The 136,454-nt window shown below is 40.3% G+C and overlaps 2 protein-coding genes across 2 annotated transcripts in view; both read left to right on the top strand.

The window, feature by feature from the left end:
• Positions 1 to 60,759: 60,759 nt before the first annotated feature.
• On the top strand, positions 60,760 to 114,300 carry FLT3 (fms related receptor tyrosine kinase 3). Its single transcript, XM_044249514.1, has 23 exons — positions 60,760 to 60,876; positions 66,685 to 66,887; positions 69,817 to 69,932; positions 74,418 to 74,547; positions 76,438 to 76,565; positions 76,896 to 77,035; positions 77,129 to 77,282; positions 78,290 to 78,458; positions 87,396 to 87,499; positions 88,449 to 88,557; positions 88,831 to 89,009; positions 89,786 to 89,892; positions 89,979 to 90,111; positions 90,201 to 90,305; positions 93,511 to 93,621; positions 94,503 to 94,656; positions 96,698 to 96,780; positions 97,600 to 97,727; positions 101,833 to 101,955; positions 104,738 to 104,849; positions 105,377 to 105,476; positions 105,931 to 106,036; positions 113,693 to 114,300. The coding sequence occupies exons 1-23, from the start codon at positions 60,769 to 60,771 to the stop codon at positions 113,813 to 113,815; spliced, it is 2,925 nt and encodes a 974-aa protein (XP_044105449.1). The 5' UTR covers positions 60,760 to 60,768; the 3' UTR covers positions 113,816 to 114,300.
• An 18,582-nt stretch (positions 114,301 to 132,882) lies between these two features.
• Positions 132,883 to 136,454, top strand: part of URAD (ureidoimidazoline (2-oxo-4-hydroxy-4-carboxy-5-) decarboxylase) — a 10,145-nt gene continuing 6,573 nt past the window's right edge. The window contains exon 1 of the mRNA XM_044250653.1: positions 132,883 to 133,465. Coding sequence (XP_044106588.1) covers positions 133,282 to 133,465 — 184 coding nt within the window. The 5' untranslated portion in view covers positions 132,883 to 133,281. The remainder of the gene's footprint in view (positions 133,466 to 136,454) is intronic.

The raw sequence follows: 136,454 nt of genomic DNA, 5'->3' as shown, positions 1-136,454 counted from the left end.
CTTTCCATTATACATTTGCCAAAGTATATTTCTAGTTCATTGTTTCCCAAAGTATATTTCACAGATGACTATTTCAACAGTGTATTAACTGCTTTTACACAAAGGAAAAGGTTCTATTGTTGAGAAAGTTTGGGAAATGCCAAGTTAAACACTTTGTCTTTTTCAGATCTTTGAATATGTTGATAAGTTGTAATTCTGCAAAAGCAGGGTTTAATAAGCAGAATTTACCATAATTTTTTAACTTTTTTTTTAACTTATCTTATGGAGTCAGTGTTCCTCAAAGTGTATTTGAGGAACACTGGCCCAGTCACCTGCCTTCTCTTTTTTTTTTTTTTTAAGATTTTATTTATTTATTTGTGAGAGAGAGCAAAAGAGTGAGCACAGGCAGGGAGAGGCAGAGGGAGAAGCAGGCTTCCCCGCCAAGCAAGGAGCCCAATGTCGGACTCAATCCCAAGACGCTGGGATCATGACCTGAGCCGAAGGCAGCCACTTAACCAACTGAGCCACCTAGGCGTCCCAGTCACCTGCTTTCTCACTGTCTTTGTATAACCTATTTTAAAATGTGTCTGCATTCTTCAGTCCCCCAAACCCTGCCATTCCAACCCTTCTACCTTGCTTTCTACTTCATGTGGCCATAAAAAGAAAACACGACCTATGTCCTTAGAACAGGAGTCCCTTCCTCCCATCTAGGACTAATCAGTTCACTCATGCGCCAGACTTCTTAACATTTCCTCAGGGATCTAGTGTTCTCCATCCAGGATCTTTTCTGACTCTTCTAGAATGTGAATATGTAAAGTCTCACATTGCAATAATGTGTAAGGCATCCATTCCTTTCTATTGTGAGCCTTTTGAAATCTGAAACAAAAGTGTTTCTGTTTTTGGGGCGCCTGAGTGGCTCAGTGGGTTAAAGCCTCTGCCTTCGGCTCAGGTCATGATCCCAGGTCCTGGGATCGAGCCCCACATCGGGCTCTCTGCTCAGCCGGGAGCCTGCTTCCTCCTCTCTCTCTGCCTGCCTCTCTGCCTATGTGATCTGTCTGTCAAATAAATAAATAAAATCTTTAAAAAAAAAAAAAAGTGTTTCTGTTTTTGTTTTTAAAAATACCATAAAGAAACAGTGCTGGTAGGAGGGCTAACTAATACAGCCATTTTGGAGGGCAATTTGGCAAGATTTGTAAAATTTTCAAATATCCATTCCGAAGACCCAACAATGCCACTGTTGGTATCTCCCTAAGAAAAAACCTTTTGTGCTTAAGGAGGCATGCTTCACAATGTTCATTTGAGGCATTGTTGATAAAATGAAATCAGAAATAACCTAAATGTTCATAAATATAGAGCTAGACCTATGTGTGCCATTACACACCAAGAGGTGTTATTGAATGAAAAAAAATCGCAAAACAGGTAAATATGGAATGTAGTACTTTTTATCTAAAATAAAGTTTATTTCCTACAATGATACATATAACTGTGCACAGAAAGGACGAACCATAAACATTACATTGCTATGAGGATGGAGATCAGGAGCAGTGGTGAAAGGGGATTTAGCTTTATCTTTGATATTTCAGATTTTACAAGACGTATATATGCCTGCTTCAATAATTAAAATTTGATTTTAAAGAAAGAAAATCCTCACTCTCCATTGGTTTCCTTCTTTTGTCCTAACTTCTCTTCACAGGCAATTTATTTGAATCATCCTTTCATAACCAGTCTCTTCATCTCCATTCATCCCTTAATCGAGAATAATCAGACAATGCCCTTGCTTTGTTTTGTTGTTTTGCTTTGCTTTGTTTTTTGGCTTTTTTAAAAATTGCCCTTGCTTTGTTAAAGTGTTTCTTTTAACTAGGGCCACTGCTGATATTCATTAGTAAATTTATTAGCTACTTTTCAGCCATTTTATGCTTCCTCTGTAATATTCAACAGTAATAACCATTTTTGTAGCACTCCCCACACAGCTTGCAGTCACCCCTTTCTGGTTTTTCTTCCTCATCTTTTTGCCTCTGCCTTTGCCATTCAGTGCTGCCCACATGGTAGGTCTTGCAGAAATACTGTAAAATGCATTTCAAGGCATTAATGTATTAAAACTTAATACAATGCATAGGACATCCTCTGAAGCTTAAGCTTGTGTGGTGAACACAAAATGTTAATGTTTATGAGACACAAAAGTGCACTGGATTTGAAATTAAAATAAGTGATTTGAAACCTTGTTTTTACTACTTTAGACCCATGGGGCTTTTAGCAAGTCTCTCAACCTCTCTCAGCTTCAGTTTCTTAATTTTTAAAATGGAGATGATACCTACTTTATGGGGCTGTCTTGAGGATTGAATCTTTCTGCCACTAAGTAAACAAAGTTTCTATTTCCAAAATAATTGTAACCACCTTCCTGTGTAGAAGGCCTTTTACTTCTCCCAACTTTGTATCTTATTGCCTTTAATATTACTTCTTCTAGCACTCTCGTTCATACATTTTTCTTCTTAGATGATGAGGACGTTGACAATTACTGTAATGATGCCTCAAATTCCACAGCTTTTCACGGCTTAAAGAGCAGTCAGGCATAGTTTTCATCTCTCCTCCCAACTATCCTGTGAAACAGTTAAAATGCGAATGTTATTTTAATATTGGGAGCCTGAGACTTTAAAAAGATCTCTAAAGTTCTATGCCTTGCCCCAAAATAGTCCGCTTAGACTCTGTAAAATCTTGTATTTTATCATCTTTCTCCTAATCTATAAACATTTCAGTAGGGTTTGTGTCCTCTCATTCTGGATTTCCTTACTGTTGACTTTAGTTCACCTTGAGATTAATATAGTCCCTCCTTACCCTTCATTAAAATGCACCAAATTCATACTTCATTCCATTGGATACTCAATTAAGATAGCTCTCAAGCAAGTCTGGGGTTTTGAAGCCCATAATTACATACTAATACAGAGGGAGGTAACTTCCAAAATTATTTACGGGTGCTGTAATGGGAGTATTTACAAATGCAGCAATATTCCCATTTCTGGATGGAAGAACTGTGAGGTATGATGAAATAATGAGATTTTTTTTCTCCTTCACCTGATAATCTAAGTGAACATTACTTCCCAACTTGTCATCTTGGTAAAAACAAGGCTTGTTCTAAGTTATACCATGTTTTTGAGATGTATTTATGCACCCTAATCACATTTCTAAAATATCATCATGGTAGCAAATCTTTGTTCTTTAAGGGAAGACCAGATTTTTGGAGATGACCCAAATTTATCAGAGCCAGGTGTAATAAATGATAAAAATAACTGAACAGGGCCATGTCATTTTTTATTTAAAATAATGATGTCAATATAAATAAAACCAATATTCTTCTGTGGCTTAAAAGCTGACACTGAAAATAATTTCCTAAAACAATGGCAAATTTATAAGTATGTAAGTGTATAATGTTCCCATGTAATTATAATAAGTATTCTACAGGAAATGTGTTCATTTGATTTTATAGTCTAATGTGATTGCTTTTTGAAAAATATCCTAGGACCTTATTTTTCACACATTTTTTATCTCCTCCAAAGTATTTTGTAGGCAACTGCCTCCCTCATAAGAGGGCTGTCTCTTTAGGAAATAGTCATTCTTAAGTATCTTTTACTAAAAACAAATCTTCAGACAACTCCAAGTCATTTTCATGCTATGAAGACTATATCCAAAACTGCAAATAATCCATAAATCATATTTGCTTTGGAATATAGTGTGAGAATTATATTTTGTCTGGGTGGCCTCTAGCAACATTCCCCCAGTAGCAGATTGCTAAAAGCTAAAGCTGATGTTAATTTGTATTGAATACCAGTAATAGGGAAAACTTCACATTTTCTGAGTAGTTAGTGATAGTAGCCTGAGTTTAAAATATTCTCCATCAAGACAACTAATGTGGAAACTACATGTAGATAAGGTTTTTTACTATTTTTGAGTCTCAGAAATGAACGGACTGCATTTATCTCTTTCTTCTATAGTTGCAAAATTGTGTGACCTCTTATACTCTAAGTTCTAAGTTCTGCTCTATAATTCTATATAAGATTATTAGCAATTTCCTAGTGTTAATCTTGTTTTGACAAATTTCTGGTGCACTTAAAACAAAAGTCTGTTTGTGGCAGTTAGAAATAACTGATATGTTGGGGCACCTGCCCTGATGGCTCAGTCATTCAAGCCTCCAACTCTGATCTCAGCTAAGGTCTTGATTTCAGGGCAATGAGTTCAAGCCCCGAGTTGGGCTCCGTGCTGGGTGTAGAGCCTACTTAAAAACAAAAAACAGTTGATATGTTGAAAAAAAATTGTAGTGTATCTGTGACCCTCCTTAGAAGAGGTAGTCTTTCATCAGCGTCATCGTACTTACATACTTGTATGTAGTATACAGATTTTAAGTCTTTGTGGTAATAAAAGCAATTTGTTACCTTCCTTTACAAGTTTTCAAAGAACTCCAAGACTCTCGTTCTATTTCCTGTGGGAAGGCAAACATGAGTTTAACATTAGTTGTACCTCGGAAATAACCCTGATTATTAAAGGAAATCACTGTTAGCATCCATACAGCTACCACCAGCCCTACAGAAGTCGCTTCAATTTAGCAAAGCTCACTGCTACCATTTCTGTTGCTTAGGCACCCCCTACTCCAGAAAGTCACTTCAACATTCCCATGTGTAATATGCCCATTATTATAATTTTCATTATATTTTTTAGTTCTATTAAATTTTTCTAAATAATTACACTAAATTTTTAATTATACTTTTATATGTATTTATTTTTATTTTAGAAAGTATGTTATCATTTTAAATCTAATAGTGCTATATTAATCATTTATTTTACTATTGCAAAGATTAAATATTTGTTGTGCAAATTTTCTAGTTGATACTCTGATGAAAAGCTTTATATCAGGAGACTTGCTGAAAAAAATGTATATGTTAAAACAAGAATCTTAATAGGATATGCCATTAGTAAAATTAAAATGAAGCTCCCTGAAGCTAGGAACTTTGTCTTTAGCACAAGTCTACTCAAACCCCCTAGAGCAAGGATCTAGGTACTACAGTGTTTTTAGGATTTTTGATTGGCCTAAGTGAAAACAAAAACGAGTGAAAATATTAGCATGACGTAAAGAAAAGTTTAGGCCAAAACATTAAGTGTGAACTCCACAAAATAATAATAATCTTAATAAACTTTCATATGCCAAATAATATTACTGAATGCCAAAATGCAAGAACACCTAGCAATACAGAACATGGTTTGAATCATACACAAATCAACATGCACACACATAATTATGATGTTAGAGTTTAATAAACCTCTTTCAGAACTTAACAGACAAAAAAAACAGGGGTATTTATATTTATAACTATTTCTATTTATTTTTATATATTTATATATATTTATTTTATTTTTATAATATATAATATATGTTAATATTTATATTATATTTATATTCTATATATTCTATTATTGTATATTATATATTCATATTTTACCTATAAAATACGATATGTAATAATATATAAATAATAATAAATATGTAATATTTATATATAATATGTAAATTATAAATATATGATACTATATAAATATATAATATAAAATAATATAATTATATGATAATATAATTATAAGTATTTATATTTATATATTATATTTATAAATATAATGTATTGCATATATAATATATAACATTATATAATTATATAATATTTATAAATATTTGTTTATATTATATTTATACATAAATATTATATATATATTTCTATATTATATTAATAATATAATCAACTGGCTTATGCTTCAGCCAAATAGAGAACTTTGTACCCAATTGCCAAAATATGTATTCTATTCCTATAACTATGGAAGATTCACAAAAATTAAACATACCCTTGACCATAATATAAATCACAATACATTTCAAAAGATAGGGATTTTATAGGCTACATTTTCTGATTATAATCCAATATAACTACAAATCAATGCTGAAAAGAGGATAAGAAAGCCTACCTATTTGGAAATTAAAAAATGTTTTTCTGAATATTTCCAGGACCAACGAGAAAATAAAACTGAAATTACAAACATGCAAACACCAATGAAAAAAGTACATACTGCATCTTAAAGTCTAGAAAACACTGCTATACTAAGAAGAAATATATACATAGTCTTTTCTCTTTTTTTTTAAGATTTTATTTATTTGACAGAGACACAGTGAGAGAGGGAATACAAGCAGGGGGAGTCAGAGAGTAGAAGCAGGCTCGGAGCTGAGCAGGGAGTGTTATGCAGGGCTGAATCTCATGACCTGAGCAAAAGGTAGATGCTTAACGACTGAGCCACCCCCATGCCCTGAAGTGAGTAAATAAGGTGCCCCTTGTGAGTAAATAAATAAATATTTAAAAAAAAAAAAAAAGGAATGAATAGTAACAAACTCATTCAAGGACAAAATGAACTGGGAGACAGGAGGAAAAGGAAATGTGTAATAAAGGAAAGATCAAAACTAAGGAAATAGAAAACATCGAAAGCTTTTAAACAGATGCACTCCTGGCAAGTCCAAATAGCAAGAAAAAAGAAAAATATGCATCATTATTATCTTCAAAACACATACAGGAAATAACTACCAATCTATAATACAATGTCCAGTGAAAATAATCTTTAAAAATGAAGATGGGGGCGCCTGGGTGGCTCAGTGGGTTAAAGCCTCTGCCTTCAGCTCAGGTCATGATCTCAGTGTCCTGGGATCAAGCCCTGCATCAGGCTCTCTGCTCAGCAGGGAGCCTGCTCCCCCGCCACCTGTCTCTCTACTTACTTGTGATCTCTCTCTGTCAAATAAATAAATAAAATCTTAAAAAAAAATTTTTTTTAAATGAAGATGAAGGGGCGCCTAGGTGGCTCATTTGTTGACAAAAATCAGACAATCAGTCTTGATAAAATGAGAAAATTAATCACTAGCAGACCCACACTAAAGGACTTTAGATGGATGGAATGAAGAGCAATAGGGTGAAATATATCGGTAAAAAATGAATATGGACAGTATAAAACAATAGCAATGACTTTGTGTGGTTTTAAATAGATGTGTAATTAAAAGATACAAAAATAACACATAACTCATAAGGGATCTTGGGGCACCTGGGTGGCTCAGTCAGTTAAGCTCAGGTCATGATCCCAGGGTCATGAGGTCAAGCATCGAGTCCATGGAGCCACCTTAAATTCTCTCCCTCTCCCTCTCCCTCTGCCCCTTTACCTCCACTCATGCTCTCTCTTTCTCTCAAAAAAAAAAAAAAAAAAAAAAGGAAAGTAGAAGTGGGATAAAATATTTCTAACACATAAAATAGGTAAAGGATTTGTAACCATTACATAGAAAGAATTCCCTCAAATCAGTAAGAAAATGATAGCCCAATAGAAAAATTAGTAAGAAATTGAACAGGCAACTCTCAAGAGGTGATAGTCACTAAGTATGAAAAGATTTTCAACTAATTAATAATCAGAATGAAAATTAAAACAGAAATGAATACTACAGCGTAGCTGACAAACTGGCTAAAAAGTGAAATACCAAATAAAAAGTGATAATACCAAATGCCGACAAGAATATGTAGTAGCCAGAATCTTTCTATACTGCCATTGGGAGTTGAAATTGGTACAAGTACATTGGGAAATGGTTGCTGCTATGAACATGGGCCTTATTTATTAAAAATAAACACAAACACAGGTATTTAACTCTTATGTGAATTCCCAACAGAAATGCATTTATTTCTTTGCACCCACATGTGCCAAAAGCCATATAAATTATTCCTAAAAATATCATTTATTACCGGTTAATACTGAAAAAATACTAATGCCTATAAATCATAAAATGGATAATTATGGAATATGTTCATCCAGTAGAATACTATAGACTAAGAAAAATACATTAAGTATCAGGGCACTTGGGTGGCTCAGTTGGTTAAGTAGCCAACTCTTAATTTTGGCTCAGGTCATGATCTCAGGGTTGTGAGATCAAGCCCCATGTTAGGCCCCACACTCAGGGTGGAGCCTGCTTAAGATTCTGTCTCTCCCTCTCCCACTACCCACCTCCACAGGCTATCTCTCTTTAAAAAAAAAAAATGCATTAACTATTGCTACATGCAACAATATGGATGGAGCTCATAAACATAATATCAAGAGAAAGATGCCAGGGAGTACATTCAAAAGAGTAACTTCTGTATCATTCTGTTTATATAAAAGTCTGGAAACAGGCACAACTGATCTGTAGTGTTTAAAGTCAGTATGGTGTCTATATTTAGGAAGGAGAGATAAAGTCATTAGGCAGGAGACAAGAGGACTTGTGAGATAATAGTGATGTTTTATTTTTTGACTTGGGTAGTGGTTATATGTGTTCACTATGTGATAATTCATTGATCAGTAACACTTCTGAATTATTCACTTTTCTTTTTTTCTACATTGTTAAAGTATTTTTAGTAAATGACATAATAGACAACATTAGGAATTTTAAAAGTGCTATGACAGTAGATATGGAAGAGATTGAAAAATTTTTATGTGCAGTAGAAACACATAGTGTAAAATTTTCCATTTTACCCTCTTGGAGCCATACAGTTGGGTAGTGTTAACTATATTCACCTTGTTACAAAACAGATCTCCAGACTTTTCATCTTGCAGAACTGTCTAAATTCTAAACAATTTCCCCTTTCCCCTGCCCCCAGCCCCTGGTAACCACCATTCCACTTTCCGTTTCTATGAATTTGACTATTTTAGATACCTCATATAAGTGGAATCATAAAGCATCTCTTTCTTTGTGTCTGGCCTCCTTCATTTAGCATAATGTCCTCAAGGTTCATCCAGAATTTCTTTTCTTTTGAGGCTATATAATATCCATTCATCCATTGATGAATATCTGGATTGCTTCCACCTTCCACCTATTGTGAATAGTGCTGCTGTGAACATAGGTGAGCAAATATCTCTTTGAAACACATGCTGCTTTTCTTTTGGATATTGGAACCAAAAGAGTTCCAGTTTCTCTGCATCCTCACTGACACTTTTTTTTAAAAAATAGCAATCATCCTAATACATGTGAAATGATATCTCATTGTGGTTTTGAGATTAAAAGTATATTCTCCGGGGCAGCTGGGTGGCTCGGTCGTTAAACATCTGCCTTCGGCTCAGGTCATGATTCCAGGGTCCTGGGTTTGAGCCCCATATCAGGCTCCCTGGGAAGCCTGCTTCTCCCTCTCCCACTCCCCCTGCTTGTATTCCCTCTCTTGCTGTCTCTCTCTGTCAAATAAATAAAATCTTTTTTTTTTTTTTAAAGATCTTATTTATTTGACAGAGAGAGGGAGGAGAAGCAGGGAGAGCTGCAGGCAGAGGGAGAAACAGGCTCCCCACTGAGCAAGGAGCCCCATGCAGGACTTGATCCTTGGACCCTGGGATCTTGACCTGAGCCGAAGGCAGATTTTCAACTGACTGAGCCATGCATGCATCCCAATAAACAAAATCTTAAAAAAAAAAAAGAAAGAAAGAAAAGAAAAGAAAAAGAAAAAGTGAATTCTTTAAAACATATATATATATAATCTCTTTTTCTATTTTCCTAATTTTTCTGATCTTTAAACATCTTTATTGAGTTACAATTCACTTATTATACAATTCATCCATTTCCAGTATATAGTTCAGTGATTTTTAGTATAGTCACAGATTTGTGCATTATCACCACAATCAATTTTAGAGATTTCTATCACCTCAAAGTGAAATCTTATACCCTTTAGTTTTCATTCCCCTGTGTCTGCCCCAGCCTTTAACAAATATTTTTGTACTCTCTGCCTCTATAGATTTTCTATAGATTTCCCTTTTTCAGAAATTTCAAAAGTATTTTTAAAGGAATGTAGTCTGAATGCTATGGCAGTGAAATTGAAAACCTAGAGGAAATGGGCTTTCAAAGCAAAATTTAAATTTTCAAAACTGACTCAGAAAGAGGTTGAAAACTCAGAAGATCAATAGCAATGGAATTAAAACATGACTTTGAAATATAACTTTTTAAAATATAAGCCAAATCCAAACGGTTTTGCCTCCGAGTTTTATATAAGCTTCTAAGAACAGAAAATTCTCAAGGACTGTTCTTGATGCTAGAAAAAGAGAATATCCTGGTTCACTTTATGAAACTAAGATAACCTCACTACCCAAATATCCTTGTAAAGATATTGCTGAAATAAAGAAATTTATTGGCTAATTTCACTGTAGAATATGAACATAAATAACCTAAAAATATTTGCAAACTAAATCTATAAACATCTAAAATAATTTAGAATATGAGCAAGTTGAATGTAAAAGAATAATAAATCATGACCAAGAATTGTTGTTATAGAAATGAAAGGGTTGTTCTAGATTAGGAAATCTTTTAACAAATTAATTCTATCCACAGATTAGACGACATTATATCAATGGGTGAAAATAAATAATTAAAATTCCTCAGTTCTTTCATATGAGCTTTAAGTAAATTGGAAACAAAAGGAAACTATTTAAGGAGAATGTTATTTAAAAAATTAAGCATTTCATTAAAGTCAAGTTTATTAAAATACAGAAAAAGACAAGGATGCTTGCCATCACCATTACTTGTTAATGTTTTTAGAGAGATTTTCCTGATAGAAAATAAAATCAACACTCTATTTATAAATGATGTGATTGCATGGATTGTAGATATAGAAAATCTGAAAGTCATACTATCCAGTATGGTAGCCACTAATCACAGGTATCTACTGAGCACTTGGAATGTGGCTGGTCCAAGCTGTGCTACTAGGATAGGACAGATACTGGATTTTAAAGATGTCGTGTAAACAAACAAAAAAATATAAAACATCTAATTAATAATTTTGTATATATTCTGTGTTGAAATGATAGTTTTTAATATATTGAGCTAAATAAAATATACTATTAAAATTGTTTTCACCTTTTTCCTTTTTATTTTTATAATATGGCTACTAGGAAACTTCAAATTTCGTATGTGGCTTGCGTGACAGTTCTATTGGACAGCACTGCCCTTCTGTGTCTAATACCAATATAAATTAAGAAAAAATGTTAAGGTGGCTGAATATTAGAAAAATAGCTAAAAATAAATAACTCCTTTGCTTTAAGAACCAATTAGAAATGGAACTAAAGATATTTCTACTTATATTAGTGGTAAAATTATAAACCATGTAAAAATAAATCTAACTAGAACACTGCAGGATTTCTATGAAGAGAGTTATTAGTAATTTATTGACAAGAAAAAGTATCTGAATAAACAAACTAACAGAAATGCCTGTGTGGGAATATGTCATATCATTAAACTCTAAATCCTTGAAAATTACATACATAAATCAAAATCCTCACAAGACGATGGGCTGTTAGGGGATTTGTTTGCTTGGTTGTCTGTGATATTTTACTCTTGTTTGGTATCTGAAGCCAAGAATTTAATCATCATAAGAACAAATTAATAGGGAAATGAGAGAAGACCTGCTTTAGCAGACATTAAAACTTTGTTATAAAGTTCCTATAATTACAAGAGTACAGTACTGGCACTGGAACAGATAACTAAATAGTAAGAAATAATAATAATAAGAGAAATATACATCCAAGTTTTGTGAAACTTAATCTATGACAAAGTTGTTGTTTTAGTTCTATGAGAAAAGGAATTTTTAAAAATAACTGTTGCTGCTATGATTTCCTGTTTCAGAAAACAAAACAGCATGTGAAAATTCTAGAAGGATCCAGCATATAAAAATAAAATCCAAATGGGATATAAAAAGTAAATAAGAAAGGTTAGGAGAGTGTGTATATAGTATTGTGTCCAACACCTTCAGCAGTACTGGAAACCCAGTAAGCAAGAGAGAGAAATGAGATTCAGAAAATGACACTCATTTGAAATAAAGAGAGAAAGAAATCCTAACATTGAATAGTGCGGGGAAGACAGCCTGAAAATATTATGTCCATAATATATACCTTCCAAATTTTGAACTGTTTTTTATTAAAAGCTTTAAATAATGTACCTGGATAAACTTGATAAAAAACAAAACAAAACAAAACAAAAAACACTAAGGGGTGCCTGGGTAGCTCAGTCAGGTAACTGTCTGACTCTTGATCTCAGCTCTGGTCTTGATCCTGGGGTCAGGAGTTCAAGTCCCCACTTGTGGAGGACTTGTTCAAGTTCCCACACTAGTGGAGCCTACTTTACAAAAATGAACACTAAGATTTAAAAAATAAGTAAAAAGCTCTGTCTATGTATGTGATGATAAAATCTTAAAGTATTAATGATTATTTCCTACTGTTACCTCATCAGATTCATCAAGAATTCTCTCAAATATTATTGCCCCCATTTTCAAAAGAAATTGAAGCTGAGAAAGGTCAACTAAATTACCTAAGATCATATAGCTAAGTAAAAGAAAGCCATGTTTCAACCTAGACCATCTTAATTTAAGAGCTATGTTTTTTAAATACCTCTAGTAGAATCAATATTGTTATTCCTTCCCCAAACACCTCTCCCACCAAGCTCTGCTTTCCCTTATCTGTTCTCTCCCTCCCAGGTAGGGTTAACTGTTCTCTGGACAGGTGTATAATTAGGTAGTATAATTAGGTAATTTTTGTTTAGGCCAACTATTCATAGTGTGTTAAGGAAGGTATAATATACTATATAAGTTATTTCCATGCTAAACACACTAAATATATTTGCTAATATATATGCTAAGTATAACATACTACTTGAGTTATTTACATGCTAAAAAAACAAATTAGAATTAAATCATAGTTTTCAAAGGAAGAGAATCACCGAATTAGAGACATAGTTGTGATAACTACTATTGGAGGAATAGTTAGTTGTAGGTTTTTATTTCCCTCTGGATTTGAATTAATCAGATGTATATGGTAAGTTTTTTCAAGGCTGTGAATTTTTTTATTTTTTATTTTATTTTTTAAAAAGATTTTTTTTTTATTTATTTGACAGACAGAGATCACAAGTAGGCAGAGAGGCAGGCAGAGAGAGAGGAAGGGAAGCAGGCTCCCCGCTGAGCAAAGAGCCCTATGCGGGGCTCGATCCCAGCACCCTGGGATCATGACCTGAGCCAAAGGCAGAGGCTTTAATGCACTGAGCCACCCAGGCACCCCAAGGCTGTCAATTTTTTAAAAAAGATTTTATTTTTAGAGAGAGAGAGCACGCACATGTGAGTGTGAGCAGGGGGAAAGGCAAGGGGAGAGGAAGAGAGAAAGAAGCAGACTCCCCACTGAGTGCAGAGCTAGATCTGGGGCTCGATTTCACAATCCTGAGATCATGACAGGAGCTGAAATCAAGACTCTGGGCCTCTGGGGCACCTGGGTGGCTCAATGGTTTAAGGCTCTGCCTTCAGCTCAGGTCATGATCTCAAGGGTCCTGGGATCTAGCCCGGTATCAGTCTCTCTGCTCGGCAGGGAGCCTGCTTCCACCTCTCTCTCTGCCTGCTCTGCCTGCTTGTGATTCTCTCTGTCAAATAAATAAATAAAATCTTAAAAAAAAGAAGAAGAAGAAGAAGAAGAAGCTGGAGCTCAACAACAGCAACAAAAACAACAGGAAGAAGAAAGAGGAGGAGGAGAAAAAAAGAAAAAAGCAATTTATACTAGACAGTGGTGTCCCCAGAGCAGCAGCTCAAAGCATCACCTTGAGATTTCCTCCCAAGACTGACAAACAGGAACGTGTGAGAAGGAATAACTGTTCTGCCTGCAAGGAGAGGATAAAATAATATCCATTTGAAGACTGTTGATAACTCTGTGTTTGAAAATTTAATGACTAGAGGTGAACTTACTATGAAACTAATGAAGTTGGGCTTACATATGGCCTTGCAAAAGGCCTTGGGAGGGGCCCTAGAAATGTGTCCTCATAGTTATACTTGTTTGTAAAATTTTCAAAAGTAATACATTTTAACCACAGCTAATTCAAACAATTGTGTCTTTCCCTTGTGTTGGGTTATGTTTGGGTATATTTACCTAGTTTGGGTTTAATGGAATATAGTTAAGGGATTCATAGTCAGTTCTATGCATAGATAAGTCACCGAGAGTCATCCAGGTTATAAGAATGGCTTCTAAGAGCACTCCTACCTCCAATGTCAACTTGCCATGAAGCATAACACAAACATCTAGGACTAAAGCCAAGTCTGTAGCCTAGTCTGTAGAAAAGTCTTCCAGTCAATTCTTCCAGTTGATAACATGTGAAATTGTAAGCTGGAGGCTTTGGTTCTCATCAACACCTAGTTAAAATGGAAATCCTAGCCTGTCGGGAATATGTTCAGTAATGCAATGTATATACATAAAAATGAACCATTCATTTTTTTAAAAATAGGAATGGCACAAAATAGAATTTGCCAGAATTCCTGTGTGTGTGGAGCAAAGCCTGTAGCAGTATTACAGACAGCCAGTACGTCTTTGGGAGAAGTTAAATTTTATGCTTCTATGATTGGATTGAGTTTTAACATATCTAACGCCTCTTGTTCTGACAAATTCTGGTTGTTCTAGACAAGATGGCATGCAAAGCTGGCACTAAGGCAATAAAATGACCCTGAAATCTTACCATTCATATGTGAAAGAAATTTAATTGAGGTTTTACCAGATTTGAAAACAATACTAAAAACTGACATGGCATAACCAGTCATGAATTATAATGCAGAAATTTTAAACTATTAATAACAATAAAAATGTTGATTGACCATACTTTATGAAAGACTTAATTATCTTTCTATTCTTTTTAGAAAATATTATTTTCTAAAAACAATGACATGAGAAGAGGCAATGAAACTTTATGGAGCCAGAAAGGGTAGGGAAAAAGTGATATAAAGATACACCAGACAGTTAATTATTAATTAATTAATATATAAATGTAGAAATAAAATTATTTGTTTTAATTTTGTTATATCTCTGGTATTTGTCAACTTTTAAAAATCTATAACTCGGGACGCCTGGGTGGCTCAGCTGGTTAAGCAGCTGCCTTCGGCTCAGGTCATGATCCCGGCGTCCTGGGATCGAGTCCCATATCGGGCTCCTTGCTCGGCAGGGAGCCTGCTTCTCCCTCTGCCTCTGCCTGCCTCTCTGTCTGCCTGTGCTCGCTCGCTCTCCCTCTCTCTCTGACAAATAAATAAATAAAATCTTTAAAAAAAAAAAAAAAAAAAAAAAAAAATCTATAACTCCCCCCTGAAGCAAATAATCCAGTTGGAAACGGGCAAAAGACATGAACAGATATTTCTCCAGAAAAAAACATACAGGTGGCCAACAGATACATGAAAAGACGCTCAACATCACTCATCATCAGGGAAATGCAAATCAAAGCCACAATGAAATATCACCTCACACCCATCAGAATGGCTCAAATCAGAAATAAAAGGAACAGCAAGTGTTGATGAGGATGTAGAGAAAAAGGAAACCTGTGCACTATTGGTGGGAATGCAAACTGGTGCACCCATTGTGGAAAACAGTATGGAGGTTCCTGAAAAAAATTAAAAATAGAATTACCATGTGCCCCATTAATTCCATTACTGGGTAATTACCCAAAGAAAATAAAAACACTAATTTGAAAAGATGTATGCATCTTATGTTTATTGCAGCATTATTTATAATAGCCAGCATATGGAAGCACATCATGTCCAACAATATGTGGATAAGGAATATGTGAGAGAGATATATATATAATGGAATAATACATGGCCATCAAAAGGAATGAAATCTTATCATTTGTGACAATATAGATGGTTCTAGATATAGATATAGATATAGATATATAGATATATATAGTTATATAATGGAATATTTATATAGATATATAATGGAATATTACACAGCCATGAAAAGGAATGAAATCTTATCATTTGTGACAATATAGATGGTTCTAGATATAGATATAGATATAGATATAGATATATAGATATATATAGTTATATAATGGAATATTTCTAGAAAGTGTAATGGTAAGTGAAATAAGTCAGAGAAAGACAAATACCAAATGATTTCACTCATATGTGAAATTTAAGAAACAAAACAAAGGAAAAAAGAGACAAAAAAACCCAGACTCTTAAATCTAGAGAATAAACTGGTGATTACCAGAGAGTAGGTGGGTGGATGAGATGGGTAAAGTGGGTGTAAGGGATTGAGAGAACACTTATCATGTTGAGCACTGAGTGATATACAATTGTTTAATCTCTATATATTGTACACCTGCAACAATATAACACTGTACATCAATTACATTGGAATTTTAAAAAATAAAAATCTGTAATTTGTTATATCTTTTCCAGTTCTTAATAAATATTTATTTTTGTGCCTAATTTTATGTTTATAAAGTTGCATTCCTTTTTTAAAAAGAAGGGTCCCCAAATTATATATGATTCAAGTCCCTCCACCCCCCAAACCTGGATCCTCCCTTTGGCTCTGACAACGAGGGAAAAAATACCCCAGGACCTTCAGTTTAGAACTTACTTAAAATAAGGTAGATACAGGTATATATAGCAGAATAACTGAATGAGTAAACTAATGAACCAATGGAAAAGTAAGCCTGTTCACTGCTGTAGCCCCAAATTCACAAGCCTAGTTTCTTTTAGAGTACACAAATACACTTAGGCATCATGTGTTCTGGGCCCTTTCTGTTTTTCCTTCTGTATTCTATTCCTCCGAGATCCCACCCAGCTGACTCATGGCTTAAATACCATCTGTAGGAGACTCTCAAATTTATATCTCCAACCCGGACTTCTCTTCTGACTCCAGACTTACTTATAAATGCTTACCTGACATTCTCACTTGAATTTTCACAGATATTTCAACTGTACCATCTTGAAACTACAATCTCACTATTTCAACAAACTTCTCTGCCAGCCTTAGCCGACTCGGTAAAGGGCACCTCCAAAGGCCCAGTTTCTTAAGGTAGAAACCTGATGGTCATCCTGAATACCCAATCTCCCAAACTCCCTTTACCTCACCTTCAAAATGGATCCACTCGTTCCCTTCCTCTCCACCGCCATGATACTTGTTCATATGATGGTCACTTCTCTCCTAGACGACTGTTAGCCCCCTACTTTATCTTATGCAATCCATTTTCCAAAATATCATCCAGTCAACATTTTAAAAATACATATTGTCAAAGAGGATACACTTCCAGTTGTAAGGTGAGTAAGTTCTGGGAATCTAATGCTCAATGGGGTAACTAGAGTTAACAATACCATATGACATATTTGAAAGTGGCTGAAAAAGTAGATCTTAAATGTCCTCACCACACACACACACACAAAAACTGTCATTATGGGAGGTGACTGATTAACTAGCCTTGTTGTGGTAATGACAACATATACATGTTTTAAATCATGTCGTATGCCTTAAGCTTATATAATGTTATATCAATTATATCTCAGTAAGGCTGAGGAAATAAATAAAATTAACCAGCTGATCAAATCACACCTCCCCACATCCCCCCATTAAGATCTTTATTCATTTCCCACTGAATCAATATAAATCCAAACACCTTGGCATGTTCTTCAAAGACCTGCGTGATACGATATGCCTGTGTACCTCACCTCTTGTCAGAGCATCCCCCCACTGGCTTTATTTGAGTTTCTTGACACACCAGATCTTTTCCACTTCAAAGTCTTTATAGACACCATTTCCTCTACATGGAATACAGGCCCGTACCTCTATTCCAACGTGCACACTTGTTACAAATCCTGCTATTAGTCTCAGTTTCAATCTCTTCAGGGAGACCCTTCCTCCCCAGCCCCCAATTTAAACTGGGTCTCCATTGTTTAGTCTCTCATTAGCAATTGACACTTTCCCCCTTTTAGGATAGATCATAATTTGGAATGATAATTTGTTATGATAGATTATTTCCTTAATGTTTGTCCATCATGCTGGCTATCAGCTCCGCAAGGACAGTTTCCATTTACCTCAGAACTGGGTGCACAAAAGCTTTCAACAAACACTTGTTGATGAATGAGTGGTATGATGCCTACTTAAAGTTAGATCAAGACTATTAAAATTATGATCCAGGATTAGAAGAAAATAATTTCTGCTCCTATTATTTTGTGGTATGGTTTTCACGTCAATATTGTCTGTGAGGCATATCAATGCCAAATATTTGCATTTCCTCAGACTAATTATATTGACTATTGGTTGAATTGTAGACTTTTTAAAGTTAAAAACATTTTTAGAGTGGGAAGTAGCCTTGTGGATGAAGAAACAGAGAAGTTGTGGTCTACCAAGGTTAAGTTATACAGTATGAATGGAACAGCTAGGATTGGACACCAGATCTTCTAAGAACTGCCATGTAGTGATTTTTTAATTTTCACTGCAAGAGAGAGCAGGGAGCATGAATTTATAAATGTTAAGTAAACAAACTAAAATATTTCAGGATATTCGTAATTTTTACCCCTACCATGTTTCACACTATATTCAGGTCTGTTCAGTAACATTGGCTTTTCAAAAAAAGAACTTTTCAGATATTATTCTGTAATAATTAAATATTTTATTAGTTTAAAACTACCTGTAGGACTATCTAATAACTTAACATATTTTAGAACATTTCTATATTCAAAAATGACTATGTGGATTGGATTATTATAGTCCCTGAAATATAGAGTAAGATACACTGTTATCTTACATAATACCAGGGGGAAAAATATCTTCTTACCAATTGGAATTTTTATTTTATATCTATTGAAAGAGCTGTTTTAGACTTATTTAGACAGGTTTTTTTTAAATTATGTACAGTTTTGGCATCCATAAAAAAAATAAGCAAAATTAATTGGCTAGTTTCTCTTAAAACTTCTTCACTTTAAGAGCCCAGCTCTTCTGAATCACTTTCTGACTAAGAGTTCTCGATGTCTGTGGTTTTTCCACATAGTGCTTTAAAAAAAACAAAAACAAAAACAAAAACTCTAGGAATTGAGATTTTTGGTTTTTTATTTTTTACTTTTGTGAAGATTTTATTTATGTATTTGATAGAGAGACAGTAAGAGAGGGAACACAAGCAGGGGGAGTGGGAGAGGGAGAAGCAGGCTTCCCACCAAGCAGCTTAGCCCGATGTGGGACTCTATCCCAGGACTCTGGGATCATGACCTGATCCAAAGGCGACGCTTAACAACTGAGCCACCCAGGCACCTGGAATTGAGTTTCTGTGGTTTTTTGTTTGTTTGTTTGTTTGTCTTTAAAGACTCCATTTATCTATTTGACAGAGAGAGAGATCACAAGTAGGCAGAGAAGCAAGCAGGGAGAGAGGGGGAAGCAGGCTCCCCGCTGAATGAAGAGCCCATGTGGGCTTGATCCCACGAGACCATGACCTGAGCCGAAAGCAGAGACTTAAGCCACCGAGCCACCCAGGTGCCCCTGGAGGAAGATTTTAATCTGTGGGAAAGAAAATTGGAAGGAATGGAGGAAGGGAGGGAGGTAGGGAGGAAAGAAAGGGGAAAAGAAGAAAGGGAGAATGAAGGAAGAAAAGCAAGAGAGAGCAAAGACACACTACATTTTTTTTTTTTTTTTAAGATTTTATTTATTTATTTATTTGTCGGAGAGAAAGAGAGCGCGCGCGCAAGCAGGCAGAGTGGCAGGCAGAGGTGGAAAGAGACGCAGGGTCCCTGCGGGGCAAGGAGCCCCATGCAGGACTCAGTCCCCCGACCCTGGGATCATGACCTCAACGGAAGGCAGCGGCCCAACCGACTGAGCCACCCACGGGTCCCCACACTACATTTCTAAGCATTTATTCCTGTGCTTTGATTTAGAAACTCAGCCTAAGCTTAAGATCCTAGCAATACTTGTGTAGTCCGTTTCCCCTTTTATGAAAGGACAGAGATAGCTTTAACTTAAGGAAAGCAAATTAACTGATAAGGTGAACATTCTCTACTTTCTTACTGTATGTCTCTGTTAAATATCTAGAAATAGCACGTGTTTACTATCAGCCTTCTGAAGTCTTTCATAGTATACAACTGTACCCCAATCTAAAATGTAAACTTCTAATTTATATAACTGGATTCATGGAAGATTGAATGTATGGGTATATGTGTGGGTGGGGACGGAAATCTGGGCTGTTTTGGAAATAAACTAATCAACCTAGGGATGTTGTGATATGAAGGTATTATTGGTTGGCATGTCCTTGAAAAGTTACTCACCTTTTCAACTCTTCTTTTTTTTTCATTTCAATTCTTAAAATGAGTTTATTCCATTCATGATTCACTAGCCATTTTGATTTTCATCCCCATATTTATTAAGGGAGAATTTTAAATCCCTAAATTGTCACATGGGTGAAAAACACAAATAAATGAGTGTTTTCAAAGAATTTACACATTTTGGAGGGATTCCCTGATGACTCAGTGTTCAAGCTGCACTATGTAGAGAAAGCATGCTGTCTTCAGGGTATGGGTATAAGTAAAACCACCTAATACTGAAGATATTCTAGTGGCTACTAACATAATTATTAATAACTTTTTTTTTCTGGCAGACTTTTGGTTTAATTCATGGCTAATGTTTTCTTTTTTTAATTAATACATAATATGTTATTTGTTTCAGGGGTACAGGTCTGTAATTCATCAGTCTTACACAATTCACAGCATTAACCACAGCATATACCCTCCCCAAAGTCCATCACCAGCCACCCCATCCCTTGAACACCCCTCCCCTCCAGCAACCCTCAGTTGGTTTCCTAGATTAAGAGTCTCTTATGGTTTGTCTCCCTCTCTGGTTTTGTCTTGGTCCCATTTCCCCTCCCTTCCCATATGAACCTCTGTCTTGTTTATCAAATTCCTCATATCAGTGAGAGCATATGATAATTGTCTTTCTCTGATTGACTTATTTCACTAAGCATTTTACCCTCTAGTTCCATCCACGACATTGCAAATGGCAAGATTTTATTTCTTTTGATGGCTGCATAGTATTCCATCATATATATATATATACCACATCTTCCTTCTCCATTCATCTGTTGATGGTCATCTAGGCTTTTTCCATAGTTTGGCTATTGCGGACATTGCTCTATAAACATTCAAGTGCATGTGCCCCTTCGGAGCACTACATTTGTATCTTTGGGGTAAATCCCTAGCACTGCAATTGCTGGTCATAAGGTAACTCTATTTTCAACTTTTTGAGGAACCTCCATACTGTTTTCCAGTATGGAAAACAGTTTTTGAACTTAAAGTACATCTCAATATGGATGCTAAGTTTTTACTTATTTACAGGCAAATGCTTGAGACTTGGTGCAAGCTGCACCAGCTTGCATTCTCACCAACAGTGTAAAAGGGTTCTCTTTCTCCACATCCTCGCCAACACCTGTTGTTTCCTGACTGGTTAACATTAGCCTTTCTGACTGGTGTGAGGTGGTATCTTACTGCGGTTTTGATTTCTATTTCCCTGATTCATGGCTAATTTTTTTAAGTGATCTCTACACCCAGGATGGGGCTTGGACTCATGACCCCAGGATCAAGAGTCGCATGCTTTACAGACTGAGCCAGCCAGGCATCCCAACTCATGGATGATTTAATTGGTGAAATAGTGTGATGAAATTAATTCTTCCAGCAATCATGTATTGAGTATGACTCTGTACTAGAGTTGCCCTGTGTGGTATAGTAGCCACCAGCCATGTGTCCCTATTGAGCACCTGAGAGAGAGCTAGTGCTGCATTTTTACCTTATTTTTAATTAACTTAAATTTAAGCACTGACTCTCAAATCAGTTATTGGAAAACTTTAAGGTATGTCTGGAACAATTTGGGTATGCAAATCTACCTTTTCAACCCTAAATTTTCAGAAATGCAAAATAGTCTCAAGCATTTACCTGTAAATAAGTAAAAACTTAGCATCCATATTGAGATGTACTTTAAGTTCAAAAAAACACAGTGGATTTTGAAGACATGGGGCAAAAAACACTAAAATATTCTGTAATATTTTAATAGTGATTGCATACTGAAATGTTTATATTTTTTCTATTTTGAGTTAAATGAAATATATTATTAAAATAACTTCCCCTGTTTTGTTTTATCTTTTAAAAATGTGACTACCAAAAACTTTCAAATTTCATACATGGCTTGCATTCTATTTCTAGTGGACAGCTCTGTCCAATGGACTAGAGGTAGAGTCAAAAATGATTTCAGGGGTGCCTGGGTGGCTCAGTGGGTTGAGCCGCTGCCTTCAGCTCAGGTCGTGATCTCAGGGTCCTGGGATCGAGTCCCGCATCGGGCTCTCTGCTCAGCAGGGAGCCTGCTTCCCTCTCTCTCTCTCTCTGCCTGCCTCTCTGTCTACTTGTGATCTCTGTCAAATAAACAAATAAAATCTTCAAAAATGATTTCATCTATCCCTTGGTTCCAAGAAGCCTATGACTTCAATTTCAATTAGTCTGAGCCCCCTGCTCTCACCATCCTCTTCAGCATCAGTTACACTACACATCCCAACCAATACACAAATATGTGCCATTGGGCCCAAAGATCCAAGTGTGGATGAATTAACACAAATGTGTTCCTCCTACTAAAAAATGTCAACCCGGAGGAAATTTTATATGAATGATAGAGTAAAAAAACATACTTTTTACATATGATTACTAATCAAGTCTCATCTTCTTTATTTTCAACACCCTCGAACTTCTCCTCCTTTTATAGAATTTCATGATTTCCTGCATGCAAATTTCCATGCATTCCCCAATTCATTTATTAAGATTTGAATATAGGCTAAACAAAGGAGAGTATATTAGTGATCTGCTGTTGCTTAACAGATTACCCCAAAATTCAGCAGCTTAAAATGATGAGCAATTGTTGTCTCACAGTTTCTGTGAGCCAGGAATCTGAGCACAGCTTAGAAGGGTTCCTCTGGCTCAGTTTCCCATGGCCTACGATCAAAGTCAGGGCTGCAGACATCTCAGGGCTTGACTGGGGACAATCACCTACTAAACTTATTATGTGGCTGATGTTGGGCCTCATATCCTCTCCGTGAAGAAACTCACAGTATGGCAGGTGGCTTCCCTTAGAGCGAATGAGTGAGAGCAGATTGAGAACACGCAAGATGGAGGCCTCGATCTTTTTATGACCTAATCTCGAAAATGGCGTCCTATCATTTTTGCCATTTGGTTATTAGTCCTGACTAAAGATATTTGGTTACTGTTTGTTGGAATGCTAGGATTTTTAGGATTTTGTCATTGACTTATGAGGAAAACCCACCCCCCCAAATACGAAATATAGTCCATCCCCTAAAATCATAATAGCAACATTAAAATTCTCAGAAGCTTGTATTTTGAAAAATCTATAATCATAAGAGCTCGGGTCAAGTTTTGTTCATAGGCAAGTTATGGTTAATCCCTCTTAAAGACTTTTCCCTGGTACCATGGACGTTGAAGTATTCCTGATGCTTTTCCATGGCACGAAAACGTGGGCTGCTCTGAGAGGGGTACTCAATTCCCATTTCAAATTAAAGCCCTCATATTAAATGGATCCCCCTCCTTTCATTCACCTAAGTCATCCCTCACTATACCCCCACGTGAGTTTTCCACTGTGATGTGATTCATCCGCTGATCTCTGCCCACAAGGCCATCACATAGCCCCTCATCTTGATTGATGATAGATCCGTTCTATTTCTTTCCGTTAAACCACGTTCTCCCTGTCCTTTAAGAAAGGAAGGAAGGAAGGAAGGAAGGGAGAGAAAGAGGAAGAAAGAAAGAGAGAAATCTGCCAAAGCTCACTTTCTGGATGAACCTCAGCAGCTTTTTAATCACAATTAGACTTGAAAGAAGGTGCAGACCACAGAGGGGTGGGGAGTTGCTCTCAGACCCATGTATCTACTGACATTTACAATTTCAGAGGTAGAGGATTTTCAGGGTGGAACCATGCAAATGGGCAGATTGTGATCAGAGCTGTTGGGAGCAAGGGTGTCTATGTTATCCGGGGCAGAGAGCTGGACAGGTGTATGTCCTCATGACAATGGTTGGGCGGAGGGGTGCAAATGAAGGAGGAAAGTAACTAGACTTGCAGAGGGGAGGCAAGTGCAACATTCCCTCAACTTGACTCAGGAAAGAGAGGTTGCAGTTAAAAAGGGATGGCAGTGACAAAGAGAAAATACATAATGTATTGGATTTTCATTTTTAAAAGCCAACGTGGCTTGAAGAAATGATCAGCCAAATACAGGCTGGCCCGTGAATTATTCTGGAAGATGCATCCATGCTCTAACCTCCTAATGACAAATCTATAACCTGTGACCCTAAATGTATATCACAGCCAAACCAAGCTTCTCTTAGAGAAGTAAACTTGCAATGCTGGAATGTATAAAGATAAGTTTTTTTTTTTTTTTTAAAGATTTTATTTATTTATTTAACAGAGAGTGATCACAAGTAGACAGAGAGGCAGGCAGAGAGAGAGAGAGAGAGGAGGAAGCAGGCTCCCTGCTGAGCAGAGAGCCCGATGCGGGACTTGATCCCAGGACCCTGAGATCATGACCTGAGCTGAAGGCAGCGGCTTAACCCACTGAGCCACCCAGGCGCCCTAAAGATAAGTTTTTAAATGGTAAAAATAAAATTGATCCCAAATAACAATGTTAATATTTTTGTTCAAGTATTATAATGTTTTGTAAATCATTATTACAGTTTCTATGTTTTACTCATGATTTGAGATATTTGATGTGTTTAAGAGAAACTGACATGTTAGATTTATGCTTTTAAGTGAAATACTTAGAAATATTTGACTAATTAAATTTATAATCAATATTTAAGGGAATCCAATGATTAAATCTACAAGGATTCCCTTATTATTCATGCAAATATTCCTTGAATGTTTAGAAAGTTTGATTAGACTTTATTAGGTAAAGAAGAATAAAGTTACTAAAGTGTGATAGTTTAAAATATCCAGGAAAATTTGTAAATGCATTAAGTGTTTTGGAATATTTAATAATAAATTTATAGTTAATAATTTAAATTTATAAGATGATTGTTAACCCTGAAAAAGTAAAAATGGATACTTTGAATTTCAAGACAAACTACATTGGATTTATAAATAAAATAAGATTCCTAAGTTGAGCTCAAAAGTTTCAAAACACTTAGTTGAAAAATTTGTGATCATTACTGAATATTTTTTCTTCTCTTTTTTCTTTTTTTTCTTTTCTCACCTTTTTTCTTTTAAATAATGTCTATGTCCAATATGGGGTTCAAACTCAATCCTGAGATCAAGAGCTGCACGCTCTACCAAATGAGCCATCCAGGTGCCCCTATTAATGAATATTAATTAAAATTAAAATAGCTATAAAATACCAACAGCATGGATTGGTTACATAAATTTTGACCCATTGGTATGATGAAATTTCTAATTATTACAAATAATTTTGTAGAAAAATGTACATATAGAGAGCATTTGATTTTTTTAAAAAGCAAGCTATAAAAATATATATAAGATTATCCTGGGGTGCCTGGGTGACTCAGTGGGTTAAACTTCTGCCTTCAGCTCAGGTCATGATCCCAGGGTCCTGGGATTGAGCCCCACATCAGGCTCCCTGCTCAGCAGTTAGTGTTTGTCCTTCTCCCTCTACCCCTCCACCTCCTTGTGCCCTCTCTCTTCTCTCTCTCTCTCAAATAAATAAATACAATAAAAATAGATTATCCTATTTTATAAAAAGATTTTATTTTTAAATAATTTCTACACCCAGTGTGGAGCTCAAACTCACAACTCCTAGATCAAGAGTTGCATGCTCTACCAACTGAATCAGGAAGGTGCCCCAAGATGATACTATTTTTTAAAAACACTTAAAAAATTTTTATACAGGGGCATCTGGCTGGCTCATTCAGTAGAGCATGTGATTCTTGATCTCAGGGTCATGAGCTGTTTTTTGTTTGTTTGCTGTTTTAAGATTTTTTATTTATTTGATCATGATTATTAAAATTAATAGATTGATTAATTCATCACAGTAAATAAAATTACATTTGATTAATTAATATTTATTAATTTTTAAAACTATGTATACATACATGCATAGAGAAAAATCTACTAACATCAGATTGTTAATACTAGTTAACACTTGTGTATGAATGTGTACTTTCCAATTTTCTTTGCCTTTAAAATGAATACTACTTCTAGAAATTCAGAATTTTTTTTTTTAAAATAAGATAGAGGGGGAAAAAAAGAGGCAATGGTATGGGAGAAACAATAGAGAACATGAAATTGGGGGAAATAAATAGCACTTGAGAGAGCTACTGAGGAAGCCAGCTTTCCAGGTCCAGAGGGGGAGGGAATATTTTATAGAAAACTGACCACACTTTTCTCTGTAACTCTATTGTGCCTGACACAAGTTTCTATCAAAACCCTAATCACACTTTGGTGCGAGTGTTTTTGGTTGTGTTTTTAAATATTATTTTTAAGTAATCTGTACACCCAAGGTGGGACTCGAGCTTACAGATCAAGAATTGCAGACTGTGGACTCTGAAAAACAATCTGAGGGGTTTGAAGTGGCGGGGGGGTGGGAGGTTGGGGTACCAGGTGATGGGTATTATAGAGGGCACGGCTTGCATGGAGCACTGGGTGTGGTGAAAAAATAATGAATACTGTTTTTCTGAAAATAAATAAATTGGAAAAAAAAAAGAATTGCAGACATCAGGTGCTCTGCTACAAGTATTTTTTTACGTGACTATCAATTCTTATTAGATTGCATGCCTCTTGGGGCACCTTGGTGGCTCAGTTGGTTAAACATCTATCTTAGGCTCAGGTCTTGATCTCCTGGTGTTGGGACTGAACCCTGCATCCATATTAGGTTCCCTGCTTAGTAGGGAATTTGCTTCTCCTTATACCTGTGCCCCTCTCCCACCCCCATGCTTGCTCGCTCTCTTAAATAAATAAATAAAATCTTTAAAAAAGAAAAGGATTGCATGCCTCTTTATTATTTTATTTTCTTTTTTCGTGTGTGCCTCTTTAAATGTAGGAACTGTCTTCCTCACCTAGGAAACCCCAGTGTCTAGCACATAGAAGGCATTTAATAAGTGTTGCTTGAAAGAGGGAATGAAGAATACTTTTCATTTCTCTTCTTGCCTCTCCATTTGAAAATGCATACTGATTTGAAGACTTCCTATCCCGGAAACACCAATCTGCTCTAAAATATCTCCTTGCCAGTTTGGCACAATGACTGAAATTCTACCTGTTGAAGTAAACTTTTTTTTAGTTAAAGCATTATGTCCAAATGTTCCACTTTTGAACTTTATCCATTCCCAGCACCAGCAAGATGATCATAGTTGCTGAAACTGAGTGATGGAAATGTGTATCATTTACATTGTTAACTTTACTTTTGTGTATGTTTGAACATTTCTGTATTAAAAGATAGCTTAGAAATCTGTCAAGAAATTCAACAAGTCATGCAACAAATATTTAATGATTTATGAGAGTATACTGTATGCTGGTGACTGTGCTAGAGTCTAGGGACACCCATGTGAATGAAAGGGGTGTAGGTGGGCTGTGGGTAAGTATGGGACAAGCATATAGTGCAATATACAGACATGAGAAAGGAAGAGGATATATCTAGCTCACAGCTGGGGTGCAGTCAGGGACTGACAGAGTGGTCCAGAACAAATCTAGAAGGCTGGAAGGGGCAGGGAAAATGGTGAGAAGGGGGAGGGGTCACTCAAGACAGAAACAGTATCAAGTATGAAGACATGGAAACCAGGTAGAAGGTGGTGAGTTTGGAATTCCTGTTCACTATGACTCTAACTTCGGGTACCTATGGAGGAGTAGTGGGAATAAAAATAGGCTGAGTACAGGCTAAGCTGTTATTACAAAGATACCCCAAGATACAGTAGATTAAACACAATCAAAGTTTATTTCTCTCAAATAGCTGTCTAGAGGTATGTAGGTAGCCCAGACTTTCAGGGTTGCTCATTTGAGCCCTAAATGCCTTCCATACTGTTGCTCTACCAGACCCTAGGATGTGGTCCCATCTGCGTCATCAAAATGGGCTGATAGTCATGTCCACATTCCAGCTCAGAGGAAAGAAAAAGCTCAGAGGAGGGACGCCTGGGTGGCTCAGTTGGTTGGACGACTGCCTTCGGCTCAGGTCATGATCCCGGAGTCCTGGGATCGAGTCCCGCATCAGGCTCCCAGCTCCACAGGGAGTCTGCTTCTCCCTCTGACCTTCTCCTCGCTCATGCTCTCTCTCACTGTCTCTCTCTCAAATAAATAAATAAAATCTTTAAAAAAAAAAGAAAAAGAAAAAGAAAAAGCTCAGGGGAAAGAAAAAGCAGACACGGAAGGCAAGAAATTGCCTTCAAAAAATAATTTACTTAGAAATAATTTCAAATTTATTGAAAAAGTTTCTAACCAGTAAAAGGAATTTCTGTATTTCCTTCATCTAGATTCTCCAGTCAATATTTATTGCATTTATTCTCTTGTATTCAGGCTCTCCTTCTATATGCATATAGAAAGAGGCATGGCCCTAAAATCTCTGATTTCCATTTCCCTCATGCAAAGTCACTCTCCTCTCTAACTAGGAAACAAACCCTCCAAATCAGGAAATCAACATTAGTATACAGTTCAAGATGTCATTCAAATATTGTCTACAACAATGTCTCTTTCTCTTTCTGGTCCAGGATCCCATTCAGGAATATGGGCTACATTTTGTTGTTTATTTCTGCAGACTCTTCAGTTGTGGAACAATTCCTCAGTCTTTTGTGTCCTTGACAGTTAAGAGTACAGGCCTTTCATTACTTAGAATGACCCTCAATTTTAGTCTGTCTCATGTCTCCTCATCCAGACTCTGGTAAGGCATTCTTAGAAGGAATACCACAGAAATAACACTGTGTTCTTCTTCAAGCATCCCTACAAGAGACATTCCATGTTGACCCATCCTGTGGGTGATGTTAACCTTGATCACCTAGTTGAGCTGGCACATGCTAGGTTCCCCGAGTCATTTTTTCCACTTTGTAATTGATTAATATTTTATAAGGGAGTGTTCTAAGGCTGCACCAATATTCTAGTCTTTATAGAATGACATGTGATGTCATCCAGGCTTTACTGAAACAAAGTGTTATGATCCTATTGTGTTTTAGAGACTCTCAATGAGATGGAGACGGTGATGGTTGTTGTGGGGTGACTGTGATCATCTAAGCAAGATCATTGTGAAGACTAATGGCAGTGGAGAATAGAAAGGACAGAAGGAACATTAAAAAAAAGATATCTAGGTTATATATCCCAATCTAGACCTGATGATGAGTTGAACGTGGAGATTTAAGAGAAGAGGTTAGTAAAAGATGAATAGTGACTGGGATAGTGTCTTTCAGGAGGAGCCCATTTTGGTTTTTTTGAAAATGTAGTGGGTGAGAGGGGTATAAACTGACGATACAGACCTTGGAATCTTCAGTGTTGAGATGGTGCTGGGAGTAGAAGAACCACTAGGAAGCCTGGAGGAGAGAAGAGAGGGGCTTCAGTTCAGGGGAACACCAGCATTTGGGGATGGGAAAGAGAAGGCAGACCTGCAAAGATTGAGAAGGTATGATCCGAGAGGTGGGAGGATGATGGTTGTAGTTAATAAGGTATTAGCAGATTAGCTGCCTACAGCTTAACAGAAGTCTAGAGGGATAAAACACGAGACTTCACAGATGTGCATGGGAGTGGTAGGAAGTACACAAAGACAAACCCAAAACTTCCCCTAAGGTCAAGGAGCGTCCCGCAGACCCTATAGGAACAGGTTTGTGTAGGAAGAATGTGAAACCTACAGCTTTTCTTCCATCAGCTTCTTGGTCCGAGCTGGGCTGCTCTATTTGGAATCCTCCACAGGCCCTAAAATGGTATGCTGTCTTCCATCCCTACCTGCTCTCTCCACTCACCAGCCAGGCTTCCTGAGCAACAGAAAATGTTACCAATTCTACTTTTATTATCTTGTTACGAGACACAAATGCATTTTAGTATTTTTAAGTATTTTCGTTTAAGAAGCTACAAGAGAAGTAGAGAAACAAAGGCCACAGGAACTCTGCAAAAATACTAGATCAGTTTGTTTGTCACTATTTTCTTGGAAGTGTAAATGGCCCTAGGACAGCTCTCAGTCCCACCCCACCCCCACTTTCTGAGGATGCTGGAGATGCCTCGGGTAGTTTCCATAGTTCGCTTGGGTCCTAAATAAAACGATTCCTTTCTTAAATACACGGTTATTTCTGCTGCTGACTCTTGGCAAGCTTATAATTCTCAAGTTTCTTTCTTCCTTTTTTTTTTGTTTAAAAAATATACTTATTGAGATATAAATCACAGACCACCAAAGTCACTCATTTAAAATGTATAATTCAGTGGTTATAGTGTATTCACAGAGTTGGGCAACCATCACCACAATCTATGTGAAGAAAATTTTATGACTCCAAAAAGAAACCTCAGACCCATTAGCAGTCACCCCTCCTTTGCAACCCTGCTTCTTCCAGCTCTGGGAAACCACTACTCTACTTTCTGTCTCTACTAATTTGCCTATTCTGCACATTTCTTATAAAGGGAATCATATGGTATGTAGTCTTTTATGACTGGCTTCTTTCAGTTAGCATAATGTTTTTAAGGTACCATATTGTAGTATCTACCTCTTGTTTTCATGGCCAAGTAACCTTCCATTGTACGGATGCATCACATTTTGTTTTTCTATTTATCAGTTGGTGGGCATTTGGGTTGTTTCCACTTGTTGGCTATGAATGAAGTTGCTAAGAACATTCATGTACGAGTTTTTCTGTGGACACATGGTCTCATTTCTCTTGGGTACATACCTATGTTGAAATTGTTGGGTCATAAAGTAACTGTAATGTTTAACCCTGTGAGAAACTGCTAGAATATTTCCCAGAGCAGCTGTACCATATTAAATGCCTACCGGGAGTGTGTGAGGGTTCTAATTTCTCTACATCTTCCCCACACTTGTTATCTGTCTTCTTGATTCTTTTTTTGGATCAGTACTTTCTGCTCTTTTCTGTAGGGGACTTATAGGCCCCAACAAAACAGCCCTTCTATGCTTTACCAGCCTTGTGGGCAAGAAAAGCCAATTATTTTTCAATCCCTAAAAATTGGCTTTGGACAATCTGGCCTGGCATACCTAGTTTCACCCTTCCTGAAGTCCCCTTCCTCTGGCTCCCTAGGAGAGGATATTGTCCTATCCTCCCCACCAATTGAATGAATTGAATGCCCTTATATCCCTTGCTCCTGAGGACTGTGGTTCTTCAAAGTCCTTTCTCCTTTCCTGCACACCAAGATAGTAGAGTCCTTGGTGATTTTCCTTGAAATGTGATGTACATTTCCTTGAAATGCAAATGGACCCAAGTTCCCCTTTCCCAGACCCACTCTTCTCTATTCCATCTGTCTGAATTATGTTAACTAGCTCGTTGTTGATCACTTTTTTGACTTGCTATAACTCTACTCCTTCCCCTCCATTTTGTTTTTAGTTCCATTATTTTATATGATGCTGGTAATTGAATCATGCTGTTCTCCTTGAGCCCAATATTGCTTAACAGAGTGTTTATAAACTTCCAAGATTTTACAATCAGAATTACGAATTTTTTTGGCTTCACTGTAGAGTGATAAGAGAATGTAATATTTGCTTTTGAGATTGATTTATGTAAGCTGGTATATGATCAAGATTTCTCAAGTGCCAAAGAAGTCCAAAAAAAGATACCTTCTCTGCTTATAGGATGTAAATGATTTGTTGATTATATATTGTTTGAGTCTTAGCATGTTTAGTTGTCGTTTGACACTCTGAGATGGACCAAGGAGTCATTACATTGGATGCAACCATCTTCAATTCTTCTCTTCTTTTCATGAACTCCTTCCTTTGGCCTTTGGAATCCTCCATCTCTCCCTGCTTCAGTTTACCCTCTTAATAGACATCCTTAGAGTAGGAATAATAAACTATCAGATTGTTATTAGAATTAAATAAGATCATAGTTATAAAGTGCTTAGTACAGTGTTTGGCAATTATACTGAGACATGATGGTTAAAAGCAGGATGAGGGTTGCGAGCCAGTCTGAATCCCAGTAGCCTCACACTAGGTGAAAGACCTTAGGTGTGCCACCTAACAGAGCTACGCCTTGGATTTCTTTTGCTTGTTTGTTTATTTGTTTTAAATATTTTATTTTATTTATTTTTAAAGATTTTATTTATTTTACAACACAGAGAGAGACAGAGAGCACAAGCAGGGGAGCAGCAGGTAGAGGGAGAGAGAGAAGCAGACTCCCCACTGAGCAGAAACCTGACACAGGGCTCCATCTCAGGACCCTGGGATCATGACCTGAGCCAAAAGCAGATATCCAACTGACTGAGCCACCCAGGTGCCCCTAAAGATTTTATTTTTAAGTAATGTCACACTCAGTGTGGGGCCCAAACACACCACCCTGAGATCAAGAGTCACATGCTCTCCCTGTTTGTGTGTATGTCTGTCCACCACATGAGCCAGCCAAGCACCGCTGAGCCTCAGATTTCTAACTGGAGAAACCAGTTCCATAGCACTCCAAAAAGCCACAAGTCAGAGATCACTAGTTTGCATTTTGCCTTCCAGGCATTTGGGATATATGTATAAAATCGCTAAAAATCTAATACATGTTTGCACTATTTTGTATACTTCTTTCCCCCAGATTTTATGATTTATTTATTTATTTATTCAGAGAGAGAGCATGAGGGGAAAAGGTGGGGAGAGACAGAAGGAGAGAGAGAATCTCAAGCAGGCTCCCTGCTAAGCATGGAGCCTGATGGCAGGGCTTGATCCTACAACCTTGAGATCATGACCCCAGCCAAAACCAAGAGCTGGATGCTCAACCAACTGAGCCACCCAGGTGCCCGTTTTGTTTCCTTTCTTTTTTTTTTTTTTTTTTTTTAAGATTTTATTCATTTATTTGACAGACAGAGACCACAAGTAGGCAGAGAGGCAGGCAGAGAGAGAGAGAGAGGAGGAAGCAGGCTCCCCGCCAAGCAGGGAGCCCGATGCGGGACTCGATCCCAGGACCCCGAGATCATGACCTGAGCTGAAGGCAGCGGCTTAACCCACTGAGCCACCCAGGCACCCCTTGTTTCCTTTCTAATGGAAGTTTTTTAGAGGCATAATTTTTAATGGCTCTCATTTTTGTGTTAAAACAAGTTAAAAGGGGGCACCTGGGTGGCTCAGTGGGTTAAGCCGCTGCCTTCGGCTCAGGTCATGATATCAGAGTCCTGGGATCGAGCCCTGCATCGATCTCTCTGCTCAGCAGGGAGCCTGCTTCCTCCTCTCTCTCTGCCTGCCTCTCTGCATGCTTGTGATCTCTCTGTCAAATAAATAAATAAAATCTTTTAAAAAAAGAAAAACAAGTTAAAAGTAACTCATGTTCTATTTCTTTGTAAAAGCAAAATATTAAATTACAATCTACCCACAGTTAATAACTAAGCTATAGAAGAATCATGTGGACTAATTTCTAGGTACCGATCTTGAAACCTATGTGTTATGGGTGGAATTGCACCTCCCCCTCATCCCTAAAAGTGTTATTTTGGAGTCCTTAATCTCTGTACTTTAGATCATGACCTTATATGGAGATAGGGTCTTTCCATAGGTACTCAGGTTACAGTGTGCTCATTAAGTGGTCCTTACTCCAGTATGACTGGTGTGCTCATAAGAGAGGGGAAATTTGAGACACATGGATAGACAGATAGACACATACACACAGGGAGAATGCCACATGAAGATGAAGACAGAGAACCAGGGCAATGTAGCAGAAGCCGAAGCATGCCAAGGATGGCCAGCAAACCACCAGAAGCTTGGAGTGAGGCATGGGACAGATTCTCCCACACAGCTCTCTGAAGGAACCAACCCTTACCTCAACTCCATCTTGAATTTCTAGCCTCCGGAACGGTGAAACAATAAATTTCTCTTGTTTAAGTCACTCAGTTTGTGGTACTATGTTACAGTAGACTTAACCAACCAATACATTATCTGCTGCCAAAAATTCTAAGGAAATGCTTGTTTTGAACTCCTCCTAGACACAGAACTGTCAGTTACCACACAATCCTTCAGTGGGAGTTTTGTGGTTCACCTGTGTGTCACTGAGTTTGTGTCTTGAAGAGAGTTTCCAGGGTTGGGCGAAATCGTTCATTCTAATTCAGGTAGGTTATGACAATAAGGAGCAGCTAGTGATGTCTAAGGGAGGACCGTTGTCTTCCACACATTCGGGGTGACTTAACTACGCCATTATTTCAAAATCTTTTTCCCTGCCAAATCTATTACAGAAAATTTCTAAGAAAAAATATAATGGGCTTATTTAAGTATCGCTGGGATTCAATATTAGTCACACATGGTCAATTTTGATTTCCCCACTCAAACCTTCCCACATCAAATGATTTTTTTTTCTTTCAAAGATTTTATTTATTTATCTGACAGAGAGAAATCACAAGTAGACTGAGAGGCAGAGAGAGAGAGATGGAAGCAGGCTCCCCGCTGAGCAGAGAGCCCGATGCGGGACTCGATCCCAGGACCCTGAGATCATGACCCGAGCCGAAGGCAGCGGCCTAACCCACTGAGCCACCCAGGCACCCCCCCCACATCAAATGATTTTGAAGAACATCTCAGACTTTATATCATTTTCCACAGCTGTATTGAGATCAAATTGATCTGCCCTATAGTTCACCTCTTTCACACGAAAGTGGTTTTTAGTATATTTACAGAATTGTGCAACCATCACCATAGTCTAATTTTAGAACATTTTCATCATCCCCAAAAGAAACTCTGTATTCATTAGCTGTCATTCTCTATTCCTCTCTCAAACTCTGCCTTTTATCTGTAAATACTTCATATGAGCTTCTGGAAAGGTAGAATTATTTTAAAAATATGTAACAATTTTATGATATATAAGCTTTTTAAAACAATAATATCAAAGATAAAATCACAGTCACATTTTCTTGACTACTTCACATTTTCGGTTTGCTTGAAAGGAAAGCCTTACATTGTACATTGCAATTGCTTGATATAGCTGTTAGTTTTCTTTTCATCCATAGGTTCTCTCCGACTTTTTTTTCCTTACCAATTTTTACTGAAGAAAATAAGTTACTTGCTCTATAAAGTTTGCTAGGGTCTGGGATTTTCTGATTGTATCCTTGTGTCATTATTTGCCATGTTCCACTATCTCTTGTATTTCCTATTCATTGGTAGCTGGACCTAGGATCTCAGTCAGATTCAATGGTTTTTGCTTGTTTGGATAAGACTACTTCATAGGTAGAAGGGTCGTGTCAATATTCCTTTTAAATTTCCTTTTATTGTGAAATACATAATACCTGCAGCAGTGTATAAAAATAGTTGCATAGTTTAAAAAATAATAAAACAGACACCCAGCATCCACTGCAGAGGTTAAAATAAGAGTATTGCTAGATCCTCAGAAATACCCAGCCTGCCTTCTTGAATGAAATCTTCAATTAAATCCTTCTCCTCCCACCCCATTCTAGAGTTAAGCACTATTCTGATTTTTGTGATTATTCCTTCTCTTTCTTTATGCCCTTTATGAATATATTCCTAAAAAGATTATTGTTTGGTTTTGCCTTTGGGTCTATCATTCCATGAATTGCTTAACCATCCCCCGCCTCATGAGATTCATCCATGTTGTTTCAAGTATCTGTGGTTCATTCATTTTCACCATTATATAGTATTTCATTATGTGAATATATGAGTTTATTCTTTCGTAGTGGATATTTAGATGGGTCCCAATTTTTTGACATCACAAACAATAATGCTATGAACATTTTTGTGTATGTGTCCTGGTGCACATGTGTAGAATTTCTCCAAAGTATATGCATTTGTTTATATATACTGGGGTGAAACTTGGGTGTAGGGTATGCACACGTTCAACTTAGTAAGTTATGTCAAATTATTTTCCAAAGTGTTTATACCAGTTTAGACTCCCACTAGCAATAGATGAGAGCTACCCATTGCTCTGAATTCTTGTTGATGCTTGGTATTGTCAGTTTTGCCGAGATGTAGGTTCAAGTTTGCTGTTAATAGAAATGTATAAAATTAGGGCTCCTGGCTGGCTCAGTCAGAAGAGCTGTGACTCTTGATCGTGAGATCCTGGGGTCAAGCCCCATGCTGGGTGTAAAGATTACTAAAAAGTAAACACATAAGTAAACTTTAAAAAAAATGTGTAAAATTATACTCTCTGGTTGATATTTCAACTGGATTCACAAGAATTCTATTCAAATATTTCTTCTGCTTGTCCCTTATTTTCAGGAAAGTATAAAGCTTTGTATTTTAAAAATGATATGAAAGCACTTTACCTATAGGTTGTTATTGAAAATATACCATGATTTCTGAAGAGGGAGAGGGATATGTTTGTGTAATTTAATGGCCACTTCTAGCTATGTAGCACTAAGCATAACGGTGCTAAGCCTCTACACGAACTATGTCCTTTGTAGAGCAAATGCAAGTCCCTCCATTCAACCCAGAAATAAACTTACTCATCTCTCTTTTGATTGATTCTTTAATCTCATTCCTCCTTTTTATTTCTTGCCCCTGTAGGAGCTTCTTTATATTGGGAGATCTGGAATGAAAATTTCACAGTTGGCATGCATAACTAGCTGTGTGGTCTAAGGTTCTAGATAATGTAGGGCTAACTTCTCAGAGTGATGTTATGAGGACTAAATTAGGTCCCATATGAGACATAACTCTTGGCACACTTCAAAGAATGATAGGTATTATCTCACCTCCCAAAGGTTAGACTATATTTCATACCTCAAAATATTTCAGTCCATAAAATTTGCTCTTTCTGGAATTATTTTTCTCCACCAGTTTCCAGGGAAAATCAACTGTGTAGAAGCTATTCCTAATTTCTCTTCTCTTCTTTTTTCTGAAGGCATAGAAATTATTTTTTTATTAAATTTCAACTCTTGAGCACATTTTTAAAAGTATAACTAACATACAGTGTTATATTAGTTTCAGGTGTACAATATAGTAATTCAACAATTCTATACATTACTCAGTGCTTACTGGGAAAGAGTGCTTTTTATCCCCTTTATGTATTTCATTCATCCTTCCCCCCACCTCCCCTCTGGTGACTACCAGTTTTCTCTCTATATTTAGGAGTCTGGTTTTGTTTGTCTCTTTGCTTGTTTTGTTTCTTAAATTCCACGGATGAGTGAAATCATATGGTATTTGTCTTTCCCTATTTCACTCATTTGTTATTTGACTAATATCCTTCCCTCTTACCACTTCTAGTAGAGATTTTTGCCTTGTGCCCAAGATTCTTTGACAAAACATCATATCTTCATGATTTTGTGCTCTTGAACCTTTTTCCTCCCAAGCTGATAGTCTACAGACTTGCAACCCTCAGTTTCTTTGAAAGCTTGTGGTAATCAAGCTATAAATAAAAGGTAATGTGTTTGATCTTGGAAGTTAGGAGGATTACAGCCCATTTTTTTCTCTTTACTAGCCTACTTCATTGCTTTTATCTCTTCATGCCTCACTTAACTCATGCCTCTTCCTCTAGCTCTTTGTTGGACCCAAGGTAGATGCTTACTATTTTTTGGAAACTATTAATTGTGATAAAATCCACCAAGATGATATTTGCTATTTTAGTCATTTTTAAGTGTACAGTTCAGTAGCCTTACATACATGCAGATGGTTGTGCAACCAATCTCCAGAACACTTTTCATCTTGCAAAACTGAAACTCTGTACCCATTAAACACCAACTCTCCATTCTCTTCCCTCCCACCCATGGCAATCAGCATTCTACTTTCTGTCTCTATGAATTTGACGTCTCTAGGTACCTCATACAAGTAGAATCATGCAGCGTTTGTCTTTTTGTGACTGGCTTAGTTCACTTAGCATGTCCTCAAATTTCAACCATGTTGCAGCACATATTAGAATTTCCTATTTTTTCTAAAGTCTGAATAATAGCTCATTGTACATATATACCACATTTGTTGGTCCATTCATCTGTAGATGGATATGTGGGTCGCCTCTACCTTTTGGCTATTATGACTAATGCTGCTATGAAAGTGGGTGTACAAATATGTCTTCATGACCTTCTTTCAGTTCTTTTGAGTATATACCCAGAAGTGGAACTGCTGGATCACACGGTAATTCTATTTTTACTTTTTTGAGAAACTGCCATACTGTTTTCCACAGTGGCGGCACCACGGTAGACACTTGTTTCCGTCATACCCTATGGGGTAAAAATTATGGTGCTATAGAGTACAGCTGAGGGAAAGGATCATATGGCCAAGGATGAACACTGCCAATTATCATGCTTCTTTAGAAAATTATTTATGTGATTGAAGGCACGGCATTCCTAGAATTGGGATTCACCTGTAAACCATTTGGCCCACTCCACTAATCTACAGATGAGTAAACTGGGACTCTGAGAGGGCAAGCAGCTTGTGAGGTCAAGGGGCTAGTTAAGGAAAGACCCAGAACTAGCATCCAGGGCTTTCCAATCTTCAACTTACTGCAAAGAAAATAATTTTCAACTGGAGGTATATATTCGATGAAGAACAAGAATTATGGAATGGATAGTTCAAGCCATCCTCTAGGATGTACTCTGTGTATTCTGCTTTTGTTTCCATGGCTGGTTTTTAGCCTCCCTACGTGCCTCGGTTGACACTGAAACCTAGCCTGCCTTCCTCATTGCCACTACTGAACGGGTCCTGAGCATCCCTGGAGATGGAGGGGGAGACAAAGAAAATCAGTCCGTTAATTAGGATCCACCGACCTCGAAATGCGACCCTCCGCTCTTCCGCGCGCCACCCAGGGCTGCGGGTGTGTGGCGCGGATTTCATTGCCATCCCGGGACCTCAAAGACCCCCGCGCGCGAGAGGGACGGTTTTTGGCTCTCTTCTGTCCCCAACTCCGGGCTCCAAACGGGAGGGATCAGGGACTCCCGGGGTCAAGGCAGATCCCTTGCCGCGTCCCCTCCCCTCAGCCACAGCAACGGAGCTCCGACCACTTCCCCAGCGGAACGGCGCCCTATCTCCCCCGCCACAATCGGGGAGCCCCGGCCGCCGCGGAGCGCGCGGGCTGCGGACCACGGCGGGCACGTGGGCTCGGCCGCAGCGCTGCGCCAGGCACCCGCTTCCCGGCTCGGCCCAACCTCTCGGCTCCCGCCTCGGCCTCTGCCGGTGGGGAGAGGGATCCTCCCCCCTTCCACTTTGCACCAGTCCGAGGGAATTTGCGGTCGGTGACGCGCATCCTTAAGCGAGCCACCTGCAGCGCGGGGCGCGCCGCTCTGGGCGGCATCGCAGGGCTGGGCCGGCGCGGCCTGGGGACCCCGGGCTCCGGAGGCCATGCCGGCGTGGGCACGCCGTGGCGGCCGGCTGCCGCTGCTTGGTAAGGCCCCGCACGCCCGCTCGCCGCCCCCGCAGCCCCCGGCGCTGCCCTCGCCCCCACCCCGCACTGTGGACCCGGGCGCGCGCCTCTCGGTCCCCGCCGCCTCGCTCCTCCCCGCGCTCGCTCTTCCCTCGCTCCCGCGCCCCTCCCCTCTTTCGCGCCCTCCCGGCTCGCCCCGAACTTGCCCGCGGCCTCTGCCTGCCCACCCCATGTCGTCCTGCTTCTTTTCTAAAGCCGCCGCTCCGGCTCGGCCCGCGTCCCGAACGGCGGCCCGGACTCCGCGGGCGGCCTCCCGACGCGCTGCCGGGGGCCAGGGCCGGGGCCGGAGTCGGGGCCGCGCCAGCCGCCTGCCCACCCCCACCTACCCGCGCCGCGCCGCGCCGCGCCGCGCCGCCGCCCGCTGGGTCTCCCGCGCCGGGGGCTGGGCCGTCCGCCCGAGGCCGCGGCCCCAAGGGTGGCCCCAGGTGGCTCCGGACCGCACCTGGACCGACCCCGGAGACCGGTGGCGTCTTGGACTCTTCTTTTGAGGTTTTGATTTACGGAGTGAACTCTGAGGGGGAAAGGCGCCCGCGTTCTCCCCCAGAGCCACCCATCCCGAGTAATGACCCCCCACCCCCGCCGCATTTCGGTGGGATCAACGAATAGCTACTTTGGAAATGTTATGCAAACAGGATTTACATATGAGAATACTAGCTGCCCTTTCTAACTCTACTCGATTTTTATCCTGCCATTAAACCCCAAGGGGGTTTTCAAGGACTCAGCTGACTGTTCCCAAATAATCTCCTGGATGGCATGGTCAGCAGTGAGAGAGAGAGGAGAGAGAATCCCCTTTAGATCCAGCTCATCGATTCGGAAAGATAAGAGGGTCGGTTTGAATTTAGGGTGAAGGAGACATTTGTGGGAGCCTGAGGAGCCCGGGAGCCTTGGGTCTCTGTCTAGTCCTGCAACCTTGGGACTGGCACTCACTGCCCCCGCCCCGCTGTCCCCCCTCGGTCTCCATCCAGTGAGGGTATCCGACTGTGTTTTCGCCAGCTCCAAAATTCGAGCATTCTAACTTGAAATCCTTGTGGTACATAGACGTGCAGGAATTATTTCCAATAGCTTTTGTTAAAAATAATTCAGAATTAGAGATTAAGAAATGTAACATAAGGGGTAGAAGAGTGGGAAAACAGACCTTTTGCATTTCTTAAACATTTATCTTTGCTAATTGGTAAATATGTACATTTCAGATGTATCCTACAATATGTTTTCCAGTCTATTAATACAAAAAACTGGCTCTGTTACGTACGACATTAAGTAGTAAGCGAATTTTTCAATAGCACACAGAGGCTTACAAAGATTCGTACTTGCAACTATTTTTAAGCTGCACTGAATTCCTTTATATTTAGGAACAATCTCAGAAATTTCACATCTCTTTCCAGATTTTTCTAAATGAGGTATAATTTGCATACAGCGAATATGCACCCGTCTTAACAGTACAATTCCATTGGTTTTTATAGGTGTAGGTACCCACAGAAACTTGAATATAGATAGAAAACAATCCTAGCCCCACCCCCTCAAGGTCAATATACCCCCAAAGGTAACCACCATTCAGACTTTTTAATACCCTCCCTTTGCCTGTTTTTAGGCTTCATGTAAATCCAATCATCCTATGTGCTTTTTGATGTCTAGCTACTTTCACTCAACTTTGTGATTAGGAGATTCAGCCTTGGTCTCAGTAGCGTTGTTGTTTTGTTTTTGTTTTTTAAACTGCTGAGTACTATTCCTAAAATATCAATATACTATACAATTTATTTATGCAGTCTGTTGTTGAAGAACATTTAAGTTATTTCCAATTTTGTTTAATTAGGGATGACACTGCTGTGAACATTGTTTTACAGGTTTCTGATGGACATAAATACTCATTTTTCCTACAGTGCTACCCACCGGTAGAATCCCCAGATCATAGGGAAAGGCATAGATTCAGTTTTGGTAGAAACTGTCAGTTTTCCAAAGTGGCCCTACCAATTTACCTTCCCTCCGGCAGCTTTTGGGAGTTCCAGACCCTCACATCTTTACCAATATTTGGTATTACACATTTTTCTTGAACAAAGGAGCAGAACGTGAGGAACTTCAAGTGAGGACTTCATAATATTTAAAAACTTTAAATTCCTTGGCTTCTAAGATGCTATCCCCATTTCCCTTATATTATCAGCTCTACCTCTCATGAAAAATGATGAAGCTTTCTAAGTAGAATTTAAAGAATGGAAATGTGCTCTCCATAGTCTCCACTGCATTATGTGCTGAGCCTGGAGAAGAGGAGGGGGATTTTGATATTTCAGTAAATGTGATGCTATCTCCTTCATTCATGTCGGAAAATTCATAGAACCTTGATTATACATTTTATTGTCATCCTCTGCCCTTGTTGCTTTTCTTGCTTTTTTTTTGCCTTCTTGTGGACTGCTAGCCTGAGGAAGGATTCAGGAGGAGGTGGAGAGAAGGGACTGCTAGGCAAAGATAGGTTTGCATTAGATGGGACACCAGACCTGATGGCCTGATAATCAGGTCCCCTGATTCTAAAAGTCTAGTTCTAATTGTTGCTGTCATTTAAGTTTAGATCGGCTGTTCATGTCTTCTTAGGTCCGTCGCATAGACCCATAGTAAATTATCTCTGAGGTTGAGTTCTGGACTCTGTCTTCCATGAAAGGGTGGCTCCACTTTTTATAACTATAAAGGAACTTTCAGGAACTCTTCATTATGAATCAAGATTTTGTCTTTGTTGCTGTTGAAGTCTCCTATCGTTGAACTGCAAAACAATCAAGAGAGGAGATATTAAATGTGAAGGAGGAAGACTTTACTTATATTCCAGAGAGGATTTAGGATAAGAAAGTTGAAAAGGAAGTGTGCATGAGAAAGAAAAACATCTTTTTATCTCATAAAATCTTATTGAACACATATTTCTGTGCGGGGATATAAGGATGGAAGAGACTGAGGGTAAAGGAACTTACATTTAATATCTAATTCTATTCTATTCTATTTAAGAAATGCATGGTGTCGGGAAGAAGGCGTTTTCTAAGTGGTTCTTTGAACAAAGCTTATCAACCTCACTTTACCCCCAGAGAGCATCTCTCTCCCTTGCGAAGCCCACAGGAAGGCTCAGTGCTAACACTTTCTACACAGTTTTTTTTTGTTCCTGTCATCTTGTCGCTCTTCAGTGAAACTCAGTAAGCAGTGTAACAAGAGCCCTTAACGTTCAATGTTCAAGCTCACAAGTGTGCCAACTCCCCAGACACCCACCAGATACTGCCTTTATCTTTGGGTAAAGATTCTGATTTAACAAAAGCAAATAACCTCAAAAGTATTATATCATTTTTCTTTATGTTGAAAAGACCTTGCGGAGACAGGAGTAAGAATTTGGAGGGGGGGAATATGAGGGATTGAAAATTAGCTTAACTTGCTTTATAGTTTGCATATCTTGGTCTAGCCCCCTGCTCTATCCTTCATTCACTCTGAAATAACACACTCTTGTGAATCTCACTGAGTAGGTTTGTCTGAGTAGAGCTTTTTGGTTTTTGTCAGGTGACATTGTGATCTTCAGATTTTTCCATGACTTCCAGAAGATCCTTTGCCACTGATTAGTTAGGTAGCCATAGTCATGTGGCCGAAGGATTTTTGGTCTTTTGGAGGGGTTGGGCTTTATATGTAGCTTTATATGAGCTATGAGCTTTATAAGTAGGTGACTTACTTACATTTGGTTGCTACCTTCTATGGCCATACCATCAGTGGTCCTCAAGGGATAAAAGCTTTTGTAGAACTCACGGATGGTCGTTAATTTGAATCATGCAGTTCTGGTCTTTGGGTACCAACACATGTGGAGGAAATTTAAAAATAATATAAAGTACACACACAGTGTTCTTTTGTGGCTAGAGGAATTGCATAAGATCCTAAAAGAGGAACTATTGTTATTTTTTAGGTTTAAACAGTAAAATATTTTTTTCACTGCTGTCATTATAAGTCAAATGGTAATTATTTGCAGTTTACACTAAAACAGGATATTGTCATTATTTATACAAACTGTTATGTTTGGATTAGAAGATATTCACTGAACTCTGTTTTCAAATGCTTTGCTACTTGAGTTAGGATTTTCCTAATGGTAGGGATTCTGTTCTTGGAGGCAAAGCAGATAGATATATTAGGACTAACAAGACAGTTAGGAAACATGTGCTCTTTCCTCTGGCAGAGAAATTCTCAGCACTTAAGTTCCTCATTTGTAAAAAGGAGATAAGCAGTATCTTACTCCTTCATCAGATAATTCCTGTAAAGTACAGCTGCATTCTTTGTTAGGCAGGTGCTTTGCAGAAAGGGAAGTATATAATGTCTTAAGAAATCATCAGGATTTAGAGTCACAGGAATTTCCTCCTTCCCTTCTTAGACATTTTTGAGTACTGCCTTTATCTAGGACTTATATAAGTCCCCCATAATACTGGTTTCTGCCCTCAAAGAGCCCACAGTCTAATGTTGGAGGTGTTGGCAGGAAAAAATCCAGCATACTAAAGGGAAATTGCTGTGCTAGTCTGGAAATATGCATAGACTGATCCTGCAACCCAGATGGAGAAAGTAAGGCAAGGCTTCCAAGCAGAAGTCATGCCAGAGCCGGGACTAGAAAGGTAAGGAAGAGTTGACAGAGGAAGGGAAGGAAGACATTCCAGGCCGATTGGACAGCAAAGTAAAGGTCCAGAGGTAAGAAACACGCATTGGATGGAAAAGTAGAGTTCCTTTCTAGGTGGCTGAGACACAATGTACAAGGCTTCTAGAACAGAGTGATTCTCATATGAAAAGTTGTGATTCAGAAAATTACTTGAAAACTGTTCTGTGGACATCTTTCAAAAAACATTCTGGGTTGTCAGAGGCTCCGTGTCTAATATTTAAGGAGTGTTTTGGTGATGTGATGAGGGGCTCGGACTTTATCATGTACAACAGGAGTTTCTGAATGGAATTCAGTTATCCATGTATTCCTCGGGGGTGTGCGTGCGTGCGTGTGTGTGTTGGAGAGAGGGTTAATTGCGTTCATCAGATTTTCCAAGGGGTCCGGCTTAAGAAAGAGTAAGCACCATTGCTGTGGGTCATTGAAGGGTTTTAAGCAGAGGAGTGGCATGCTTTGATGAATATTTTAGAAAGACATTTTTTTTAAGAGATTGTATTGATTTATTTGATAGAGAGAGACCAGTGAGAGAGGGAACACAAGCAGGAGGAATAGGAGAGGGAGAAGCCGTCTTCGCTGAGCAGGGAGCCCGACGTGGGGCTCAATTCAAGGACCCTGGGATCATGAGACTGAGCCACCCAAGTGCCCCCTAGAAAGACATTTCTGTGGAGAGGATGGATGTCGGGCTGACAGGTAGGAAGTTGTGGGCAGTCACGCAGGTCAGAAATGACTAGAGCTTGAATGGGGGCAATGGTAACTGCACACTGATTTGGGAATTACCAAGAGGTTAAAATATCAAGGCTTGGCAATGGCCTGGCAGATGGGAAATGAGGGATGTGGAGGAGTCAAAGATGGCTTCTGGGTTTCTGGCTTCGAAAACAGTAGCCCTGTTGCCCCTAACTGAGAGAGAAGAGAAAGGAGAGAGTAAATTTAGGAGGGGAAAAAAAAGTTCAGTCTGAATTGAAGGTTCCTGGGACTCCCGGATATGTAGTGATACACACCGGGGGTACGATTTCAAAACTCATGAGCAAACAGATGACAGTTAAAATCATGAGAATTTTCAGGGCATAAAATGAGTAGAGGGGACGAGACCTTAGAGCTACCCAGCTGTAAGGGAAAGCACTCCTGTATGTCTCTTCCTCTCCAGTAACAGCACTGAACATTTCTGGCCACCAAAATGTGTGTGTGTGTGTGTGTGTGTGTGTGTGTCTTGCAGTGGGTGTTTCCCACCAAGCAACTCTCAGACGCCAGCTGATGTCCTATAATGTCACTCAATTCTGACATTATCTACCAGGAGACAGCCTCAGATCCCACAGGTTAGGGGTTCAGATCGTCCCTCTTGCCACGGTTTTCATGACCCCCCACCCCCCACCCCGGGTTTGATTAATTTGCAACAGTAGCTCACAGAACTTAGAAAAGCATTTTATTTACTAGATTACTAATTTATTTTAAAAATAGGATCTAGGGGCACCTGGGTGGCTCAGTGGGTTAAGCTGCTGCCTTCGGCTCAGGTCATGATCTCAGGGTCCTGGGATCGAGTCCCACATCGGGCTATGCTCAGCAGGGAGCCTGCTTCCCTTCCTCTCTCTCTGACTGTCTCTCTGCCTACTTGTGATCTCTCTCTGTCAAATAAATAACTAAAATCTTAAAAAAAAGGATCTAACTCAGGAGCAGCCAGAAAGAAGCCAGGCATAGAGCAAGGTGTGTGGGAAGGGGGCTGGGCCTCCACATCCTCTCCAGGAAGCCCCTCTCCGGCAGATCCATATCTCTCCAGCCCAGAAGCTCATCAGACTTCCAGTTCAGGAATATTTATGGAGTTTAATCAGTAGCTCCTCTTCTTCCCAGAGGTTAGTAGAAAGGGCTGAAAGCTCCCACCCTCTGATTACTTGGTCTTTCTGGCTATTAGCCCCATTCTGAGGCCATCTAGGGACCCCACCCAAAGTCACGTCATTAGCTTCAACTCCAGTGTTCTCAAAAGGGGCCCAGTATGGATAACAAGACACTCATGTCACTCGGGGAATTTCAAGGGTTTTAGGAGCTTTGTGCCAGGAACCAAAACTGGTCATATATATTTATTATACCACACCAGTCCGATCTACTGCCCTCTTTTACCAGGTGAGGGAAATGGGGTCCAGAAAGGTTAAAGAACTTGCTGAAATTCAGTCATCCAAGTGGGTAACTCTCAGAAGAGGGCTGGGAACTCAAACCTTTTAAGTCTTCACCAGCTCTGTGTTTCCCGGGAGACTCATCTTGGAGCACCTGAAAATGAGGTGAGCTGACATGCTCTGATTTGTTTTATAATGTCTAAATCCATCACCCTTTCAGTGGAGGAGATTTTAGTTGTACCTGAAATTTTATTTTTGATTGGTGCTACATTTTTCTTCCACTTACCCCCACCCCAGCCCTGTCTCTTTAAAGTACACCACTTTTCCAATTCCAAAGTTGTCCTCATTGCTTAGACGGTGTTTGGAACTGGACTCTGGGAAGTGCTACCAGGGTTTGCGAATGGATTCTCTAATGAAGAACCTTAATCTCAGTGGTGGCAAATTCTTCCGTTGGCTTTTTAAAAAGTCGGGTCTATTAAGATATGATTTTCCTAGTGCAAATTTTACCCTTTTTAGTGTATGGTTCCCTGAGCTTAACCAACACCTATCATCATATAACTAGCACTACTATTAAGATATAGAACATTTCCATTCCCCCCAAAGCTTCTTTTATTCTTCTTTATAGTTAATCAACCCCAATACCCACCTCCAACCTCTGGTGACCAATAATTTCTTTTCTGTCCCTATAATTTTTCCTTTTCCAGAATGTCATGTAAATGAAGTTTTGTAATATCTAGACTTTTGAGTCTATTTCTTTCCCACAGCCTAATTCTTTGAGATTTATCAATATTACGCATATCAGTACTCAGAAGCCAAAAGTCCATCAAGTACCTTTGAAGATCTATTTACCTTTATTAAGTGCTTCATGAACTGGACAGTTCCCATCTAGCAAGTAGAGGGGAGCTCTGTACAAAACAGAAGGGTTTTATAGACAGACATGGGCTGGGACCTTTAGCAAAAGAAAAGATTGCTTCTGACAAGGTCACCTTCCTTTAGGGAGATAGACAGGGTGTCTTGTTAGGTGGATTACTTTGTCTTTCTTTGGGGGATGGAGAGGGTCCTTGTGACAGATGAACTCATGGAAGCTCACCAGAAAATTTCTGACTGGTTAGTTAAGACTGTATTCTAGGGAAGGTTGAAATTGCCATTGGGTTAGGTAGTAGGCCCTGGTTTGGTGACTTGGCCATAGCATAAATAACTCTGTTTTGGGCCTCTGGTGCTTTTTCTTTTTCTTTTTTTTAACAGTACTTTTTTTCCATTCTATTGCTGAATAATATTTCATTGTTGGATGTGCCATGGTTCGTTTATCCATTGACGAGATGAAGTTCATTTGTTTGCTTCTAGGTTCTGGCAGCTATCACTAAAGCAGCTATAAATAGTTGAATATAAGTTTTGGTGTGAGCTTAGGTTTTAATTTCTCTTGGGTAAACACTGAAAAGTGGCAGTGTATTGCTGGAATGTATGCTCAATGAATATACAACTTTATGAGAAACTGCCAGTTTCTCAAAGTACTTGTACCAATTTCCATTCCTACTGACAGTGTACAAGAGTTGCAGTTGTTCAATATCATTGTCATCACTTGGTATGGTCAGTTTTTTGTCTTTGTTGTTTAACCCTTCTCCTAGGTGTGTAGCAATATGTCATGGTGGTTTTAATTTGCATTTACCTAGAGACTAATGATGTTGGTCATATTTCTGTGTGTTTAATTGTCACCCTATATTATGTTTGGTGAAGTGTTTCCTAAGATCTTTTGCCTATTTTTAATCAGGTTGTTTGTTTTGAAGATATTTTTTTTCCAGTCTATGGCTTCAGTTTTCATTTTTTTAAGAGCACTTCCTTTGGGGAGCAGAAGTTATTAATTTTGATGACATCCACTCATAGAAAAAATTAGCCCTAGAATAAACACTGCTCTGGTCCTACCTAATTGAGTTTAAAGGAAGACCTGAAAGGAAAAGTGTTTCATGAACTTAACTTGCTCCCATAGAAATGTTCAAAAATATGTAAACAAATACAGAAACATCTGATATGAGGTGAAAGTTACAATTCCTGGTTTCCACTTACAAACTAATAGACAAACAAAGGATTAAAAATTCAACCCACAGAGAAAAATCAGCCATCCAAAAGGGACCCAGAAATGACATAGCATATAAAATTAGTAGACAAGAGTATTAAACTAGTTCTACATAGTTCTGAAACTAGAGGAAAGATTATACATGTTAAGCAGGGACACAGTAAATATAAAAAAAAAAAAATCACATAAATTGAACTTCCCAAGATGAAAATTGCAATTAACTAGAAGGAGTTGACAGCAGGTTGACTGAGGAAGAAAAGATTAGTGAACTTGAAGACAGCAATAGAAACAATCCAAAATGAACAGAAAAGACAAAATAAAATGAACAAAGAATCAGTGAGAACTGCAGTTGGTCAAATAGATGTGTAAGTCTACTGTCAGAATGTACCTTTTTCTCCTGGATGCTTTCAAGGGTTTCTCTTTATCATGGGCTTTAAACAATTTGATTATAATGCACTTTTGTAGTTTTTTTTTTTTTTTTCCTGAGTCATGTGTTTGGGTTTTGTTGGGCTTCTTAGATCTGTGGGTTTATAATTTACATGAGATTTGGACATTTTCTCCATTACTTCATCAACTATTTTTTTGACCTCCTTTCCCCTGTTCTTTCCAATAACATGTATATTTGACCTCTGAAAGTGAGTAAAATAGAAGACTTTTTTTATTGTCTAAACTCCTTTGAAAGATAATTGACTTTTTAAGGCAAAATAATAACAATGATTTGTTGAGTGTATAATTTATGTCGAAATGCAATGTATGAGAGCAATAACACAAAACCTGGGAGGGCTGAAATTGAAATATACTGTTGTAAGATCCTTATATTTTATATGAGGTGATATAGCAGTACTTAAAAGACTGCATTAAGATAAAGATGTATACTATAAACCTTAAAGCAAGTGCTAAAATAACAAAACAAAATTATGGTTAATAATCCAAGAAATGAGATTGAGTAGAATCATAAAATATTCTCACTTACTCCCAAAGGAGGCAGAAAAAGAGGAAAGGGGGGAAAAAGAACAGATGGATCAAATAAAAAACAACATGATTGATTTAAACCTAGGCATATCAATAATTTCATTAAATTTAAATAATCTACACATCAGAATTGAAAAGCAGAGGTTGTGAGACTTGGTTTAAAAAAAAAAAAAAAACAAGTCCCAACTATATGATACATAAATAAAGCCGACCTTGGATAGGAAGACACAAAAATATTAAAACTAAAGGATGTAGAAAAAAAAAATCCCATGCCAACACTAATCAAAAGCTGGAGAGGATAAATAACAAAGTATATTTTAGAGCAAAGAATATTGGTAGGAGCAGAAAGTCATGTCATAATGCTATAGGACTTGGAAGATCAAAAGGACATAAAAATCATAAATATTTATGCATCTAATACCAGAGTTTGAAAATGCATGGATCAAAATCTGATTGAACTGCCAAGAGAAATGGACAAATCCACAATTATATTCAGAGTTCAGCACTCTTTCCGGTTATGGAAATAACTGATAGAAAAAAAGATATGAATAATTTACAGAAGACTTAAACAACAATGTCAACCAACTTAATCTAATTTACATTTGTAGAATATCCCACTCAAAATATTCCACTTTTCAAGCACACACAATATACTTACCAAGCTAGGCTATATTCTGGGCCATCAGATGAGCTTCAGTAAATTTTAAAGGATTAAAGACATACAAAATATATACTGTGACTTCACTGTAATTAAATTAGAAATTGCTAGCAGAAAAATATATGGGAAGTCCTCAAATATTTGGAAACCAAAGAACACATTTCTAAATAATCTGTGGATCAAAGAAGTAACCAAGAGATAGTTGAGAATATATATTGAACTGAGTAAAAGTGAAATACAATATATTGGAATTTGTGGGATGTTCCTAAAGTGGTACTTAAGAGGAAGTTTATAGCACTAAATTATTAATTATAAAATGGTTAATAGCCTTAAATTAGAACACTACAAATTCAAACTAATGAACCGGATTTCAAGCATAAGCAAAAAGAGGGAAATTAACAATTTAAAACCCATGTAAACAAAAGAAAAGAAACAAACATGATGAAAGTGAAAAAATCAATAAAGTAGGAAGAAAAGGAGATCAGTGCAACCAAGATCAATAAAAGATCAGTAATATTGCTAGACTTCTAACCAAATTGATCAGGAAAAAGAGAGAAGACACAAATTTCCAAAATCAGGAATAACAGAGACAACATCACTACAGAATCTATAGATACTAAAAGGATAATATGGAAATATTAACAACTTAATGCCTATAGTTTGAAAACCTCCATTTAAAGGAAAAATAATCCTTGAAAGATACATACTACTAAGTTCATTCAAGGAAAATCGATAACCTAAACAATGCTATACCTGTTAAAGACGCTGAATTTGTAGTTAAAAATATTCCCATAATGAAAACTACTGGGGCAGAATTCACCAAATATTTGAAGAGGAAATAATACCAAATCTGTACAAACTTTTTCAGAAAATTTTAGAGAAGACAATGTTTCTCACCTCATTCTATGAGCCCAGCTTTACTCTGATACCAAAACCAAAGATATTAGAAGGAAAAACAAAAATAAACCTACAGACCAATAATTACCACAAATATAAATGCAAAAATTCCTAGCAACCCTTTAACAAGTTGAATTCTATCATATATAAAAAAGATAACACATTATTTTCAGCTGGTTTATTTCAGGAAGGCAAGGTTGGTTAACATTTGCAAATGAATCAATGTAGTTCACCGTATTCACAGAATAAAAAAGAAAAGCCACTAGAAAAACAAAAACAAACTACATAATTATCTCAATAGATACAAAAAATACAAAAATATAACATACATTCCTAATAAAATTTCCCAACAACTTAGGAATAGAAGTGGTCCTCCTCCAATTAAGTAATAGCATCTGTAAAAAAACCTTTAGCAAACATCATACTTTTAATATTAAGTGGCTGAATGTTTTCTACTAAGATCAGAAATAAGGCAAGGGTGACTATTCTCACTACTTCTCTTCAACATTGTATTGGAGATTCTAACCAGTATACTAAGGCAAGAAAAATAAAGACACCCAGATTGGAAAAGAAGAAGTAAAATTATCTTTATTTGCAAACAAAGTGATCATCTATGTATAAAATCCTATGGAACTTACAAAGAAGTAACTACAACTAATAAGTAAGTTCTATAAGTTTGTAGGACAGAAGATTAGTGTAGAATTTCAATTTTGTTTCTATAACTAAGAATCAGAATTTGAAGTAAAAATGTCCAGAAAGATGAAATATGGATAAAGGTAAGATCAGCACATTGAAAACTATAAACTATAAAAAATTGCTAAGAGAAATTAAAGGAGATCTAAATAGAGATGTACCATATATATGTATTGTAAGACTCATTATTGTTAAAATGTCAGTTTTACTCAGTTGTCCCAGTGATTCAATATAATTTCTATCAAAATCCCCGCAGACCTTTTTGCAGATTTTGACAGGCTGATTCTAAACTTAATATGAAAATGAAAGAGACCTAGGGGAGCCTGGGTGGCTCAGTGGGTTAAAGCCTCTGCCTTTAGCCAAGTCATGATCCAAGGGTCCTGGAATCGAGCCCCACATGGGGCTGTCTGCTCCGCAAGGAGCCTGCTTCCTCTTCTCTCTCTCTCTGCCTGCCTCTCTGCCTACTTGTGATCTCTGTCTGTCAAATAAATAAATAAAATCTTCAAAAAAGAAAGAAAGAAAGAAAGAAAGAAAATGAAGGAGACCTACAATACCCAAAACAACTTGGAAAAGAACAAAATTGGAAAACTTATCATCTTGATTTCAAGGCTTATTATAAAGCAATAATCTATACAATGTGGTATCAGAATCCAGATAGACAAATAGATCAATGGAAAAGTATAAGGACTTCAGAAATTAGAATATGCAGTCATCAAAATCATTTTTGATGAAGGTATAGAGGTAATTCAGTGGAGAAATCAAAATCTTTCAATGAATGGTACTATAACAATTGAATATTCCCATGTAAATATAATTATATGAAAAGTTTTGATCCATAGTCATACCATTTAAAAAGTCTACACAGAATGGATCATAGACCTAAATATGAAACTAAAATGTACATTTAAAACCTGAAACTATGAAACTAGGAGAAAACCTTTACAACCTTACATAGAGCAAAGATTTTTTGGATACAAAACCAAAAGCATGGTCCATAAAAGAAGAAATGATAAATTGAACATCTTTAAGATGAAGAATTTCAAGTCTACAAAAGACAAGCCACAGATTGGCAGAAAATATTTGTCAATTACATATTCTATAAGGACTTGTATCCAGAATATATTTTTAAAAAGAGGTTTCAAAACTTGAAGATGGCCATATAAAAGGTTCCTGAACTCACTTTCTCCCATGGACTCACCAAATCTACAGCTACACATGGAACAATTTCTCTGAAAGAAATCTAGAAACTAGCTGAGTGACTCTCACACATCACACAAAATGAGGAAAGAACCCACACTAAAATGGGTAGAAAAGGCAGAGACACAGGTCAATCTCACAAGAACCCAATACCCAACACAGCAATATATAAACCAGAAGGAACTCACAACTCTCAGCTTCTCCCTAACGAATGAAGGGTTTGGACCCAACATCTATCATTCCTATCATTAAGATTTACACTTGAGGGACAGACTCCCAAAACACATGGCTCTGAAAACCTATGGTGGGCTTGCATCTGTGAGACCAGCCAGATTGGAGCAAACAAAGAAACAGTTCTTTGGGCCTGGGAGGACTCCCTGTGGTCATACCCGTAGGGCTCAGTGCAGAAGCTACAACCCAAATGCATATCTCTTGAAGAGACGCGTTTGTAGCCTGAGGGCTAGGCTTCCAGTTTAACATATATTTAGGAACTGACTGTGATCCTGCCCAAAACTGGGGAGGCAAGCACCATCTCCACTTTTTCTCCTCTGTTAGTATCTTCCTTAAAGGAACATATGCACATGTTTGGAGCCCTGGATTTTGTGGGTGCGGCCCAGAGGACTCACCCCTTAACTGCCTGGCACTGGTTCAGCAGAGCTTGTATTGAAGGATCCCCCAAGACTGTAGGAAACAAAGAAACAGTTCCTAAGTGGCTATCCCCCAGGGCTCTGTGCAAAGGGAGCAGACAGAAACTTCCAGCTCCTGTCTTTTCCTGAAAGAGGTCGATTTGCATACTTGAAAAACTGCTGCCTGAGAGTCTGGCTTCCAATCACTCTTCATCTAGGTGCTGATTGAGATCCTCCCCTTTGAGGCACTCACAGGTCTTGGCATACCTTTACTATTAAGAGCCAGGAAAGGGGCACCTGGGTGACTCAGTGGGTTAAAGCCTCTGTTCAGATCATGATCCCAGAGTCCTGGGATCAAACCTCGCATTGCATCAGGCTCTCTGCTCAGCGGAGAGCCTGCTTCCCCCTCTTCTCTCTGCCTGCTTCTCTGCCTACTTGTGATCTCTGTCTGTCAAATAAATAAATAATATCTTTAAAAAAAAAAAAAAAGCCAGTAAGAACAAAAAAGGTTGCTTGGACAATTACAAAGGTTTGAGAGGCAACCAGAGTCTTAGCCTGGACTGAATGACAAGGTTTATCTCCTACATGAGATCATTCTGTGAATATTGGAAGAGGTAGCTGTTTTCTCCAGTGCATAGAAACCAACACAGAGAGTAAAGAAAAGTTAAGAGGAATATGTTCCAAACAAAAGAATGAGATAAAACTCCAGAAACAAACCTTGGTGATTCACAAAGATAAATTTTTTACCTATTAAGAGTTTAAATTAATGGTCATAGTGACTTCACAGAAATACAAAAGATCATAAGACTACTTACTATGAAGACTTATATGCCAACAAATTGGACAATCTAGCAAAAATGGATAAACTTATAAAAAAAAATACATCCTACCAAAGACTGAATCATGAAGAAACAGAAAATTTGAATAGAATTACTAGGAAGGAGATTGAATCAGGACTGAAAAACCTACCAACAAAGAAAATCCAGGACCAGATAGCTTCAGTGGTGAATTCTACCAAATATTTAAGGAAAATTGAGTATCAGTCTTTCTCAAATTCTTTCCTCCTCCCAAAAAAGAACACAAGAAAACACTTACAAACTCATTTTATGACGCCAGCATAACCCTAATACCCAAACCAGGCAAAGACATATGAAAATTACAGATCGGTATCCCTGATGAAAAAATTCTTAACAAAATATTGGCAATCCAGATTCAACAATACATCAAAAAGATCATATGCCATATCTAGTGGGATTTATTCCAGTGATGCTTGGATGGTTCAACATCTGAGTATCAAACAATGTGATATACCACATTAACAAAATGAAGGGGAAAATTATATGATCATCTCAATAGATGCAGAAGAAGCTTTTTTTTTTTAAAATTCAACATCCATTCATGATAAAAACTTTCACAAAGTGGGTTTAGACAGAATATACCTCAATGTAATAAAGGTCATATGTGACAGGCCCATAGCTAATATCATGCTCAGTGATTAAAAGCTAAAATCCTTTCTTCTATCATTGGGATGAAGACTTGGATGCCTACTCTTCCCACTTTTGTTCAACATAGTACTGAAAGTTCTTGTCAGAGCCATTAGGCAAGACAAGGAGATAAAAGGCATCCAAATCAGAAAGAAAAACGTAAAACTAATTCTGTAGCAAGTGGCATGTTATTATATACATAAAACCCTGAAGACTCCAATGAAAAAGTTTAGAACTAATTAAGAAATTCTGTTTCTTAATAGATATAGGATATAAAATCAATATATAATATTCAGTTCTTGGTTCTATACACTCACAACAAACTATCAGGAAGAAAGTTAAGAAAGAAATTCCATTTACAATTGCATCATAAAGAATAAAATATCTAGAAATAAATATAACCAAAGAAGTAAAAGATCTGCACCCTGAAAAGTATAGATATTAATCAAAGAAATTAAAACAAATAAGTGGAAAGACTTTCCATGCTCATGGATTAGAAAAATTAATATTGTTAAAATGTCCTTACTATTCGAAGCCATCTACAGATTCAGTGCAATCTCTATGAAAATTCCAATGCCATTTTTCACAGAAATAGAAAATCCTAAAATTTGTGTGGAACTACAAAAGACCCTAAATAACTAAAGCACTCTTGAGAAAGAACAAAGTGAAAGTCATCACACTTTCTGATTTCAAACACTATTACTGAGCAATAGTATTCAAAATAGTACAGTATTGGCATAAAAGTGGACACATAGATCAATGGAACAGAACAGAGAACCCAGAAATAAACTCATACACATACGGTTAATTTATGACAAAGGAGCCAAATGTGTACAATCCAGGAAGGATAATCTTTTCAGTAAAAGATGTTGGGAAAACTAGACAGCCACATGCTAAATAATGAAACTGGACTACTATTTTATACCATATACAAAAAATCTCAAAATGGATTAAAGACTTGAACATATAACCTGAAATCATAAATCTCATAGAAGAAAACATAGGGTGGTAATCTTGACATCAGTCTTAGCAAAATTAGATTTTTCAGATTTCACACTAAAAGCAAAGGCAACAAGAGCAAGAATAAATGAATGGGACTACATCAAACTAAAACTTCTGCTTAGCAAAAGAAACCATCAACAATATGAGAAGGTAACCTATGGAATGGAAGAAAATGTTTGTAAATTATGTTTCTGATAAGAGATTAATATCCAAAATATGAAAAGAACTCATGCAACTCAATAGCAACCAAAAAAAAAAAAAAAAGAGGAGAAGAAAAAGAAATTTGGTTAGAAAATGCACAGAAGAAATGAATAGACACTTTTCCAGAGAGGGCAGCATCACTAATCATTAGGGAAATGAAAATTGAAACCACAATGAAATATTTTCTAACACCTGTTAGAATGGCTGTCATTAAAAAGACAGAAGATGACAAGTGTTGTTGAGGATGTGGACAAAAGAGAAGCTTTGTGCACTATTGGAAGGAATGTAAAGTGGTATAGCTGCTATGGAAAACAGTACGTAAGTTACCCAAAATAATAAAAATAGAACTACTTTATGATCCAATAATTCTACTTCAGGGTACATATCTGAAGGAAGCAAAATCACTATCTGAAAGAAATATCTGCACCCCTGTGTTCATTGCAGCGCTTTTCATAGTAGCCAAGATTTGGAAATAACTTCAGAGTCCATTGATGGATAGATGGGTAAAGAAAATGTGAGGTACGTGGTTAGATAGATCTACTATATTTCCATGGTAACTGTACCATTTTACATTCCCTCCAATAGTGCACAAGGCTTCTCTTTTGTCCACGTCCTCACCAACACTTGTCATCTTCTGTCCTTTAATGACAACCATTCTAACAGGTGTTAGATAATATTTCATTGTGGCTTCAATTTTCATTTCTCTAATGATTAGTGATACTGCCCTCCTTGGAGAAGTGTATGTTGCACATTTTCCAACCAGATTTCTTTTTCTTTTCTTTTTTTGATATTGAGATAAGTATACATCTATCTATCTCTCTATCTATCAATCATCTAATCTATCTATCTATGAATACTATTCCACCATAAAAAAAGAAAGGAAGAAATCCTGCTATTTCTGATAACATGAATGGACCTTGAGGGCACTATGCTCAGTGAAGTTAGTCAGAGAGAGTAAGACAAATACTGCATGATCTCACCTTTATGTAGAATCTAAAACAAACTCACAGAGAGAAGGGATTGGTAGTTGCCACAGGCATGTGTAGGGGGTAGGAGAAATGATTGAAGGTCATTAAAAGGTACAAACCTCCAATTATAAGATAAATAAATTCTAGGGGTGTAATGTAAAGCATGGTGACTATAGTTACCAATACTCTGTTATGTATTTAAAAGTTGCTAGGAGGGGTGCACCTGTGTGGCTCAGTTGGTTAAGCGACTGCCTTTGGCTCAGGTCATGATCCTGGAGTCCTGGGATCAAGTCCTGCATCGGGCTCCCAGCTCCATGGGGAGTCTGCTTCTTCCTCTGACCTCCCCTCTCACGCTTTCTCACTCTCTCTCTCTCTCTCAAATTAATAAATAAAATCTTAAAAAAAAAAAGGATTTTGTATTAAAAACAAAAAGTTGCTAGAAGAGTAGATCTTAAAATTTCTCAGCACAAGAAAAAAATTATTCCTATGTGAGATGATGGATGTTAACTAAACTTACTATGGTATTCATGTTGTAATGTATACATATTTCAAATCATTGTGTTGTATACCTTAATCTTATACAATGGTACATGTTGACAATATCACAATAAAACTGGGAGAAAATACTGTCAAAACTCGATAATAAGAAAATAAGCACCCCAATTTTAAAAGATTTGATGAGGGCAATTATGTAAACAGACACACTGCCAAAGAATATATAGCAAGTCATAGAAACATCCAAAAGGATGCTCAACATCATTAGGAAAATAGATCTTAAAAGCACAATGATTTATTATATACTTAGCACAATGGCTAAAATTAAAAATTCTCATCATACCAGGTGTTGGTTGAGGATGCGATTTCCACAACTGGAATGACATACATGACAATGCCATACAATGACAATAAGAATATAAAATGATAACAACCTCTTTGGAGAGCAGCTTGGCAGTTAGAAAGAGACATCGACACCTCCCCATGACATGAGTATTCCAATCCTTGGTATTTAGTCAAGAAACATAAAAGCGTATGTCCAAACTAAGACTTTTATACAAATATTCATAGCAGCTTTATTTGTAAGAGGCCAAGAGTGGAAACTATCCAAATTCTATCCACAGGTAAATGAATTAAAATATTGTGTTATATCTGTATAAAAGACTACTACTTGTGAGTTAAAAGGAGTGAACTATTGATACGTACTACAATAGGGATGAATCTAAAAATAAAACAGAACAAAAGAAGCCTGACAAAAAAAGAAATTTCATACTATGTGATTCCATTTATATGAAATTTCTGGAAAATTCAAGCTCATCTACGGTGACAGAAAGGAAATCAGAAGTTGCATGGCATGCACTTGTGGGGTGAGTAAGATGGAGGGATTATCAAGGGGCATGTGGAAACTTTTCGGGCTGAATAAGGTCACTATTTTGATTATGATGATGGTTTTATAGACTGATTTGTATTTATGTCAAAACTTATCAAGTTATATACTTTATGTTTAGCTTACTGTATATTAATTATGCTGAATAAAACTATTTGAAAAAAAGGAGTAGGGAGAAAAAAGAACACCAGGAAATAAGACAAGGAAGTTTCCTAAACTCTCTGATCTGCGCCCTCCCACCCCTTATCCCCCATCCTTGCAATTGTGCTTATTTGATTTTTTTTTTTTCTTTTTAAAAGACTAGGGGCTAGGGCACCTGACTGGCTCAGATGAAAGACCATGCAACCCCCCCCCCTTTTTTAAAGTCTTATTTATTTAGAGGTGCCTGGGTGGCTCACTCGTTAAGTGTCTGCCTTTGGCTCAGGTTGCCTTCCCAGGGTCCTGGGATCAAGCCCCATATCAGGCTCCCTGCTCTGCAGGAAGCCTGCTTCTCCCTCTCCTACTCCCCCTGTTTGTGTTCCCTCTCTCACTGTCTCTCTTTCTGTTCAAATAAATAAATAAAACCTTTAAAAGTGTATTTATTTATTTGAGAGAAAGAGAGCACGAGCATGGGAGTCAGGGGAAGGCAGAGAGAGAGAAAGAGAGACTCTCAAGAAGACTCCCAGGAACATACAGCTCTTTGATCTCAGGGTCATGAGTTTGAGCCCCATGTTGAGTGTAGAGATTGCTTAAAATAAAAAAGAAAGGAAAACAAAAGACTAGGGGCTATATTAGGAGAACTAAAAAACACATAATGACTAACTGCTGATAAGATTGTAGTCAAACAATTACATTCTCACCTTACTTGTGTCTATATAAATTGGTATAGCACCTTTGGAAAACCAAATGGCAATGCATATCAAGAACTATTTAAGTATATCCTTTATATATTTTTATATCCTTTAATCCACTAGTTCCACTTCCAGAAATGTATACTAAAGAAATAATATTTTAAAAGTGAAATGCTTAGAATAAAAAAGAAACAGTAAAAATCTTAGTGAAGTATTTTATTTTATTTCATTTTTTTCAAAGATTTATTGAAGAGAGAGAGAGTGCATGTGCATATGAGCAGGGGAAGGAGTAGGTGGAGAGAGGAAGGGAGAGAATCTGAAGCAGACTACTACTAAGCTCAGAGCTTGATGCAGGGCTCAATCTCACAATCCTGAGATCAGGATCTGAGCTGAAATCAGCAGTTCGATGCTTAACCGACTTAGCCACCTAGGTGTCCCTTGGTGAAGTATTTTAAATGGCAGAGGGCAAAAAAAACAAAACCGCAGAATGTATAACAGCAAGAGAATGATTAGGTCATTTTTGTTAGTGCCACCAAAGGAAAGCAAATCAATTGCATCTAGTATCATAAGAAATGCTTATGATATATTATTTTCAAAATCAGAATACAAAATGATTTCTACTCTATTAATGCAATTAGTTAAAAACAATGTCTATGGATGGGAAAAGTTCTAGGGAAATGAAAATGGTTTATTTGTCAGGATGTCATGATTTAGGGTGAATTTCCTCTTACAGTTCTACTTGTATTGGTATAATATGACTTCTTTAATAAAGAATAAAATAATAAAGATAGATGAAAACAAACCAGTGAATGTATCTTAATATGCAGTTCTCATAGCTACAATACTGAGATTTTAATCAGATGACATGGTACAAAGATGGTTGAACACATTCATTTACCTTCCACCAAGAATCCACTCAGATGACAAAAATTTTTTAAAGACATAAACTTACAAGGACAATGACACTGGAGAGGCAGAAAATAAAATTTAGAGAGATTTAAAACACACGAAGAAAGTGAAATCAAAAGATGGATGAAAAATCTGAAAAGCAACCTGATTTCCATTGTAGGACACCCCCCCCCCAAAAAAAGAGTATAAATTGCCAGCAGCAACTCCCACAACCTAGGTAGCGAACATGAGTGAGAACTCTTCTTTGGGAGATCTGATTAGCCCATGAAAAAAAAACTAAAGATAACCGCACAGAGAGAATGGGGCAGCAGGTCAAACCATGCCCACAGAGCTTACAATCACCACTTTGGACTTCATTCTTATATATGAGCATACTGTCAAAGATCATCAGTCATTTTGGAAAAACATCCAAATGATAGGAGAACAGAAAGTGAAGGAGAGAGAAAGAAGCAAAGAAATAATTCAAGAAAACTTTTGCTGAGAGGTGAGTTTCTGGATTGAAAAAGCCCACTGAGTGTCTAGCACAATGGATGAAAACAGAATCTCCATAAGGCACATAATTCTAAAAATTTAAGTGCACAAAGAAAAGATTCACAAACATCCATGAAGAAAGAAAAATTGTTTGTGTGCCAATAATCATTCCTCCTTCCTCAATATTTCAAAATGCTCAGTAGCACACTGGAAAGGACGGCTCTAAGTACCTCTGTTTCTGATTTATAATAAGGCTTGCCTTTTATGAAATCATATGTCATACATACTTTCCTATTGGCCTCCTTTGCCTGATTACATTTTGTTTTGTTCTTCTGTTGTGAAATGAATGTGTATTTTCTTTTAAAGGTGTGCATGTATCAACATTGTTGTCTTTATTTTGTTTTACAGTTGTTTTTTCAGCAATGATACTTGAGACTATTACAAATCAAGATCTGCCTGTGATCAAGTGTGTTTTAATCAATCATAAGAACAATGATTCATCACTGGGGATATCATCATCATATCCCATGGTAAAGTAATATTAAAATTCTAACTTTAGTTATTTTCTCTAGAGGCCATACTTCGTAAGCTATCAAGGCTTAGCACAGCTATATGGGTTTTTCCTTTTGTGTGTTTAAATATATTATGTACTTATATGCACGCCATTCTATCCAGAGTCATGTTCTTTCCTGGTCTGGATTCAGGAAAGACACAGATACTCAGCATGAATAAGTAAAAGGAATTACCCTTTCTCCTTAAAGAGAATTTAGGCTTCTACCTTAAACCCAAGTCCCTAATTTCCAAGTGCCTCCTGGATCTAGATATAACAGATTTTTCATTTGCTCATTAAAACCCACCTATATTTCATTTTATTTCCCCGAACCTGCACCTATTCTTATATTAATTGATTTCTGTTTATGGGCCTGTCTAGTTTCTGGGCTTGAGAGGTCAGCATTATTTTAGACTACTTCCTCCCCTGCACCTTCATATTCAGTCAGTTACTAAGTCTTGTCAATTCCCTTTCTTTGATAATTCTCATATAATCACCTCATGTTCTCTGGTCTCATAGCCACTTCCCTCGTTAACTCCTCTGTAATCACAATAATATCGTAAGTGGCTTCTTCCTTCTCCAGTTCATTCTGATAGGGCTCCCAGGCGATTCTGAAGCATGGCCACATCCTTTACAGCCTGCCTTAGAACCGTCAGTGGCTTCCCATTAAACTGACATGCAAATTGCTCCATCATCTGACTCCGGCTCCTTCGGGTTACAAATTTGTTTTCCATCACCCTTCTCCTTCTCCTTCATGCAATTCCTCTAACAGCTTAGATATTTACTCAAAGGAAGGAATAGATAATAGAGAACTGAAAATATTAGAAACACGTAACAAAAAGTGAACATAAAGTGCAGCCAATTCCATGAACATTTCGAGCTAAGGATTCATACCAATATAAAGTCATTCTGTTTTCTTCTACATAAATAGAATACATAAACACATAACATACACTACATGATGCCCTGGACTTCACTCCCTACCCCCTAAGATCAGAGATAGTAAAAATATTCTCAAATTTAAAATATAGTGTGAAATAGGTTTCCATAACATTCTACATGCATGGAAAACTCCTGATTTAACACGTGATTTTTTTATGCCAGAAGCATGGCTGGTTTTACTTTTTTTGAAACAGGTATTGGCATCATAACACATTGCTTATTAATAATATTTTTGCATACAGTATTTCAGTGTGCTCAGAAAAAATGTTGATATTATTGGCTATGCTGTTTTAAACTTTCGGTGTCTTTTCAACTTAAGAAAATAGCTGCACATATTGAAGTGTTTTCTTAGAAAACACAATCTGTAAAAGAAGCTAGTAATTGGTCTTGGCTCCTAGGATTAAGTCCTGCATTTTTTTTTCATGTTGTAGAAGTTATGTTCTTATGCAATATTTAGGATTGTTTTAAGACCTAGTCTCTCAAACAACATTAAACAGATAATCCTACAAATCCTAGATGATGCAAAGATGAGCAGTCTACATAATGTGCTTTCACCTTCCTGAAGTTGAAGCTGCTCCTTTTGGGCATTTTCCCACTTTAGTGGGGAAGTGTACTGTTAGGGGAGCAGTGGCCTTTTAAAAATTGGTTTTGATTTCTTCCACAGTTCACATTGCTCAGATAAGACATCTTTCTGAGACTCTTACAGTTCAGGAGTGTTTTGAATAACAAAGCATTCTAGTAGATGAAACTTGACAACGTAACTCTATTAAATAAGCAATTACATCCTTAGCTGTATTACCGATAAAACCTGGAAGCAAAATAAGATGATTTTACTGTTCCCACAATCCACTTAATTGTTGTTTAAAACCTGAATGTTTTCACCATTTATAATTTTTGTTTGAAGATGAATGTAGAATATGCTGAGTTTCTCCACTGTAAATTTACTGTTTTCTTTGTAAATAGCAGGTATTTGGGGGCATTCGCCAATATCCCATTTCTCCTCCAGTTTTCACCTGCTGGTTTTAGCACCCATTGGTGGATCTTGCCTACAACAGTTATTACTGTGATGTTTGCCTAATGATAATTTTCTTTTTCCCTTATTCCCTCTACATTTCTAAATTGGAATTGCATAAGGAAGAGTTCTCTCTTCTCTCCATTTTATTAATTTATATCAATATGGACTCAGAGATATTTATTTTATTCTATGATTTATAACCCAATACTATCAGTTTTATTTTGTTACTCAGATTTGTACAGCTTTGGCCATTGGGAGCTACTTCAGGTTGTCTTCTATGTCCCTTCAACCTGTGCCCGTGTTTTCTCAAACACTGCCTTATTTTCTAGTAACTACAATATAGTTCAGGCCCATCTTGCATTTTTCCTGCCTTAGCCCTAAAATTAGCCACTTCTCCAAAAAAACAAAACAAACAAACAAAAACAACACTGGGTTTTTTGGAGAATAGTATTTAGAAACCATGGTCTGAGAGCTGGGTGTGCTCATTTCTATTGGGATGTCATTGCCTCTGGGCCCTCTAGGAAATGTATGTATGTATGTATGTATACAACCTCCCCCACCACCACACACGACACTTTGTCTCTCTATCATCTCTACATCTACCTACTTACCTATCTCTAGATCACCATAAATGCATGCTGATAGCTATGATGTCAATTCAGCATCAAAGGTTTTATTCTACTTTTTCCTCTTTCCCTATTTGTATTTCTCTCTGTGATAGTCAGAAACCAGGTTCTCATTATCTATAATAATTGACTTACATAAACCTGGTATATATATAAACAAATTTCAGAATTGCTAACCCACATTACAGTGAGAAACAGATTCACAAACTAGAATAGAGTCTTTGTGCATAATTCTTTGTCTTTAATCATACAGTATCCAGTGTAGTATTTTTCCGTTATTTATGTTAGTTCTTTTCTTTCCCACCCCCTTTACCATGGTTACATTATGAATCTGTAATATAATTAAAATTTTTTTTACTATTCCATTTTGAGTTCCCCCCAAATCTGGTTGTTTTGTTTATTTTTTTGAGTATGTGAAACTTGTTTATGGTCCTAAAGCCAAAGGTGTATAAAAAGATATACTCAAAGAAGTATTACTCCCTCTTCATACCTATAACCAAGTTTCCATTATTTCCCACCTACTTCTTGTTTATAGTCAATCCCTTTAGCTTTTTTTTTTTTTTTCTTTTTTAGAGAAAGTGTGTGCCGGGCAGAGAGGGAGGGGTAGAGGAAGAGAAAGAATCCCAAGCAGGCTCCATGCCCACTGTGGAACATGACAAAGGGCTTAATTCCACAACCCTGAGATCCCAACCTGAACCAAAGTCAAGAGTTGGTCACTTAACTGACTGAGCTACTCAAGTGCCCCACTTCAGATTTTTTTGTCTTAGTCCTAGATTTCTTATGCCCAAATAAGCAGATACATGTGTATTTTCTGAATCCCCTTCTTTCTTACATGAGGTATAATATATGTGAAAGTATCTATTTTTTCACTTTACAGTATATCCAGATCACTCCAAATCAGTTCATTGAAATTGTCCTCATACTTCTTTATAGCTGCACAGTACGCCATTATGTGGAAGTACCATTGTTTATCCAACCACTCTTCTGTGTATGAGCATTTAGTTGGTTTCTAGTATTTTGCAATTACTTGTTTGTAGGTATAGGTTTATACATATAGTCCTTGAGTGGGGGTTGTTGGCTGAAAAGATGGGTGCACATGTAATTTCATTAGCTATTGCCAAACATTCCTCCAGAAGGGTCACACTGGCTTATATTCCTCCAGAAATGTATGAGAATAGCTGTTTCTTCACAACCTTACCAACACCATGTGTTGTAATACTGAAAAATTTTTGGCAGATTGATAGATGAGAAGTAATACCTCAGTGTTGTTTTAATTTGCGTCTTCTAATGATAACTGATTTTGAACATTTTATTCTTATGTTCAAAGGTTATTCTTGATATCTTCCTATTAGGTTCTTTTTTCCATTTTTCTACTGTGTTTTGGTCATGTGTCCCTCATTGGTAACGAGTTTGTTATATATTAGGGGTATTATATTTATAATATATGTTGCAAATATTTTCTTGTAGTATGGCAGATTTTCTTTACCTGGTTTTGATTTGTTTTTACTTTATTCTGTGCCTCTCCTTTAAGATCCGGCTCAATTTCTGGACTTCATGAAGCCTCCCCACAACAACCCTCCCAGCTTAGTAGTTACTTCTTCCTCCTCTGAAGTTCCAGGACACTTAAATTTACCTTTCAAAATAACTGGTATCTTTTTAGAGGGTACATCATATTTCACCTGGTGTTTTAATTATTCCTTCTTACTAGACTTGAAACACTTTAAGGACAAGATCAATGTCTTTTCTTCCAACTCCCATAGTGCCCAGTACATGGTCTAGCACTTAACAGATACAGAGTAAATGAACTTATCATTTACTTGCTGAATAAATGGATAAGTAAAACCAGAAGTATGGCTTATGATCAGTAGCAGAAGACCTACCCTGTTCATCACCTGAAGAAGCTTGTGTGTGCGTATTTGTGGGTATGCACACGTGCACATGTGCGCGCGCGCATTTGTAGGTATGCTACATTATGTGTTTGAGGGTAGGAGGTGAAGGGTCCAGAGACAGAAGTTGGTACTACACCCTCTTTCAATGTGTCTCAATTACTTAAAGTAGGGAAGAAGTGTGGTGGTGGTGAAGAGCCTGTGGGGGTATCTGCCCAGAAAATATTTTGTTTTTTAAATTTCCTCTAACACAATTACCAATTTACTATTACTGTGTAGATTCTTATCTACATACCAGTAATCACAAAAGCAGTCTTATGCATTTTATGACTATTATTTGTATATTAGTTCGTTAGAGCTGCTGTACCAGAGTATCATAGACTGGGTGACTTAAACAACAAATTTATTATCTCACAGTTCTGGAAGCTAAAAGTCTAAAATCTACATGTCATCAGGGTTGGTTCTTTCTGAAAGCTGTGAGGGAGGCATCTGTTCCAGTCCTCCGTCCTTGACTCCTAGAGGTTCGTCTTCATATTCACATGGCACTTTTCCTAGTGTCTTCTTCAGATTTCCTCTTCTTATGAGAACCCAACGCAACAGCCTCATTTTGACTTGATTACCTGTGGAAAGGCCTTATATCTAAATAAGGTCACATTCTGAGGTAGTGGGGGTTAGGATTCAACACATGAATTTCAAGGGGACACAGTTCAACACATAACCATATGTAAAACATATTAGAAATGCAGCCTAAACTCAATTATCTTTTTTTTTTTTAAAGATTTTATTTATTTATTTATTTGACAGAGTGAGCAAGCACAAGCAAGGGGAACGGCAGGCAGAGGGAGAAGCAGGCTCAAGCCCAGCAGGGAGCCTGATGTGGGGCTTGATCCCAGGACCTTGGGATTATGACCTTGAGCTGAAAGCAGACACTTACCCAACTGAGCCATCCAGGCACCCCTCCCTCTATATATTTTTTTGAATATTTTATTTATTTATTTGACACAGAGAGAGAGTACAAGCAGGGGCAGAGGCAGAGAGAGAAGCAGATTCTGCTGAGTAGGGACCCCGACATAGGGCTCAATCCCAGGACCCTAAGATCATGAGCTGAGCCAAAGGCAGGTGGGCACTTAACCAACTGAGCCACCCCGGTGCTCCTATCTCTTCTTTTGAGAATTGTAAATAATGGGATTTTCAGTTAGTAATACATTCTCCAGCGCAGTGGGCAGTACATCAATGTGAATCTATTTGATAAAGGTCCCAGCTAAGAAGAGGATGTAAAAAACATGCATGAATAGTGAATTCACCTTGTTTCCACACAGGCATCAGAACCCCCAGAAGACCTCGGGTGCGCCTTGAAGCCTGAGAGTACAGAAGCCGTGTATGGAGCAGCCACTGTGGAAGTGGACATGTTGGCATCCATCACGCTGCAAGTACTGGTCAACACCCCGGGGAACATTTCCTGTCTCTGGGTCTTTAAACACAGCTCCCTGAATTGCCAGCCACACTTCGATTTACAAAACAGGTGAGTGGGGGTTGGGGGGGGTGGGAGCACCCACAAGGATTTTGGAAGGAAAACTTCCTTGCCGTAGAATGTAGTTTGCCTGGAGTTTCTTTTCAAATATTTATCTATATCCATCGTAACTGTTATCTCGGTGAATAATGAACTAAAAATATAGTTAGGGCATGAATACATGGCTTTATGTGTTTATCAAACCTATAGGATGTCTAACACAGAAAATGATCTCTAGTGTAAATTACAAACTTGAGTTAGTACCAATATTGGTTCACCAGTAGTAACAAATCTACCACACCTATGTAAGATGTTAACAATAGGGAAAACTCTGTGTGTGTGTGTGTGTGTGTGTGTGTGTGTGTTGGGGGAACATATGTGGGATCTCTCTGTACTTTCCACCTGGTTTTTCTGTAAATCTAAAATTACTCTAAAAAATAAAGCCTATGTACCTAAAAAATTACATATAGATATAGTTAGGGCCTAAGAATGCAGTGAGCAGTTGGAAAAATGTAAAACAAACAGGGAAAGAATATTTGGGATTTTTATGGTCTCTTGTTTTTTTAATTGGATCTTGTCTTAAAGATAAAAAGTTAGAAAATGTTCATTACATTCTACTTCAAGTAGCCAGAAGCTTCTTTCTGGGAAATGCTAGGGGAAAGAACATTTGGTTTTAATCTATTTTGTTTCACAGTATGATGAGCAGAATTGCCAGTGATATCCACGAAGTATTTTAATAGGAAACTGATCTGGGTATGATGGAACATGGGTCTCATGATCCAGAAAAATATCTTAGCCAAGAATTGTGATGGAATGGCTAAGTCTGTGTTTGACTCTGTTCTGATTGTGCCCCTCTCCACTCCTTAATGCCCCCCCCACACCCGCTGTCTGGGTCCCCCTTGCTGAGACCAGATGGGGGCAGGAACAAAGAGACAAAAGTCATTCAAATGCCCCTCGGTAATTCTAAGGCTACTTTTCTCTCCAGTTGTTGGGGTGTTCTGGTGCCCCATGGTGTAGAGGAGTCTCTGTCTTTCCAGAAACCATGCAGTAAGTGGGACCCAAATGGCCTACAGTGGGTATCCTGTCCGACTGAGGTATGGGGGAACATTTCTGTGACTGACTTGTACCAGATTATTTGCATTTGTTCCCTTAACGTCAAATAAACTCATAAGTAATTTTTAGGACAGTGGCTATAATTCTAAAGTTTGCTTCTAAATCTTGGAACACATCCATTTTCCTTTCCTCTTTTGAGACTGTATTACTCACTTCTGTTTTTTGGTTATTTGTACCTTGGGGTTAAACCAAAGCACTCTTCTATTAAAAATTTTGGCTTAAAGAAATGTTCTGGTAATCCTATTAAAATTTTATACCACAACATTTCCCACTGGATTGAGACTAAAAAGCAAATGCAGGGTTCTTGTCATTCCATTAGATTAGATTTTGCCTTTTTTGATTTAGAACCAATGGTCCCATTTGTCAGTCCCCATCACCGGTCTTGACTAATAGGTATTAACTTGACTTATCGGTATTAACTAAGATTAGTTAATACCAAAACTATTTAGCAATTTGCCCACGATAGAGACTTACTGTGGAAATCTAGCTCTGGGCTCATGGCTAGAAAGCTTGAATACCTAGGCTGTGATCACTGTCTTCCAGTTGCCTATGATATGCATTAAATGTTCACAAATGATACCAGGAGAATGAGTGGTTCAGAGAAAGCAAGCACAGGACCAGAGTATTGCAGGCACCAATCAAGTATGTCTCCTACTGGGACGCCTGGGTGGCTCAGTTGGTTGGACGACTGCCTTCGGCTCAGGGTGTGATCCTGGAGTCCCAGGATCGAGTCCCGCAACGGGCTCCCAGCTCCATGGGGAGTCTGCTTCGCTCTCTGACCTTCTCCTCGCTCGTGCTCTCTCTCACTGTCTCTCTCTCTCTCAAATAAATAAATAAAATCTTTAAAAAAAAAAATGTCTCCTACTAACCTACGAATAGCATTCTGGAACCAAGCAGCTTGGAGCTCTAGAGCAGGGCAGGGCATCTCTGCAGAAATGTGCATTTGGATTGCCTGGAGACCTTGTTCAAATGCAGATCCTGATTCAATGGGTCCAATGGGTCTGGGCAGGGCCTGAGAGTCTGACTCTCAGTGGATGGTGGGCTGAGACTAACACTGCTAGACAAATCCTACGCTCTTGAGTAGTAAGCATCTAAAGGTCAGAAAGCATAAATTTACACCCAACATCACTCAACAAACTATTAGAGAATATTGTAAGCTTTAATGAAAACAGATATCACTGAACACACTGAAGTTTCTTGGAAGAGATTGCTCCTAGACAAATGTATTGGTATCGAGCCCCTAAGAAGTTCAAAGAGCGAAAACCGAGCCATCTTTCTCCTTACATATATGTGATTTTTCTCCTTCACATAGGATAATGGCTTGTGTTAGATTTTGCTTGAATTCTTTCATCTACAGAGAGAGTCACGCAGAAGAGAATGTTCCTTAGCTCTGGGTATCTTGCTCGTACAGTCATCTGGGTCTGCAAGTGGGGAAGTGAGGCTGGTGGTCAGGTAACAGAACATGACTGTGAGGTGCTTGTCACTGAGGGGAATGGTCTGCTCTTGCTGGCAGGAGTGAACCCCCAAGCCTGCACATTTTGTCCCTCTGAGAGGCCTGAGAAGCATGGGGCGAAGGTGCTGGAATGGAGGTCCCTCACTCTGAGGGGAGGGCCTGAATGAAGTCCAAGTCAAACTAACCAGGCTCCGGCAGAGTGAGAAGCTGCCGGCCTCCGGTGCCACAGTCAGAGATGGAATGTGGGGGCCCCCTGTGCTGCCTGCTGACTCAGGGTGAAATTTTTTGTTTTAGTTTCACACATTTTCCAAAATAACCAGTTCTCTTTCTTGTTGTTTTTTTGTTTTGTTTTGTTTTTTGTTTTTTTTTCATCAGAGGAGTTGTTTCCATGGTCATTTTGAAAATGACAGAAACCCAAGCTGGAGAATACCTACTTTTCATCCAGACCGAAGCTACCAATTACACAATATTGTTTACAGTGAGTATAAGAAGTAAGTGCACCTCGCTACTGGGTATTCACAGTATTCCAAAGGAGTGGTTTAGCCCTTGAGCTTCCTGCCAGCTGCTGGAGACACAATATTCAGGTTTCCCTCAATATGTGGTTGAATAGTTGAATTCACTTCAACCATCGGGCATGACCCGTGGACTCTCAGAACATTCTCTGTTCAGCCCCCTTTTTTCAGTGACATGACTGACAGGGAAGAAATGGAAAATAATTTTGATCTTGACCATGGAGTTAGAAGTCCTGGGTTCTTACTCTGGGTCTGTTCCTACCACCTTTGGCAGGTCACTTAATCTCCCTGAACCTCAAATTGCCTATTTGTAGAATGGGGATAAAAATATATACCTCACAGGATTGAAAGATTCCCACACCATCCCGTACAGCTCTCTGAGATCAGAAGATGTCTGTGTCCGCTCTAATAAGGTAGTCACTGGCCACACATTGCTCTTGAACACTTGACATGTGGCCAGTGTGACTGAGGACCAGGTGTGACTTTCATTCATGTTAAGATGTTACAAACTGGACTTAAATAACCACGTAGAGCTCATGGATCCTTGATTTGTACAAATGCTAGATCACTCCGCAAACCACCAGGAACCATCCAAATGTTGTTATCTGTGGAGGCAACTGTGCAGTTGGCAGAATCACCCTGCCTGTGTGCCTTCCGGCTTCTTGTTTCCTCCCAGTTCTGTGCAGGCCTAGGAATTACACCCCCTCAGCTCCTAGACACCGAACACTTCACCTCACACGACACGCAGGGACTAGAGGTAGGTGCCTTCACATACATCCTACTTCCTTTAGGGACTAAGGCAGCACTCCCAAATCTCTGGGTTTATGCCATTTTATATTATATACTTATTTTTTAGGTTTTATTTGATACAGAGAGAGAGAGAGAGCACAAGCAGTGGGAGCAGCAGGCAGAGGGAGAGGGAGCAGCAGACTTCCCACTGAGCAGGGAGCCTGATGCGGGGCTCCATCCCAGGACCTGGGATAGTGACCTGAGCAGAAGGCAGGCACTTAACCGACTGAGCCATCCAGGCACCCCTAGGCCATTTTTTTAAAAAGATTGTATTTATTTATTTGACAGACAGAGATCACAAGTTGGTAGAGAGGCAGGCAGAGAGAGAGAGGAGGGGGAAGAAGGCTCCCTGCTGAGCAGAGAGCCCGAAGCGAGGCTCGATCCCAGGATCCTGGGATCACAACCTGAGTGGAAGGCAGAGGCTTTAACCCACTGAGACACCCAGGCACCACCCACCCCAGGCCATTTTAAATTAGGTTACCTGGCCACACCTGAGTATGAGGCTTCCTCTTCCTTGTAAGTGACTTGAAGGCACAAAGCCAGGGTCCAGTCCACAGAGGTGCCGTGGCTCAGGGATAACCATGGACAGTGTTCTGTATGTATCATCTGTGCTGAGGGGGATGCCGCTGGCACCATCTCATTCCCTCACAGCCATTCCGCCTTCATGCAGCTGGGAAAACAGACACACGGGGCACCACTGGAAGCCAGGTCTATGCAGTCTGCACCACACTGCCCTGGGGTTTGTGGTCCTAGCTGCTAACACAAAGAGCACCTGTGGCCATTTAGATCCCTAGAAGTGTCACCTTAATTGGGGCCAGGGGTGGTGTGGTAGGTTTCTAAAATTGGCCTGTAAGGCAAGAAATTAGGTAGAGTCTAATTAGGTAGAGTCAAAATTTGTCAGAAGTTCTGAAAAGCCCTTCAGTTTACTCTGATACGTATAGGACCAGAGGCCTGAAAGCCCAAAAATCAAAAGATAGCTTTTGTTTCTCTTTGATTTTGGTCTTATTCCCTGTCCCCTCCTCAGTCCCTGATCCCATTCTGTGGGACAACGGGTCTCTGTGGTTCAGTTCAGTTCGGAAGGGAATCAACGATTCTTTGCTGTTGTCTTTCTTTTTTTGCCAAGTGTTTATAGAGTTGAATTTGTGTCAGATACGTGGTGTCTGCTGTTGTCTTTATTATATGTAGGGTATCTTCTTTGCATTTCATATTAACAGTGTAAAAATATGACAACAGCTATTCAGGTAAATTGTAACATGCTTTTAGCATTCTGGGTGGTGAGGCTAAAAAAAAATCGGGCGGAGGAGACTTGGCAACATCCAATGTGAAAAAGAGGAAAGGGTTTACTAGCAAACCACAAGTTTAGCAGTAACCAGCAGTTAAGGCCTGGTTACCTAAAAAAATAAAAGGAAAGCTGAACCTTGGCAGCATTCATGAGAATGGAATGTTGGAATTTCTAGGTTCAGGAAATGAATGGATGATTATTCTTCTCAGACGAATATTGACAAAACAGAGCAACCAGATAGTGAACAACTTGGTTAAATTCAAGCAGCTGAAGGACTTAACAATATTTAGCACAGAGAAGAAAATATTTTGAAGGGAGGAGACTGATGGCAGTGTAATGTAATGTACTCTTCTGGCATATGAGTCAGGGAACCTGGCCTAACTAGTTATACCATGGGTGAGGGCGGGGCACCTGGGTGGCTCAGTTGGTTGGGTAACTGACTTTTGGTTTCAGCTTGGGTCATGATCTCGGGGTCACAGGATCAGGCCTATGTGGGGCCTGATCAATGGTCAGAAATTGCAAGAAAGAATAAAAACCATCACATAATGAAAAAAGATATGTGCAATTCATGTAATCAATAAAGGATTAAAAATTATAATAGGTAAATAGCTTCTATAAATCAATAAGAAAAAAAAGTAGAAAAATGAACAAAAGACGAGTAGACGTTTCACTTTCAGAACACGAAAACTAAATGGTCAATAAATATATTAACATAATAACTGAGAAAAACAAATTAAGACCACACTGAGAGGGGTGCCTGAGGGGCTCAGTCTGTCAAGCGTCTGCCTTCAGCTCAGGTCACGATCTCAGCATTCAGGGATCAAGTCTTGCATCAGGCTCCTTGCTCAGCAGAGAACCTGCTTCTTCCTCTCCCTCTGCTTCTCCCCCTGCTTGTGCTTATGCTCGCTCTCTCTGAGAAATAAATAGGTAAAATCTTAAAAAAAAAAAAAAAAAGAACACACTGAGATACCATTTTATAGCCACTAGATTGTTGAAAATTAAGAAGTCTTGATCAGTATACAGAGAAAAAGGAAATCTCATGTCCTGCTATGTTAGTTAAATTAGTACCACCATTTTGGAAAGCAGACTATCATTATATGTAGAGCAGAACGTGCTCATATCATATAAACCAGCAGTTTTCCTCCTAGGTATATTATTAAAGAAACTTACACGCCTGCCTCAGTACAGTACAGAACGTTCATAGTACCATTGTTGGCAAATACAACAGACTGATAAAAGCTAAATGTCCATTGCAAGAAAATGAAATAATAAATGGTAATATATTCACCGATGGAATACTGTATAGCTGTAATAAAATGAATGTAATATAGCTACATGAAAACCATAAGGTAAAACCACCAACATAAGGCTGGATGAGAAAATGAAGTTATGGAAACCTACATCTTGAGGGATACCACGTTTTGAAGATCAGAAACAAACAAAGCAAACCAATAGATTGTTGGAGGACACACATCTATGTGGTGGAAATATTTTTAAAAGCACAGGAATGATAAACACAAGATTCAGGATAAAGATTACCTAGGATTGAGATGGTGGGGAGCATAAAATAGATTTGAAGATATTTATTAATATTCCAGTTATTAAGTCAGATACGGGTCTGTGGGCATTTGTGTTTATTATTATGCTTTGGAATGTACACTCCATATATTCTTTTGTATGCATATATATAATATTTGTAAACAAAATATAAGATCAGAGGTTAGAATTTAGAACAGGGAAACTTTCTTTTAAAGGAAAAGGTTTGTTGATAAATGGAATGATCCACCCAGGGAGGTAGTGAACTCCTGTGGCTAGAGGGGTCCACCCAGAAGTGGAAAGTTTGTACGTTAAGCATTGTGGGGAGCCAAAGATGGAGGCGGGGGGAGAGGGGAGGTATGATGGTCCAAAAAGAATGGGAAGCTAAAACTGAACCCCTCAGTTCTCTTCCAATTCTCTCTCCTCCTGTCTTTCTGTGTTTTTGTATCAGCGTATTTCTGCCTAGTTCTAGATAAAATAAATCATGGGAAGAAAGCTGAGTCTTAAATAAATGAGCTTTAAGCTGTTATTTCTCATTTTCTTGTTCCTATGCAAATCACTATTTGTATTTTTACATGACCTCACTCCACTTAACTTCAGTTGTCTGTAGGTTTATGAAATATCCCAAGAAATTAGCTAAGAGGACAGATGCTGAAGTAGACATTTCAGCCAGAGTTGAATTTAATGTATTGGAATGGAGGAGATATATTATTGTACATGTTTGGAGGGGAGCAGATGAGGCTGCTATGGTATAAAATATTTAACCTTCCTTAATAGTGCAGAATTCTTTTTCTGCAGGGGTTGCTAAGACAATTAGTTTTGAAATATTAAAATGTTACTAATTTATGATACTCTAGACACACTGCTTTATACATTAAGGAGACCTTACTTTAGAAAAATGGAAAATCAGGATGCCCTGGTCTGCATATCTGAGAGCATTCCAGAACCGACCGTGGAATGGGTGTTCTGCAATGCACAGAGTGAAAGGTATGACATTTATAGAGGTAATTGCTATTTTTGCTTTATTTTTTGGTCTTTTTCTAATATAGCTGACATCACACTGTGTGTACCAATTGGCTTATCAGAAGAATGGGGATGGGATAGTACTTGCCTTACGCTACAGTGATGAAATGAATCAATACACGTGAGCTCATTGCAAGGCTGGCGCCTGCAGATAGTCCCATATGCGTGTTTTCTTTTGTTTTTCATAGGTGCCATAGCTATGCTCTCACAAAGTGAGAATTCATGCAGTTTGAACTAATAAAAATTTACTAAGCAATTTTGGTGAAAAATGGTACTAAGCAGGAGAAAAAGTAAAAAAAAAAAAGACTACCAAATGGTAGGAATGTGATCACAAATTTTAGAGGACAAAGAGATTACCTGTAATTACATAAGCATAGCGGTGGGGGGGGGGAGATGGACAGTCTGCACCCCAAAATAATAATAGTTGTTATCTCAGGGTGGTAGAAATATGGGCAAGTAAAATTCTTTGGGTTTTTCTGTATTTTCCAAAATTTCTACAGTGAACTCAATTACTGTTGTCTTATAATAAGAAAAAAAATATCATGAAGGAAAGATATGTCAACAAAGAAAAGAATACATTTGGCTAAAGTGATAAGGGGGAGAAACGTAATCACCCACAGGCTCCAAAAGCAATTCCTGCTTTGGAAAGGCAGTGGTTAGGGTAACTCCCTGGGAGGAATCCAAGTCTGTCTTATGCTGAGAAGAGGGCATGAGGGGCATGGGATAGGGATGAGGAGGTAAGGGTTAGGGTGGGAAGACAGTGGGGGTGGGGATGATGGGGTGGAGTGGGGTCTGGGGGTGGGGCTGAGGGGTGACAGTGAGGGCACCAGGGTGGGGGCACGGTGGGGGTGGTGAGGGGGTGGAGGGTGTGGGAGGGCATGGCAATGGGGATGAGGAGGTGAGGGTGGGGGGCTGAGGAGGGATAAGGGTCTGAGGAAGGGTGGGGATGTGGATGGTGGTGATGAGGGGATGGAGACAGGGTGAAGGGGTGGGGGTGAGGGGTACCGTGTCAGGTCCTGAGACCCACTGAATTCCCTCCTGCATTTCACCATGCCTCTTCCCTGTGAGCTCTGCGGATGGGTGACTTCTGCAACATTATTCTCTTCCTCTCCCTCATAGTCCTCTTTTGGGCTTCAAAGAAAAGATACCCGCCTTGTTGTACTGTATTGAAACCTAATGGTGCTTTTCCTTTTCTCTTGTCTTTTTTTCCCTCTTTCTTCTTTCTCCACGCATTCTCTCTTTCTCTCTCAACAGCAAAAAAAGAGGGCACCAAACCCCCCCAAATTTAAGCTTACATAAAAATGTATGTAATCCGGCGTTCCTGGCTCACTCAGTTGGGAAAGTATGGGACTCTTGATCTCCTGTGGTGAATTTGAGCCCCATATTGAGGGTAGAGCTCACTAAAAAAAAAAGGAAAAAAGTATGTAATTCTGTCTAGTGTTATTCTTTTTTTTTTTTTTAGTGTTATTCTAATTCGTTGAGATAATGAGTAACTACCTAGAAACCTTAGATTTGGGTTTACCTTTCAACACATTTCTTTCTCTCTCTCTCTCTCTCTCTTTTTTTTTTAAGATTTTATTTGTTTGACAGACAGAGATCACAAGTAGGCAGAGAGAGATGGAGAAGCAGGCTCCCTACCAGCAGAGAGCCCTATGGGGACTCGATCCCAGGATCCTGGGATCATGACCCGAGCCGAAGGCAGAATCTTTAACCCACTGAGCCACCCAGGTGCCCCGATGCATTTCATTCTCTTAAACAGGCTCTAGAACCTTTCACTTTGTTTTTCTCCCTCACTTTCATTTGTAACTTTAAAAAAACATGTTTGGTCAGACAGCTCTTTTTTTCTACTTGCAGCTGTAAAGGGGAGAGTGCAGCTGTTGTTACAAAGGAGGAAAGCGTGCTTTATGAGCTGTTTGGAACAGACATAAGGTGCTGTGCAAGAAACGAGCTGGGCAGGGAGTGTACCAAGCTATTCACAATAGGTAGGAACCACGAGACGGGGCTCTTCTCTTTTCAGTGACTGTTCCTTAGGAAAAACCCGACACTGAACAGTGATTGCTTAGGTCATCATTCACTTTTAGAGCTGCCATAGTTCTCTATGCCACTTAGAATATTTTGGATTATGCATCTACCAATTTCTTTACAAAAGGGTAGACAGTTTCTAAAGGATTCTTCTGTCCAAGCAGCGGGTACATTTGAGATGATGGTGAAAATCTTTGGTCATTGGAACGCTCGGGATGTATTCTGTAATGGGGGGGTGGGGGTGGAAAAATCACCTTGTTTTCTCACTCGGGATGTTTTTGTCCTTCCAGATCTAAATCAAACGCCTCAGACCACACCGCCACAGTTATTTCTTAAAGTAGGGGAACCCTTATGGATAAGGTGCAAAGCTGTTCACGTAAACCATGGATTCGGACTCAGCTGGGAGCTAGAAAATAAAGCGCTGGGGGAGGTAATATGACAAGTTTGCATTCTGAAACTGCAGATGGCTACAAAGTACGGGTTGAAGTCATTAAATTCAAACTCTTGTTTTATTAAAATCCAGGGCAGCTCCTTTGAGATGAGTACCTATTCCACAAACAGAACTATGATACGGATTCTGTTTGCTTTTGTATCATCAGTGGGAAGAAATGACACCGGCTATTACACTTGTTCCTCTTCAGAACATCCCAGTAAATCAGCTCTGGTTACCATCATAGGTAATGCGGGCTGCTCTCTCGGTCTTTCTCCATCCTTTCAGTTGCTTTAGTGTGGAATGTGAGGTATGGACTGCAAATTCTGTCGGTACACGGTAGCATCAAAAAGCTGAGCATGAAACTGAAATAGAATCGGTTTGTAATTAGAAGCTGCCTGCCCCTTTCCTTTTCCACTTAAACCATGCTCGCTTGAGTGCCACTGTCTTTGTACTGTCATTGTAACGTGACCATCTGTTTGTGGACGTTTGTCTACCAATAGACTAAATTCCAGAAGGACGGAAATAATCCCTTCTATATCCTTTTGGTCCCAGAACTTGGCAGAGAGCCTGACGCAAAATTGGCACCTGATAAATACTTGTTCTGAGAACTGCAGGTGACAGGCAGGGACAGAGAGAAGGGACAAGTGTTTAGATGCACAGAAACTGGGTGGGCTGTGCAGGATTTGAAAATAACCACGCTTCAATAATCTCAGATCAGGTGGCAGCCTCAGACATGCTAGGAAATGAAGTGATTCTCATATCAAACTAACAAGTAAGTCCTCCGTAAAGAAATCTGGTGAATAATGCTGGCCAGATTCTTTCATTTGTGCCCAAGATGATTTTAGGTGGGACGCGTCACTCACCGAGAGAGCAGTCTTCACTCAGCAGAGGGCTTCCAAATTCTGTCAGTCAGTTGCCCCGAAATGGACAGGCTTGCCAGGCTGGGGGAGCTCTTGGATCTCTTGAAATTGTCCATAAAATATGGAGGTTGATTTATATACATTTCTTTGGGGAGGAATTCAATTACTGACATCCAATTCTTAGAGGAATCTTGACTGTAGAAGGTGACAAACCCAGGTTTATAACTAGGGAGAGGACTCTTGAATTTCTTGTCAACTGTCAGTTCTGACCTGCGGGATGGCCACATCGGAGTGTTCTTATGTGAAACGGATGAATAAAAATGTATTTTATCTTTTCAATGTATGTCTATATGAATCCCATCTAATGAATAAACATTTTTTTTTTTAACAGAAAAGGGATTTATAAATGGTTCCAAATCGAGTGAAGACTATGAGATTGACCAGTATGAAGAGTTTTGTTTTTCTGTCAGGTTTAAAGCATATCCGCAGATCAGATGTACGTGGACCTTCTCTCGAAAATCATTTCCTTGTGAGCAGCGTGGGCTTGATGACGGGTCCAGGTGAGCCGACAGACTGTTCAGGGGCTCTCTGGGCTTAGCGCAGCCCTCCTTCTCGCCCCCGGAAGAGCGGTTCTGTATTACAAGTTTTTATATTACTGAGTTGACATGGAAGATGAGAAGAGAAAAAGCAAAGATGAGGCCATTGTGATAGTCTTAGAATCAGTTCAAATCTAGAAACCCCTGGACAAAAAAAAAAAAAAAACAAAACAAAACCAGAAAGAATCCTACTAGTCTGAATATGGTTCTGCGGCATTTTCTGAGTCACTCAATTGTTACTTCCTATTTGAGAGTACTGTGTTTTATTATGCCGAATCTCCCTCCGCACGTATGCAGATGAGGAAGTAAAACCCATTAAAAACGGCAAAACATTACCTACAAGTGTATTGATTTAACTTTTCAAAAATATCAATGCAGAAATAGCCTAAGAATAAATGCTGAAGGAAAATTCCATTTTCCTTGGGATCTGTACAGCTGTATTCAGGATTGTCTTACAGGACAAACTCTTTGTTCCCTCTTCAGGAAACAGAAAACAACTCTTTTTTTCTGGTATTTCCTAGAGCTGTGACACCTCTTATCTCTTAAATGTAGTCCTGTGTACCATGATTTCATGCGAGGCTCTGAGTGCCTGAAAGACACTTGTCATCCCTCAAACACGTCAGTGGTCTAGAATAAAGCATTTCTTGACGTGTGGTCCGTAAACCACTTCTGTAGGAATCATCTGGGCAAATGTTAAAAATATGGATTCCTAGCTCCCATTCTAGCCATGCTCAACAACTGGGGAAAAATGCCCAGATTCTACATGTTGTCCTTCCCTCTGGTGAGTCCTGTCAAGGGTCTAGATCTGTGTTCTGCATACACTAGCTAACCAGCCGCAATGGCTGTTGAGTACTTGAAATGGGCTAGTCCCGACTGAGATGTGCCATAACTGTAAAATACACACTAGATTTTGAAGACTTAGTTTGGAAAATAAAAAGACTGTAAAATATCTCAATTTTTAAGCTGATTATAAATTAAATTATAGTGTTTTAGATATATCCAGTTAAATAAAAACAATGTTTAGTTTTTACTTATTTTTTCTTTCTTTATTTGACATTTTATTTTATTTTTATTTATTTATCATTTTATATATTTTTTTATTTTTTACTTTTAAAAGACTTTTTTTTTTTTTTAAAGATTTTATTTATTTATTTGACAGAGCGAGATCACAAGCAGGCAGAGAGGCAGGCAGAGAGAGAGGAGGAAGCAGGCTCCCTGCTGAGCAGAGAGCCCGATGTGGGCCTCGATCCCAGGACCCTGAGATCATGACCTGAGCCACCCAGGCGCCCTTTAAAAGACTTTTTAATTTTTTTATTTGACAGAGAGACAGCGAGAGAGGGAGCACAAGCAGGGGGGAGAGGGAGAGGGAGATGCAGACTTCCCTCAGAGCAGGGAGTCCGATGCAGGGCTCGATCCCAGGGCCATGGGATCATGACCTGAGGGAGACGCGTAATGACTAAGCCACCCAGATGCCCCGTTATTTTCTTTTTCATAGCTAACTGGAAAATTTTAAATTACCTATATGGCTTGCATTCTGTTTCTATCAGATAACATTGGTCCAGGTGAAGAGAAAAAGTTGTTTTTTTTTAACCTGGGTTCACGTCTGTTTCACAATTACTGTGCTATTCTTCATAACCCAAAATAGTTTATAAGTGATCTTTGTTTGCATTTTTAGAAAGACTGTAATGCAGAGTTTGCATGGAACTCTCTGTCCTCTCTTGCCCTAACCTCTTAATGTCCAAAGCATTCATTTTGCAGTTAATCAAGAACACAGTCTTTGACCTGTGAGCTGACTGATACCCACTTCCTGAATCAGGGTTTCTCAAAAGCAAACTATTGACATCCTGGGCTGGATAATTCTTTGTTCTGGGAACTGTCCTTTGCATTGTTTGATCTTTACCAGGATCTCTGGCCTCCACCCAGTGGATGTCAGTAGAAACCCTACCCCCACCTGTGACAACCAAAAATATCTCTGGACATTGCCAGATGTCCCTACTTTGGAGAAATTGCCTGGGGTTGAGAACCACTGCCACAGAGGGATCACCCCATTATCATAAGCTGCTTATTCTGAATTATCAAACTTTTGAATGTAGGCAGCCGGGGAGTCAGCCCCTGTCTTTCTGTTGAATTGACCACCACAGGCCTCTGTTCGGATGAGTATCAGTGATATCAACATTCACTCCCTTCTTTGTATTGTGACCCGTGTCAGAGAAGCTCTTAGTGCTATGGAATTCTCTCCTGAACCTGATTCAAAGAGCTAGAGAATCAATTCTCTTTAGTTCAATAAATATTCTTTAAATATCTTCTTGATGGGCTTCATGCTATGAGGGTCTACAAGAATGAATAAGGTAATGTCTCTTTCTCTCTCTCCAACGCCCAGAATTAGACTGGCACATTCATGGTCAAGGGGCATCTTGGATACGATTCATTGCTCCTTTGCTGCTCACTTCTGACACAAGCTCTTGAGTTTTTACAGAATCACTGATTAGAGGACCATGTCTCTCTCTTATACAATACCTCGTTGAGGCAACTTGTATTTAATGAATACATCATCATCCCTGGAAGTGGTGATGCAGGGCCTGGGCTAGAAGGAGTCAGTGGCATCCTCTGTGCCCTGCTAGGACCACACACCAGACACTCACACAATACCCAACACCCAAGAGTTTGTTTTATCTGAAAAGTTCTAGAAGAGCTGCAGTGTTTGTTGGTGATACTGACACACTGGGTGACACACAGGGTTTGTCAGTGATAATGGTGTGCCTGATATCCTGTATCACCCTATACGCCATGTAACACACAACACAAGGGGAAGACAGATCATCCTTCTTCTTGAAGACGATGCTCAAAATACTGAACAAAAAGTGAATAACGAGAAATCTAAACGTAGCTTCAAGTGAGGACCCTGAATGTCTTTTGCTCTCCACACCAGGCTCTGAGTTGAGAGAACAGGTGGCTAGCTCAATATTGGATATAATTTTTTTTATTTAAAAAGTTTCCAATCTACTAATAAGCTAAAAGAATCATACAGTGAGCATCCTTTCCCTTACCACTTACATTCAAAGTTCAACCAAAACTGAAATTTGTTGTTCAAAGTTCAACCAAACTGAAATTTGTTGGTGAAGGACCGTATCTTAATCATGTTGCAACAGATGACTTTATAAGCAGAGTGACATGAGCCTTTGTAGCAATAACTGGAAGGCCCTCTGTAGGAACCCGCCTCATGAAAAAAGACTATGGTGTAGTCGTTGTGCGTGTGCTGGAAGTCTGTCAGCTTCCCCACCTTCACAGCTTCATTTCTCCTATTTACTTCCTCAAACATCATACCCCAAGTGTGAGGGCTTGTCTTTCTGTGTTTACATTTTATTCCACTGTAATTCTCTAGCAGACCTGATATCTTCATCTTGAGAAAAGGTCCTAGGATAGTTATCGGTTGCTTTGCATAATTTCCTGTCCCTCTAGACTTCCTTATAATTGCTGAAACTACCTCAGCCTTTCCCAGTTTTGTGGTTCAAACAAATAAGCAAACCTTAAGATGTTAGAATTATTTAGTGATTCCTTCTTAAAGACTCTCCTTAGCTTGCCTGATCCCTGTGTTTTCCTTTACCCTGGAGTATTTCATTTTCCACCTCTAGTAGCCTGGAGTTCTGCACACACGGAGCATTAGGTGAGCGCTTAGGGGAGACAGCAGGGGGGTGGGCATGTGACTTCTGAGCCATAAGGTGTTGTCCTTCTCAAGCACAGAGACTAATAGAAAAGCAGGATCTCGAGTCAATAAAAGATATGTAATTGCAGAAGTGTATTGAGCTTCTTTGGGAAGACTTTTTTTTTTTGTCTGGAAAGAGATGGGCCTTGAAGGTATCTTGAGAGGAGGGAGAAGTCGTGTGGGTTCAGTAAAGCACCAAGAGCCCCCAGCAAACCCTGTCCCTCTTTGCCGCTGCTGTTTGGGGCACCTGTCCTTTCCTCCCAAAGACCCCGCTCACTGAGAGCGAAAGAAACTTCTTTAAACTCTGACCACATACCAGACAATGTGCACATCCTTTATGTGAATTATCTCGCTTAATGCCCATAATTCCATTTTTTGAAAGATGGAAACAGGCTGTTACTTGCCCACGTGGAGCAAAGTCAGTACCCTTCCTTTACTCCTGTTTTCTGAAACTGCCTTTTAAAAAAATAGAAATAATATCAATAACTCTACCTCCAGCGATTATATTTCATATTTTTTCTATGTAACCACCATGATAGAAACATATAAATACAGGTTTTATACAACTATGGCACTAATTTTTCCATTTGTAACCTGATTTTTTATTTAAAATATATCGTGAGCATCTCTCTATGATACTAAATATATTACATCTTATCTTATTTACATTAGCATCTTTTTTTTTAAGATTTTATTTATTTATTTGACAGAAATCTCAAGTAGAAATCACAAGAGAGGCAGGGAGAGAATGCAGGCTCCCTGCAGAGCAGAGAGCCCAATGCGGGGCTCCATCCCAGGACCCCGAGAGCATGACCTGAGCCGAAGGCAGAGGCTTTAACCCACTGAGCCACCCCAGGTGCCCCTACATTAGCATCTTAATGGCTGCACAGTATTCTGCTTTTTGGACCATTTTATTTTAACTGAATCTTGTTGATGGACATTTACTTTAGGTTTTTTTTTTCTTTGCAGCTTTCTTTTGTTTTAATGTTATTTTCTCACAGTATACACTACAGTAGAGTTTCTAAATTTCTTTTATACTCAAAATGATTACTGGAGTTAATAAGCCTCATAGTAATGATAATCAAACACATACGTTATGTTCAATATGTGAGCTGGGCCCCATTATAGATACGTCACACAAAACTACTTAAAAATGGAACACAGTGTTCTCCTCCCACAACCATACAAGGTCAGTACTACCACTGTCTTCATTTCAAGGATGAGGAGGTAGAGAGAGGTTAAGTGACTTGCCCAAGGTCACACCACTGGGCAATGGCAGAGTTGGGATTCTGGCAAAAACAGTTGACTTCAGAGCCTATGTTTTTGTTTTTGTTTTTGTTTTTGTTTTTAAGATTTTATTTATTTATTTGACAGAGGAAGAGAGATCACAAGTAGGCAGAGCAGCAGGCAGAGAGAGAGAAGAGGAAGCAGGCTCCCTGCCGAGCAGAGAGCCAGATGCGGGGCTCCATCCCAGGACCCTGAGATCATGACCTGGGCCGAAGAGCAGAGGCTTAGCCCACTGAGCCTCCCAGGTGCCCCCAGAGCCTATGTTTTTAACCACATCACTATACTGGCTCTGGACGCCAACTCATTTCAAAAGTGTAGAAGTCCCAAACCCAGGATGTAAGAAAACAAAAATGCAAGCGATGCAATCATTTTCTTCCATTATTTAAAAATAAATTGTGCCTCCTAATGAGATGGGCCATGCTTTGCTATTCAGTCCATAATGGTTCTGTTGCCCCAGGCTTGCTGACTACCCCAAGATAAAAACGAGGATGGTATTATATGAAATCATCATCACCTTCCTCCCACCTCCTGACTCTATCTCCCTCGGGACAGAAGTTGGAACAGATCAGATCCAGCTTCAGCCTGGCCGTGTCCCCCTTCTGCAGAGGTAGAATCGTGGGTTTCTTGATCAGATAGCACTCGGTGCTGGGGGAAGCCTCCCCCACTCCCATCAGCTTTTTACTCTCCACTTTCAGAAGCTCTCAGCTTCCCCAGTGCATGCTGTATTATTCTCCGCATGCTGATTTAATAATCAGTTGCTTCTTTAATAATCCGTTGCTCTTTGCAGAAAGTGTTCTTCACTTATAGAACAAGTACTCCCTGAGCCGCTGGGAAGAGCCAGCCCTTCCTCATCCCGTCTCCTCTAGGCACCACACGGAAAGTAAAGAGGACCTTCATTTTGCTTGTGCAGAGAAGAAAACTCATGGTTTTCATGGTTGTATGTCACCAAGATACTCTTTCACTGTAAACTCCAATGTCCTGATCTCCCATCTCATGTCAGCTGGCCATTTCTAGAAAAACCCTACGGGGAAAGGGGAAGCTTTGTATCTCCAGATCACCTGGTTGGTTATTCCCCTTGGAATTCCCAGAGGAGGTTCAGTGACCCAGTTGTTGCTTTTGCTAGGGTTAACTGTCAGCGAAGGGTGGAACTGGGGCCCAAGCAGTTGAAAATGATCTGGATATGTGGTGTTGTGATCAGGCTACGTAGGTGACCCATTTCCTACTCGGAAGAGTGAGAACATTTCAGATGCTCTCTCGTCTATCCCGTGGCAAATCATACTCCATTAAGACAGCACAAAAGACTTAGGAAGGAAAAAGTTCACAAAACAGGGGCACCTGGGTGGCTCAGTGGGTTAAAGCCTCTCTGCCTTCAGCTCAGGTCATGATCCCAGGGTCCTGGGATTGAGCCCCACGTCGGGCTCTCTGTCCGCAGGGAACCTGCTTTCTCCCCTTTCTCTGCCTGCCTCTCTACCTACTTGTGATTTCTCTCTCTGTGTCAAATAAATAAAATATTTTTTAAAAAAGTTCACAAAACATTTTGCTTTGGTCCACATGATAATCACTAATTGCACCGGTAGTTTCTTCAGTCCAGTTGATTGGTGCTCTTGGTGTCCAGTGAGAATTAACATTTTCTCTTTTAGAAGCATGCATCTTTCCCTTCTTGGGCCACTTATACTCTGCCTTCCTAAAGTCTGGGAATCACAAGTAGCTATATTTACTTTTCTTCCTAATGTTATACTGGTGTGTTCCCCCATCTTTCCATCACTTCCACGTCACCAGCCATTTCCTTGTTGTCCACAAGTAGGTCGGGTAAGAAATTCCTCTTTCTACTTCAGCCTTCTTGTTGTTAACAGGGCAAACAAACAAAAAACAAACAGGGCAAAGAAAAAACTCATTAAATGCTCACTCTCATAGGCCAGAGAAATGAATTCCCTTATCGCTATACAGAGTCAGAATTACCCTTTAGCTTTGGAGTTGAGGGCACAGAACACTGGTGTCGAATACACATGGGCTTCAAAGCTGCTCTATCAGTCAGGTGCCAGGTGTGACTGCTGAGTCTTAGAGAATCAGCTGGGATTCCACTCTTTCCCTCTTCTGTACCTAGCACAGCACCTGCTTAGTTGTATTTGTTTTTCCTGGTGCCTCTTGGGTTTGCTCTTTCCAATCCTTTCACATTTTCCCTGCCTTCGATAGCACTCGTTTTTGCGTGCTCTGAATTCTCAAATCTGAACTTTTACTTCTGCTCTCATTGGACTTCCCACTCTACTGGAGTCACTGGTCTACCTTCACTACCAATGTGAAAATGCTGTGAGAACAGAAACTTACCTCTTATACCTCACTGTTGTATCCCCGATTCCTCCAATAAGTAGATTCTACCATTGGTAATACAATGAATGAATGAATAATTCATTAATTCCTATGTTACTGCAACTGCCTCCAGACCTCTCTCCTGCCATCAATCTGAACTACAGTACTGTTCGTGGTGTTCCCTTCATGCTCAAGAATCCACAGCATCTTCCTGATTTCCCCATGAGGTTTAAATAATGAGGCTTGTTTTTCATGGACCCCTGATCACTTGGTCCCCCAATACCCATTCAGTCTTTTCTCCCACATCTCGACTTGTGCTTCCCTGCTCCTCTCCCTGTGGCCGCACCAGTGCCTGTCTCATGGCATTGGGAATGCCACTGCCTCCCCCTTGGATGCTTTGCCTTTGCCCTCTCCTTAAACCCAACCCATCCACAAAGAGCTAGCTCGGGTCCTGCTTCTGTGCACACCTCTGAACGTTTCTCATCTATATTGGCCTCCTCCACCTTCTTTAATCCTCTATTGGCCTTTAGTTTAATTCTTAACCTCTGGAGGTTTTATCCACCCACCTGGATGATGATATTTTTGAGGACAGAAGCCATATTTTATAGTCTGCATTCTCCATAGCTCCTAGTTTAAGTCTGGTTTCCACACCCTGTGTTCTCCTGTTTACACGTCTACTCTGGCAATATGTTTCTCATATATATATATATATATATATATATTTTTTTTTTTTTTAATTTTTTGTTTACTGTTGGTAGGTTATATAGAGGTAGCCTAATTAAATATCTTCTGAACAAGCCTTACATTTTCTTATTCTGTTTGAAGGGAAATTTTTTTCAATTTCTTCAATGCATAAAGGCATATTCAAAAGCTCTTTGATCCCCTATCTCCCCTATAGTATATAATATCCGGCTACAACATTCGGCATCCTAGATTCCTAGAAGGCATGGTGGCTAATCTCCAATACCAAGTTGTCCGTGTCCAAATGTACTGAGTGGTTAATGAGCACTCCAAGTAAATACTGGAGCCTGAAAACACCTACAGGTTTCTGTACAAACTCAGTGGATTTGAGACCTTGTCATTGTTAATTGCTCTTGAAGTCAAGGATCGGTTATAGGTCCTGCCTTGGACCAATGTCAGAGAGCCATCCTTATAGGAAGCAGGGGGTTATGGGCTCCTCTCCCTATAGAGGTTCTTCCAAATGTCTGGGAAGTCAGACTAGTCCAGAAGGTATAGAACAGTAGGGGCAGGAACCTTTTTGTCTCTCTTAGGAACCCCAGTCTAGAGGAGGGCTTCTCAGCCTTAAACGTGCATATGAATTATGTGGAGATCATCTTAAAAGGCAGACTCTGAGTAGGTAGATTTGGGGTGGGACCTGATATTCTGTATTTCAGACAAGCTCCTAGATAATACCAATGCTGATGTTACCTGGCTGTGGACCACACCACACTTAGATTAGCAAGGGCCTAGCACACAGACTCCTCCTTGTCCACTGGACTTTAGGGGGTCAGAGTCTCAAGGAAAACTCCTAAGCATAATGACGTTCATTTCAGCATCTCCTATAAGGATCTGGCTAAGTGGATCTTTAATTCTTTTTCAAACAGCATATCTAAGTTTTGCAACCATAAACACCAGCCGGGAGAATATATATTCCATGCAGAAAATGATGATGCTGAATTCACAAAAATGTTCACGCTGAACATAAGAAGTAAGTTAAATTATCAAGAAATCTCATTTTCTTTTCATAACTCCTTCATTATGTATCAACTATGACCAGAAAGAGCTAAGTAATGGCTTAGAAGGGATGCTATAAGTTATTTTTATATGCTGAAATATGTTGAAATTTTACTTCAAATCTACTGGCTTTATTTATTTTTTAAAAGATTTTATTTATTTATTTGACAGAGAGAGAAAGGGAACACAAGCAGGGGGAGTGGGAAAGGGAGAAGCAGGCTTCCCACTGAGCAGAGAGCCCGAGGTGGGGCTTGATCCCTGGACCCTGAGATCGTGACCTGAGCTGAAGGCAGAGGCTTAACCCCTTAAGCCACCCAGACGTCCCTACTGGCTTTGTTGTTTATATATAGATCTATATATCCATATATAGATAGATAAATACCTGTATATCTCTTTCTGTGTTCATCCCTTGAAGCTAAGATAATGCTTCCATGTCCTGTCTGAACACGCTTTGGTGTAGTGCCTCACTGGCTTTGGTACCTTGAAAGGTCATGTTAAGGAACGGCTAAAAGTCATGATATCTGCCATTGGTTTGTCTTAGTAATTTCTGTTTCTTTGGAAGAAGGCAATATAAAAAGCTGAGAGTACATTTCCTTGGACTTTTGTAAGGGTTTCTCCTGAAGCTCAGAATCATTTTGATTCTTCAAGGTTATAGAGTAGCGTGCCTTGGCTCTCTACAGGAGGGGCCTGGCCGTGGAAAAGGGGTGTTTTGCGGATGGGTGGTAGGGCTGCCTGGATAGAAAATTCCATACAAGGGGCAAAAAGGGAATAACCAGAGGACTTGAGTCATCCTGAGTATGAGACACCCTTGCCGAGGCACAAACAGCTTGGAGTAGACGGGCAGCCTCGATGAAGTGAACACTGAAGCCATTTCTGGAAAGTCCCATACCACAGGAGCTTAATTTAGGTGTTATTCTCTACAGGGAAACCTCAGGTGCTAGCCAAGACATCAGCAAGTCAGGCTTCGTGTTCCTCTGATGGCTACCCATTACCATCTTGGACCTGGAAGAAGTGTTCAGATAAGTCTCCCAAGTAAGCAGGACATTGGCGTCTCTTGTTTTGGAAGAACATAGAACTCTTACTCTCTCTGACATATCGACTCTTTCTCATGAATACCTTTAAGAAGAAATGGTGAAGTATTTAAAATGTTTACCTTCTGAGTCAACCATAATTCTCAAAGGTCACAGAGCATTTCTGATAACTTAGAACAGCGAAATCCCTTTCTAAGCTCCCGAGACCAACCCTAACTTCTAATCTGACCACAGCCTCACCTGCCTGATTTCTCTGTCGGCCATTTCTTTTCAGCTGCACAGAGGAGATCACAGAAGGAATCTGGAATAAAAAGGCTAACAGAAAAGTATTTGGACAGTGGCTATCAAGCAGCACCCTTAACATGAGTGAGGCCGTGAAGGGATTCCTGGTGAAGTGCTGTGCCTACAATTCTCTTGGCACATCCTGTGAAACAATCCTCCTAAACTCACCAGGTATACAGTAGTCACTACCATAATACACCACCTCCAGGAATTCCCCACTAGAAGGCTGTCCCCGTCATTGGCTTTTATTTGGGGAATTTCACCAGAGCGCATAGGTTCGGTATGTGAGACAAGAAGGATTTTTGAGTCAGGCAAGAATCCCCACTGAACCTCTGCCATTTTGTAAGTCAGGGACAGAATGGTTTCTGCTTACGTGAGTGTGACTCACACCTTACAGTGATGGAGGCAGAACCATAAACCCCGAGAACAGGAAGTATCTACTGAAAGATCCAACTCGAGAGAAACTGATTTAGTAATTTGGGGTCCCTTCCATTTTCCCTCTTGGTTCATCTCTCTCTGTTCCTTTAGCCTGCTTTTTTATACTTTTGTTTTTTTTTAGAACCCTCCAAACTTAAACAAGTCTGAAACATGCCCACCTACTCGACCAGCTTCCCATATTCATAGGATACCTTCATCGGGAGAGCACAGACTTCTTTAATTTTTTTAATCTGACTTATATATCCCATGGGTTTAACTCGATGTCATTTGTATAACCCTAGTAAGTGATATGTAAGAACGGGGTCAAAGTCAGTCACAATTTTCTAGGAAGGGAACTTGGCCTTTAGATGAACATTGCCTGATTTTCTGAGGGGAGAGGAGTATTTGTCAAGTGCTTGCGAGGACTGCAAATGATGGTTCCTCAAACAGGAGGTGAGAGATGATAATGAGATTCTAGTCCAACCACCAAGTACACAGGTTCATTGCTCGGTGATACTCTTGCCTTGCAGGGCCCTTCCCTTTCATCCAAGACAACATCTCCTTCTATGCAACAGTCGGGCTGTGTCTTCCCTTCATCGCTATTCTGACCATGCTGATTTGTCACAAGTACAAAAAGGTAAAAGCAAAGGTAAAAATTCCTCCCTGTTTCCCATTTCTGAGGGACTGCCCATTGCTCATGGACCCATTATTTCATCTCTGAAGCAATTCAGGTATGAAAGCCAGCTGCAAATGGTGCAGGTGACCGGCTCTTTGGATAATGAGTACTTCTACGTTGATTTCAGAGAATATGAATATGATATCAAATGGGAGTTTCCAAGAGAAAATTTAGAATTCGGTAAGAACCGACCGGTCCCAGTGTTTCTGTAGCATTTCCTTTCTGTTGGAAAATCTCTAACATGCCCTCACTGACCATTTGTCTTACAGGGAAGGTATTAGGATCAGGTGCTTTCGGAAAAGTGATGAATGCAACAGCTTATGGAATTAGTAAAACAGGAGTCTCAATCCAGGTGGCAGTCAAAATGCTGAAAGGTACAGTAAAGTGGGATGCCTGAGTGACTCAGTTGGTTAAGGGTCTGCTTTGGCTCGGGTTGTGATTCCAGGGTCCTGGGATTGAGACCTGTGTGGGGCTCCCTGCTCAGCGGGGAGCCTGATTCTCCCTCTCCTCCCTGCTTGTGCTCTCTGTCACCATCCCCGTCTCTCTCTCAAATAAATAAATAAAATCTTAAAAAAAAAAAGTACAAGTGGAATGATGTCCACGCCATGCACAAAAATGGGAGGCATGGTCTCCCACTGACTCATCTACACTTTTCCATCATTTTTATGGCTATGGCTTGCCATTCTTCAAGGCTTAAAGGGGACTGAGTTGGGGTTCGAGTCAACCAAGTTGTGAATATAAAACACAAGTCGCAAACGCAAAACTCCGCCTCTTCTTCCTCTTCTGTTTTTGTTTTGTTTTTTTTTTTTTTTTAGTGTTTTCGGCTTCAATATTAGGGGGTACTTTTACTACAGGCAGATGTTGTTTCTCACATTTTGACACACACTCTGGGTAGAAGAACAAGTTGAAGCCCTCTGTATTCTCACTTCCCACTCGTGGCTTCATGCCCTCCCACCTGGCCTCCACCGCCATCCCTCCCCTTAGCATTGTTCCCCCAGCCAGAGCCCCAGTCAGCTTCTGCTGAGGTGATCAGCAACTTCCAACAAACTAAGTCTAATGAACATCTTTCAGTCTTCATCCTGCTTGAATTTTCAGCATAAATTGGCACAACTGACTGCTCTCTCCTTTAAATGATTTCTTCCACTGGTTTCCATGTCACCATATTCTTCTGTTTTCCTCCTCCCTCTCCCCCTACTTCACCATCCTTTGCTGGCTCCTCCTCTTCTACCCAGTTTTCTGGGTGGGGCTCCAGAAGGCTTTCTCCTGGGCCTCCTTAGGGAAGGATGCTCTCCACATGCTCTCCACAGGCTAGGTCAAAGACAACCTGACTTCATCCCACATTCTCACAATCATGCCTCCGTTCTGAGCCCGAGGTTTTGTCCAAGCGCTTGGGTATCTCAAAAGTGTCTGTAATTCAGACTGAACTCCTCCAGCCCTGGCCCTCCACCAACGCTCCTCGTCTGTGCCTTCTTATAAGTACTAGTGACTAGCCACATCTCCCACAGTCAGGCAAACCAGAAACCATCTTCATTCTAGCACCCTACAAAGCCATCCCTCTCAGGTTCCCTGCTTGGTGTTCCTTGAACCCATCCTCTCCAAACATTTTCCTACTTCATGTTTCCAGGTGCTTTTAATTACTCCTGAACTAGTCTACACAGCCCTGCAGATCTGGCTGCCCACCTCCCCACCTCGCACTCAGCAAAGGAGCACACTGGCCTTCTTTCAGTTCCTCCAGAGCTCCATGCTCCCTCCCTTCCCAGGGCTTTTGTACAGGCGGATCCCTCTGCTCACCCTTCCCCTTTCACGTAGTCCTCTCCCACTCCTCTTCTAGATCTCAGCAGAAATATCACTTCCTCAGGGAAGCCTTCTCTCACACCGCAGAAGAGATCAAGTTCCATGCCCTGTGCTCTGTTAGCTTTCTGCAGACTTCTTTCCCATGCAATTTATTACAGTTCTAATGGCATATTTGCTTAATTATCCCATTAATGTCTCATCTGCCATATTAGTCTGTAAGTCTCATGAGGACAAGGGTTGGATCTGTTTATTGTGTTTTCTGTATTTTGATCTTTGCCCAATCTATTACTTCAGTATGAAATATTCCCCCTCCCTCCCCACTGTAAATTCACCTGGTTAACTCTTATTTTTCCTCCCATCTCAGCAACAGGCACTTGGCGTCCCCTTCCGAACCTCTCCACGGCTAGGTTATGTATCCTTCTTGTGTGACCCCACAGCACCCCCCCCCATTCATTTGCCACTTTGTATTTATCACACTGTTATAATTGTTTATTTACTCATCTTCCTTTTCCAGGAGACTCTAAGCTCCAGGAAGACAGGGGCTGTGTCTTGTCTTTCATTCCTCCATTGCTTGGCACGTTGCCTCATACACTGTAGGCACTCAATAAACATTAGTTCAGTAAACGAATAGATAAGACTAAACAAAAGTCAGGTAATGACAGTGCTTTGAAAAAGTTAAGCACACTGTAAAATATACCACTTTAGTTGAGAGGAACAAGCCATGGACCCCTATAAAACATGAAACAGCAGAAGACATGACCCATACTGGTGGGTCATAGTGCTCACAGTGAAGAATCTCACTCCCATGCCAAGATGTTGGTAGTAAGGATACCCCCAAGAACTCACTAAATGAAAATTGATGGCCTCAGTGTTCTGAAAAAGTTAGCATAAAGGCTAGGTGTCTTCCAAGACAAAATAATGACACCTGGGAATATCAAATCAAATTTTTAGTGAAAGCAAAAAAAAGTTACTATGTCTATGAGAAAGAAGACATTAACAGAGGAGTAGGTGCCTGGTGTGTGGAGAGGAAAGTCCAAGGACCCTGCCCTTACCTCTAGGGCTCTAGTACCCTTTTGGGCAGGAGTTCCCCAAACACCTGGGCACCTCACTCTCAGTGAAACCTTTGACTTTATCAACAACTACCCTCATGATATGCTTCTAAGCAAGATTATGAGTACAATTTACCAAACTATCTAGACTTATCTTCAGGGAGAGAATGCATTGGCCAACGGACACATTCTAGCCTATTTGCCAGTTACATTTCTCATGATCAACCAATGAGTCTCTTGAGAACTTGGTTGGAGGGAATTGGTCTCTTTGACCTTCTCACCACTGAACCCACTGACAAATTTAAGGTTTTAGACCTGAGGACCACAAGCTGGAGCCAGCCTTGCTTAACATTCCTATCTTGTCTCTCTGTGTCCAACAAATCCAAGAGTCAAAAAGAAAGTTATGTTTCTCCCTTCAGTATATTTACTAACTTCTACCATAGAGGAAAATCATGCATTTTGTTTTATTTTGTTTTTTGAGGGTCAACTCTGCTGATTTTTATTTGGGTAAGTAGAGGAACGTCCAGCAGAAAGGCACATTATCAGACCAAACTTTTATATTGCAATCTTTGAAATTCTGTCTTAAACACAAGATAGTTTTATTCAAAATTCATGTATTATTTTACACATTTTAAAATTTTCATGCAAATAACTGAAGAAAGTTTTTATTTATTAAATGATCTAAAGTGCCTCTCTTACTTTAGTTTTATATTTTTTCATGCTCTTCCATTGACAGAAAAAGCAGATAGTTCCGAAAGAGAGGCTCTCATGTCTGAACTCAAAATGATGACTCACCTGGGAAACCACGAGAATATCGTTAATCTGCTGGGGGCATGCACACTGTCAGGTAATCAATTCCTACTAAAAACCTCTCATCAAAAATATTTTAGCCTGAAGACAAAGAGGACATTTGTTCTCAACTTTTCCCTTTCCTCCGTCTTCGTACGGCCCTCAAACCCGAGCAGAGTTAGACATTGAGCGCTCTGAGAGCGGATGAGTCCGTGTAGAGAATGCCTCCGTGCACCAGGCCAGGCCACGTAGTTCTAACCTCCTTAAAAACAACAACAGCACTGCTGGCGCATTTTGTGGACTCTCATTCTACCCGCTCTGGTGGAGCTTCTCCCCAGGCTGTGAAGCTGGCCACCTTGCAATGGGGAGAATGGCCGCAGAGCTTGGCCGGTGCCCAGCTGGGTCAGCTTCAAATAAGGGACAACAAGGGCGGGATGCCAACCTTCGTTTTCCCAGCATGCAGTGGCGCATGCGCTCTGATTCACTTCCGCCTAGAAATCCCGGAAAGATGCGCTGGCAGCTTGTTCCTCCTGGGACGGGGACAAAACAAAAGAGAACGAGAGTGAACAGATCTAGGAGCGAACCCGTGACCTGTATCTCCTTCCTCAGGCGAACAGCAGATCCGCGTAGATTTGCCAAGTGCTCACAACGCTGCTGGCATATCATGCCCAGTTGCAAACTGGAGAATCCAAGTGGCCACTGGTTATTGGTGAGGCAATGGACAGCAAGGGCCCACATGGAAGGCAGGAAGATACCGCTTTCCAAAGGAGTTAGAGCCAAAAGCCAAAATTGAGTTTAAAGTACAAGAGATAGTCAGAAAAAGTTGTACTCTCCCCAAGTCAGGGAGCAGTAGGCTCTGCTAGGTGATGCTGTCTGCCACACAGACATCTGAAGGAAATATTTGGAATTTGTATACCTATGATGAAAATTCTATTTCAGGACCAATTTACTTGATTTTTGAATATTGTTGCTATGGTGATCTTCTCAACTATCTAAGAAATAAAAGAGAAAAATTCCACAGGACATGGACGGAGATTTTCAAGGAACACAATTTCAGTTTTTACCCCACTTTCCAATCACACCCAAGTTCCAGGTAAGAGAAGCGGGTCAGGATTTCACAATGATATGTCACAGAACACAGGCCCAGTGTGATAGTTAAACACCCCGCACTGGGCAGTCTCTGAAGGCCAAAGTCCAACCTCATGTGGTCTATGGGTTCTAAGATCTAGGAAAGTCACTTGTCTTTGTTCTAGCTTCTCTGCTGATCTGGAACGAGACTTTCGCTTTCCTGTGGTACAAGGGCTGTAGCTGTCTCCATCCACCTGTGCCTGAATCACTCTCTGGCCACATATTCAGTTTTGGGAAGAGTACATTCTTCAGTCCTTCAGCTCTCCTGGATGACACACAGGAATTGGTAGAATGAACACTTTCCCGTGACATATTCACAGAGAGTAGTGCAGGTCTTGGGAGGTTGGTACAAAAGAGCTCTGAACTCACACATTGGATCTTTGAAAATTAGAATGGATTAATTGACATAATGTGATGGGGACGAAATTGAGTAATGGTAACATTCGTCTCTATGTTCTGTCAATGTCAATTTGTCTCTATGTTCCTCAATCCACAGTGTCATCCTGTTTCCTCCACACACGTGAAAGCTCTCCCTTTTCCTGGTGTGTAGGTTTCAGCGTAGGGCTTTGGCCTCTTAAGACACTGAGTCTTTTAAGACAGGATGTTACATCTTTTTTTTTTTTTAATATTTTATTTATTTATTTGACAGACAGAGATCACAAGTAGGCAGAGAGGCAGGCAGAGAGAGAGGAAAGGAAGCAGGCTCCCTGCTGGGCAGAGAGCCCGATATGGGGCTCAATCCCAGGACTCTGGGATCATGACCTGAGCCGAAGGCAGAGGCTTTAACCCACTGAGCCATCCAGGTGCCCCAGACAGGATGTTATATCTTAAAGCTGGGAGACCCCTTGGAGATCCCCATGGATGTCTTTGTGTGGTAGCCCGAAACGAATTCATGTCACACCGATCTTGTCTTTCACACTTGTTTCTCAGTTCGTGTTTTAAAACTGAGAAAATTCTGCAATGTCATCTGTATTCTAGAAGAGAGTCTCTTAATGAGTCAGATGGTGAGATCAGCATTCCATGGTTAGCAACAGCTAACGCTGGTCAACAGGGTCTTTGATTCATTCTAGTCACTGGGGTATTAACCACACTGAAGCGACTTAGGAATATTTGTGGTCTGCAAGCATAAAGCCATTTGCCAGAGATAGGGAAAATTACAAGTCAGGGTGAATTTGTATGCTGGAATAAATGGAATCATTGTATATAATGCACACAGAATTCCTCAGTGAAGGATTTTATGTTATTCACCACAAAGGAGAGTTTTGTTATCACTTTATTAATTTCATGGGAAAAGGAAATGTGCTTTATTTACAAAACCTGAGAAAAGAGGGATGGTAAAACACAGGTCTTGGAGTGCCTGGGTGGCTTAGTCATTAAGTGTCTGCCTTCGGCTCAGGTCATGTTCCCAGGGTTCTGGGATCGAGCCCCACACTGGGTTCCCTGCTCAGTGGGAAGCCTGCTTCTCCTTTTCCCTCTGCGCCTGCTTGTATTCCCTCTCTCACTGTGTCTCTCTCTGTCAAATAAATAAATAAAATCTTAAAAAACAAACAAAAAAACAAACAAAACCCACACAGGTCTTTATAAGAAGAACTGTATTACAGGAACTTTCATAGGGAAAGTGGGCTTTTAGAAACAGAAGAGGTGTTTGAGTCCTAATTGTACATCTTGTTAGCTTCATGATTTCAGCAAACCTTTATCTCACCAAGTCTTTTATAAAATGTGATTCTGACACCCAGTTTGTCGAGTTGTGGCAAGGACAGAGTGAGGTCCTGTTTGAACTCTGGGACCCTGTACAGACAATGGGATCACTCCTCTCAGACTTGGCAAGCTCGATTCCACACGTTTTTAATGTCCATATACACAAAAAAATGGATAAGTGGATACTGTGCTTTTAATCTAAAAGCCCATTTATAACTAGAATTCAATTTTTTTGATGAATTGTGCTTTTTAAAATAAAATGTCTATTTAGAAGAAGAACATAAATAACAAAATAATTTTTTTTATAGTATGCCTGGTTCAAGAGAAGTTCAGTTACACCAGGACTCGGATCATATCTCAGGATTCAATGGGAATTCATTCCAATCTGAAGGTAATATTTTATTCTAATTAGTAGCACCTTAAAATAGAAACAGGTATGGAAATACGGTTAGTTTTTAAAAAGTGTCAATGCAAAAAATGCTTTTATTTGCTAATGTCACCCATAGGGTTTATTAATGTATATTTGCTTTAAAGGTAGTGAAAAGCCAACAGTTTATATATTGGGGGTTTGATGTCAGCGAGCAACGAATAAACACAGAGAGCTATGTTATTTGGTCAGGTTGTTCTTTTTAAAATAATACATTAATCAGAGCCATTGATTACTGACATGTGGAAAAAAGATGAGTTCTAGAATCAGACGGAAGTTGGGTTAAACTTGGGTTCCTTCACTTTCTGGCTGGAAGACTTTGGACAATTTATGTAATCATCTGAGCCACAGTTTTGTCATCTGTAAAATGGGCCTAATAGTACTTTCGTCATAGTACCATTGGAAGGATTAAATGGAAGTATAGTAAGTGCCCAGTGCCGTTCGTGAAATGTGGTGGCGCAATGTCAATTCTTTCCCACATGACAAAACTACCTTGCACAAAAGAGGAGGATCAGAAGCTCCTGACTGATCAGGGGCCATCTGTACAAAAGCAGCTGGACAGGTTACCCTTCTAACCAAAAGAAACCTTTGGCTGACCCTTCAGAGGCCCCACAGGTTTAGCGTGAACAGGTTAGCTCCAGTGCTACTGGGAAAATACAGTGGGAGCTTCCTTTGTAGTCTGGGCGCTCCTCCTCACTGTGGCTTTGATAATGTCCCCATAGAGATGTAATGGGGCAACTTCTTAAACTTGGGGCAAGCATGAGGACCAGTTTTGTTTTACAGATGAAATTGAATATGAAAACCAAAAAAGACTGGAGGAAGAAGAAGACTTGAACGTGCTGACATTTGAGGACCTTCTTTGCTTTGCATATCAAGTTGCCAAAGGAATGGAATTTCTGGAATTTAAGTCGGTAAGCCCCTTTTGAAGGAGAAACTAACAGCAACAAGATAATTTTGGAAATGGGACGTGCTTTCCTTTTTCTTATTTCAACTTGTATCCCTTACAGTCTGTATCGCCCACCATCCACCACCACCCTCTTCTCTGTCGGAACCACCTAGAATTTTCATTTCAGCAGCTCTGGGTGAATTATAGGGGGAATGCCTGAGATCCCTTACTGCAGCCCTTCCAGGAGGTCCAGAGTCCCCTGAGACTTCCAGATAGGAAGTCAAAGCAAGGTCTACAGCGTCAGTCTTTCCTTGGGCAGTCATGGCTGTCCAAGCTGTGTCCTGTGTGTGGGCATTTGACCCTGGGTACGCGGGACTTCAAACACAGTGTGCTGGGATCCTGGTACACCTGCTGCCTCCCCCCGCTTCTCATGCTAATCCCAGACCCACAGGGCTATGATGGGAGGGCCGTGAAGCCTGCCTCAAACCATAGTTTCTACCTCAATTTTGCCTTCTTTCTATCATCGTCTCTCAGCCCTGTTCTGGGACATTTCAAGGGTCTCGTACCTGTGAGCATTCCTCTGGCTGCTTTCTGTCCACACCGTCTTATGTTCTGTTACCTTCTGAGTATTCCCCAAACTCTTCCCTCTTCTTTTCCCTTTGTATCTTTGCTTCTCTTTCTCCCTCTTTTCTCCATATCCCTCCCTTTGCCTCTTCCCTCCTCCTCCTTCCTGAATTTGGAGAGAATCATTTCAGCTGTATTTTTTTTTCTTTAAAAAAATTACTTTCGGGGTGCCTGGGTGGCTCAGTGAGTTAAAGCCTCTGTCTTCATCTCAGGTCATGATCCCAGGGTCCTGGGATCGACCCTTGCATCAGGCTCTCTGCTCAGTAGGGAGCCTGCTTCCTCCTCTCTCTCTCTCTGCCTGCCTCTCTGCCTATTTGTGATCTCTCGCTTTGTCAAATAAATAAATAAAATCTTTTTTAAAAAATTAAAAAATTAGAGGGACGCCTGGGTGGCTCAATTGGTTAAGCGGCTGCCTTCGGCTCAGGTCATGATCCCAGCGTCCTGGGATCGAGTCCCACATCGGGCTCCTTGCTTGGCGGGGAGCCTGCTTCTCCCTCTGCCTCTGCCTGCCACTCTGTCTGCCTGTGCTTGCTCTCGCTTCTCTCTCTATGACAAATAAATAAAATAAAAATCTTTTAAAAAAAAATTAAAAAATTAGAAAATAAAAATAAAAAATATTCTCTAATATATAGAGAAAATATAGAGAAATAATCTCTCTAACATATAGAGAAAAAAATTTCTCTAATATATTGTCATAGGTTAGGTATATCTCAACTTTAAAAAAAAGATTAACATAAAATAAATCAACAGCTTTGAAGAAAAAAGTGATGTTCACAATAGCAATCAAACCTGTGAACCATCTTGAGGTAAACAGAAGAAATATACCAGACCCAAATGAAACATTATTAAATGCCAAAAAGGAGGCCTGAATAAATGAGCTCTACCATGATCATGTAGGAGAGATTCAGGGTTTATCAGAAAAGCCAATTCTGTTCAAGTTAATCTGTATGTTTAACACAACTCCAGTTAGAATCCCAAGGATTTTTTTTTCTCCCTCACGGATGTTGAAAGTGTATGTTACCTTCTTTGCTTTTCTTTTTCCAAATATGAGCATCCTTGCTCACAGGTTAAAAAAAAATCCTGTCTCATAATATTTTCCCACCCCTCATCTCTGAGGCACATTATTTTTTTAAAATTCAATTAATTAACATATAGTGTATCACTGGTTTCAGAGGTAGAGGTCAGTGATTCATCAGTTGCATCTAATACCCAGTGCTCACTACATCACGTGCCCTCCTAATGCCCATCACCCAGTTATTTCATCCTCCCACCCCCTGCCCTCCAGCAACCCTCAGTTTGTTTCCTACGGTTAAGAATCTCTTACGGTTTGTCTCCCTCTCTGGTTTTGTCTTATTTTATTTTTTCCTCCATTCCCCTATAATCCTCTGTTTTGTTTCTAAAATTCACATATGAGTGAGATCATATGATATATGTCTTTCTCTGATTGACTCACTTCACTTAGCATCATACCCTCTAGTTCCATCCACGTCTTTGCAAATGGCAAGCTTTCATGTTTTTGATGGCTGAGTGCTACTCTGGTGTAGATATATACCACATCTTCTTTATCCATTCACCTGGCAGAGGCACATTCTTCTCCTCATCTTCCCTGCCTGCTGTTGGCTTCCTCTTTCCTCAAGTGTATCTATAGTTCGTTTATCGTTCACCTCCTTGACTACAGTAGTGGTTGCGTGTCTTTATAGACCTTGGAGGGCCTCGACCTTGGTAGTCTGGCCTGATTTCCTGCCTGTCGTGAAGTAAATAGGCAAATTACTCACAACCGAAGGTCAAGGGCCCTGCTTTTTTCCCCTCTGGGCTTGTTATAATAAGAATTTTTTTGAGGAATATCCAGTTTCTGAGACGCTCCCCCCTTATTTTCCCTTTAGGCCCTACACCCTGCACCATGACGTCACTGTCTCCTGGTTGTCTTTTCTCCCTACTTCTCTGGTTGCTCCTTGCTTTCCCTGTAGCTGCCAAGACTCCATCCACCATACTGCTAGTGCCAAGTCCGGTGCTAGGGCTGAGACAGAGTCAGAGCTTATCACTGACAGGGCAGAAAGAGATGAGCCGATGGGCAAATCAAAGATGACCCTGTAGTGTGGTAAACATTCGTGTTCAAGTAAGCTCTGGGAACCCAGGGAAGGCACAGACCCATCAGAACCAGGAGGGGGAGCGGTGCAGAAAAGGCTTGGGAAAGCAGCTCATGCTTCAGCTAGAGGAGATTTCTGAGGAAAAGGAAAACCAGCAGGGAACGTGGGATAGGGCAGGGAGCACAAAATCAGGAGGAAGTCTGTTGAGAAAGGTCACGGGTTAAATGTGTGACATGTGGTTCCTTGGGCAACAGAGTCCAGCAGATATTTCTATCTAAAGCTCAGGAGAAATGTTTGGGTCCGGAACAGAGGTTGGGTGATGGTAGTTGAGTCTCTTGGTTTGGACGAAGGGACTCAGGAAGGTGTAGATCGAGAGGGTGCTGCCCCAGGGAACGAGAGCAGGCTTGCCTGGAGCCGCAGAAAGAAACAGGTTCCACCAGTCAGTAGGAAGAAAACAGGGGGCCAGCAACATGCTGAATTCACAGAAGGAGGGATGTGAAGGAGGAGGGCCTGGCCCATAGTACCAGGTGCCACCAGGACGCCAAATCCAATCTCAGTCGGTTTGGTTGCCGTGCGTGTCCCTGCGGGGCTTAGCCCAGGCAGCTGGGGCAGACATCTGGGAGGATGAAGGCCAGGTGTGGGGGGCTGGTAGGAACGTGGGTGAAGTGAGAATGGAGTCTGCGGGCAGTGGGCAACACTCTCAGAAAACTGGAGAGGGAGGAAGGAGAGCTAGGAGGATTTTAGTCTGCCCGGTTTTTGCTTTTATTTTTTCAAGATTGAAGAGAGCCCTTTGGGCCTTTGCTCCTAGTGCTCTGTTCCTTTGAATATCTTCCTTCTTAGGGTTAATTCTTTTGTCAGACCACTTGGCTTCAGCCAAGTCCTCTATCCACTCAGAGGCTCCTAATTCCACTTGAGTCAACCTTCCCAAACTTATTTTTCATTTTTTTTCCCCAAATTTATTCTTTGGTCATACTCTCATTGCCAAAGCTGTTTTCCAGTCAGAAAGGAGATCTTTTTTCTCCACCCCTCAGTAAGAGTGCTGGACAATGGCCTTGGAAAATCCCTTCGGAAGGGAGCTTAACACTGGACCCCGGTATTGTGTCTTTTATTTATAGGAAGACACACCCAGCCAGGTTTGATCTCCTTTCTAAGAACCTACCCCCTTGGCCTCCGGGAATGTTCCATAAGTAGCATGAGTGACTGTATCCACAACAGCTGAAGAAGTGGGCCATCTGCGTTCACTCTGTGTGCTACAGGTCCTGTGTGAGGATAGCCGGTAGCCCAGTAAAGATAAGACATCTCGAGGAACCACACTTTCCTGTCATCTGTAACTCCTGCTGAACTTGAAACTGGAAGCAAAATTGCCTTTAGTGATGATCTCCGTCAGAGTAAATAACACGCCAATTTCATTCTTTGCAGTGTGTTCACAGAGACCTGGCAGCCAGGAACGTGCTCGTGACCCATGGGAAGGTGGTAAAGATCTGTGATTTTGGACTGGCCCGGGACATTATGAGTGACTCCAACTATGTTATCAGGGGCAACGTGAGGCCACTATTTCTCACATGTTTTTATACTGTTATTTTGTATTTTGTCATTGGGACGGTAGACACTGGCACTCACCGTAGTGAGGGTTTGCTTGATGGCAACATCAAAAAGCTTCCTTACTGCAGTCAGCTTTCTTACATTTAAAAGCTTTTTCTTTCTTTTTTTTTTTTTTAAGATTTTTTAAATTTATTTGACAGACAGAGATCACGAGTAGGCAAAGAGGCAGGCAGAGAGCTGAGCAGAGAGCCTGATGCAGGGCTCGATCCCAGGACCCTGAGATCATGACCTGAGCCAAAGGCAGAGGCTTTAACCCACTGAGCCACCCACATGCCACTAAAAGCTTTTTCTGTAGCTTCAAGGAATATTCCAGTTACAATTAAACTGAGCAAAATAGCATCACATCTGTCCTTGGGCTAGTCAGAACAGACCAATTAGGGATCTTAGAGTACAAGCCACACTTAAAAAAAATTCATTACTTGAACTTATTTCAATTCCATTAGCTATAAAGCAACTAGAGTCATGTTTCCAATTACAGGAATTTGGCAATCACTACAATAAAGGATTTTTTAAAGTACAACATATCAATTAAATATTAAATGTGCATTTTAAAAGGACACAATATTTAAATTAGATATGAGCTAATGAATATTTAGCATCTTATTACTGTCACACAGGAAGATCTAAAATATGACCAAATCCACTTGTTAAAAAAAAAAAAAAAACCCAACTAGGGACAGACGTGTTATTTAAGGACTATTAGAAATACTCGATGATAAAATTGTGTACTGGAAAGAGTGGCTTGTAAGAATCCCAACACCTAGAGTTAAGCCCCTTTTTTTTTGGAATTTCCCTGTGCTTTATAGTCCCCACTTGTGAAATAATAGTGACTTGGTGCTTACCAGGAGCTAGGTACTGTTCTTAGCGCTTTACGTACATTCATACATTTAGTCCTCACAGTGCCCACTTGTGGGCTGGGAAACCGAGGCACAGAACATAATTTGCCCCTGGTTACACAGCACGTGGACTAGAGCGTGAATGGTCTGAGCCCCAAGCCTGTGCATAACCGCTGTGACAGATGCAGCATTTCCCATGACAATTATCTGCTTACCACATTGGCGTTGTGGGAATAAACCAATAAAACTAACATGAAAGCACCTGTCTCAGTAAACAGCCAATAAATGTTAAAAATCAAATCAAACACTATTTCCATTAGAATCAAATAGCCATCTCAGCTGATTTTAGATCTATATCTCCCTTGTTGTAGCTGAAGTCATAAAGATGATCAAAGCTTGTGGCGACTGTGCAGTCTTTACCTTACTAGCTGGTGGTCTCTTATGTGGGAAGGTGACTTCCATTTGGCACCTCAGTTAAGTCTTTTAATTAATTAAATAAACCAGATGAGCCTGTATGATTCTATCAGCTCATCGGTTTGTGTAGGATTTAAATAGGGTTTCTTTCTTGAGCTTTGATTTTTTTTTTTTTTAATTTCCCTAAGTAATCTCTACACCCACTGTGGTGCTGGAACTCACGACCCTGAGATCCAGGGTCACATGCTGTACTGACTGAGGCAGCCAGGTGCCCTTGGAACTCTGATTTTACTTGGCAGATTAAACGAGCACAGTGAAGGGCTCCTCACTTCATGAAGAAAAAAAAAAGAAATACTACAAAAAGCTGTGTCCCAGTAACCTACCTGCTTCTGTGTCTTGATGCTAACCCAACTGTACTGACTCTAAACCTGCCTTTCGTGCTACTGGAAATTACTAAAGCCACAGAAGCCAACCTGGTGTCATTTCTGGAAGTGATGACGTATGCTCCCCTCACCACATTCTTGTAGCTGGCATTTCCACTAAAGTTCTTCCAAGAAATGCTTTAACAAAATATTCCACCAATTCACCAATATCTCCTTACCTCTGGGCAAAGGACTGGTTATTCCCTAATGGGAATTATCTGCTGTTAAACTTACCCATTCCAAACACCAGGCTTTGTTCAGAATGAGCTTTAAAGCAATGGCCAGCTGTGGGGCACCTGGGTGGCTCAGTGGGTTGGCTCAGAGTCACATGACTCTTGATTTCGGCTCAGGTCATGATCTTGGGGTCATGAGATGGAGCCTGTGCTGAGAATGTCAGGGTCTGAGCTGAGTGTAGAGCCTGCTTAAGAGTCTCCCTCTCCCAGGGTGCCTGGGTGGCTCAGAGGGTTAAGCCTCTGCCTTTGGCTCAGGTCATGAGCTCAGGGTCCTGAGATGGAGCTCCGCATCGGGCTCTCTGCTCAGCAGGGAGCCTGATTCCCCCCCCCCCCGCCTGCTTCTCTGCCTCCTTGTGATCTCTCTCTGTGTGTCAAATAAATAAATAAAATCTTTAAAACAAAACAAAACTAATTGCCCTATAAATCTTCATTGTCAGGACCAAGTTGAAACAGAATGATTCTAAATAGTAAAAAAAAAAAAAAAAAAGATTCTCCCTCTCTCACTGCCCCCCTCTCCCCCACCACTTGCATGCAGGTGCGCTCTCTCTCTCTCAAAAAAAATGAAAGATATTGTGTTGGGGTTTTTTGTCTGTTTGGGTTTTTTTGTTTTCTTTTCTTTTCTTTTTTGTCAGGCTGTTCTGTTAGGATGTTGATTTGAAAGTGAGAAACTTCCATTTGAGGAATATGATTTTCTCCATTAAGCATTGAGAGTAACTTTAGGAAGCAAAGAAATTTTATCATCTAGCTAGTAGGAGAAAAGAAATCCCCTTCACCGTTCGATCTGTTCACCACTGATCTCCTCCTGGACTCCGCACAGGCTCGTCTGCCTGTAAAGTGGATGGCTCCCGAGAGCTTATTCCAAGGGATCTACACCATAAAGAGTGACGTCTGGTCGTATGGAATATTACTCTGGGAGATATTCTCACTTGGTAAGTTTTGCCCGTGGCTGCCATCCCTACCCCCTCCGCGCCTAATCCCTGTTCTTACATTAAAGCATGCATGAAGGGTGCCTGGGTGGCTCAGTCAGTGAAGCCTCTGCCTTCAGCTCAGGTCATGATCTCAGGGTCCTGGGATCAAGCCCCACATTGGGCTCTCTGCTCAGCAGGGAGCCTGCTTTCCCCTCTCTCTCTGCCTGCCTCTCTGCCTACTTGTGATCCCTCTGTGTTAAATAAATGTTTAAAAATCTTTAAAAAATAAATAAATAAAAATTTAAAAAAAAATAAAGCATTCATGACGTGCCACCTTGTCATCTGTGATATATGTGCCACTTCATGTCTTACTGTGGTGTCTTTGCCCCACCCCCCAGCCTGTACTTGCATGAGAGCAGGAGCTGTGACTTTCCCCACTTACAGCCTCGCACCAAGCAGCGTCCGGCCCATGGGCACTCTTGGTACCTGTTTGTTCACTGAATGACTAACCAAATGAAATGGTGTATCCTCCCTCATTTTTCCCCCAGGTGTCAATCCTTACCCTGGTATTCCGGTTGACGCTAACTTCTACAAACTCATTCAAAGTGGATTTAAGATGGATCAGCCCTTTTACGCTACAGAAGAAATGTGAGTTCAGATCAGACTGCACCGTGGCTGAAATCAGGAATTTACAGTCTCTCTAGTTCCAATGCATGTCGAAGAAAGTAAAACTCCTTAATGCAAAATCCATGATTCCTCTTTTTAAAAAAAAAAAAAAGAAAGAAAAGGAAATTCTTCCTTTTTGTTTTGGGGATTTCTGAACAAAACTGAAGATACTGTGAATTAGAGGCTTCAGTTCTTTTGTTGGAAGGGGTCCCTCAGGGTGCTAAGACTCCATCTCCTGATTTCTGGTCCACAGAATGCATTTCTACCCGTCACCTAATTTGCCCTTCCTGGTGGGGGTTCAAAGTCAAGCAGAGTACTTGCCACAAAACAAACAGGCCACAGATGATGAGTAGCTCCAGCAAGAAATGGCGGGAAATGATCAGCTTTTCTTCTTTCAGATTTTCTCAGTTTACTCCACCTTCTCTTGGTTTTACAGATACTTTATAATGCAATCCTGCTGGGCTTTCGACTCAAGGAAACGGCCATCCTTCCCCAACCTGACTTCATTTTTAGGATGTCAGCTGGCGGATGCAGAAGAAGCCGTATGTAGCTTCATAGTATTTTACAAAGCGTTGTTAGAAAGGAGAGCAGTAACTCAGAACACACACTCATTTCCTAAGAATCAAAGTATCACATTGTCTTTCTCAGCATAGTTTGTCTTGGTTGCCCTCTGAAAGTTGTGTGGGGTGAAATATATTTATTGGTAAGTGTCTTCAGGGGGGAAAAGCTTTCCCTAACATTGTCAGCCAATTGATTAAGAAATTAAATGCTTTTAAGTATTTAATTAATGCATAGGACTCACAACTAAACAAAACTTAATCCCTGATCACCACTGACCTTTCCTAATTCAACATGAAGCTTTAGCATGGAATAATCCGTACAACCCAGACATATAATACAGCAGAGTGGAAAGAACATTGACCTGGAATCATGAGAGTCTAATCCCAGCTCTAGCACTCTAGCTCCTCATTGTTGTATGACTTATGGCAAATCATTTTACTTCTCTTGGCCTCAGTTTTCGCACCTATAAAATGGGTTGCCGAGGTAGGTGATCCTCGGGCTTTGGGAACTTGGAATCACTTTGCTCACTCTTCCCCTCAGTATTACAATCCAGCGTACTGGATTACAATCCAGTATTACAATCCAGTATTACAGAGCCATTCCCTAGAGGAAGTGGACAAAGGACGGACCTTGAACCTCCAATACCCAGGTTCAAATTGTGGCTCCATCATTTACATCTTATAGATCTCGATTAAGTGACATAATCTCTATTTCCTTATCTGAAACATAGAATTAATAAATCTTGCTTTAGGAAGTTGTAAGGAGTAGGATGTATGTGAAAAGATCTATTAGCACATAGCAGGCCCTTCGTAGTTAAACAGTAAATGTTAGTCACATAAGAACCTGACTGCTTAAATGGGTTGTCTGTTCTCTTTTTCTAAATTATTAAGAGCCCATTTTCAATTCTGTAGTCTCTCCAGAGACCTGGGTGGGTGGGTCATGTCCCTTCCTCCTGGTAGGCTGTTTTTTAAAAAATCACATTCGGAAACTAAATTATTGTGAGGGGATTAGGCCAACAAGGTCGAGGGAGATGGAAAATCTCAAGGCTGTCGAGCAGACCGCCTGGACACAGTTAATGACCTTATAAGACAAACGAAAAGAAGAGTAAGAGAGAGAAACCAGAAGTGGGCTCCAGAGAGGACCGAATAATTTCTCCTTGCCCGGCAGCTGGGTGTGGCTCCACAGAGGTGTTATTTGTACCAAGCTGTGAAGAAAGAGTAGTATTTTGGTTGTTGGGAGGTGGGGACGGGGGGGTGAGTGGGGGTGTTCCAGGCTAGATGAGTAATATAAGAAAGGTTCAAAGTTGAGAAAGTGTAGTGGAAGATAAATGGTGTGGCTGGAAGTATAGGGTCGGTGGGGGAATGTGGAGAAAAACAGGACTGGAAAGGTAATGGACCAGGGTATGGGCTCTGCTTCTGCTCAGAAGCCCCTTGGCTTTGTTCAGAACCCCTTATCTTGGAGTACAAGTCTCCTTTCATGTCCCCACTCCCACAGGATGTCCAAATGCCCTTCCCTCTGTTCAGGGAATCAGGGTTGTTGAATGGCAAGCTTTCCCACAGGTGATGATTCAGCCACGGGGGTCTGAGCTCAGAGATACCCCTCTAACTACCCTCCCCCCACCACCATTCTCTTCCTCTCTTTCTCTGACCCTCTGTCATGGAAGGTTCTTTTTCCTACCAGTATCAGCCATAGATAGCAAGCTCTGTCTTCTTCAGGGAAATTCGATTAATAGTGTCCCCTCTGGGTGGGATGAATACACCAAGAGGAACATCTTGGTACTGGCTGGTGCAGTGGGATCCAGTCTAGAAGCCTGGGGAGCAGAGACGAGATTGGATTTCAGTCCCCACCAGCTGGGCACCTCTGAGCAAGGCCTAGTCTACACAACCATGCCAGGCAGCTCTGCCCACTGTGAGTGAACCCTGGTTCCTCCAGGGAATGCTTTTCCCTTCACATGCCCTAAGCACAGCCATGTCTAGTCTCTTGGGTGGGAAGACAGGCCTTGCCAACAGGCCTGAGGTGATATTTCCTGGTATGCATGTGAACGCTTTTTGTACAGTCTCTGCTTTTGCTTCTTCATGGACTAGGGAAGGAAAATGGCCCTCAGGGGACAAGTGAGAAGGGGAGAGAAGCTCACTGAGAAAACACAGGCTAACGCTTTTAGGTATAACCCAACCCCAGTGGTATGGAGTTAGAGCAGGGAGATCACCGAATAATGTGCTAAGGCATTATTCAGACAGTGGTGAACCAACAGGGATTTTTAGAATGGGCAGATGCTCCAGTATTGGTCTTGATGGCCCAGATCACTACGACTGTGACAGATATTAGTTAGGCTTATTGTGGTAATCGTTTTTGCAATATATACATGAATTACATCATACACCTGAAACTAATATAGAGTTATATATCCATTATACCTCAGTTAAAAATAAATAAATAAAAAGAGCCAGATCGAGTATCCTCTCCTCTCCAAAGACCCCTGTAGTTTCCCTAGTCAGATTTCAGGGTCCTTCTCCTGAGTCTCCCTAACACTTTGTCTTTAACTGTGTGTGAGTCTCCAGTGATGGTGTGTGAGACTTTGCTTTATGGATCTGTCTTTCCCACCACTAGACTTGGTTCATGAGGGCAAGCAGATGCACTGCTCGTCTTCACACCACCTGACGCGGTCCCATAGGCAGGCGACACTCACCAGTTATCAAATAAATGAGTGCCTATCAGCGCAATGGTACGTCAGAGGTCACATCCGCTTTGTTCACCATGACATACCTAGTTCAGCCATTACATACCTAAGTGGCTGGCATAATGCTTAGTGGATGGAAAGTGCTCAGCAAATATTTCTGGAAAGAAGGCAGGCAGGCAGGCATAAAAGTAAATTTGAGAAAGTAAAACCCTAAGAGAGGAAGTAAGATCGGTTAAGAGGTGACTGTGGCAACAGAGGTGAGCAAAGATGAGGGGGTGAAGTAGACGGTGGGGAGAGGGGGTGCAGAAGGAAGGGACACGCACAGCTCCTGTTTCAGAAAGGGCCTGAACTCACATCAGCGCTCTTCTCATGTCCATGCCCACAAGTCATAGGAAATATATACATAGAATATAAATATATTATCAATATATAATGTATTTATATATACTATATCATAAACAAATATACAAATATAAAATAATATAATATAAATACTTAAAAAATGGACCACCTGGGTGGCTCAGTCGGTTAAGCGTCTGCCTTCAGCTTAGGTCATGATCCCAGGGTCCTGGAATGGAGCCCCATGTCAGACTCCCTGCTTAGCGGGGAATCTGCTTCTCCCTCTGCCCCTCCTCCACTGTGTTTTCTCTCTCTTAATCTCTCTCTCTCTCTCATATATATAAAGTCTTAAAAAATAAGACATATATATATATATATACATACACACACACACACATTTTTAAAAAATTATTTAAAGAAGTGAGGCCATAATCGCCTTTGAAAGCCAGAAGGAGATCTTTGTGGACCAGAAACTGTGGAAAACCCCTGAGACAATGAAAGTAGTTAGGACTAAATTGTGAAGACCCACAACAGAGAACTCTTTGAAAGTTGAAAGAATGAGGACTAGTGTTTTCCCAGAGAGTAGGGAGAGTGCTGGTGGGCTCATGCAGAAGTTCCTCAGTGGGACGAGTCACAATGTTAAATACACATAAGAATAACATGGGTGTTAAAAATGTAAGTATGCCACTGTGAAAACAGAAATATAATCTATAATCTCAGGTTCAGGGTAGAAGAAAAAGGACCGTAGAAAACCTGATCAATGCCACAAAGTGGGGAAGAGAGAAACGAAGAGCATTCATTGAAATAGAAAAAGTTCAAAATGTCAAGATTAGTAAGTCCACTTAAGAAAGAGAGTATCAGGGGTGCCTGGGTGGCTCAGTGGGTTAAGCCTCTGCCTTTGGCTCAGGTCATGATCTTAGGGTCCTGGGATCAAGCCCTGCATCAGGCACCCTCAGCGGGGAGCCTGCTTCCCCCTCCCCTTCTGCCAGTCTCTCTGCCTACTTGTGATCTCTGTCTGTCAAATAAATAAATAAAATCTTTAAAAAAAAGAGAGAGAGAGAATGTCAAAATAAATGAGACTGTTATCACACAGATCACATTTACTAACATCAGTGCAGTGAAAGGAGAAATCACCAGTCATACCCGAAAAGCTCCCCGTGTCCTACATGAGAAATTAAAACTCATGTTTCTTACAGAAGTCTTTGGTTCACAAGAAGGTGAAGGAGGAAGGAAAAAGACATAATTAGAACCTGTAGGAGCCAGCCAAACGCTTATTAGAACCTGTAGGAGCCAGCCAAATTTATAACTCTAAATTCATTAGAAAACAAAGAATGAGAATGAATGACTTAAACTTTCAACTCTAGAAGCTAAAAAAAAAAAAACCCACAATGAACAAGGAGGAAGGAGTAGGGGAAGAAAATGAACAAAGCAGAAGAAAAGAACTAATAGAGGGGTCCCTGAGTGGCTCAGCCCGTGAAGTGTCGGACTCCTGGTTTCAGTTCAGCATGTGGTCTCGGGGACCTGGAAGGGAGCTCGCCATTGGGCTCCATGCTGAGCGTGGAGTCTGCCTGAGAGTCTTCTTCCCTCCCTCTACCTCCCCCTCTCCCTCCTCCCCATGCTTGTGTGTGCTCTCTCTCTAAAATAAATAACTAATGTTAAAAAAAAATAAAAGAACTAATAAAGTTACAGGCAGAAATAATTAAACTGAGAGTAGCCCCCCAAACAAGAGTGATAATCAGGAAACACGGAAGTTGTTTTTTGAACTAATAATAGTAAGATTGAATGGCAAACATTTTTTAAGTGTCTGCCATACACTCTACTAATATACTACCCATATGAACATTTAATTCTCACATCAGTCTCACAAAGTAAGTTCTAGTATTACCTCTTTTGCAGATCAGTAAATTGAGATATAGAGAAGTTCGGTCATTTGCCCAAGGTAACCCAGTAAGTGTCAGACTGAGGATTTGAACACAGGAGTCTGGATCTAGTTTATACTGTATATTAATATTGTATGTTAATATGGTGTACAAATATACAACTAACGCACACTATGAAGAGAACAATTAGGAAAAAAGAGAAAGCACAGATGACATTCAGAATAAAAAGAACATACTTTGGATAGAGACACCATTTTAAAAAAATGTAAGAAAATCTTTTTTTTTTTTTAAAGATTTTATTTGTTTATTTGACAGACAGAGATCACAAGTAGGCAGAGAGGCAGGCAGAGAGAGAGAGAGAGAGAGAGAGGAGGAAGCAGGTTCCCTGCTGAGCAGAGAGCCCGATGTGGGACTCGATCCCGGGACCCCGAGATCATGACCTGAGCCGAAGGCAGCGGCTTAACCCACTGAGCCACCCAGGCGCCCAAAAATGTAAGAAAATCTTATGCACCTCTTTCTATTGATATACTTGAAAATCTAGGGTTTCAAAATCTTTGTAAGGAGAATATACACATGTATTACTTGTGCAATTAAAAAATTCATTTTAAAATCACTTAAAGGTGTGAGGGGGTGGGAGACACAGGCGTCCAGTTAGGGAATGAAAGTCACCAGGATGAAAGGCCATAAGCACAGAGAATATTCAGTCAATGGGGTTGTCATAGTGCTATATGTTGGCAGAAGGGAGCGCCGCTCTTGGGGCGCCTGGCGTAATGTACAGACTTGTTTCGGCATTACTATGTTGTACTCCTGAAGCTGGTGTAACACTGTGTTTCATCTATACATCAATAAAACCAATTAATTACTTAACATAAACAAAAATCTCTTAAAGCAATGGACAGGAAGACATTAAAAGCGGGGACACACCAGAATAGCACCCAGTCTCTGGCTGTGGGAGTACAGCGAGGTTGAGAAGATGATTCTGAAGATCCTGGATCTTGGGACTGGAGTTGGGGCAGTTCACTAAGTGAAACTGTCGATCCAGGAAGGAGAGAAGGTCAGGGATCAGAGATAATGGATTCAGGTGTGGAGCTGTTGGGTTTGAAGTGTTACTGGTATTTCTGTCCCAGGTTTCCTTAGATGGTCAAAATTCAGTGCTGGACGTGAACATTTGGTTCAACAGGTCATAACCAACTGCTAGGCCCGCTCTACAAAAACAACGTATCATTACTGTTCATCCTTAAGGATAGAGGCAGACTGTTATGGTGAAGACCAGGTTTAAAAGGAGATTTTTGTCCATTTGTTTTCCAGAAAGAAAAAATAAGAGGAGGAGATGGTCTGTTCAGTGAACACGATAACTGCCAAATGAACTAACACAAACAAATACACAGTAGTGATGGCCAGGGAGAGGGAGGGAGTCTGTCCAACTCACATAAGAATCCAGGATCCCTACATCACAGAGTTCTCATAAGTAATAAGAAAAACCTGGATGGCCCAACGTAAAAGGGCAAAGAAGAGAAGCAGACAATTCCCAATGAAGTGCAAATGTTCACTGAATCTAGAAAAAGATGTTCAGCTTTGCTTATCATGAAACACGCAGGCCAGGGGATCAAACCTTCCCTGGACAAAGGGCTAGAGCCGTGGGCGACAGTTAACACCCCTGCTGTAGGGCTTGGGAGAAAGCAGCGGAGAGGAGTGGAAATAAGTAACAGTTTCTGCCAGGCAGCCTGTTGAGGTACTTCACCATTCCAATGTGCATCCCCCTTGACCTGGCAATTCCACTGCCCTCATTCACCCTGGAGACAGACAGGGCCAGTGTGCACTTCTCAGTTGATGTTATACAAACAGTCCATCAAAAGGTCAGTTATGGTTCATCCATACTATGGAATGCTAGGCTACTATTAAAAGCATGAATGTGCTCATATTTAGTAAATAGTGAAAATGTGTAACGTGTGTAACCTGCAAACAACATCTTAGAAATTCAAAATAAGGTTCTGAAACGAGGTCTACACTCTGAGCCTACCAACACAAAATTGCATATACACAGCAAACCATCTGTCATGGGGGCTATCTCTGACAATTTTAGGCTTTTTTCTATATATCTTCCTATATTGCTTAAGGTGTCTATATGAATGTGTGTTAACTTTAAAGTCAGACAGAAAGTAGAGCTGTTTTCATTTTGGAAAAACATTTTAAAGTCACTGACCTCCCAAGTGAAACTCAAGAATCACCTGTATTAGTTGCATAATGAACAGATCATTTTTAGTGGCCTTTCTCTTATATGGGTTTGTTTGGCTTTTTAAAGATTTTATTTATTTATTTGACAGAGACAGCAAAAGAGGAATACAAGCAGGGGGAGTGGGAGAGGGAAAAGCAGGCTTCCCACTAAGCAGGGAGCTAGCTCAATGCGCGCTCCCAAGAAGCTGGGATCATGACCTGAGCCGAAGGCAGACGCTTACCAATTGAGCCACCCAGGCGTCCCTTTTTTATGGTTTTACTGCTCGGCTTTTGGATTTCTAGATTGGGACTTTATATGCAGGAGCAGAAATGATACTGGAATCAGCTATTTGATGGTGACTTGATTTCTCCATTAGTAAACTGATTTTGGTTTGTCAATTAACATCCTCTAAGATTGTCCTCTAAGACTTCTGTATCATAATAGCAAGTAATCTGCAACATAGGCCCTTGACATGTCCGTCTTCCTTGGATGGTAATCAGTGTTCTGTCTTCTCCCTCACCTTCAGATGTATCAGAACATGGAGGGCCACGTTTCAGACCGTCCTTCTGTCTACCAAAACAGGCGACCTTACAGCAGAGAGGTGGACTCGGGGCTCCTGCCTCCACAGGCTCATGATGAAGATTCCTAGAGAAACAGTTGAGTCTTAAGGCCTTCCTCCCTCTGACCCTCTCCTTAAACAGGCTATAGATTACCAAAACAGGATTAATTTCATCACCAAAAGAAAGCATGATCTCAACTGCTGCTTTGCTGGGCTTTTCTCTAGAAGCTCTCTGTATTTACTCTTGTTTTCAAAGGGACTTTTGTAAAAACAAATCATCCTTTGCACAAGGTGGGAAGAGCTGATAAGTACTTTTCCTGGAGTATCTATCCAGATCCAAAGGCCTTCTTGGGCTGGCTTGAGTGAAAATCGTGTACCTGAGGTACAGTACGTTCTTGTAAATAGATAACACAAAAGCATTTTGCTAAGGAGAAGCTGATATGATTTTTTAAATCTATGTTTTAAAATAATATGTAACTTTTTTCAGCTATTTAGTGATATATTTTATGAATGGAAATAAAATCTCTTCTCTAGAAGTGTTTGTCATTGAATTGTTTACATGTCCCGTTTAGGGCAAGACTTAACAAGAGGGCAGGAACCTAATGAAATTATGTGCAACGATTTGTTTGTGCATGTGTATTTTTTTTCCTACTGAGGCACTCCAGCCCTCCATCAGATTCTTAAGAGGACGTGTGACTCCTGCCCCCAGACTAGGGCAGAAACACTGAGGTCTGCTGGCTTCTCTGCGGCGCTCCGTGGATTCAGCCTCTTTCGTCCTTCGAATTCAGCTTAGCTTCTTCCCTCCCACGGGCTTATAAAGCTGAACTTGCCCTCATCCTTATTTTCCAGGTGTGGTTCTTGGTGAAGGATATGGTTCTTGGTGAAGTGTGTGGTGATGTTCTCCTTTTTTTCTTTTTTAAGATTTTATTTATTTGTTTGAGAGAGAAAATGAGCATGAGAAGGGGGAGGGTCAGAGGGAGAAAGTAACTGCCTGATGTGGGATGCGGTCCTGGGACTCCAGGATCATGACCTGAGCGGAAAGCAGTTGCTTAGCCAACTGAACCACCCAGGTCTTAACCAACCAACCTCCCCAAGGTCTGCCTCTTCTTGTCTTCCCTTCTGGGGCGTGGTTAAGATAAGAACCTTGAAGCCAGTCTGCCTGGGCTGAAATTCTCCTTCCAATGCTGCTTAGCTGAGCAACATTGGACAACCTTGGGCAAGTAACTGAACTTGATCGGGTCTCAGCTTCCTCTTCTGGAAGACGAAATAATAATGGATGATATCTATCTTACACAGTTCTGATAAGGATTAGATGGACTACATATATAATATATGTATGTTATAATAGACACACAGATGGTCCCCAACTAAGGGCGGCTCAACTTAAAATTTTTTGACTTTACGATGGTACAAAAGGGATACACATTCTGTAGAAACCATTCTTTGAATTTTGAATTTCTGGAGCTAGTGATATGCAGTTCAATGTCTATCACAGTGCTGGGTAGTGGCAGCCCCCAGTCCACTATGGGATCCCAGGGTGAAAAATCGAAACACTGACAGCCATTGTATACCCGTTCAACCGTTCTGTTTCTCACTTTCAGCACAGTATTCAATACATTACATGAGATATTCAATACTTTATTATACAATAGGCTTTGTGTTAGATGATCTTGCCCAACGAGAGGCTGACATCAGTATTCTGAGCATGTTTGAGGTGGGCTAGGCTAAACTGTGAGGTTTGATGGGTTGGAGTATTAAATGTATTTCAGCTTATATTTTCAGCTTACTGGGGGTTTACTGGGACATAACCCCATCGCAAGCTGAGGATGAGCTATATTACAGAAAGATAGTGCCTCGTCCATAAATGTACCCTAATCTGTCATTTGCACTTCCCTCTCTGGTTTTAATCTTTTACTTTAGATGAGACCACATAAACTAGATTACACAAATCCGTTCTTCACGTCACCCCTTCTCCCAAGCTCTGGGCCATCCAGTGTTTTCTTTGGCCACAGAAAGATCTGTCTTCCTAAAGTATTCCTGTGCACCCGCCACTTCCGGCAGGAGCACGTCCCGTGGCTCCCGGTGTCTATCAGCTAAAGCCGGATTCTCTTGCCAGCGTACACGCCCACCACAGCTGGGCTCCCCTGCATTTCTGTGTCAGGTTACATAACTCTCTGTCCCCAAAACCATCTGCTCGTGTTCAGTGGGTATGTCTTGGGCATTCCCATCTCCTGTGTTTCTTTTCTTCACCTGCCACCGTCCTGGGATGCTTCTTCCTATTCAAGTAAGCCCCTGCTTTGTGGCCAGACTCGAGCTCTGTCTTATAATTCAGATCTTTCTCAGCTCCACCAGTCGTGGGTGCTGGCTTCCTCCGTTGACATCATAGGCTCCTTGTCCATATCATCCAACGGACTCTTTTTTTTTTTTTTTAAAGATTTTGTTTATTTATTTGATAGACAGAGATCAAATAGGCAGGGAGGCAGACAGAGAGAGAGAGGAAGGGAAGCAGGCTCCCCGCGGAGCAGAGAGCCAGATGCGGGGCTGGATCCTAGGACTCGGGGATCATGACCTGAGCCGAAGGCAAAGACTTTAACCCACTGAGCCCCCCAGGCACCCCCCAACTGGCTCTTTTTTTTTTTTTTCCAATTTATTTATTTTCAGAAAAACAGTATTCATTATTTTTTCACCACACCCAGTGCTCCATGCAAGCTGTGCCCTCTATAATACCCACCACCTGGTACCCCAACCTCCCACCCCCCCGCCACTTCAAACCCCTCAGATTGTTTTTCAGAGTCCATAGTCTCTCATGGTTCATCTCCCCTTCCAATTTACCCAAAAGCACATACCCTCCCCAATGTCCATAACCCTACCCCCCTTCTCCCAACCCCCCTCCCCCCAGCAACCCACAGTTTGTTTCGTGAGATTAAGAGTCACTTATGGTTTCTCTCCCTCCCTATCCCATCTTGTTTCATGGATTCTTCTCCTACCCACTTAAGCCCCCATGTTGCATCACCACTCCCTCATATCAGGGAGATCATATGATAGTTGTCTTTCTCCGCTTGACTTATTTCGCTAAGCATGATACGCTCTAGTTCCATCCATGTTGTCGCAAATAGCAAGATTTCGTTTCTTTTGATGGCTGCATAGTATTCCATTGAGTATATATACCACATCTTCTTGATCCATTCATCTGTTGATGGACATCTAGGTTCTTTCCATAATTTGGCTATTGTGGACATTGCTGCTATAAACATTCGGGTGCACGTGCCCCTTTGGATCACTACGTTTGTACCTTTAGGGTAAATTCCCAGTAGTGCAATTGCTGGGTCATAGGGCAGTTCTATTTTCAACATTTTGAGGAACCTCCATGCTGTTTTCCAGAGTGGTTGCACCAGCTTGCATTCCCACCAACAGTGTAGGAGGGTTCCCCTTTCTCCGCATCCTCGCCAGCATCTGTCATTTCCTGACTTGTTGATTTTAGCCATTCTGACTGGTGTGAAGTGATATCTCATTGTGGTTTTGATTTGTATTTCCCTGATGCCGAGTGATATGGAGCACTTTTTCATGTGTCTGTTGGCCATCTGGATGTCTTCTTTGCAGAAACGTCTGTTCATGTCCTCTGCCCATTTCTTGATTGGATTATTTGTTCTTTGGGTGTTGAGTTTGTTAAGTTCTTTATAGATTTTGGACACTAGTCCTTTATCTGATATGTCGTTTGCAAATATCTTCTCCCATTCTGTCAGTTGTCTTTTGGTTTTGTTAACTGTTTCCTTTGCTGTGCAAAAGCTTTTGATTTTGATGAAATCCCAAAAGTTCATTTTTGCCCTTGCTTCCCTTGCCTTTGGCGATGTTCCTAGGAAGATGTTGCTGCGGCTGAGGTCGAAGAGGTTGCTGCCTGTGTTCTCCTCAAGGATTTTGATGGATTCCTTTCTCACATTGAGGTCCTTAATCCATTTTGAATCTATTTTTGTGTGTGGTGTAAGGAAATGGTCCAATTTCATTTTTCTGCACGTGGCTGTCCAATTTTCCCAACACCATTTATTGAAGAGGCTGTCTTTTTTCCATTGGACATTCTTTCCTGCTTTGTCGAAGATGAGTTGACCATAGAGTTGAGGGTCTATTTCTGGGCTCTCTATTCTATTCCATTGGTCTATGTGTCTGTTTTTGTGCCAGTACCATGCTGTCTTGATGATGACAGCTTTGTAATAAAGCTTGAAGTCCGGAATTGTGATGCCACCAACTTTGGCTTTGTTTTTCAATATCCCTTTGGCTATTCGAGGTCTTTTCTGGTTCCATATAAATTTTAAAATTATTTGTTCCATTTCTTTGAAGAAGATGGATGGTACTTTGATAGGAATTGCATTAAATGTGTAGATTGCTCTAGGTAACATAGACATTTTCACAATATTTATTCTTCCAATCCAGGAGCATGGAACATTTTTCCATTTCTTTGTGTCTTCCTCAATTTCTTTCATGAGTACTTTATAGTTTTCTGAGTATAGATTCTTAGCCTCTTTGGTTAGGTTTATTCCTAGGTATCTTATGGTTTGGGGTGCAATTGTAAATGGGATTGACTCCTTAATTTCTCTTTCTTCTGTCTTGTTGTTGGTGTAGAGAAATGCAACTGATTTCTGTGCATTGATCTTATATCCTGACACTTTACTGAATTCCTGTATAAGTTCTAGCAGTTTTGGAGTGGAGTCTTTTGGGTTTTCCACATAGAGTATCATATCATCATCGAAGAGTGATAATTTGACTTCTTCTTTGCCGATTTGGATGCCTTTAATTTCCTTTTGTTGTCTGATTGCTGAGGCTAGGACTTCTAGTACTATGTTGAATAGCAGTGGTGATAATGGACATCCCTGCCGTGTTCCTGACCTTAGTGGAAAAGCTTTCAGTTTTTCTCCATTGAGAATGATATTTGCAGTGGGTTTTTCATAGATGGCTTTGATGATATTGAGGTATGTGCCCTCTATCCCTACACTTTGAAGGGTTTTGATCAGGAAGGGATGCTGTACTTTGTCAAATGCTTTTTCAGCATCTATTGAGAGTATCATATGGTTCTTGTTCTTTCTTTTATTGATGTGTTGTATCACATTGACTGATTTGCGGATGTTGAACCAACCTAGCAGCCCTGGGATAAATCCCACTTGGTCGTGGTGAATAATCCTTTTAATGTACTGTTGAATCCTATTGGCTAGTATTTTGGTGAGAATTTTCGCATCTGTGTTCATCAAGGATATTGGTCTATAGCTCTCTTTTTTGATGGGATCCTTGTCTGGTTTGGGGATCAAGGTGATGCTGGCCTCATAAAATGAGTTTGGGAGTTTTCCTTCCATTTCTATTTTTTGGAACAGTTTCAGGAGAATAGGAATTAGTTCTTCTTTAAATGTTTGGTAGAATTCCCCCGGGAAGCCATCTGGCCCTGGGCTTTTGTTTGTTTGGAGATTTTTAATGACTGTTTCAATCTCCTTACTGGTTATGGGTCTGTTCAGGCTTTCTATTTCTTCCTGGTTCAATTTTGGTAGTTTATATGTTTCTAGGAATGCATCCATTTCTTCCAGATTGTCAAATTTGTTGGCGTAGAGTTGCTCATAGTATGTTCTTATAATAGTTTGTATTTCTTTGGTGTTAGTTGTGATCTCTCCTCTTTCATTCATGATTTTATTTATTTGGGTCCTTTCTCTTTTCTTTTTGATAAGTCTGGCCAAGGGTTTATCAATTTTATTAATTCTTTCAAAGAACCAGCTCCTAGTTTGGTTGATTTGTTCTATTGTTTTTTTGGTTTCTATTTCATTGATTTCTGCTCTGATCTTTATGATTTCTCTTCTCCTGCTGGGCTTAGGGTTTCTTTCTTGTTCTTTCTCCAGCTCCTTTAGGTGTAGGGTTAGGTTGTGTACCTGAGACCTTTCTTGTTTCTTGAGAAAAGCTTGTACCGCTATATATTTTCCTCTCAGGACTGCCTTTGTTGTGTCCCACAGATTTTGAACCGTTGTATTTTCATTATCATTTGTTTCCATGATTTTTTTCAATTCTTCTTTAATTTCCCGGTTGACCCATTCATTCTTTAGAAGGATGCTGTTTAGTCTCCATGTATTTGTGTTCTTTCCAAACTTCCTCTTGTGGTTGAGTTCTAGCTTCAGAGCATTGTGGTCTGAAAATATGCAGGGAATGATCCCAATCTTTTGATACCGGTTGAGTCGTGATTTAGGACCGAGGATGTGATCTATTCTGGAGAATGTTCCATGTGCACTAGAGAAGAATGTGTATTCTGTTGCTTTGGGATGAAATGTTCTGAATATATCTGTGATGTCCATCTCATCCAGTGTATCATTTAAGGCCTTTATTTCCCTGTTGATCTTTTGCTTGGATGATCTGTCCATTTCAGTGAGGGGAGTGTTAAAGTCCCCTACTATTATTGTATTATTGTTGATGTGTTTCTTTGATTTTGTTATTAATTGGTTTATATAGTTGGCTGCGCCCACGTTGGGGGCATAGATATTTAAAATTGTTAGATCTTCTTGTTGGACAGACCCTTTGAGTATGATATAGTGTCCTTCCTCATCTCTTATTATAGTCTTTGGCTTAAAATCTAATTGATCTGATATAAGGATTGCCACTCCTGCTTTTTTCTGATGTCCATTAGCATGGTAAATTCTTTTCCACCCCCTCACTTTAAGTCTGGAGGTGTCTTCGGGTTTAAAATGAGTTTCTTGGAGGCAACATATAGATGGGTTTTGTTTTTTTATCCATTCTGATACCCTGTGTCTTTTGATTGGGGCATTTAGCCCATTAACATTCAGGGTAACTATTGAGAGATATGATTTTAGTGCCATTGTATTGCCTGTAAGGTGACTGTTACTGTATATTGTCTCTGTTCCTTTCTGATCTACCACTTGTAGGCTCTCTCTTTGCTTAGAGGACCCCTTTCAGTATTTCCTGTAGAGCTGGTTTGGTGTTTGCAAATTCTTTCAGTTTTTGTTTGTCCTGGAAGCTTTTAATCTCTCCTTCTATTTTCAATGATAGCCTAGCTGGATATAGTATTCTTGGCTGCATGTTTTTCTCGTTTAGTGCTCTGAAAATGTCATGCCAGCTCTTTCTGGCCTGCCAGGTCTCTGTGGATAAGTCAGCTGCCAATCTAATACTTTTACCATTGTATGTTACAGACTTCTTTTCCCGGGCTGCTTTCAAGATTTTCTCTTTGTCACTAAGGCTTGTAAGTTTTACTATTAGGTGACGGGGTGTGGGCCTATTCTTATTGATTTTGAGGGGCGTTCTCTGAACCTCCTGAATTTTGATGCTCGTTCCCTTTGCCATATTGGGGAAATTCTCCCCAATAATTCTCTCCAGTATACCTTCTGCTCCCCTCTCTCTTTCTTCTTCTTCTGGAATCCCAATTATTCTAATGTTGTTTCGTCTTATGGTGTCACTTATCTCTCGAATTCTCCCCTCATGGTCCAGTAGCTGTTTGTCCCTCTTTTGCTCAGCTTCTTTATTCTCTGTCATTTGGTCTTCTATATCGCTAATTCTTTCTTCTGCCTCATTTATCCTAGCAGTGAGAGCCTCCATTTTTGATTGAACTTCATTAATAGCCTTTTTGATTTCAACTTGGTTAGATTTTAGTTCTTTTATTTCTCCAGAAAGTGCTTTTATATCTCTGGAGAGGGTTTCTCTAATATCTTCCATGCCTTTTTCAAGCCCGGCTATAACCTTGAGAATTGTCATTTTGAACTCTAGATCTGACATATTACCAATGTCTGTATTGATTAGGTCCCTAGCCTTCGGTACTGCCTCTTGTTCTTTTTTTTGTTGTGAATTTTTCCGCCTTGTCATTTTGTCCAGCTAAGAGTATATGAGGGAGCAAGTAAAATACTAAAAGGGTGGCAACAATCCCAGGAAAATATGCTTTAACCAAATCAGAAGAGATCCCAAATCATGTGGGGGGATTTCTCGCCCCTCACGATTGGGTGAGGGATCTCCTCTGATTGGGATCTCCTTTGATTGGGATCTCCCAATCTCTTCTGATTGGGATCTCCCAATCTCTTCTGTTTGGGATCTCTTCTGATTTGGGGATAAAAAGAGGTTCAAAAAGAAAGAAAGAAAAAAAGAAAAAAAGAATTAAAAAAAAGAGATTGAATTAAAAATTCAATCAAGAATTTAAAAAAGAGTTAAGAAAAAAAAAGATTGAAGAGATTAGGATCTCTTCTGATTTGGGGATAAAAAGAGGTTCAAAAAGAAAGAAAGAAAAAAAAAGAATTAAAAAAAAAGAAAATGAATAAAGAAAAGTATAAAAAAGCAAAATATATATATATTAGATAATCTAGTTAAAAAACGTTAAAAAAGAAAAGGGTAAAATTATAAAAAATTTTAGCAGAAGAAGAGAAAAAAAATGAAAAAGAAAAAAAAATAAATTAACTGCAAGACTAAAAAATCACTGGCAGAAAGCCATGAGTTCCGTGGTTTGTTTTCTCCTCCTCTGGAATTCTGCTGCTCTCTCCTTGGTATTGAAACTGCACTCCTTGGTAGGTGAACTTGGTCTTGCCTGGATTTCTTGTTGATCTTCTGGGGGAGGGGCCTGGTGTAGTGATTCTCAAGTGTCTTTGCCTCAGGCGGAATTACACCGCCCTTACCAGGGGCCGGGGCTGAGTGATCTGCTCGGCTTTGCTTTCAGGAGCTTTTGTTCCCTGAGCGCTTTCCGTAGAGTTCCGGAGGACGGGAATACAAATGGCGGCCTCCTGGTCTCCGGCCCGGAGGAGCCGAGAGCCCAGGGCCCCGCTCCCCTGTGCGCCCTCAGCGAACTGCTCCTGGTAACTCGCGTCTGCCTAACCTCCGGCCACGCTCCGAGCTCACCAAGCTTGCGACCGGTTCAAGGCAACTCCGAGCTGCGAGCTTACTGTCGGCTCTGTCTCTGCAGCCGGCTTTCCCGTTCCAATAACCGCATGCTCTGCGACACTCAGACACCCCCGATCCTTCTGTGACCCCGCGGGACCTGAGGTCATGCCGACCCCGTGTGGGCTTCGCCCCGGTTTAGCCTCCGGAGCGATGTCCCTCAGCGGAACAGACTTTTAAAAGTCCTGATTTTGTGCTCCGTTGCTCCGCCGCTTGCCGGGAGCCGGCCCCTCCCCCCCCGGGGTCTCTCTTCCCGTCGCTTTGGATTCACTTCTCCGCCAGTCCTACCTTTCAGAAAGTGGTTGTTTTTCTGTTTCTAGAATTGCTGTTCTTCTCTTCGATCTGCCGATGGATTTGCAGGTGTTTGCAATCTTTAGATAAGCTCTCTAGCTGATCTCCTGCTAGCTGAGGTAGTCTCAGCCTGCTACTTCTCCGCCATCTTGACTCCTCCCCCAACTGGCTCTTAACATGAACTTTCCTTCTGTTTCCTTTTCTTCCCTTCCCTTTCTTCTTTTCCCTCCCTTCCCAACCCTCCTCTTCTTTCCTCTTTTTCCCTTCCCTGCCCTTCTCTACCCCTTTCCCTTCCCTTTCTTTCCCTTCCCTTCCCTCTCCTACCCCCCTCCTCTCTTTTTCCCTTCTCTTCCCTCTCCTCTCCTCACCTATTCTATTCTTTTTTCTTTTGTTTTCTTTTCTTCTTTCTTTCAGAGACGGAGAGAGGAAGAGAGTGTGTCTGTGCGCGGGCACTCACGCCTGAGCAGGGGGAGGGGCAGAGGGAGAGGGAGAAACAGGCTCCCTACTGATCCCAGGACTGAGATCATGACCTAAGCAGAAGTTAGGCGCTTAACCAATTAAGCCACCCAGGCGCCCCAAACATTCCTTATTTTCACCTGGATTTTTTTTTCTTTTTTTTTAAGCAACAAAAGCATATCTTAGATTTCTATAGTCAGTTCAGCAAATGTCCTTCTGGGCTAAAATCAAGGAGTCATCCACGTTGCCTTCCTTTCTGGAGGCTCTAGCAGAGACTCCGTTTCCTCACTTGTTCAAACTTCTAGAGGCTGCTGGAATTCCTTGGCAGTTGGCCCCCTTCCTCCTTCCTTATAGCCCACGGTGTTTCATCTCTCCATTCTGTAGCCATGTCTCCCTCTGACTTTGAACTCAGCTGACCCTGGTTCTCTGATCTTAAGGATTATGTCTTTTCACTTGGATTTTTAGAAGTTTGAAAGTAGATACGATTTATTCCAAGTTGTATGCCTAATTCCTATTTGTGTGTACAGTCAGGACGCACACCATATGTGTATGCAATTATTTTTTGCCTTTTCAGGTTAAAGCATAAAATATGCTTGATGTTAAAAATTCAAATAATTTTGTATTTTGTCTTATAGTAATAAGTGAAATTTACCCTTTATGCACCCAACCCAAATCCCAGAGTGCTTCATCAGAGGAAATGCTGTTCAATTATATCAGGTATAATTCTTCCATCTTCTTGCTTAAATATACTTGATGTTACAGGTATTTACACAAACACGCACCCCCGCCAAACTCTGTTTTTTATATAAATGGAATTATACTAGCATTATGGCCAAACATATTTTTGTTCTTGACCATGTATTGATATTTTCCCAACTATACATGTCTGTGTACCACTTGTGGCGAGCCAAGCATGGTGCTAAGACTGATGTATGTTTTACCTTCTGTAATTTTCCTAGCTGCCTTATGAAGTAGGTACTAATATGATACCATGTATTTCTGGAGAACTTGGAACTTAATTTAGTAACCTGTGGTCTCCAAGCCCCTCTTAACGCTTACCATGTGGTTACTCCTGGGTTCTACCATTATTTTATCTATTGTATTTGTTTATCTATTTATTTATAATTGTGGTAAAAAAAAAAACCCAACACGTATCGTTTTAACCATTTTTAAGTGTATAGTTCAGCAATGGTAAGTATCTTCACTTTGTTGTGCAGCCCATCTCCAGAATTTTCTTGTCTCTTACATCTGGAGCTTGGGACCCCATTGTGCAATAATTCCCCTTTTTCCGACCCCCCAAGCCCTAGTAACCATCATTCTCTTTCTGTTTTTCTGCATTTGACTACCTCATATAAGTGGAATTATACCATATGTGTCTTCTTGTGACTGACTTATTTCACTGAGTGTCCTGGCTTCAAGTTTCATCCATGTTGAAGTATGTGCATATTCTCTTTCTTTTTTTTTTCCAATTTATTTAACATATTCTCTTTCTTTTTAAAGCTATACTATTTCACAGTATGTGTGTATATCTTATTTATTCATTTATCCACTGATGGGCATGCGGTTTGCTCCCACCTCTTGCCTATTGTGAATACTGCTGCTATGAACATGGAGGTGCCAGTACCTCTTGGGACCCTGCTTTCAACTTTTTTGGTATATTTTCATATGCTTTTATAGAGAAGTGGGATTGCTGGATCAACTGGTAATTCTATTTTTAAGTTTTTGTTGTATTATCTTAAAAGACCCTGGTGTAGTGATCATGTGTTTCTTTGGCCATCCAGTATCAATTCCCATTTCTTCTGATAACAGCTCTGTGGTTGGGGGCATGGCTTCTCCCGATGGCATGCAGTAGAGTGGGACTTGCATAAGCAGTCTTCTAGCCAAGGAGGGTCCTTGACTGAAGCTCAGCTCATAAACCTCCTCTCTTATTCTGGAACTTTGCATCTGGACTGGATTCAGGCAAGGATCAAAAAGGGAGTTGGAACTCATTATTCTCACACTACCGGTCTCCGACAAAAGTGACAAGCAGTTCCCACTTCCTAGATCCCTGGAGCTGCTTTGGTCCCTCTTCTTGCACAGGCCTTGGTCTCTGGCCTTCCTGTTAGGCCTGTGAGCTACCCAGTGTCCTTTCTGTAAATTCCCTTGCCCCAGGAGCCCAAATCTGTCTCCAGAGCTCACAGCCAAGACCCTTGGCACACATACCTGAACCAATACACAGTCTCCTCTGCCAAACTGAGGGTTTCATCTGCTTGGCCTTTTCTAGAAAGTCCTCTCTGTTTTGGTTGTCCAGTGATCTCCTTTAAACTTTCAAATAATTTATCTTCATTTGTACATGATTCCATTATGTTGACAAGATCTGAGGAAGTAGAGTCACAAGCATTGAGTAAGCCCTCTTGAACTGCTTGACCAAAACTGTGGGTGATCATAGGGAGGAAAAGAGAAGCAAGTTAACTTTTATAACAATGTCCTCCTTTTCCTTCTGCCAAACCTTTTTTATGTCAGACCCACATATATTCTGAACATGAATTCACTGTGGATGGAACCAAATAAATACATTTATACATGGAATCACCAACGCAACGCACCCCTTGCTGTTGTAGTATCTACGGCACCAAAATTTTGATTTCCTTGAAAATGAATATTCTCTTTTTGATGAGCTTCACAAAAATGGCACCATACTCTATATAGACTTCCAGTTCCTGCTTTCTTTAAAATAAAAAAAAAAGATATCAACATCATGCTTTCTAAGATTCACTCGTGGTGTTCTATGGATCTCAAACTCTTTCATTTCATTGATGTGTGATGTGACTATATAATTACCACTATTCATTCATTTTCACACTGATGATATTTGAAGCTTTTTTGGGTTAGGTGAGATAATGGGTTCATGGTGTTCAGTGATATTATCTTACTTTGTAATATAACTTTTGTAAATACCAAATATTGTATTTATTATTTTTTTCCATTTTATTTTACTTTATTTCTTTTCAGTGTTCCAGCATCCATTGTTTATGCACCACACCCAGTGCTCCATGCAGTACGTGCCCTCCATGGGGCACCTGGGTGGCTCAGTGGGTTAAAGCCTCTCCCTTCGGTTCAGGTCATGATCCCAAGGTCCTGGGATTGAGCCCCTCATCAGGCTCTCTGCTTAGCAGAGAGAGTGCTTCCTCTTCTCTCTCTGTCTGCCTCTCTGCCTACTTGTGATCTCTGTCTGTCAAATAAATAGATAAAATCTTTAATAAAAAAAATACATGCCCTCCCTAATAGCCACCACCAGGCTCACCCAACCCCTTGCCCCCCTTCCCTCCCAAACCCTCAGTTTGTTTCTAAGAGTCCACAGTCTCTCATGGTTTGTCTCCCCCTTCAGTTTCCCCCCAACTTCCCCCAACTCACCCAAATATGACATTTATTTATTTGTTTGTTTGTTTGTTTTTAAAGCTTTTATTTATTTATTTGACAGAGATCACAAGTAGGCAGAGAGGCAGGCAGAGAGAGAGAAGGGGAAGCAGGCTCCCTGCCGAGCAGAGAGATATGATAATACCGGAGCCGAATGATAATATGATATTTAAATATCAAAAATGATAATATGATATTTAAAAGGCAACATTCTCTGAGGAAGGAAGGCATTTAAAAAACTGTATTGGCGAGGGACGCCTGGGTGGCGCAGTTGGTTGGACGACTGCCTTCAGCTCAGGTCATGATCCCGGAGTCCCAGGATCGAGTCCCACATCAGGCTCCCAGCTCCATGGGGAGTCTGCTTCACTCTCTGACCTTCTCCTCGCTCATGCTCTTTCTCACTGTCTCTCTCTCAAATAAATAAATAAAATCTTTAAAAAAAAAAAAAAACTGTATTGGCGAAAACAGAATTAGACCCTACTAAACCCAGCTCTGATCACAGATCCAGTATTAATGTAGGTCAAGTTGTATCTCTGACTTAACTACACATTTTTTTTTTAAGATTTTATTTTGGGGTCTCCTGGTTGGCTCAGTCAGAAGCACTAGCAACTCTTGACCATGGGGTTGTGAGTTCAAGGCCCACGTGTAGAGATTACATAAAAACTAAATATTAATTTTTTAAATTTCTTTTAAGTTTTATTTATTTAAGTAATCGGACTAAGCCATTCCGGCGCCCCAAACCACACATTGTTACCACGTGGAAAAACACAACTTACAAGCACTGATTTTAGAGATGTGTTCTTGCTACTACGTGCAGTCCCTTCCATCTGACCAGTAGGTGGCGCCCTAGGACTACTGTGTTTTTAATTAATCCCAAGCAGGGGGCTGGACTTCATTCCTACGCCCTGCCTCTGGAAAGACAAGTTTTAACAAGCAGAATAAAGAAAAGGCCAGTCTGTTAATTAGAAGGAAGACTACACAGATCACTTAAATTCATTTATTCAGAACCTGGTTATTTCTTGACTATGATAACTATTGCGCATTTTACGCACATTATTTTCACATTTCACACATTATTTTCACATTTCCCACATTAACAGAGCAGTCTGTCAGTTTCTTTATGGAACTCAGTTTTTACCATTAGATTCTGCACAGCACGTTTACCAGCACAGGGAACTGACTTTGGAGCTTATTCTTTTTGGAACACTTTCTATGCATAGTGTTGCCTGAGCCTGGACTGACTTCCAGTTGAAAACAGTCTTTTTCTCAGAGATCTTTTGGAGTAAGGAAAACAGCCAGGGGTGTTTGGCCTGCAGCAGGAAAATGTCCTGGGTGACCTCTTATCAAAGTTCCAGCCCTTCGATTATCCACCTTCTGTCCCTCCTTCACCCACCTTTGCCACTTGTGTTTTTTCCTCAGCTCTTCAGGAGGGACTTTCCCAGTGACATGATTACCGAAACCCCTTTGCCACTCCCACTGTCATTTCTGTTAAATTACCTATCAGCGTTCAAATTTGCTTCTGTCTATGCCATCATGATCCTAAGCAGCAGAAAAAAAAGGTGAGGGGGAATTATCACCTAAAAACACCACACTGGACGACCTGGGTGGCTCAGTCCATTAAGCATCTGCCTTCGGCTCAGGTCATGATTCCAGGATCCTGGAATCGAGCCCTGCATCTGGTTCCTTGCTCTGCAGGAAGCCTGCTTCTCCCTCTTCCACTCCCCCTGCTTGTGTTCCATCTCTCACTGTCCCTCTCTCTCTGTCAAATAAATAAAAAGCTTTTTTTTAAAAATATTTTTATTTACCTATTTGATAGACAGAGAGAGATCACAAGTAGGCAGAGAGGCAGGCAGAGAGAGAGGGGGAAGCAGGCTCCCCGCTGAGCAGAGAGCCCGATGTGGGGCTCGATCCCAGGACCCTGAGATCATGACCTGAGCTGAAGGCAGAGGCTTAAACCACTGAGCCACCCAGGCGCCCCTAAAAATATTTTTAAAATAAGAAAAAGAAAACACAGAACTCTGTGTGCTTCCTTAAAAAAATACTAATAATAAATAAAATAAAAATAAAAACAGCACATCTTTTTAGTTCCTCAGAGCCTACCAAGTCTTAAATTCCAAATTATCTTACTGAGGCAGAAAAGGCTTGATGACTTTTTTGTGGTAAAATATATATAACCTACATACATGTACATGTACAATTTACCATCTTAATCATTTTTAAGTGTAGGGCTCGATGTCATTAAGTACATTCACAGTGTTGTATGACCATCACCGCTATCCAGCTCTGGTGGATATTTTTCGTCTTTACAAACTGAAACTCTGTCCCCATTAAACAATAACTCTCTCTTCCATCTACCTCCAGCCCCTGACAATCACTTTTAAAAAGTTATTTTAAAAAGCTTCTTTTAAAAAAAAAAGTATTTATTTATTTTAGAAAGAGAGACTGAGAGAGTGCACATGTGTAAGCTGGGGGAGGGGCAGAGGACAAGGGACAAGCAGGACCCCGGGATCACGACCTGAGCTGAAGGCAGATGCTTAACCGACTGAGCCACCCAGGCGCCCCTCTACTTTCTGTGTCTCTGAATTTGACTCCTCTAGGTACCTCATAGGAGTAAAACCATCCAGTATTGGTCATTTTGCATCTGGCTTTATATGAACATTTGTTGATAATAGACTGTATTCCAGAGCCTCGCTGAAGGCTTCAAATGTGTATCTCATTGAACAAGACGGGAGGTAGAAGCAGTTTAGCAACCGGTGAAATCAAGGTTTAGGAAGGTTGTCACCAACTTAGCCACACAAAGCAGGTACTAAGCTCTGGCCCGGCCTAGCACCACACCCTCCGCCTCTTCACAGCCACACCCCAGGTCTGGGCTCCTGCCAGTGGTTCTTGCTTTGCCTCAGTCCTCAGCTAATGAATGTGGTTTGGTAACAGCAAGATTATGAGTTCTGACTCCCAATTTGCCTCAAATTCAAAATACGTATGAAGCAAAGCAATCTGTCTTTCTGGCATCTCATTGGGAAAACGCTCCCATTTAAGCTCCATAAATGAAAAGTTAAGGGCTGCCAGTTAAAGGGAATGGATGTGTGAGTGTTACAACCAAAAAAACATGAAACAAAAATTTGTGGCTATTTAACTATTTTCTCTGTGTTGGGGTGCCTGCGTGGCTCAGTCGGGTAAGCGTCCAGGTCTTGATCTCAGGGTCATTAGTTCAGGCTCCTCATTGGGCTCCACACTGGGCATGAAGCTTACTTAAAGAAAAAAATAATTCTCCATGTTCAGCTAAAAGCGTCTTAAGAGAAAAATTATAATAAAATCAAATATAATATATTCAGCAACCAGAATGTAAGAATCCTATCTGGTAGGATCAAACAAATTGTGAGGCTACATGTTTATATCATTTCACTTAAAAAAAAAAAAAAAAGATTTCAGGGCGCCTGGGTGGCTCAGTGGGTTAAGCCTCTGCCTTTGGCTCAGGTCATGATCTCGGAGTCTTGGGATGGAGCCCCTCATCGGGCTCCCTGCTCAGGAGGGAGCCTGCTTCCTCCTCTCTCTGCCTGCCTCTCTGCCTACTTGTGATCTCTGTCAAATAAATAAATAAAATCTTTTAAAAAAAAAAAAGATTTCATTTATTTGACAGAGAGAGAGACACCAAGAGAGGGAACACAGGCAGGGGGAGTGGCAGAGGGAGAAGCAGTCTCCCTGCTGAGCAGGGAGCCAGATGTGGGCACAATCCCAGGACCCTGGGATCATGACATGAACCTAAGGTAAATGCTTAACCACTGAGCCACCCAGGTCCCCCTCATTGCACTTTTTAAAAAAGCTTTATTGATATATAATTTGTATACCACAAGATCCCCCTCTATATGGTGTACTGTTCAATATATTGGCTTTTTGCTCAGCTGCAAATTGCCTTACCTTCTGACCACTTGCCATTTCTTCGATTGATTTGATCGGTGAGGGTCAACAGAGGTGAAGCCCGGAGTGCTGAGCTAAGGCCAGCAGCATGAGCTACTGAGTTCCACATTAGTAATTTGTATTTTTTTTTTTTTTGTCCATAGGTTTTTATGTCTGCGATTATTTAATTCCTTAACTTTTTTGTGTCTCGAAGTTCAAATGTTAGTAGGTAATTTGGAGTTTCATTATTATACAATAGATAGAGCAAAATAGAAGTTTCAGTGTCTAGTCTGTGCCAGAAAGGTAGCAATATCAGCAGGGAGGTCCTTCCCATCCTTGTGTATCAGCATTGCCATGAGAGGAAGGAGCTTCTACTTGCAAATTCAGATGTCTATCTCCTGCTGTTCTCAGAGGAACTGAGAACCCCCAGGCTCCAAGCCCCAGGCAGGAGCTCCTTTGCTGGTGGGGAGACCCTCAGTGTGCAGAGATAAGAGCAGGAAATAGTAAGGGGTCAGGCCTGAGGGGTGGGGGACAAAGAGCCATGGACCCAGGATGGTCTTCTTTCTTGGCTTCTGGCCTACCTTCTTTTCCCAGATTCCAGGAATGAGGGTGGTAATAAGGCTGGAGAGCCTGGACAGACCAGTTGTGGGGATCCAGCCAGACTCCCCCTCAGTCTTATCTCCCCACAGTCTTATTTGGACATTGCAGATGCTGCACAGGTCATGCTAGAGTGAACCGAGGCTCAGGGTAGTGGTGTCCTCAAGAAGGGGAAGAAATGGATATTGAGCTATTAGCTGGGTCTGCAGCAAAGTCCGCATGGACAAGGAAAAAGCTCTAATGACAGAAAGGATAAAGGAGAAAATTCTGTGGTTGGTCCAACAGAGAGATTGTATACAGAAAACATTAGCCCATGTAGAGCTCTATAAAGGAGCTGTTTTCTGTACTTGTGTGTAGTCACTAATCTTTCCCCAAATCCCACAAGGTAAATACATCATTATCCCCATTTTACAAAGAAACTGAAGAACAGAAAGTTTGATCACTTGCCAAATGTCTGATCAGTGACAGAGGCAGGATCGGAACTCTCCTGGGTCTGTGCTCTCCACACTGAGTTCTATACCCCAAACCGTGTACACACTAGGGGATTCTATGTGTTTTCACAAATACATGGTACATTATATATCCCTGTTAACTTCTATGAAGACAAGCCAGTAATGGCAGTCTCGTGTCACTGGATTTACTTCCTACAAAAGCAAACCTTACTAGCTTCTTTTCAAGAGATGAATTATTGGTCACTCTGTCAGGTAGTCAGAGGGAACCTGGGCTAGACAATGTCCACAAACAGGAGGACAAATTCCATGACTACTGAAAGATGGTCAAGGGCACTATTGTCGCCCACCTCTCATAAACCACAGTGGACAATGTAGTTGACTTATTAAAGCTAATATGGGGGGGTACCTGGGTGGCTCAGTGGGTTAAAGCCTCTGCCTTTGGCTCAGGTCATGATCCCAGGGGCCTGGGATGGAGCCCAGCATCGGGCTCTCTGCTCAGCAGGGAACCTGCTTCCTCCTCTCTCTCTGCCTGCCTCTCTGCCTACTTGTGATCTCTCTCTGTCAAACAAATAAATAAAATCTTTAAAAAAAAAATAAAGCTAATATGGCCACTCTACCCTTGAGTTTTGACTCCGATGGAGGCAAACATGTAGCTAGTATGACTTTTACAAATATGTTTGCATTTTTTTGTTCTAAAGGGAAACAACAGCAATTTATTTTAAAATTTTGACCCTTTTTTTTTTTTAAACTTTATCTTCCATGGTATCTTTTGTTTTGAGTACACATGAAAGCTATTAGAGTGAGAAATTAAATCTTTGTGGTCCTTTGGTCAACTAAGTCACCCCTACCGTGGGCACAGCTCTAGGCACCCAGGACACAGAGGCAAACAAGACACACCGTCTCTAGGCTCATGGAATTAGTTGGGGCTGAGAGATGATATGCAAATAAGTAAATACAATAAGCAAGGTGATTTCAGATAGGTTTGTATATATATTCAGGAAGAAACTAACACGTAATGGTGTCTGAGAGACAACTGAAAAGGGGACACCATTATCTCTTAGATGCCACATCCTGTGTAATGAGCATTTATGAAGTACCTGTCATGTTAAGCATCTGAGATCCAGAGAAAAGATAAAACACACCATCTGACCTCTCTAGCAGCAACCAATGGGAAATCACACATTAGGCAGGTGGATTTGTGACCTGTCTTTGAGTTATCAGACAAAACTTCCTGGGATACCCTTGACATTAAAATGTTAATGACACCAAAAGGGTCTCTGGCTTGAAGGCCCACAGTGAAATAGGGTCCCTCCCAGCTTAGTGGGAACAATTTTGTGAGAAACATTTCCCATATAGAGATCTCCACTCCCCGAGTTTGGAACCTTAACCTCAGGTTGCTCATTACACAAGGATTGTGGATCTACTCCTGCCAGAGGCATTCAAAACATGCCACGCTGGTGTTGCATAAAAAAAAAAAAAAAAAAAAAAAGATCTTGCGCATTCAGCAAATATAAGCTGGCGAGCAGAGCCAGGGTCACCCGCTTTTGAGAGGGGAGCTGCCGTTCTGCGGCCTCGGGTTGAATGCAAGCAATGGACATTGAGAAGGTCAACTCCATGGACTTTGGGGAATTTGTGGATGTGTTTGGGAATGTCATTGAGAGGTGTCCTCTGATTGCCGCTGCTGTTTGGTCCCAGCGCCCGTTCTCCAACTTGGAAGATTTAGAGAAGCACTTCTTTGCCTTCATTGACGCCCTTCCGCAGTCAGGTAAGGCTTCGGCATTAGACACTGAGAATCTCCACAAAAGGATTTCAAATATGCTTATTAAAATATTTTTATCTTTTTAAAAATTTTTTAAAAGATTTTATTTATTTATTTGACAGAGAGAAAGATCACAAGTAGGCAGCGAGGCAGACAGAGGGCGGGGGCGGGGGAGCAGGCTCCCTGCTAAGCAGAGAGCCCCATGCAGGGCTGATCTCAGGACCCCAAGATCATGACCTGAGCTGAAGGCAGAGGCTTAACCCACTGAGCCACCCAGGCGCCCCTCAAAATATTTTTATATGTTTCAGCCTAGTTGCTTATCGCTGACATGTTGATCAGCACTTTTTATTTTAAGGTTTACTTTCCTCAGGCTTATTAAATGCGAGTCAGACACTTGCAAGGTGTTAGGCCAAAAGTGGAATTAAAGACGTATGTTGGTCTCAGCTCAGGTAGTAATCTCAGGATCAGAGTTCTAGCCCCTTGTTGGGCTCCACACTGGGCATAGAAAAACTGTTTTTTCTGTTTTTTAAAAAATTGTATTAAATTTTTAGAAAAAGAGACATATGTTGGCTCAGGTAAAGGAGCTGTTAAATATTAAAGCTATGAGGTCAAGAGGGAAGAGGAACAGGCACTTGTTTCCTCAGGCCTCACAGTCGCTCAGAGGCCAAAGGTCAGGCGGAGGGCCCACCTTCTCTTAGCCAAGTGTGTTCACTTTGGGAATGTCCTGTATGCAGGACAGGAGACAGCACAGTATCAGAATATCTCAGGAGCCCAGGGGAAAGAGCAGATGGCTGACATTTTTACCAGAAAGGGCCAGTTTGGACTGGACCGCCAAGGAAAGTAAACTCATTCAGATCAGCAACTCCCTGAGGGAGTGAAGGGGAAAAGACAAAAATCTGAAGGAATTCCTCTGGAGAAAGGGAAAGAAATTGTTGATTTCCTCTGGGTAGAGAGAGAAAAGAAGACACTTCTGGGTGTAGGGTGAGGAGAGGCGGGGGTGGAGGTTTAGTCTAAACCCAAGTGACTCAGAATGACACATGGCCTCACAAAGATTCAGAGGCCCAGGATTAGAGCCCACTTACTGGGCTGTCCTGTATCTTCAGAAAAGCCCGAAGGGAGATGAGGGGCAAGGGCTGCCTTCACAGAGGGGCCTTCTACAGAGATCTGGTCTGTGTGTGGAGGGGTTGGGGGAGAATGGCCGCTCTCTTCTCCACCATTACAAGGCCAAGAAACAGAAGTCTTGCCTATCCATCCAGAGTTTGACATTCAGGATGGTTTCCAATTGTCAGATGAATGTCTCCCAAGGAAGGAACTCATTTTAATTTATTTTAAGCACATTTAGCAAGAGGGGAGGAAGGTGTTAGAAAATCAAACTGACAGAAATATCAGGACTATGTTGGCAGTCACCCAGTTCTCAGGGCCTTTTTCAACTCTGCCACTGGGCTCAGAAATTAATGAGGCTGATGGACACCAGACCCTTGTGACTGATGACTCACAGGAATGTTCAGCCCTGGCTTGGGGAGGGAAGGGGTTCCCCTTGTCAACCCATAGCCTACAGAGTGAGTTGGAAAGAGCAAGAACCCATGTTCATGTTCACCATGTTCACCAGAACCCGTGTTCAAAATGTCTGACAGGAAAATGTGGGTCAAACGAAGGCCTTCAAGACCAGAGGGAAATAATTTTTAAAGGGTGTGAATGCCTTATGAATAGCATTTTTTTCTATCACGGTAAAAATAAGAGAAAAATCCCATTATCTGTCTTAATACATAAGGGATGATGGGGCTGGGTGATGGGGCTGGGGAGGGAAGGTATTACATGGATAATTTAAATCCAGTATTCACTGGTTTATCCAGTTACTCGACATTTATTTAGAGTTTGCTGTGCCAGAAACTTAGATAATAAAATTAAAACTTTCCTATTTCTGTCTTCTTTCCCACCAGCAGGCACCCTGATAGGTTTGAGCAGAGGTTCTGGGTAAGGTCTAGTTAAGGGGTGGTTGGGTGGCTCAGTTGTTAAGCACCTGCCTTCGGCTCAGGTCATGATCCCAGGATCCTGGAATCAAACCCTGCATCGGGCTCTCTGCTCTGCAGGAAGCCTGCTTCTGTCTCTCTCTCTCTCTGTGTCAAATAAATAATAAAATCTTAAAAAAAAAATAAGATCTGGTTAAGGTTAAATCCAATCACAATCCCGAGCAAAGTGGGATTTGGGGATTGGCATTCACTCCCTCTCCCCCGAGGCTTGTTTTTGATCCTTCTCCTAACTCAACAGGAACTCTGTATTCCAGCCAGTGTCAGAATCTAACACCATTCCTGGGACTTAATAAAGATTTAAATGCATGAAATGATTTAGAAGGTGAGATCATGAAATGATCTTTAAAGATGACGGTTCCTGGTATTACCCTGTTCCCACACATTTTCCCTGGAGTGACTTTAGTGGCAAGTCAGTGGGACAAAACGCCCAGAGGAAACTGGAGGGTTGTTCGCTTCTGGACTAGACATTGTTCTGTTGGAGGGACTTCCCTGTGGGCTGCTTCTCAGCCCTAAACCAGCGTCCACACTCTCTCAGACAGCTGGGAGCAGAGCTTCAATGCTGTATGGGTCGCCACACTGATGAGGTTGCTGCTGCTGATGTTGTTAAATAAGCAACTAATAATAACAATAGCTACAATGCATTTCACCCTTACTATTGGTGTGTTTCAGGCCCTTTTCTCAGCACTTTGCATTTGTCAACTCATTGAATCCTTGTAACAATCTTATAAAGCAAGTATTATTATTATACCCATTTTACAGATGAAAACTGAGGCACAGAGAGATTAAATAACTTGGTCAAAAGAACACACAACTAGAAAGTGGCAGAACTGGAATTCAGAACTCTGATAGTCAACCCAATAGCTTTTGCAGCATTTTTAGAGAATCAGGGAGGAACAGCTAGAAACATTTTCTAGGGGTTACGTCTATTTGTTCAGTAATTTATTCAATTAACATTAATGCCCGAG

This window comes from Neovison vison, chromosome 5 (assembly GCF_020171115.1).
Source record: "Neovison vison isolate M4711 chromosome 5, ASM_NN_V1, whole genome shotgun sequence".
NCBI lineage: Eukaryota > Metazoa > Chordata > Mammalia > Carnivora > Mustelidae > Neogale > Neogale vison.
The sequence above is the reverse complement of the archived record's forward strand: the minus strand, read 5'-3'. Positions and strand labels throughout refer to the sequence as shown.

Excerpts from the sequence above, each read along its gene's own strand:
- FLT3 (XM_044249514.1), top strand. The coding sequence starts at position 60,769 with ATGATACTTGAGACTATTACAAATCAAGATCTGCCTGTGATCAAGTGT. Across the intron at positions 77,283-78,289 it reads AGCTCTGGTTACCATCATAG|AAAAGGGATTTATAAATGGT; the intron begins GTAATGCGGGCT and ends TTTTTTTAACAG. Across the intron at positions 104,850-105,376 it reads CTGGGAGATATTCTCACTTG|GTGTCAATCCTTACCCTGGT; the intron begins GTAAGTTTTGCC and ends TTTTTCCCCCAG.